We start from the raw sequence: 139,980 nt of genomic DNA on the forward strand, positions 1-139,980 counted from the left end.
CTGCTCTTTATGGTTTATCATCTTAATAAATAACTCATCCATAAAAAAAATTTAATCATCATTAAAATTGTGAAAATCCCAGACAACGTAACAACACTCTATTCAAATAATATTTTTCTTGGTGCTGGACCAACCTGCTCTGTAGTCAAGGCAGTTTTATTTATGTATCACCCTTCAGATATCATGTGCCTTACAACACCATTTGAATACTTAAAATGTATTATTGAAAGCATCATTAAAATTACAATTGAGTGTGTCAAATACAGTGTGTGTGTGCGCTGGTAGTGTTAAGCTCGATCTAATAATGAGAGTCCCTGGTTCGAGTCCAGGTTGGACTGTGCACGTTCTCCTTTGGTTACTCTGGGTTCTTCCCACAACCTGCCCTTGGGAGAGATGCGATTGATGAACTGGGGTCTTGTCCAGGGTGCACTTTTATTTCTCAAATGCAAGAGGCTCGAGCCTCACACTCCCCCCAGGTTGGATGAAGATGGATGGATGGGTTATCTCGTGCAAAATCTAAAACCGGACTATTAAGAGTTGAAAACATTACACAGAAAAGCAAACCTAAAGCAGAGGCAACAGTAGACAAGTACAAATGCCTGTTCACCTGTGAGCTGCAGTAAATGGGAGGATATGATGCCCTTCTTTTTTTTTTTTGTTATTATTTGTTGCGAGGCTCCGTGGAGTGGCTCGTCAGTGAAATATGGAGGGGAAAAAATGCGTGATTTTGATGAGCTGTCAAAGAAGGCTGAGCAGAAGGGCATCGCGTAGTTGGGAGGCATAAATCGTCTGCTCCTTTTCATGTATGATGCGTGTGCCCTTGGTTACCTAGTAACTCTCCTCTCCATCTCCAACAGGCGCTCCCGAATATGGACACGGGTCCGCGCGGCGCGCTCCCGAGAAGCTCGCGTTGAGCCCGAGAGTCAAAGGCAGGCGAGAGCATCCAAACGCACCCGGACCAGGAGGAGAGCTTCCCCGCAGGAGAAAAAAAGACAGAGAGAGAGAGAAAAAAAAGAAAGAAACAAAAGAAAATATATGTGTGAAACCGTGGGAGAGACGCGCTAAAATGACAGGGGAGTGAGGATGATGAGAGCCGCTATCGCTTCACAGGAAGGTCAGTCCCGAAAAACATCCCAGCAGTGCGCAGACTACACGGATATTTGGAGTACGAACGGGCGACGGAGCCGACCGCAAGTGAAGACCCCGAAACTGTGACATATTTTATTCCCACGAAAGGCATGGGGGGATTTACATCTCGACAAGGCAGGTGAGTCATTTGATGATACTTGGTGAGCAACTGAAGGGGGGATCTTCAGGCTGTCTGCGCTGGTTGGGGGGGAGAGACTTCAGGGGAGGAGAGGGAGGGAGGGGGGGATGGAACATCGGGATACTTTAAAAATAACACGGCTTGGGGTTTTGTTGTTTTTCTTGAAAATATAAAGACTGGTATTTTGCAATGGAGCGCAAACGCAGGACTGTGACCCTTCACTGAGCACGCACACTTCCCACAAAAAAAAAAACGCATACGGATTTATTTTGTGTGTGTGTGTGTGTGTGACTTGAACGGAACACCTCGAGTCGGTTTGGACGAAGATAACTGCGCCCCCCCCCACATGGACCTCGTAGCACTGCACCGAAGACGTCAGTGCAGAAAACAGACGCTCATGATAAATGTTCGGAGCACTTGTTACTTGGGTATGAAGACGTCTCGTGCGTATGATGGAGCGGTGATGCGCAAAGCTCCTCTGTCACTGCGCTCCGTGCGTTACAGATGGAATAACCCCGATCGCTCGCGTTTTGCGTAAAAAAACAAAACAAAACAAAAAAACATGTAAACTTTCCCATTCGCCCAACATATATGGAGTCGCTCGAGTTACATTAAAAGGTAATGCAGATCTGCCACCGGGAAGCGATATTCATCCATTCCAACAGATGGACTATCTGACACAGACATACGTGGGGATCCCCAATTCACTGTTCGTTTCAACTTTTTTCCCCTCGTGAATAGCTTTTTTTTTTTTTTTTGAGGATAGATGACCAGCTGGTGGTCAAGCCACAAAAATGCCATCATGTCTAACACGTGGTCTTTTTTTATGGGTTATTTAACAATGAATGAGAGCAATTCATTGAATGTAAAGAGCGAACTGGGTGGATGCAAATTAGGCTTATTGAATCTTAAATGTATACATTTATATGGCTACCGCTTGAAATGTGTTTGGTTTGACAATATTTAAGGAATGATCACAATTTGTATTGGGTTCAAATGTGGTTAAGTGACCAGCTTAGAATTCATGCAGGCATCAGTTGCCCTTGTCTGTTATCAAGGTCCATGGGTAAATTTGTTCACCCTGAATTCCTATTGTATTGTAATTTATTGTGAGGTTGCAATTTACAAAAGAAAAAGATGCTCTTAACATTTATTCTGATGCTGTTAGAGCTGTGTTGAGCTGTAGTGATGAATACACTCACTTCACAGCAAGCACATCCCTGGTTCCAGTCCATGTTTGAGGACTTTTAATTTGTGGAGTTTGCATGTTCTTCTCCTTGTGCATGGGTAGTTTTTGCCCAGGCACTCTGGTTTCCTCCCACAGTCTGAAGACAGTGCTTATAGGTAAACTGGTAGGTGTGTGTAGTTGTGGGATTCTCTTTGTTTGCCATGTGATTGACTTGCATCCTATCCAGGGTGTAAGCTGCCCTTTGCCTGTTGTAAGATACAAAACAAAGAAAGAAGAAACAATTCAAAACAGTCATTTGAAAAGAGAAATGGAAAATATTACTGCACGGAAACAAGAATCAAGAACCCTGGACTGGACAGTGTTGTAAAAGTTCAGTGGATTGATGGTTATTATACAATGTAGATAATCCCTTTCTTTGTAAATTCTTTATAAAGCTGAGGAAACCGTCTGCACCAATTACTTTTGAAGAGGAGTACATGGAGTGGATAGGCCTCGTGTGTCTACTTTCTCACAATTGGAAATTCCTGGACACATGGCGTACATTAGGAATTAAATGGTCTTATTGTATGCAACGGTAGAGAGAATAATTAACCGAGAGAGTTGAATTCCAAAGAGAGAGGAGGGAGGGAAAATGTCAAGCAAGAGTTGTCATGGTGATTAGTTGAATAAGCAATGCGTCCCTGAAACCTAAGCATTTAGGAAATGATCCAGGCTTTCATTTGGCATACACGCCACAGTATTGATGAAAGGAGGCCTTAATGGGTAATAATAATGGAGACACGTCTTTTTTTTTTTTTTGTTGCCACTGTTTAAAACCCACCGTAAGAAATTTGATATATACTGTTTGGATTTTGTCTTTTTGATTCGAAGGAAAATTGCGTTCATTAATATTATATGTGGCTCCTTAATATCATGTGAAGGATTATACATGCTGCTGCTGCAGTTGTTTGTGAATTCTCTCTCCATGTTTGTATTCCAGTACGGCAAAGTACTATATTTTGAGTTGTCTGGTGTTTCAATATCCAATCTTCACTCTTTTTCAGATTTTATTTTTTTCTGGGAGGTACTTCTGCTGTGTAACAATCATGGCAGCTTAATTTACAACAAAAACAGCCTTCGGTTTCAGCTGTTGGGAGAGTAATTACAGAGAATGCCGCTCGCTGAATGTGTTCATTTGCCTGGTAGATTACACTGGAAGGGTTGGGCCATCAAAAAGTGGTCAACATGTGATCACTGATAGGCGAACGCTCCGAAACACACACTCAGTCACTCACACGCAGACTTCAAAGTATAACCCTGAGTCTGTTGTTTACTTGGAGTCTCAGAACAACTCAAGAAAAGCTCCATGAGACTCTGCAAAGGTCAGCGAGGCTTCGTCCTGACCTAATGTGAATACACCTGAGCACGTCTTGGCCCGACTTAACATGGATGAGCCACTCATTGGTCTCTGGCCTGAGAGGCGTCTTCTTCTTTAGCCTTCAGTTTCTTTTTCGCCGTGCTCTCGTTATTGCTCTCACATCCAGACGCACGGACAGAGGTGTGTGAGCCTCTGCTCCTCTGTGCATACGCAGAGGAGTGTCGTTGCACATATGAGGAGGGCTGCGGAAGGTTATTTGTGTTTTCTAATATTCTTCATTGTGTTTGACGTGTTGTCTTGCAGCAGCAGGAGCTGGAGCGGAATAATTTCCCAAATGGATACCTCTGACCTTCTGCGAAAGTGTCCTCTCACCACCTATCCCAAATCTTGTCATTGTTCTAAGACTGTTTTCACAACTTCGCAACGTCACAGGCGCAAAAAGAAACAGGCAGCTGTGAAGTTTGTGACTTTAAAGTAAATGAGTTTGCAGCACATTTCCAAGCAACCAAAAGCAAAAGCCTTGACTCGCTCATAAAGGCACAAGGTGTGGAAATGTCTACCCAAGCAGCATACGGTTTACGGACTTCTTTTGAACCATTACTTCTTATGTTAGTCGACGAGAAGAGACTCTTTTAGAGAGAGAATTCAGTCTTGACATTATTACCACTTAAAATGTAAATGATTCAGTGTCCTTTAGGTTTTTAATTGCGCAGCACAATGGCTGTGGTGCTGTGAGCTCGGAACACCAATGAGGCGAAGAGCAGGAAAATCTTCTGAAACCAAGTCAAACTGTGTATCGCCAAGCCGCGGCGGATTTCCTTGCCCTGCGCAGACATGGGTGTACAGTGACTAATTAAGGAGGATCAACTTGTCTCTTCATATTTGCACAGGAGGATGCGCTTTCATCGTCATTAAATCACACCTTTTGTGACGGAACAGCTGAGAAAATTTCCTTCGAATATCACTTGAAACATGTGGCACCTCTCCTGATGTACTTGTGTCATAACGATTTTAAACATGAATGATAAATTTGTAGAAAGATGAAAGAGTCTTTGTTTGACTAACAAAACAGTTTTGGCCTGGGGCACTGAGATACGCCTCAAGTCTACTGCACATAACATATTTAACAGAGCTATTACATTGTTCATGTCCCAAAAAACATCTCCCCTGACTAACAGGTTTCCCTGCCAAGGACCAATGTCTGCTTAGTAAACAAGATTCTTTTGGACATCGCCGTTCTAACTACAAAGCAGATGTCACACAGTATGTCTCCACTCACTGTCTGCCAGAAGTTATCTTCTTATTAATTATTTATTAATTAGACAATTTACACTCAACAACACACAGGCTGAGGACGGAACCTACGGAGTTTGAATCAGGGCTGTATCCAAACAGGCGACGGCAGCACAGAGCTATTTTTGATTGTTTTCTTTTTTGAGAGAGACTTTTTAAAAATGCATCACACGGAGAAAGACAGTGAGCGTAGGGGTTGGGAGACAGTCATGATAGGGAGAGAGCTTCTCTTATGCAAAGCTGTGCTTTAGTCTTACATAAGGTTAATTTTGGGATAAAGCGTGGTTAATTTCATTTTACATGCAGCACGCGAACAACATCACTGACCTTTTTTTGTTGTGGCACATAAGAATCAATCCACTGACACAGTGGAGGCCTGTTTGTCACGTCTCAGTGCCTTTAACTTCAACTGTCGCCATTATTTGCAGGCTGTGGCTGTGATTTGCATACTGTGATATCATCTGCTTCCTACTTGCATATACAGTGTATGCGCAGCATTTAAATCTCAGATGTATTTGTAGATTTAAGCAGTTGAGCACTTCCCGGTCTCAGAAAGTCCACACATGAGGCTGATTTACATTTGAAAAATCTGCCAAAAGTGTTTGGGACCAGTCTGAAATGAATAAAGGAGCCGTCGTTCTCTCCTCACGTTCGCGACGGATGGGGATGAAGTTGAGCCTGTTTGTTTTTAAAAAGTTCAAACTAATCTGAATGAATTAAATTGCATTTTATTTGACTTAATCCATCCTGAAAACGCGAGGAACAAGTGACAGGGAGTCAACACCGTCTAATCCCTGGGATGAACGTGACTGTCCAGGTAAAGTTGATTTGGCAGAGTGTGGCTTCCGCTTGTCAATTCCTCAGCTTCTTATCCAACTAAGCGATCACTAAGCCCCTTTCTCTCCTCATTTTCCTAACATGGAGTGAGCATTGTGTGGGTCTGGCAGGACACAGAAACGAGGGGCCGTCTAATTCATGGGGTAAATTAGTGGAGATAAGGCCTGAGTCAGTACCTCTAGCCTACCATAGATCCCCGGGGGCAGGCTCTTAAGGAGCTTAGTAAAAGCCTGTCGTATGAAGACATGACATGGAGCTGGCTAAATGGGCTACGTTGGAGTGTCTTCCATCAACCTAATATTCATATATGGGTCACTGTCGTTCAGGCTTTAATCCCATTCAATTTATTCATCCTGGGTTATTAATTCAGAGTTTTAAGAAAAACACAGCAACATATGTGAGAAAGGTGAATGAGGGTTTATTAGTAAGGCTTTGATAGAGCTTTGCACCAAACTGACACAACACTTAGGCCTACTCATAAGCCCATGTTGTGTAAGACTATGAGTCTGTGCCATCAAATCAATAATGAATGCTGGTTTACCCGTAGTAAAAGAACAAGGAAGAACTCCTCCAGAGTCACTGGGTCACATACACTGGGGAAACAATTAAAGGCTTCTTTGCGCTTCACAGTGCTGCAGCTTTTCTTTTTTTTTTCTTCTTCTTCTTCGTTTTCTTCTTTTTTTTTCATCTGCACGCATTTCCCTTAATTTTTCTCTAGGGTCCAGCAGCATGTCTGTTCCGCTGTTGAGAAATTACAGACGCCGGCCACAAAGTTTTTTCCAGCCTGAAATACAAAAGGCCGTGTCACGGCTTGTGATATATGTGGGGCCATGTGAAGTGGAAAGCACAGTGACGGATAGGACACCAGTCTTGCGGGTGTGTGTTAACCTCATAATGCTGACAGATTACAGATTTAAATATTTTAAATCTCGCCGAGCACATGCTGCTCGTGATGAAGAGAGTGGAAATGACTGCAGTAATGCAAGAGATTAATAGAGATCCTCTCTCTCTCTTGCTCTCTTGCACCCACACAGACCCACTCAAACACACAAACTTTGCACTGCGACTGGTGGGCCATCGTGTACTCAGAGACCCCCGTTCTACAAGCATCCCCTTGTCTTCAGTTACAGTTGGCGTAAGATCTTTCCAAAAGCTCTACTCTTCAGTCTTGCCATCATCTTACTGGTGTATTTCACTTATGCATAAACACCCATAACTCTTGCCCTTACAAAAGCATATTTTTATGATGCTTCAGATTTAGCCACATCAATGTTGATATTGAGTCAGGCATCAATGTCACGCTGCGTCTTTTTTTTTTTTTTACAAGTTGTAAATAATGTAGAAGGCTTTATTTACATTATATTACACATAGATCTATTTGAGGCAGACAAGACGCTACACATTCTATTCTGCATTTCTGATACTCCACAGAGTGTATTGGGTAAGGATGTGAATTGTTAAAAGCTGTAGCTGACTGACGTGTTGCATTTTGCATTTTTTTGTAGTTGTTTTTTTTTACTGTTTTCGTGACTCAGGAAACTGGAGACCAACTGAATATTATGTGTGGGCTTTTGGTGTGTCCCTCTGCACATTACATTGTTCACACAGTTTTTGAGTCAGTGATGTGAAAATACTGCAATCATGTCTTTGTGTAAAATATTTTGTCAGTCCATAAAAATGATTAGTCATGTTTCTCCAATACATTTTCCTCATTAATTTAACAATTACCTCACTTATGATTAGAATGCCTGGATTTGGTTTGATTTTATTTCGGTAGAATTGGTAGATGACCCGTAACAAATGTGTGACATGCAGGTGAATCTTGTTTGTGACTGGACAATTATACTGAGGGAGACTAATGCAATTGTAGCATATCCTGCTTTTTGGTACTTTTTATTCGAAATGGTCTAGAGCTATGGTTATGGAAAGAATAGATGCAAACATGTGTGCGTGAGTGCACACATGCTTGTGTGTTTATCAAAGAGACACTATATATCCCTTCAGTGCACTGTGATTTAATTTTTTGGCCCAAATCTAAAGAATTAGAAAACAGACTGCAGATGGGCTTGGAAACATGTATGTAATTTATGTATAATTGCAGAATATAAGCTTCACCTCAGGTCATTAAAACCCCCTTATTCCCCAAAACAGCACAGAGGATATGTCCTTGGTGTCTTCAGTTGTAGCTCTGCCTCCGCCTTTCCCTGTGCTCACATTTCCTCCCACATTCCACATTCAAATCAGGTTGACTGGAGACTCTTGCCTGTAGGTGTGAATGTGAACGAGTGAGCTGTCTGTGTGTTTGCCTTTTGATGAGTCTCCGCTGTGTGCGAGTTTAGTCGTAGCTTCCAGTAGCCTTTTCTGAGAATAAATGAATAAAACAGCATTTGAATCAGTGTATAGTAATCAACCAAAGTTAATCAGATTCTTCTCCAAGTGCCGCATTTTACAGTGTGGAGGCTTTTTAAATTTGTCTTAATGACATTGTAAACCCTCTACCTTAATAGGATAGTACCTACTTTGGGACTGGTTTATTTTGGTGCTTACATGTGGACCTGCTCCTGACTGACTATTTATATCACTTGCCAGCTTGGCAATGGTTCCTTTTCGCCTTTGAGGACAGAGAATTTCCTCCATCAAGCTCAGGACCCATCTGTGCCCATATTACTCCCAAAAGAAGCCATCCCCCACAATTATAGCTTTCTTGCAATGATACCATCATCATGCCATCACTCCGTGTAAGAACAGGCTCCAGGAAATTGACTTGATATTAATCTGACAAAATTACCAAGAAAGGAAATTAGACTTGGGAATTTTCTCTGCCATTAATTGTGTTTTAAAGGCAAGATGCACACTTTTACATTTGAATAATGCAACATTTAGACTCCTTTAAAAGAACTATTCTCTTTTTCACAAAAAGACGACCTAAATTAAGAAAAATTGCAAAAGTTTATTTGACTTAATGTATTCTCTTTCATTTGCCGCAGCTTATTACAATGATACTGATTCAGATTCACCTGAAAATCTGGGTCATTACAGAAATAGCCTCATGACTTGCTCTCACAAGGTGGCAGCCCTGATGAATTGGTGGCTGTAGGTCACTATGACAAGACTTTGACTGGAAGGTTGTGGGGACTCAGGCAACATGTTTTGATGTTGCTGGGTTTTGTTTTTTTGTTTTTTTTTTCGTTTTTATCATGACCAAGTTTTGTTTCTGGGGAATTTGCTGTTGTAGGCGAGCACATAACATCAGAGGGATCCTCGAGGCACTTTCCTGATCCTTTAAGTAGCACAGATTTGAGGAGTTTTACAAAAATGGCCCAAATTATGTATTCCAAAAGCCCATAATCTCATATTATTTGTAGAATGCCTTAACTATGTGGGATGCTGTACTGGTGTGACATTTAATTGCATTTTCATGAGTCGCTGAGTGAAAACTCGAAAAGTCACACCTGTAGTTTTTACCTCTTGTGTCATTGCAACAGAAAAATAGATGTGCTGCGGGAAAAAAGACTCCTTAGATGTAGTTTCTCTTGTAGTCCCTTTGCCCACTGTGAATTTCAACTGGGTTTAAGTACAGGTGTTGAATGACATAATAGTGGTGGGCAGTTCAGTCCTGAAGCTGAAGAGTGAAATGATACTGTTGGATAGAAATGGCTCTCTGAAAGTAGCACGAATGGAGAGGGGATCAGTGAGGATAAGAGCAAGGACAGAAGGAAGAGGTGAGATTGAAAAGAAACAAGAGGAAAATGGCTGGGGTGGAGAAACGTAAGCCTTGATAAGCCTTTTGACAAGTGAGCTCTGGGTTGAAGAAAGCCAGTCAAACAAAAATCTGCCAAGTTTGTTTTATTCATGCTGTGGACCACAGCCTTCCTATCCATTTTTTACACCAAAACACAAACAACAAGTGGAATACAAATGCTGCTGGATTGTATCCTGACTGGGTTTTTTTTCATTCTCCCTCTACTCCTTCTTTTATGTGAAGATTGTTGATTGAGGCAGATCTTCATGCCATGTTGAAAATTACTTAATGATTCAACATTTTCTGACACCCCAGAATTCTCATCTCTTATTCTCTTTCATCACATCCTCTTTGAATCCAAACCTGCTTCACAAAAATTTCATGCATTGAAAATTCTACACAAGCCTTAACTCCCAAGCAAACAGTGACAATAAGCATTTGATGTTGAAGCTTTTGGGTAGCGGGGCACCAAATAATGTGTTAACTAATGGGTTGTCGAATGGAGTTATTTGCTAGTGCTGGTTAGAAATAACAATTTACTATACAGGATATTGAATTGAGTGCCTCTTTTGATTTGTATGACCAAGCTGTCTCCAGAGCTTGCTTATGAAATTAATTATTTACATTTTAAAGACCAAAAGGTATCAGAACACAAGGCAACTGCCAAACCGCTACACGATTTTACACGACTGGCTGTTAGAAAGAACGAAACAACAACAACAAAAAAATCTAAAGGGCAGTCATGAGGCAGCGAACACACGCTCACATTTGCACGTTGCACCCAAAGACTCCTCAGGGTTGATTCTAATGATACCCATGTGATTTATACAGCAGAACCACCATCAGTGTGGAGGGAGAGAGACAGAGAGAGAGAGAGAGACAGAGAGAGAGAGAGAGAGAGAGAGAGAGAGAATCCAAAACTGACCTAATAAGCCACATCTTCTCCTTTGTTTCCCACTGTGCTTTTTGAAAGAAGCACGAATGAGGAAATCTTATCACAAAAGATGTCGGAAATGTGACATATTTCCTCAGGGATACTCTTGCTTTGTGTCTCTGTGGCCCATTTTTCCTTCATATTGATGCTTTGCTGCACACAGATGACAAACAGATGGGTCACATATGAAGCTCTTTCTAGTCAAACCCATTAGCATAGGTCCCAAGAAGTGAACGTGAGAGCAGGACACTCTCCACGGAAGAAACATTCACTCTTTGCGTTTCATCGCTCGGCTCACTGTGAGCAGACTTGTCAAATTCAGTTAAGTGAGGATCCTCAGTTTCCCTTTTAATCTGAAACTCACACCCATGCCCATGCATGAAAAAAAAAAAATAATACTGGTAAAGATAAAAAAGCAACCACAACAGCAGAGCATGGATATAGTGGTAATTTGGCTCATAGAGGATATTTATAATCTTGGGGCACCAGGGCTGACTCAAACCCAACTCAAAGCTGCTGTTGCAGAGAGAGGCCCAAGGACAGTAGCAAATTTTCCAAATCCCTGGTAGACACAGAAAGTTAAGACAAGCAGTGTTGCAATAAAACAAAGCCCAACCCATTTATCTGAGCATCCCACACAACCCCTGGCCCAGATTTATAGCCCAGGGCAACCACAGCTACCAAATCTTCTTGCAGCCGCCACATCAGATATTGATAGGAAGGCCGAGAATCCCACCAAGGAATTCTGAGCTGGAGGGGTAACTCTCCAAAACATGAGCCGGTCCCTGAACTGTTTGGAATTGCACTCCAAAAAGACTATGGAATAAACTCGTATGTACTATAATTACATTGTAAATTGAGACAACTTGTCATTGATTTTTGCTCGTTTTCTGATTTTGAAAGTATTTTCTGCAATGTGGCATTAAGAGTTTATGGATTGTTTGACAAAGCCGTGTCTTTGATGAGCATTTGTACCCCCCGGAGACAGAACACAGCCACTATTTCCATTATGAGCAAAATGCCTGTTTGAAAACAAATAAAAAAGGGCCTCCTCTCATCATTAGATCTAAAGCGCTTAATCCTGCGCAGAGGCGTCTCTCCTCTTCCGCTGAAATCCTTTTTTTTTCTGTATCCATCACATATGGATTTCCCCTCCTGTAGGATTCCTGCATACAAAGTTGCCAAAGCTAACCTCTGGAGGTACGGGGCAATTATAACCACCGTGCAGATATTGGGTTGATCCCACAGGTGCTCAGGCAGATATTTTCTAGAATTTTTTCAGAGAAGAAAAAAAAGTAACTCATTATTTAAGTAGTGAAAGCCGTCACAAGGATGGAAAAGAGCATTACTTGTAATAACGAATGCCTTTGTTCCTGAGAAGTTTAAGCACTGCAGTTCTGTGCTGTCATACAGGCGAGCTTTGAATAAAAGCTGGATTTTATTCCTGCTGAGTGAAAATTTCCTCTCGATTTATCTCGCCATTGTTTTTAACGTCAGCTCATAAAACACAAAAAGGACAATACAAATCACACTCACACACACACACACACACAAGCACCACAGATATCACCAACACGAACCAGTATTTATGCCAGTCAAAGTTTACGTTCACCATCGGGGTAAATACTGCTAATAGGTGACTTGTCACTTTGGCTCCAAGTGCTGCTCTTTTTAATGTTTCATGAAAATTGCAGGGAGGTCTTGTAGTCACATGAAATTTTACAGCAGGCACGGCGGTACTTTCATTGTTGTGCTCCTCACAGAATAAGCTCCAAGGCTCCTCAGCTACAAAACAACAATGGCCTCGTTGTTCAGTCTCCTCTACATTCATGCCTGGTAAAAGGAACATAAAACCGCCTTCCCTTTGTGAGTCCCTGCTAGTTACACTCGTATCGGCGCAGTTCAGGCACAGAGAAATAGTTTTCAAAGTGTCACCGTTTAGGGCATGGTTTGGATGTCAGCAGTGAAATGAATAAATAATGTGCCCTCAAGTCTCATTTGATGTAGCTGGATGTGATCTGATATGACTTTTCACTTGAGCTAGCTTGCATCCAGATGTTAGAGGAAAATCTTTTCTTTTTCCTCAGGTTGCTAATGAAGCATGGAACGGGAGGAGTGTTTGTAGTTGTTCCGACAAAGAAATTAACAAGTTTGAAGAAGAGGAGACAATAGAGGTTGCTAAATGACAGAGTAATGGAGTGTGTTTGTGAGTGTAGATGTGTGATCAAGGCTTCACAGTATGAGTGCCACTACTGTATCCACAGTATATGTTGTCATTGCTTTGGGCTTCTTTGGTGCAAAGTCGGCATGGAATAGGAAGAAAGACTCAAAAAGGAGCTTACGATGTGTGTTGTGTGCAGTTTTTGAGGAAGTGCAGACAACCCGAGGCCAAATATGCCTGCGGTGTTTGGACATGGCCTACTTCGAAGCATGCAGTCATTAATGTTGTCTTCTGCTCAGCTTAAAGTACACAAATGGGATTTTAATTCACACTCAGAGTTCAATATGCAGAGTGTCTGTTCTGTTTTTTCATCCTATTAAAGCCAGCACTAGTTTACAGGAGTATGCATCAGATGGAGAGAGAATCTCATGGACGTCAAAAATCGGTAACATCCTGTGTTTGATGCTTTACAACCTTGAATACTCTCAGTAAGCCGCAGCGTCTGAGGACATGAACGTGTTTGGTACTGTAGTGGTCTACTCTCATAGACTTTGTAGTACCTGTGTGTGTTTGAATAATGTCCTGTAGGAGACACTCTAAGTGCAACGTCTAGGACTGAGGCGTCAGCAGTAATATCAGGGCAACCTCTCCTCTCCTCTGTGTCCACCAGCATGGGGGATATTACAGCATTATAACCTATGAATTATAGCCAAACTGTTATCTCAATGTCAGGGCACATAGGCGTGTCTCTGGTACCACTATGGCATCAGTGAGAAATTAGGATTAATGAGATGTGTGTATCCCTGTGTGCACTGTCTTGAACCCTGGGGATCAACTTAAGACAAGTTTATTGAATAACGCTGTATTGAATTAAGATGCCACATGTGTCACAGACCGTTGTAAGCTTAAGATGGGTACTCCTGATTGATCTGAAGCCTGCTGTGTTATCGTAAATCCAGGTCTGACTGTGTATTCTTTCTATCGCAGTAAATGGATCTGTGCATTTTCCAAAGCTGAGAACGGAGTCCAACCAGTACGACAACAAAGGATGCATTACCTAATAGATTTGGCAGAAATACAGAGTTCAGGGTGGTCTGATAAAGCTGGGTTACAGTACTTTAATCAATCACTAGGAACACGAGCCAATTTCGGAAGAAGCCTGACTTTCAAGATAGGCTTTCAGACAGGATTAGAAATAGTGTACGGAGAGTAAACATATCTGCCAGGGCGAGCCTAAAGGACTGTTGTCAGAGGACAATGTTCCTTCCTCCAAGTGTGATATTGAGGCATGACTCTGCCTTCAACACCCAACCCACCAGCCCCACCCCTCTCTCGTATTTGAGGAGTAACATCCTGTTTCAGCTGCCTCGTTCCTCAGATACACTTGTTTTCTTTCCAGATACAGATGAGTATTAGCAAGGAGACAGCGATGGTGGCCTCGGTTGTTCATTCTCTCCCCATCAGGAAAGGGCACTGTCATTTAAAATATCCCTCAGAGCTCATCATCGTCAGGATTCTCCAAAGTGACTAATAATATCTTGACTATCGTTGTGAACATGTAATGAGCAGAGTAGGACAGCTGCCTTTCTAAAGAGACAACTGGGAGACATACACTGGTGAAGAAGCCTGGTTTCTTTCCTTCCAGCTCCTTTATCTATTACCTTTTTCATTAAGCATTCTAGATCCACCAGGTTTGTCCTACAACTACAACTCAGTTTGATTGTCTATTAAAATGTTTTAGAAGCTTTAGATAAATCTGGTTAAAATTGTCCAAAAAACACATACAGATTTAATTTCTTAAGTTTTATTTTTGGGGACCATGGAAATATCAAAACATTTGCACAGAATGATCCCCCAGCCCAGACTTGAACTACAGATATTCTCGCAGTGAAGCAAGAATAATAAGTAAACCATCGACCCTCAGGTTTATAATCTCCTGAAAGGAAAATACAACCCCTAATGCAGCTCTCGCTTCATGCCTATAGCCTTTGCAGGATCAATGGGGAAAGGAGCCAGAGGCTGTGATGGTGCTGGATAAGATGGTCCAACTGTGGTGATTGAAATCTCCTCACTAATCCCTCCACATCTCCTCTAAATCCACCTGGTAGTAGCTCTGAATGAGCCTTTAATGTGATAAATTAAGCAATACTGCAAATCTTATTTACAGGTTAACATTTATGAAACAGAAGAGCTTCTGTTGGACTGAATGAAGCAACCTGGCTGATATTTTTCAGGTTTCTAATTTGATTTCTTTGGTTTTCTTCATGCCAAGTACAATGCATTCACTTTAGATATTAATTCATTTTCAACACCGTGATTTCCCGAAAAAGCAAAAGACTGTATATCAAATGGCCCTTCTGAATGCTCTGAGTACTATTAATTTCTTAAACAGCATTTTATTAATGGCTGATGGAGGCCATGCGGGGCAAAATGAGTTTGTTTGGTCTTTGTTTACACTGAAGATGAAGGTCACCCCCTCATTAGTGCAGCAGCATCTTTTTTGATGTTGTGATATACATAGTAATCAAGTGTGGCTCACATCGCTGTTTACTGTTGACCTTTAGTTAAAAGCACATCACTGTCGGGTTGCTTCGAAACTTAATTATGCCCCCATAAAACTCCTGGCATCATGTACACTGGACAGACCTCATTTAATCTGCTGTCATTAGGCTACAGTAACCCTTTGCTCCCACTGTACAGTATATCGACCAAACACTGCCATGACCATGAATCCATTATTGTTTAGATATATATTTTTTGTCAAAAAAAAGAAATGCTGTGGGTTTTGGTGTGTCAAGGGCACTCGTGTACAGCTCAGCTTTCAGCTTTGTATTCAGGATTTCTGCTTGTCACACAACAATACTCCTTGGCGCCTCTCACTTCTCTCCAACTAACAGGCATTTGCATGTCAATAACATTATTCTACCACTGTGCTTTTGGCATTTGTAAATGCTCGACGAGGAAGCCAAGTAGTCGAGGCCTTTGAAAGGAAACATCAGAATAATGTGTTGTGCATTGCTGCATTCATTAGCACATTATTTTTCTCAGAATTCATCTTCGCATAATCGATCATCAATCACAATTAGGGTCCCTCGAAGATGTATGATTGAGAACTGATTCAAAAATACATCTACCATTACAGCATGTGCCTCAAGGGAGCAGCTATTGCTCAAACGCTGCACGTGATGCAGTGGAGTTATGTTACAGAAACTACACGTTGCGATGCTTATAGATTTGAATAATTCAATTAATTTATGCTCTTACTGAGTTTGGACTCCTAAAAGCATATTTTACTGGAATGTGGAATATCCCTCAGTTTGCACATTGCTGCAGAAAAATGCTAAGGCACTTTATGCATTATTAGCTCATTAATTTCACAGGCAGCATCTAAATCATCTCTCAGCTCCGTACGTGTATGATTCTGTAAGCTCACACACCGCATAAAAAAGCTGATCTTTTATTTTTCCCTGAGAGCTGCAGCCTACTTACCTTAAATTTGGAGCTCTTATTTAGCTTATTAGGCCATGAAGAAAAATTATTTTTCCAAGCATAGTACTTGCACTATATGTTGTGCATGCCAGCATGCTTTCACAAATACACCTCCCAGGTCTGACAATTAGGCGGATCCGCTCCAGCCTTTGTCCTTTTGTAAAATAATAAATTGATCATATATTCTTGTGGGCATGTTGATCTGAATTTATAATATGTCTGCAGAAAACATAATTCAAAATGCAGTGGATGAAAGTGGTGAATTTCATGCTCTCAGTGCATGGCATCATCTGCTTCTTCAAACATTGCACCGCTAAGTGTTTTCCCCTGGATGATCAGCCCTTCAGAGACACAGCATTATATGGCTCCTCAAGACACTGTTTGTGCTTCAGTTTCTTTAATGGCTGGTTTGTGGGTGTATAAGACATCTTCAAGAATTACCTTTCTTCATTTCAATGTCCAGTAAATTACAGACATGTATGCACTGTATTTGACTCAGAGAAACCCAGTTCCCAATGGTTTCCTGCCTCGTGGACCTTATTTTTTTGTTGTCTTGGAATTGCTTCTCATCAGTCTGATTTTTACTAAATGCATATCTATATTTCATGTGGTTTGTATTGACCCACAGTCAAAGAGTCAATACCAGCCAATAGCCACTGGGGCTAATCCATCTAAGATTTTATAATGCCGAGTCAATAAACTTGCAACCCTGAATGAGAGAGATCAACTCCCTGCTGTAATTACCAGGCAGACCTCAATTAACTCACAGCAAACCCCCCTGCTCAATTCTATATGTTTGTTAAGTGTTAATAGCTGCTAAATGAAAAATGTTTCCCCATCCCATCCACTGAGCCCCCTACTGATTCAATTGGATCAATGTTTAATGCACTGCACACTCCTTGATACATTACTTAAAGTTGCATGCCATAAGCGTTCCGTGTGCAGTTTAAACTGGAAATAACCTATTTCCCTCAGTAGATACCATCATTAATCCCTATAACTGTAATCAATCAATGTAAATGTAAGTGTTTTTTTCTTCTCTTGGAGTAACTGACATTGCACTCCACGATAGCAGCGATCAGACCAAAGAGAACTGCTGCAGGAGTATTACACAGCAATTCACAATTCAAGTGATTGTCATAAACTTTGATTTGCTTTATATACGTAGTGCCATACCAGTACTGTTCAGGTTCCTTGCACTTGCTTGAATTTTATTAGGGAAGAATCCCACTAGGCAAAAAGAAAAAAAGCAGAGAAAAATCTATCCTCCTTTTCACTGTAAGCCAGAAATTGATGTTTGTGCTGCCATGTTATACGTGCTGTACTCACAGTGAAAGAGATGAGCGGGAGCTGCTTGAAATATCTGCTGAATTCTCCTTGGTATGCTCGAGTGTATCCTCTTCAGGAATTCAATCATGTTTCACATGTGTTCACCAAGTCCAATCAAATGGGCTTCCACATCGCAGATGTGGGCAGACTCCACCAACAGAAACACAACATTCAAAAAAGTATTGATTTTACTGATACGTACATTTAAAGTCTAATTCACATGATCACTGATACTTGAATGCTAATGCATCTGATGAAAGTGCAGCATCTGGTGGATTTTAAGGCAGACTTGACTAAAATATGCTGCGCAATAAAAATTCTGGTCTTGTCTTCTTTTTATCTACTCGTTGGTTCATAGCAGTCCTAGCGGTGCTGTGAGATACTACTTAAAGATACACAAAGATTGATTGTAACGCTGATGCAGTCCGAGCATAATCATGTGCAGCAGCTGCATTTACCACCATAGACAAACGTATGCAGTGTGCGAACTATGCCGCGGCTTTCGGGGGGGGCTCACCTCGGCGGGGGGTGGGCAGGGGTTGCCTTGGGCGATGACTCAAAACGCATTCATCATACAAGCCTACTTGTCTAACCCACTGAGCCAAAACTGGTGTCCAATTGTGGCTTCAGGGCCACAACTGGACACAAAAAGACACAATTAAGATATTTTGGATGTATTTGCTGGACATTGCATGGATGTCTTGTCTGGAAGTCCTATGAACCTCAATGGAAAAAAAAGAAAGTGTGAGTCCACCGGAAATCAAATCCACATTAACATGCACAAAATAACCTCTGAAATATGTTAACATGCATCAATAAACCAGTAATTAACACCAAACATGCATGACCGTCAGAATTTGAAAAAGAATCAGTCCAGACTACCAGAAATCGAGTCTTCAGCACCATCATATACAAGACAGTGCTGAATATTAATAATGCAGTTTATCGACCTTACCTTCAGACAGAAGCCACCACAGACCTGGATCAGCTCCTTTTGCTGCTCCTCAGAGTCCCCCAGATTATTTTTCTTCGGAAATCTAAAATTTACAACGTTGCCGTTTGAAATTGAGCGGCTGTATGATTTTAAAGTGTAGTTTAAGGCGTTTAAAGACTAGTGCCCCCACAATTCAATGGTGAGGACAAGAATTGCATGCAGGCCGGCAACTTTATTAAAGTGAAAGAGTAATGATTCACCCTCATGCACAAATATAAATCAATAAAAACACCCTAATTTTACACATGATCATGACAAAACTGAAAACTAAAATAAAAATAAATTTTAAAAAAAACATAGGAAAAAAACATAATTTCACAAATATTTTAGAGACCCCCCCCCCCCTCCCAAATTTCACAAATCATGTTTTAAGGTGGGCTCATGTCATCAAGGGGGGCTGAGCCCCCTCCCCGCCATTCGCACCCTGAACATGTGACTGTTGCTGATTGACCGGATCAGTGTGTCAGCCATATTGGACGAGGCAACACTGATTGGTGGACATATTAAACACAAGGGTAATAGAGGTTTTCCTGGATAAAGAGGTGATTATAATCCACAACACGTTTCAATTCAGTTTGTTATTTTTATATATAAAAAAAAGGTTTATACTGAAGGACAATAAGAACAAAATTATCATGCAGCCCACTATGTCTTTATTGCAGATAAATTCAGCATGTGATGATTGGCCAAAAAGAAAGAATTTGCAAACTCTCTTCAACTATTTGCAAATATAGAGTAACACTGAGATTTGCTGTTCAATTAGTTATTGGACAGAAAATATTTATGGATGTGTTCCAACACAAAAATACTATAAATTTAATGTTTAAATGAACATAGTTCATCACATCAACAGTGTAAATACTATACAAAAAGAGTTCTGGAAAAAGCACAATGTTAATACTGAACACATATGTAGAATAGTTGTGTGAGATGAGTTGCAGTAAAGTACTACTAGCAATAGTTGTTCAATTATAGGACATCTAAAATTATAACAGCATATTCATACAATTAAGTAGTAGTACATAAATTCTCATCAGTGTTTTCATAGTCATACAACACGTAACTAAAACATTTTCCTCATAAGTTGTGAAAAAAAATGGCATTTGATTTGTTTAGAATATAACAGTATCAGTGTCAACAAATATTGTATAAATGTATGACAAACACGAACATGTGCTGCAAAGGTCAGCCCGATAGATGATATTTACATACATTTCCATACAGGATATTTTTATCCTATATAGACTGTTTTGAATGTAATTAAAGTGAATATCTGGATTGGGGGGAAAAAAACGTAAATATCTGATTTACATACTGAAGATGCACACTCTACAATTACCTACATTTCAACTACCATTGTGGCGCCCATCCATTCATGTCTTTGATTACCACATTTACTATTGTTAGCTTATTATATTTCTTGTTTTTCCACAGTTACTGTAAACACAAAGAGCAGGGTGATGTCAGTGTAGTGGCTACAGATCCAAAGTACCAATATCCACAGTATTCTCATTTTTTACCAACCACACATTGCCTGGATTGGTGGATCAAAGATTTTGAAAACACTGAATTATTTACTCTTTCAAATATTTATTAGGATCTTAGAATGAAAGATATGAACTGGCCAAACAATGACATCTCTGTCTTGAGACTAATATTTCACCACAATCATAATAAACTCAATTACATAAAGGCATCTTGATTAATGAAAATATGGTGTGGAAGAGATTAAGTAAAACACGTTATATAAACAAAATCATAAGACCGATTAGCCTTGATTTGGTTGTTTCTGAAAAGTTGATGAGGGCCATCCTCGTGCTCTGCTCTTCCGTTAGCTGTGCTTTGGAGCTGTGTTGGCAGGGTGATAGAAATTGCTCACTGAACACTTTGTCAAGAGAACGGATGCCACCCTGCAAACGGCATCTGTGGGAGCTCGGATAATGAGTATGCTATGTGTAAATCCTTAATGTGTTTACATACGGCTAGATTAGAGACGGACCCAATACTTGCCCCTGTGGTTTCTCAAAGAATCCCTGTGGGCTACTTGAGTGATTAGCCACTTTGAGTTTATTTATTTTTTTCCTGTAGGAGTGTCTAGTGGGACTCTGCAGTGGATCAATAGGAGTTAGGATGATGAACTGTTTTGAAAATGTCTTTGTTTATCATTTTTTGGAAAGTAAGCTCCTCTGTTATTTTCCATCTAATTGAGTCAGTGAGCTTTGATGAATATCCCTGTACCCCTACACATTATTTTCTATATCGCATTGCTTCTCAAACTGTATATGACACTCAAAGGCATACAATAAAGGAACAGAAAAGATGTATCAATTCAGGAGAGGCCTTGGTGCAAATCGGTCCCCATCATTTTAGTCGCAAAGAGCAAACAGTTGTTTCAAGCACTGTCAGCAGTTAACAGAATTGCCATTATTTATTTGCGGCGCAGCCACAGGATTCATCTCAACATGTGCTCACCTGGAATCTGTCTTTATTTGGCCTGCCAAGCTCACCTCACTGTGTTTCCTCGGCCGTTTGGCTGGTAATGATACTCGCGGCAGCCTTTATCCAGCTGCCAGGAGAATGGGTGGAGACACACGGCTTAGCGGGCGGTCACAGCAGCAACTCCACCATTCCTCACCATCTCTCTTTTGCTTCTTTAAAAATATGTCAGCCTCGCTGTGCTGATTAGCAGTCAGAATGTGCTGCGTCTTTGTCCTTGATTTAATGCCAAATCTCCTAAGTAATAATGACTGCACAGGCTCCGCATCTGACGGAAAAAGGCAAAGGAAGAGTGGGTCCTCATGCCTCGCCGTTGCAGTGCTACTGGTTCCCAGCAGGAGTCTTATGAAGGCGCACTTTGGTTTTGACATTTCGTGAATGTTGTTTCTGAAACATGCCAATCTCCCTGATTTAATGTGGCGTGCTGTTGTTCGTCAAGTGCAGGAGCTTATATAAAGAGCGTGCCTGTAGGCGCAGATGTGCAGCACAACGTGCAAATGCCTTATTGATTTTGCTGTATTGAGATATTGTAGGCTGATTTGAAATGAACACATGTAAAGAGACAATTTACAGATTCATGTTCCACATTATTGACAAACAGAGGCCAGAGAGCAATCCTGTCATAAGCAGGGCTTGTCTGCGATTGAAGCCGCGGCACTGATGTGCATTGGTTTCTTTTAGAGCAGAAACAGAAGGGTAGACATTAAATCAAGTTTTTGCCTCTCACATTTTAATGAGTTCATCTGAGGCAACCTCCCGAGAACACTGGTTTCTGTCTCTTGCTTTCCTCCTGCTTTCTTTCTGTCATCATTGTTGTAACGGTACAGTCCGACTCAGGTACAGTGCATCAGCAGCAGCTGCAACATGTAATCAGTAATTACACTCCCTGATCAGGACGGCTCAATTCATTTGAAGTTAGGTGTTCCAGAGGACTAATGCAGCTTTGTGAATACTTTTGTTGCAGGCTAGTTACTATAATAAGAGAGTGTGGCAAGTCAGAAACTCCGTCTACTCAGAACTCTGATTGGTTCCTTTTTTATCAGAGTCCATTCAGCCTCTCTCTCAGGGATGTCAGGGAGTAGGAGTACATTTGGCTCTGTGCTCACTATTATTGCGATGCAGAGATCTTTCTGCTGTAACAGAACAAAGGCTCTTCTACAGTAAGTGTGCACGGCTGTGGACTCGCATCAAAATACGGAATTAAGTGTATGTATTTTCTTTTTGTTCCATACTGGATCGGTCAGGGAACAGCTTGTGTGTTGCACCAATGGGATCGTTTTGAATAATGATAAATAGGGACCGGCCAGTTAGAATTTGCATGTCCCATTAATCAGGGACTAGAGAGTTGGGGGGGGGGGGAGGAGGGGTGTTTAATGGCATGTACTTGGTGGAGTAGCGGCTTGCATTAAGGTCTAATAACCTGACTTAGAGTCCGAACAGCAGCCACAGCCTTCTCTTTCCCACCTCACCCCGCCTCTATCACCCCCAGTTGTATTTATTATGGCCTGCAAGGCCGCGGTGATGAGACGATCAATATATCTGGGATGATGAGGGGGAGGACTCATGCAACTCTCTCTCTCTCTCTCTCTCTCTCTCTCTCTCTCTCTCTCTCTCTCTCTCTCTCTCTCTCTCTCTCTCTCTCTCTCTCTCTCTCTCTCTCTCTCTCTCTCTCTCGCTCTCTCCCCCCCCCCTCTCACTCTCCCCCATCCTCCCTTGGCAGTGCTTCAGCAGGTAGAGAGATCAAAGCAGAGAGGACCTCTGAGATGCTGCTGGAGAAGAGACTGATGAAGTCCTCTGCTGTGTGTCCTCTAAACACACACACTCCATCACACCGTCCTATGTCCTTGCAATGTCCTGATTAAAAAGTTTGACCTGATGTATTTTATCTTGAGTAGAATTGGTGTTATCACATCCATTCCACTGCTGCATGTGCAGATCTAAACAAAAATGGCTTCATTGAAAATCGAAATGGAAAATTCTATCTGTGTCTGAAGGGAATAGTTGGATGGCATTTTGAAACCACCTCCGTCTGACACGTCTTTTCTTTCTTTTCACACAATCCACATATGAAGAAACATAACCAGAAATATTTTAAAAGGCATATAAGGTTTGTCTAAAGATGCATTATATTTGTCGATGCTTTAATACTCAGTTTCCCTGCGATGCATCCTCCTGATGGGTGATGTTTCAACCTCATTGTCAATGTGCAAAATGATGTTCTATTGGACTGTAAAGTGGTGTCTTCGTTAGCAACCTTGTCTCTTGAAAGTCGGACCCTGGTTCAAGTTTGGTTTTGGCCTTTCTCTGTGGAATTTGCATGTTTTCCCTGTGCGTGCATGGGATTTCTCCAGGCACTGTGCTTTTCTCTCACAGACAGTTGGGATCAGCTCTAGTGGTCCTGACGCTGAGCTTGATAAAGCAATATGGTATTGCTTTGTTATCTTATATTCAGATTAGTTGTCATTGTTATACATAGTCTCTGGTAATCTGTAACAAAAGTGGAAAATTGAGGAAAACTGTGTAAAGCTCATGCAATTGCTTTGAACTTGGTGTAACATTGTGCTGAAACACAAGCAGAAGTCTTCTATGACATCCACTTCAATGTCAGTTTTCCAAAAGACACTTCAGAGAATGCCCTTGTTCCCACTGAAAACACTTTTTAAAAGCTCAAAAAGAAGGAAGATTATCTTAAAAACCTGACCACATAATGAAAGATGTGGTAATGAGATTTGTAATGAGAGATGTGTGTCAGATCGAGTTTAGACTATGTTACAAAATGTGAAACTACATCTATGACACACAAAAAAAACATGCTTAAATATTCCCAAGAAAGATGAACATTCACTCCTGTAGTATATATTGCTCTTCATTTGTCATTGTTTTGTTGTGGATCGTTACAGACGTTTCATACTGTCAAATTTCACAGACGTTTGAGTGTTTTGAATTTCCTGAGGCTATAAAAGTTGTGATATGTGTTATGTCCTTGTGGTGTATTAAAAAAGGAATGGATTTCTTAGGTAAATTAGTTTAAAGGGATTTTTAACTGTCTGCTTGGTTTCTCACCCCTGCTACAGGGGACTTACTAAGCAGGAAAGGGACTGTGTTGGTATGACTTTTCGAGCATTTTGAAGCCTTTGCCAGCCCTTGGCCCCCAGCAATGCATGCCTCTTAGTCCCCGGATTGGATATGGATGGCTTTTCGGTGGGTTATTACTTAGCAGGTGCTTGGTGAACCGTACTGGGTGAGCAGAATTGTTCACCACACATTTACATTGATCAGTTAGGGTTTAACACATTTGCAGTATTCTCAAGATGTATATGAATGCGTTTGGGATTTGAAGTGAGGCTCTTCATGTACAAGGAGGCACATAGATTTCACTGGCAGACTATCTGCAGCAGATGGGAATTGCCGCTGCACAGAAAAACAGCACCTCCAGGAACGTCAGGATTGCTTTCTCACAGTGGTTAGAGGCCCTCCAATGGCTGCTGTTATATTATAAATCATTTACACAGTCATTTTGGAATGCAATATCCTCCTCTAAATGCTGGCTTTTCTTCTCCATTGTTATTAGAGCAAACTCTGCTGTAGGCACACAAAGCTGAGGGGGACCTGGAGCCACAGAAATTGAAAATTGATCAGCCAGTGTGGGAGGGTGTTGTTCCAGGCACCACTGGTTCACCAAGGGACTGTTGATTAGCATTTACAGCGCTGTCACTGGAGGCACCTGTGCAGCCTGTAGCTACATCCTCTTGTGTCTCTTCTTCTGTTCATCCCAAGGTGTGATCTCATGTAAGAGCAAACAAGAAAGACAAAATCTAATTTCTATCTTGTTCATAACTACACCGGAGGGAGACGCAGAGAAAATGCCAACATGACATGAAACAGGACATGAAATTTTTATCATGTTATTATGTTCCCATGTATCACTCGTGCTGCCGGGTTTCAGCGTTGCCTCGAAGCTCATCACAGTTGATGCTCTTCACATTTTAATTATCTTAATAGCAATATTAGATACATCTGGACAGGTTTCCCAACATGATTGTGTTACCCAAATCACAGGCAGGATCTTGATTGTGTGGGTGGATGATAGTAGCAGGAGCTCTGTCATGTTTATGTGATCTGCTTTATGTCATGACAGGGAGGGACTCCGTGAGTCAATAAAAATGACTGACTAAAAATGGGAACAAACTGGTTGGCTGTCAAGGGATTGTCATTAATTTTCCTGTCTTCTTCTTTTGCAGCACTGGGTAGAAGATTTGACGGGGACAGTGAATAAGGACCTTGCTGCAGAGAGGAACTCTACCCGTTTCTTATCGTCTGTACTTTGGTCGGCCCCAGCACCACATCCGATGACTGTCCTTCAGGTTGCTGGACGACAGGACTGAGTGGGAAGCCTTTGCGTTTGCAGCGGCGAGGAGGAGGGGGGGTGGGGGGGGGGGGGGGAAACTACCCCGGCTTGTATGTTGGTCACTCGCTCTTGTACTCGCTCACAAGGACCATGTGGTTTTCTCCAAGGAGAAATCGTTTCCCCTCACAGAACTGGCATGGTGCCGACAATAGCACCAATTTCAGCGTGTCCTTGTGGGTATTGAGTTTTTGTTGGTGCTTTGCAGCTGTGAGGGGTCAGAACTTCCACCCCACTGTGAACACACAGTACGGGAAACTCCGAGGGGTCAGGGTGCCCCTGCCTAGTGAGATTCTGGGACCCGTCGACCAGTATCTGGGTGTTCCATACGCCGCCTCCCCAGTGGGAGAAAAACGCTTCATGCCCCCGGAGCCTCCTTCTTCCTGGTCTGGGATCAAAAATGCCACACACTTTGCTCCTGTCTGCCCCCAAAATATTCACAATGCTGTTCCAGACATCATGATGCCAATATGGTTCACCTTCAACCTGGATATAGTTACCACATACATACAAGATCAACATGAGGATTGTCTTTACCTAAACATCTATGTTCCAACAGAGGATGGTGAGTGTGTCGAGTCCGCAGGACAACACCAGGAGTTCTTTTTGTCCCCCTCTTTTCTATCTTTGCTCCCCGCTCTTTCTGTCTTCTCTCTAAATTTTTGTGCCACTTTGTTTTTTGCGCGAAGCATGACCTGTTGTCTGGCGCATGCTGTGTCCGTGTCCACCATCTCAACCTCCCATCTTGACTAGATCTTTCATTTAGCCTTTTCATCAACTCTCCCCTTCCATGCCACTGTTAGAGGTTCCTCTTTTGATGACTAAATGGCCTCTCAATGAGACTTAATGATTTAAAAAAAAAGAAAAATCTATTTATACAAGAAGCAGATTGGAGATACTTGGTGCACCTTCCTACCCTCACTGTCTTGACTGTTCTGGGGTTATTACAAATTAGTAGCCTGCTTCATAAGTGAATGATCTGCTCCAGGGTTGGTGAAATATTCTGTCTGGTACACGAGAGGCCTGTGGCATCAGCCTGACCTATGTAAGACCCTTTACTCTCCTTGATTCACCCAGTTTGTCTTTGCACAAAGTGTAATGCAGGGCAGGCTTTGTACAAAAGGCAAATATAGATTGTGCTCTCCGAAGACTGATGGTCTTAAAAGTTTTTGATTCATGGAACATTGAACTTTTTCTAAGGGCCCCCCATTATTCACCACTCAAAGGAGGCACACACAGGAAAATGAGCTTGAAATGTTGAGTGCTCTGTGAGAATTTAAAAAAAAAAATCACTTATCAGATTAAAATGTGAAAAGTAAATTTTGGAAAATCTAGCCTCACTTGCCATCTGTGTGGTTGTAATGGGTCTTAAATAGAAGTGCATGTGAATATGGGCTTCTTGTGTCCCAGGGTGCAGCAAATTCATTCCACCATTTTGGAATATTTCTGCAGCAACACCCCAGTTACTTTATCAACAGGTCCTCTGTCGTTCTTGTTGTTAATGAGGACTTTAAGGGTGGGAGGAGGAGGGAAAGTGGGAGAAAATGGGGTCTGACTCTCTGAGTTGTTGCATGTCACATGCGATCTCTTTTCCAGATCTCGCTGTTATTTTGTAGTTTTTCCATTCATTTTACAGTCAAAAGAATATCCAAGGAATGTGCCAGGAAACCCAACAAGAAAATGTGTAGAAAAGGAGGTATGTAAACAAAGAAAAAAAAAAGAAAAGAAAAGAAACGAAAAAGCCAGCGCGGAACGAAAGGGAGGATTTGAAAGAGTGAAAGAGAGAGGAGAGTGATGGGTGCATCCTTCCAAAGCTGCCAATATCACCACCTATCAACTCCCAAATCAAAGTGCTAATTGGGATGAACATGGGACTTGTGACTCAGATCAACCTTGACATGAGTGTGAGAGATGACTGAGTGGTTGTGACGTATGTGTGAGCATGCTGTTGTGTGGTTTTACTGTGGGAACGTGAGTCAAGGAGTGAATTTGCACTTCCCTAAATAAACAATGGAGCTTTGTCAAGTAATACATTTTGAAATGTCTAATAATGCAATGTATCTATTTTCTTTATAACACTGTATGACTTGCTCATGTTTGAAGTGTATTTTTTTTTTTTTTAAGTTTCCTACAACTGTTGATTAGATCAAAGGCAGGAGTGCGACTTAGAACAGTACTTTGAATAATAGAATCTAAAAATGTGACTTGGTGCTCGAAGAACTTCAGTCACGTTTCAGACAGCTCTGACAGCACTTAAGACACCAGCTTATTGAAAGTATTTGTCAAACACGACACCTTTAATTTATTATTCACAATTGATCTAATAGGAGGTGGTGAGGTATTTCATTGGCGTGACAGCTTTCATCTATCCATGTGGTGAATTCACACACACAGCCATGGGAAGCACAGACCAATTTCATTAGCAACTGCTCAAATATCACTGCTGATAACAATAGTGGGCTAATTTTCCGAGCTTGCCTGAAGGTCTTGTGAGCTGCCTTAAGACTGTGGTCCTGCGCACATCGCTTCACAGTGAAGATTCGGTTTCAGCTGCGAGACCTCGGCTGTTGTTGATTTCCACCGAGGCAGGAGGCTGCGACTGGAATCACTCTGCGCTCTTGTACATTCTGCTTTGGTAAACCAATTTTGTAAGAGACAGACTGGCCCTTCAGGCACTTCTGCTTCTGAATTAGTCCCAGTTGTGGAATATACACAGAAATATCTATTTAATATTCACCTTCCAGTTGGAATTTTTCAATTAGCTTCCCCATGTTTGGTAATGAGAAAAGGGGTTTATCATAAATTTCATGTGTTGCTTTTCTGACATGTCATTGAGGGTGTTGACTGCTGTACAGCTTCTGTTAGCTATAAAACCAAAGTTTGCCATTTAGAGCTTAACAGGAAACTCATTTTATTTGAGCTGCATTATGTTTGAGGTTTTCATTTCTCCCCCCTGCTTCTACTAATCTTGGCTTATGTTGAATTAGCTGTGCAAATGAAGCATAATTTATCCTTCTAAGGCAATGTAGAAAGCAACCTCTAAAGCATGCTTTGGTTTCGGGTAAATGTTTCAAATAAGGAAGTTAAACTTGCATTTGACAAAAATCACAGTGAACAATTTAACCATTTTATCAAGTCTTCTATTGAAGATTTTAATTTTGTTTCAACAGTTGATTGAATAGAATCAAATGAAAAGATTACTACATATACAGATTATAAAGTCTCTATGTGTGTCTGTGTGCATTTGCACACACATTATACTATATGTTTGCAAAGCTTTCAGTACAGTTGATAGAGTCATACACACTGTGCATATCCAGTACTTTCCTCTCTGCTGTTGATTTTACAATTCATAATTGTAACTTTTTTTTTTTTTTTTTTTTTAATAGATTGATAGTATTTCATTCTTGATGAGTGTGTTGTGTGATTGTTGCCAAGCAACACTATGCAGTTGTGAAAGGAGGAGAGTAAGTGGCCTCTTAGCGGGCATGCAAGCACCTTTGCTACGGTGAGGCAGATGAGGAAAAATGAGTCACCTTCAAAATCAACATGTGTTCATAGAAGAATTCACGTGTGTCAGGCAGAAGCCTACCATGTGATTACCCACGCAGTGTTGTGCAGGCATACAAAATGGGAAAGAAAGCTGGTAATGAGACCATTCCTAGAGAATTGGGTTTTAAGGGATTAAGTCTGGTGTTACAACTGAGAAAGTCTATCCTATGGATTTTGCGCTTTCGGCATCCTCCTGAGCGTTGTGAAGAGAAGCCATTTGATGAGCTGATATCAAAGATGTGGCTCATTTTTCCACATTAACTGGAGGGCAACCCCTTAAACTACTAAGTTATATACCCTCACAAAAGATCAAAGACACATTCCATATTTATAATATAAAGTCAATAGGGCGCTCAATAAGGTGTTGTAGTCGATGTTCATTTTTCTGAAGCGCAACGGTTGGTTGTTGTTCAGGAAGGATTTGCAGAGCTCTTTTTGACAGCAAATTTTAAAAAAAAGCATTTTTCTTTATTCCCAATCGATTTGATGTTGACACTGAGTGAAATGAAAGTTTGGAGAAAGACTTCCCTATTTTTGAGCGACTGATGCAGCACTGCATATCAAAGATATCCGAGCAGGTAGTGGTTGAGGTCATGTAGAGGTGATCTAATGTGCAACATCAGCATCGTAGCCCACAGCTCGCTCGCTCTCGATCTCTCTCTCTCTGAAGTAGGCTTATAGCACGTACGCAGAGTACAGAGCAGTGACAGAGCTAGAGACACAGGAGCCTTGGTTATATCACTCAGTCATTTTCTCTGCTCTCAGTCAGAGTGAATGGAGTGAAGAGAGGGGTAATGATGTGCGGGGACACAGCTAAGCACTATTCAGCCTCCGAGTGCTAGATTGGCTCGAGATGGGTCAATTTTGCGAGGACAAATCCTGATGAGGTCAATCTTTATCTTTAAAAGAGGTTTACATTGTTAAATTGATTGACAAAGTTTAAAAAAAAAAGAGGAGTTAATATACATCCTTTAGATGTTATCGTCGCTGAGCCAGAGTCGTGGTGATAATATGCGCCCTCTGTGGTGTTCACTGTCTGTTTATATAATGTGCACATTATTTTCTGCAGGATTTTACAACATGTCTCTTTCACTGCTTGTAACCTGCTTGTAAATCCCGTCCTTGGAGTCCTTCACACTGGTCTCTCCGAATAACTGCATCTGAGAGATGCTCTGAGACCAACCTCCCTGACTCCTAAATTCATCTCTCATCATGAATCTATTTGAGATAAGTGCAGCAAAATCTGTTGTACATTTTGGCTTGATTCAGAGCACTCAACTATCATTCCTATGCAGTCCTCATAGGCAGCAAGCTGCCATGTGTTCTGCTGCTCAGTGCCAGTACTGAATAGTCCGATCAGTTGCCAGACCTGTAGATTAACTACCCTCGCATGAAACATGGGACAATTTTCCCTTTTAACAGATGACCTCCAGATGCTGTGAAGACTGTTGAAGAACCCTGGTTAGACTGCAGCAGGACCATGGCAGACAGTAACACAGCATGGTAATCACATTGGTTGGCCAACTCAGCCATGCTTGGAGAGAGGAGGGGCCGTCCCCCCCAAGAGCTGCCGAGGAAATCTACGCCAAGCAGATATGGCAAAAAAAAACTTTCCAAGAAAACAAGAACAAATATTAACTTGTGTGACTTGAAAACAGAACAGAATCCCCCCCATCCTTGTTTTACAGAAATTATTCTATGATCAGGGACAGTCGATGACTTCACTGTTAGGGCAGCAGTCAGCCAACAGTTCCTATCACACTGACTTGAGATGCAAGATGTGACCTAACCAGGAAGTTCCTATTCAGAGGCCTCCCGCTGCTGGGCTTGTCCAGCTTCCACAGTCTGTCCAAGCCTCAGTATCTCTGTTCTGGGCTTTGTTTGTCCCAAATTAAAAAGAGGAATGGCAGACACAGGCTGTGAAGTCCTAAAGCCCAAGAGGAAAACAATTTGTGGCATCAATTACAGCTTTCAAACACAGGCGTGCCCCTATTATTTTCCCAAGCTAAAATAAATTGTACACATACATACCCCAGAGCTGCACAAAAATATGTATCGTCATATTCACATTTTCCTGAAATTCCATCAATCCGTTAATTGTATCGAGACAAAAATGGGCAATTCTTTCATAAACACAATTTTGATAGTGTCTTAATGACTCTAAGTCAAGCCTCTCACCAGAATCCTTTGCTGGAATCCTTCAGCTTGAAACAAGTCAAGGGCTTTGTTTTCCTCGCCTAAGATTTGCAAATCAGATGTTTAAATATTTTATTTCATGCATTGTTTATATCGACGCTTGCTGATTGGCAGCCTTTGTCTTTGCTACATTTGCTGGCAATATGCCACATTTCTTGGTGTGATATTGCCATCTATTACCCATAGAACAGCGGTGCACCGACTTCACAGTGTAAGTTGAAGTGTAATACACTCATATGCATTTGTGCACACACGCAGGGGGGAAACAATTACTGGGGGGGATGTACTCCACCACCACAGGGGGTAAATAAAGTTCGACGGGGTATCCTTAAATACCTCTGGGAATTGTTTTTGATTTAGTTGTTGAAGAAGGCTACATACCTATTTAACTGGCTCAGAGACCCTTTGAATCAGTATAAAGTCGACGCTGCTGCATACTAAACTGTGGCGCAGCACTAATTTAAATAACAGTTGGGCCTGACCGATGATTAAGAAGCTTAAAGCCATGTGATTATTTTGTTAAGATGCTTATACAGCATATTTTCTTTTCTATTCTTTTTTGCTTAAATATTGAATAAATTCACTATTGGGGATCAAAACTATAGGTAAGAAACCTCTGTTTGTTTTCCTTGAGTCTCCAAACCGAGGCTTGTGGTCTTTCAGTCGTTGAGCTGCAGACAGGCTGAAAGACAACATGGCTGCCTTTTATTTGTTTTTTTGTGTTTTTTTCCCCCTCCTCTTTCTTTTCCTTTTTTGGGAACAGCTGAGGCGCAGTGTGAGTTTTGGCTGTCCTTTACTGGAGGATTACAGCCTCCTTAACCTTTTAGCTGCATTCTCCATCATTCTCTCTTATGTGTCCCTCCCAAGCTGTTTCTTAACCTCTGCACTGGGAGGCAGATTGAGAGATGACGATAGACAGACAGATGAACCAAGAGAGAAAGATGGTAAGTGTGGACACAAAAAGAAAGGCATAGAGAAAGAGAGAGAGAGAGAGAGAGTTACGAAGCTGGGCATTTTGAAAAGGGAAAATGGCCACCTGAGGATTACCAACTGAATATAGCGGGTCTAAATTGTCAAGGCTGCAACATTTCACTAAGTCCCTTTCCACATTCTGACCTTTCTGATATTTAACTCCATGGCCCATCTATTGTCAGTGAACCTTTCTCCAGCAAAGGAAAAGCAGTTAACATTCAGCCCTTCCACGATGTATTGAGTGGATTGTGGATTCAGTCAAGGTCTCCAGAGACTGAGAAGTGTGTCTGTGTGTCAGCATGTGTGTGTGCGTGCATATGTGAGTGCATGTATGTGTGCTTTCCCGTGTATATTCATGTAAAATTTTACAGCCAACTACTAGACACTTTTTTTTTCAGCTTGCAATGTCCCCCTATTGAAATGGTGAATTTAAATTCTCTTTATGTAACAAGTAAACCCATCAAATGTGTTTTCTTTGAACCTGATTTGAAAAATGTGACAGGTTTCTATTTTTCTTGTCAAGAAAGATGATTAATAGCCGTTATTCTGGAGGCCTGGCTGTTTTGTGGCAATGCAAATTTGATGGCCCGCCATGCAAAGGAACTTCTCATTTCACCATAGTCTTCTTCTAATGTCACTCGCTTTTGCAAAGGCATCACTTCGAAAAATCCAAGGTCAAATATAGGGTTGCAAGGGGAGTCACTGAAAATGTTGCATGTTTGCAGTTGTTGTTATGGATCGAACGTTGGACACACACGCTTAAAGAAAACACAATTCAAAGTGACAGAGCTTCCCTGTCGACACATGCTATCCAATCCATGCCTGTCCAAAGCAGTATCGCTCAATATGCCCATTGTTCCACCATGTCAATAGCGCACTGAATGCTGGAATAATTGTAATTGTTAACAGGCATTGAAGAAAGGTGTTGAGGCTGCTGTGGAGTTTTTCTTAGTCAATCATGCAAATGTTTCTGCTGCCTCAAGATTATAATGCACCAACAGAAAAACATCTTTGTCCTGGGAAGTATAAGAAAGTTCGACAAAATACATTTACCTTTTCAATTATTGTTTGAGATTGAGCTTTCATGACTTGTTGAAGTCAATTGTAATAAACAACACGTTATTTACGTAATCAAACGTGATTCAAAATGAACACAATTCCATTTTTCACAGCGTTTTTAAAAATATATTTGCAGGAAATACTGTATATCAATCTGATGCACTGACTGGGGGTAAAATATACTTTGAAACAACTCGCATTCGACTGGCAATTTTCCAATATCTAAAAACTGGCATTCACAAGCAGTGCCTCAATCAATGTGTTGCTATGAAGCTGGTAAAGACATTTCTATTGCGCTTGGTGCCATATACTGAGTTGAGTATAAGATGGAGAACTATATTGTATGCTTCTATAAATAAAGGTCTGGCATGTGACGAGGCTGATAACTAATACTGTGGTCATTGTACTGGACAACAAAGTGGCACAAAGGAATAACTAACATTTCAACATTTGCATTCAATAAGCTAATATAAAACCCCATGCTACTGCCTTATAGAGTACATTTATTACACAAAAGTGATTAACAAATTGACAGTGTAAGCAACAGAAAAAAAATAAAAAACTTTTAAATCACCTCTCCACTTCCGAGCACAGATGCACTCAGTAAATGTCACGACACATGGCCTTTTACATTATGCATTACAATGGCTCGCATCTACTAATTAACTATAAATTAGTTATTTAAACAGGATGGTGCATTCACACAGATGCAACATGTTTAACTGACATCTGTGCCCTTGATGTTCAGTTATATCACTTTATTTGGCCAATCTGAGTCCAACTGACTTACTACATTTCACACTGGAATGAATATATATATATATATATTCTAATGACAGCCATTATTGGATGTCTACATTATATCTGTGACCCTGCGTATATATTGTCTAACTTCTAGGCTCAAATTCAGTGGCCCACTTATTTATTTAATTTAATTATTTTAACATATAAGTGTCTTCTCAGTCATTTAGCAATGTTGTAGCAATCATCTGACACATATACAGGTGAGAGAGAAAAAATATAGATAGGAGTTTTCCCTGAGTTTTGTTTTTCAATCAAAATGTTTGAATATTATCACAAAAATATAATGAAGACCTTTATCCTTTCAACTCTTCAGTTCATATGGCTAACACTTCATGATGATGAAAAAACAAGTAATTTAAAATGCAATGGAAAAGACTTAATATTAATGCTATCAAATAGAAGTAATGCTCCTGAAAAGCATGTTGAGTCAAGCAATGAATCCATATTTTTTGTGCATGTTTTTTCTCCTTGCACATGGAGACCTGTGTCAAAGCTTGAGGCACGATGGAGGCTCAGGTTGCTTTGATATCAGCCTCCAGCTTCACAATATTGTGGATCTTCATCTTGACAATACTTCACAGATTCTCTAAAGGGCTTAGGTCAGATTAGTTGGCCAACCAATCAAGCACAGTAACTCCAAAGTTGTGAGTCGTTCTAGGACTGTGGGCAGGCGGCAGTTTCCTGCTCGAAAAGAAAATCAGCTTCTCCATGAAACATGATAGAAAAATCTCCTGGGAAACAAATGCATTGACTTGATAAAACCCAGTGGACCTACAGCAGCAGGTGACACAAAACCCCAAATCATCACTGAATGTGGACACTTGGCACTAAACCAAACGTAACTTGCATCCTGAGCCTTTCCACTCTCTCTTCATAGTGTGAAAGTATGAAGAGAGAGTGTAAATTAGTAATTTACAAATGAAACAAAAAGTTATTTTCATCTAAAAAGAGGACTTTGGACCACTGAACCAGTCCAGCTCTTCTGTGTAGCCCAGATAACACTCTTGTGACTGTGCCTCTTCTTGACACCACGATGAGCAACATTGGTTATTTAAGTGTTTGAGCTGCAGGCAATAATTTTTAATTGAAATCAAAAAATGGTCTGAACATGTAATAAGTTTAGTCTTCACACAGAAATCACTTATGAAAAGAAAAACAATTTCCATAAAAGAAAATTGTTCCACTATGTTTATATTTTGCTCGAAGGTGGTGAGAAGAGAAAAATCTCGTAATGACTTACATGAATGGAGATCAGAGTTTCCCTGACAAAATGGCTATTAATTTCCTGCTAATTGATGTTAGCGCAGGTCAGGTTTGTTTCAGGCAAACTTATGTCTCCTGATAAAACAAAATTTCTTCACTTGGAGTAATTCAATAAATCTCAATTCAGTCATTTTCTTTTGACTTTATTCAGGAAATATATTTCTGTTGACACCGACCTTGTAGATCTGCTGCAAGAAAAAGCCCAAGGTCATCACAACCATTATAATTTTACTTGATTGATAAATTATACAAGGATGTCACATTCTCAACAGGATATACTGCATAGATGGGAGGTCGACAAATGGCTGCCTTGCTATATTTGTACATGGTGGTCAGCTGCCTCAGGGATGGGTTTTCATATTATAGTTACACATAGTACAGAGACAACACATTGCCTCCTGTTTTAGGGCAGAGAGACGAGCAGAAGTATACTGCACTCATCACTGCGTGGATTTGATACATGTTATGTTGTGATTTATTCAGATCTCGGCACCTCAAGGGAAGGTGCAACCCTGCACATGCTTCCCATAGTTTAAAACCCGTTCATTCAGCAGGTTCCTGCTTTGAGGTTCTATGTCGTTTAGCTTGCCAGTGTTTTGATCTTCTGTTGTTTGTTTTCATTCTTTTTTTTTTCTTCTTTTTTTTTAATCCTGGATGCCAAACTAAGAAATTTATTTTCAGGTGCACATGAAAACAAATATTTTTTATGCATAAATTAGCAATGACCTTGCCATATGAATGGGAAAGACATTACTATATATGTGGCTTTGATTGTTATGAGAAAAACCTACAATTACCTTTTTTTTATATCCACTTTTTATATCCTCCGAAAATGCCAGTGGTGTATGACTCTACTATAAATATATGCTCTGATAATACTGAAAGCATTTTTTTCCTTTTTAATTTATGGCAGGTATGTCTGTTTTACACAGTGTAAATAGTGCATTTTCTGAACTCTGAAAGTGTGTCTCTTTGATGGTATTTGTAGAAATTATTTATTTTATTTTTGTTATGAAATGTGTTTTAGTTGACAGTGTTATTACATGCAACTGTTCTTCTTCAAATGACTCTTTTCCCATCACTGTACTGTCAAACATACTATTTTGAATTTCCTTGTGCCTCTCTATGTCTCTCCCTGCTTCAATAACAGGGGCCCATGCAAAAAAACAGGGCGAGGATTTATCGGATAACGACGGTGATGAAGACGAAGGTATTTCTCATGGTGAAAAAAGAGATGGTGCATGATTTTCTTCCGGAGATGTCACTATTTTTTTTGATCATTTACAGATTTTATTTGGGGTTTTTTTTTGTTTATTTTTATTTATTTATTTATTTTTGCAAACAATATCATCAGTCATACTTGTCGCATCACAATCTGTAGAGCACTGTTGCCGAAAAGCGTGCATGTGAGTGAATGTGCAGCCTCTTGTTTGTGAGCATCTCAGCAGATCAAAAGAGTGCTTGCCTTTGTAGTTGTATGGGACTGAGCAGCCGTCTCGGTGACCAAGCCCAGGTTAAATCGTTTTAACATCTCATGTTGGCTGGAACAACTGTTATTACAAGGGCAGCGCAATGGTGAGAGACACTTTTCAAGGTGTGGCCAGCGGCTGTATTGGTGGCGGTAATGGCAGTGGGGATGTGAAGCAGCAGTGTAATATCAGTGTTCACCGGGTCTGCCAGCAGATTTAGATGAGGAGCGGCAGTTCAGGAGTGCTGCTGGAGAGGATTAGAGGCGAGAGGTGTAGAAAATGGGAAGTTGCTGCTCAGCAATCGCATTGTTCACTTTCCATATTTATCTTGGGATATTCCTGGCTCAGGGTGGATCTCTGCCGAGATTAGAATGAGAGACGATTCTTGTGCTGCAACAGAAACGGCTTAAGTCTCTGAATCTAAATCAAACCCTTGATGTCGCCCCGCCCTTGTCTTCCTTCACCACAGGCAGGGCAGGTGATAAAGGCATGATGCTGGGTATCTAGTTAAAGTCTCCTTTTGTTCCTTATGAACAGATTAGATTTTTGCACATTTTGTGTAGATTTAGACAAGATTAAACTGTATGTCTGGACTAAAGGTGACTATGATGTGATTATGTTTAGGGCATGTTGTATAGGAACTCACTATTCACACCATCATACTAAATTGCTCTGTTTTCCTTTACTTTTCTTGAGTGTTGGCACATGGAGCTAATGCATTTGCTTCGAGACCTGTAGTGAGTATAAACCACAGCTGGGTGCTTTCCAGATGTTTAAGGATTTCTTAGGAACCTCTCTCTTTGCCAGTGGGCTCTTCGCTCCAAAAGAAGTCTCATGTTGGCCTTGATCACAGAACAGGAAGCGTTGCCATGGCACCACTTTGACACACAGGTATTTGCTCATTCAAGCCCAGGGCAAGCGTTTGCATCCATCGCCAAATTGCCTTCAGTCTTCGACTTGTCTGTGTGTATACATGCATGCGTGTGCAGGTTTGTCTTCCTTCAAGCAAGCCCACATGCATCAGGATGTAGCCCTAAGTCCGTTTAAAATTGCTGACAAGTGCCAATCCCTTTGTCTGGCAAGTCTTTGCATACACGCAGTGGCTTGCTCTCCAAGCTGTTGTGCTAAACTAGCCTCACTGAAAATGTGACAAGTCTATTCTTTACTGAGCGCATCTAATGCTATTTACAAAGCATCACCGTAAAAGCACAATACAGTCCCAGCAGGATCTCTGCCATAGCACCGTAACAAACGCATGTGTAACAGAGTTGGCCATCAATTCCTAAACATGATCCAGAAGATTTCCATTGTTCTGGTGAATGTGTTGAACTGTCATGGCCTGACATATGAAACTATTGTTTGGGGAGACCCATTTGTTCCTCTGTAATTTCCTCCTACTGAGAACTGTTACCTCTGCAAGTAAGAAAACAATAAAAACATTGAAGCAATGGGTGAGTACACTGCATAAACCACAAAGTCCTCGTAAGCTGTCTTACTTATTACTGCACTCACAAGTACCTCCGCTATCATTGCAGGTAATGTCTACAGTAAATGTGCTTGAACACATTACCAGTGAAAATCAAATGCTTGCATTCAAGCTAAAGGGGAAGTGGAATCAGAACATGAACAGGACTCTCACTCTTGCACTCTGTAGCTGTTGCACCTCTTATCCACATATTCTCATTCAGTTGCCGGAGCTTCTGTCGTGTCTGGTTTCTCTGTCTAACCCCCTCCATCTCTCAGTCTGTTCATCCCAGCGTTACCATGCTGTCTCAGTTGGCAGTCTGTCTATCCTGGGCTAATTCGCTTCCTCCCTCTGAACTACCCTCTTCACTGTTGTAACCCTGTAGACACACTCTTGACATCTGGTCTGAATAAATGTGTGGAACAACAAAGGATTTTTACTATTCCCAAGCAAACGTACAATATGTAATTGAATAGAAACATCTAAATTTAGAAGAAACAGATATAGTGAATCATATATTTAAGCGTGCGATACCTTTTTTTCCTGTATGTTTTTTTTTTTTGTCTGCTAGCTGTCCCTGAGGCTCTCCCTCTTCTCCTTTATATCAGCATGTCTCCTCCTGTCTCTTGCTGTCTGTCCTTTTGTGTCTCTGCCTGTCCGTCTGCGCAACAGTCAACCCCCTGGCACCCCCTTAGTGCATTCAAATTCTACACGACGCTCCCTCCAGCAACACGAGTATGTGGGCCAAGTTGCTGTGATTTACACCAGCCCACAATCAAGACTCACTTTTACAGAGGCCGTTATTGCACTGTAAAAGGGAGTGCAAGCTTTCAATCACCTACCTGCTGTTGTTAGATAAAGGTGGGCATGTAAATAGAAGAAGTGGGGCTGTGTAGGAGGTAAATCTCCCAGGTGGAACATGGCAGTGGTGCTGAGGTACTGTGCCCAATGATAGGCTGGGAGAAGCAGCCATCCCCACTCCACCTCTCGAGTGTCTCGCACCGTTGCTGCCTCAGCCCTCTCCCACTGATGAAAAATAGATGCGCGCGCACACGTGTGTGTGTGTGTGTGTGTGTGTGTGTGTGTGTGTGCGTGCGTGCGTGCGTGCGTGCGTGCGTGCGCGCGCGTGCGCGCGCGTGCGTGCGTGCGTGTGTGTGTGTGTGCGTTTGCGTGTTTGCGGTGTCTGTCATTTGGCACTTTGTGGCTCCAGCTCTTATCAGAAGGAATGGTTCCACCCAGTGCATGCGTGCACACACTCAGACATGCACACCCACATCCATTAAAAAGTGCACACACTTGTTCCCATAAACAGTGCTGGCTTTCAAGCTCCAGAAGCAAGCACTGAAGAAGACACCCCACACACTCTCTCTCTCTCACACACACACACACACACACACTCATGCACGCGGGCATGCCCCCACCCTCAGAGATGCTTTCCATCGTTGCTGTGCCAGGGAGCAGAGCTGAGCCCCACCTGCCTGGGTATTACCATTAATTCCATTGCACAGGCCTGACTGGATTCCCATCTAGCAAAGCCCTCTGCTCAACTAAGGCAGCCTGGAGAGTGGTAAATCGACAGTGGGGGCAATTCACACTCTATTTTCTCCATTCTGACACTCTCCTGTTCACTCTGATGTGCGGCGGATGAAGAATTGTCCCCCTCGAAGTCCATTGATGCAAAAATCTCTGGAAGACTTTTGCCCAGCCTCTTTCCAAGATATGTATTGCTGCTAATAGCTGACCCACAAGGCCATATTTTGGAGTATTTCTTAGGACGATGGAACTGGGCAGTTAATGTCATCTATTTTATTTTTCTTTGTCCTTTACTCTTGAGTGCCAAAGAATAATTGGGGAGGCAAAACCCAGTGTTTTTAAACTATCTGATGAATGGAGGGAGAGTAGGGAGAGACGTACTTCCCTGTCTGAGAGTAATGTAATGTGTTGGTTGGTGTGCCCTTGTCAACCCTTCAGTGGGTTTGCACAGTACTGTAAAATGTCATCTTTTGTCGCTGGCACCTACGACAGCAGGCTCTCTCCAAAGACTAAAGGATGACTACTCTTTCACTTTGGGCGCAAAGAGCTGTTGGTGAGTCTTTGGGATGACAGCACTTCTTCTGCTTCTCCTTGTCTGGACCCAGGCCTACTGCGAGGCACTTTGGCCCACTAAGTATCCCCTTTAATTTTGCGCAGTCACTGTCAATCCCACTCTTTCTTTCCTCTCGTCATTTACATACTGTATACACACTCTGTCCATCAAACACAGCAGCCAGGAAGCAAAAAAATCCCCTTTACACAAAGGTCATTCCTCCCATTACATTTACGGTAGCTTCGTCAAGATTCATAGCAGAAGCGCACACATTTTGTTTAGCCACTCTTGGTCTGATCTTTTGTGTGTGTGTGTGTGTGTGTGTGTGCGTGTGCGTGCGTGCGTGCGTGCGTGCGTGCGTGCGTGTGTACATATTTATATGTACATTCACCCACATAAGACACCTGAGTTGCTCAGAAATGTCAGCCATTGTGTGGTGTAACATAGTCCAGCGATAAGGTGCTATTTTCCTGCCCATCGCCTCACTCCTGAAGATGTGCTGTCCACTGAAAGTCCACTGGCTTAAAATAGCAACGGCAAGGCAGCAGCCACGCTTTCTTTTTTTTTTTCTTTTTATTCTTCTTTTCCTTCTTTATCCTTTTATTCTTTCTGTTTTGTTAGTCCAGATGTTACTCTGTGTTCCTGCACTTCTGCTGATTTTCCCCTCCAAGGCCTACCCACACATTGCTAGTTGATTTGATTCAGCGTTGAAGGAACATCAAGCAGCCGTCCTGTGACATTCAGAAGACTGTCAGTGGCTCGTACAATGACATAAGGCTTTGAATAGTTTGCTGTAATTACATTGTCCTGTTTTGTGAGGCGCTCACCAGATAAACTATATCCCATTCTTTAACATGGCCAGTAATGGACTTGTCATGATTTAACCGCCAAACTTGGCCTGACACGAGCTCTACAGTAGGGTGCATGTCATGTCCTGCCACATCAGGACATTGTCACCCGTTCACCTACCTCAGACCTCACTGATAGCCGCTGACAGCCACCATGTTTCGCCAAGTGTTGACACAGTGAATGCCACCGACACTTATCTCCACTCGCCTTTGTCCTGTCCCACTCCGAAGTGTCAAGGCTGGGTTCTGGGGCGCTTAACGTCAGATATATGACTGACTGCTTTCAATGGGGTGAAAGGCAAAGGACAAAAAGGGTGGAGGCACAGGTGGAGGGGAAAAAATAAGATAGCGGGAGGAAGGAGGGAGTACTCCAAGCCCTCCTGGTGGGTTTCACTCACAGCAGCAACACTTATAGGCTCAGCTCAGGGTTGAGTTATGCCTCCCACTGACACTCCAATCAGTCCAGAGGCACTGTGAGGCACCTATGAAAGGTTTTCCCCTCAGTTCTTTCTTAAAATTCATGCCCTGTGATGTATTTTTAGTGTGACTCTCTCTGCCAGTGTCCAAATAGAAAACGTCTGATTTATGTATTCATTGAGCAATTTTCAGTTTATTTTTTATGACATGATATAATTATTTACTAATAAAATATGCTGCGAGCGTATGAGTGTGTATCACTGCATAGTATCTAATGCATGGTCTCACTAGTCTGGTTGAACAAAGTGTTTGAGAAAATTGATGTCCTCGACTACATTCATTATTTAGCTGTTATGCTCATTTTACATTTATTTCATCTACAGCCACGTCATTTGTCATTTTTTTTCTTTTTCTTTTTTTTTTGTTTCTGTTTAAAACATGATTTTTAGTTGTTCTGGTTTCCATTTAGGAGTTGATGCATGGGATCTTATTGCAAATATACATGTTTATTAATGTATCTCTGTTTCCTTTCCACCACAGCTCTGTGCACAATCTTGACAATATTGCTATGTATGATGATCTCATGACATTTTTCCCAAGGAAATATTTTTTAATCAGGAACAACTTGTTTTTGTTTTGTTTTTTAAATACTTTGTTAGTTACCTGTTTCAGCAGATTAAGCTCTCGACTGTGATCACCCTTGACCTGATTGGTTGAGTAGAGCTACACCTCATATTATCGCCCAGATACTGTGCTACCAATCACAAAGATATATCCGAAAAAGAAATGGTTCTCTTAGCTCTGTGCCAAAATCCAATTTGGATCTGTTGCATGCATATCTTCTCCTGACAACAACACAGTGTCAGTGAGAGCTGTATATCACATCTATGTGACACCTCCCACATCAGATCAACTCAATAAATAGATTAGAACAAGTGGAGCTTCAATGTTTTGTACTCTCCCAAAGGGATTTAACTGTTGTCATGGAGACATGATGTGAATCAACAAAAGAGGTGACTGATAACATTGACATGACTAATCTCTTTTTTTCTTATTTCTGCCCCTTGTTCCTTCTTCCTCTCTGCCATTCTTGTTGTAACTGTGGCCCATTTGTTTAAATAGCTTGTGTAGGATATCGTCTTGCCGTCCACCTCCCTCCCCAACTCCCACTCTGACTGTACTTTCCATGCTTTCTCACCTCATGCATCCCCTCCTCCTCCTCCTGTCTAAGATAAGTGTGTGCATAGAGAAGTGTCAGCTATAAATTACATTTCACTGTGTAGCCTTCTCAGATACCAGCGAGATAAAGGAAGCCATAAATAAGGCTAAATCATACACAAGTTATTGCTTTGCTTTTAAACCTAACAGGGCCATGAATAACCAAGGGAATAATGAAAAAAAACTGTGAATCAAGGCTAAGCTTTGCTATAGGGGTTACAGGGAAAAGAACGTGTCTTTACAAAACGTATTAAAGTAGTTGCCCTTTGTATCAAGCATGCTAATGTAATGGGGTGCGTAATGATGAGCAGTTGCTGCAGATTGAACTGTGCAGGATGTGGTCCGCGATTAGCTGCTCTTGAGGATTTAGAATTTTGGCTCTGGGTCCACTGAAATTACAATACCACCATTTTAAATTGGAGGCTTCCTTCTTATTATTCCTCTCTCTCTCTCTCTCTCTCTCTCTCTGTCTCTCTCTCTCTCTCTCTCTCTCTCTCTTGCTCTCTCTCTCTCTCTCTGTCCCTCTCTCTGTCTGTCTTGCTAACTCTTTGCCCTCCTACCCTTTCTCATTCTCACCACTCTCGGGGTTTAGGAAAAAAGAAAGGCAGGGAGTTGGCCAGAGATGGAGGGAAGGCGGCTGTGGAACAGGGAGAGACAGGGGAGAGTCTGTGAGTGAAAGTGATACAAAGTGAGGGAGGGGAAGGCGAGAAGTTACACAGCACGCGGGGGGAGAGCAGGAGTGAAAATGAGAGAGAGAGTCTCTTGTCTTGTCTCTCAGCTCGAGCGAGCCAGTCAGTAATTCAGTCCATTCCTCAGACAGAGGCTTTTTTCTTCCCTCTACCTCTGGATGTGCTTTATCTGGCTGGAGTGTCGCTCCAGCTGGGTATCAAACTCTGCCTGGGGAATGAAATAAACAACTAGCCACATTTTCAAGCAACACTGTGCAAATAAATGGCTGCAGCGCGATAGGCCGGTGTAAAATGGAGGTGCAAGGTAGCATTGTGTAATTAGCCAGTGCGTTTTCCCCTATCACTGTCAAACCAGATTAGCCTTCTCCCTGCTTCGCAGACGTGTCAGAGTGCCTCTCTCTTTATTCTCCCTAATGGCTTCCTGCGTGTCTATATTAGGAAGTTGGTTTACCTCTTGTGAAACCAAATACATCCCCAATAGCTTGGTTCGTATTTCATCCCATTTTGAGCTGAGTTGGGTTCTTAGTAATAATGTTAAAACTAGACATAAAGAGCAGATATTACTTAGTTTCTTCCAGTGGAGAAAGTCTAGATTATTCTTTCCACTTCCAGAAGTAAGCCTGAAGACTGCATGATTACAGCTGGTATCTGGGAGGTGATCATCAGCTTGTCTGTTTGTGGCCACCATTTGCTGTTACTGCTATGTCTGAATCTGAGCTGACCCTTGATCGGAGTGGGTGGACGGCAATGTGAATGTGTTAATGATGGCCGCTCTTGCAGACATACGAGACACCGGGGCCAAGCCTGTGATGGTCTACATCCATGGAGGATCCTACATGGAGGGGACGGGCAACATGATCGATGGGAGCGTCCTGGCCAGCTACGGAAATGTCATCGTTATCACTCTCAACTACCGCGTTGGAGTTCTTGGTAAGCATCATTTCCCTTCTCCTGCTTTTTCCTTCACTCCCTCTCCTTCAAGGACATTTTTTTTTTCTGGGGCATCTTTGTAGGGTGCCTAGGTGTAATGAGCACCACTGATTGCCATATGCACTCCCAATAAGGCTGAGGGAAAAGCGCAGGACTGCGAGTACACGGGCTGCTCCTGTGCTTCTTGTTGATGTGGTGCTCATGGATCAAAATCATAGTAATTGAGTGTGCCGAATGTGGGTTTGTTGTTGTGACTGGGGTTTGGAATAAATTAAGAAATTATTGTAATGAAGTTGGAAAAAATGATGAGATGGGCGTGATGCTGGAAAGATGGAGGAGAGGAGAAGAGTCTGTTAGGAGGGAACGAGAGGTTCCCTGAGTTGCGGTTGGTTGCAGATTGACTCACACAGCTGAATCCTCTTTCAGACACTTGCGTGCGTGCGTGCGTGAGTGTGAGAGAGAGAGGGGGAGAGAGAGAGAGAGCGAGGGAGTGGAGTGAGAAAGACGGAAAGAGAGTGAGAGCAAAAGAGAGCGACAGAGAGCTCCATGGAAACAGCTGCAGCAACACAAAATGGAGTTTGTTAGCGCACTACCCAAGCTTTGTACCTTTCCACCCGTCTCTCTGACACACTTGATTTCCTCTCTCCCTCACTTATTTTATTTTACTTTATTATTTAAAGTGGAGCAGCTCCACTTACTTAAATATGAAATCCATTTTTAATGTTTATTGGCTTGGGAATTTTGCTTCTAATTTCATTACACATTTCAGCAGTCAATTTTTCAATCAACAAATTCAGTTTTTGGTTTTTTTTTTAAACAAAACATTATTGTTATTATTCCTTTTTTTTGCTGACAGGTTGACTTATCAAGGTAGGTAACACCAAGCAGAAATATGTGATTTCATGAAGCAGTTGTGTGTTACAGTTTTGAGCTTTAAGTATCTGATTGTGTTCATCACATCTGTGCAATGAAGTGAAATATCCAAGTAAGAGCAATACAATATATTCAACAGGACACTTTGTTATTCATCAGTGTGAACCTTGGCCAGAAATGCAATATTAATACATCACAGTCTGTCGGTGCTTTGGGCTGAGTGCCACAGATTGATCCGATTGGTTCCAGATGAATACATATTGAAAACTTTTACAAACAAAGTTTTAATATGTTTTGATTGGCTGGGCATGGTAGCTGAAAAATAAATCATTTCACCCTTTAAAAGCCACCAGTTGACAAACACATTGGTGCTGTTGAAGGATATTAGAGTTTTTACTGCAAACACATTAATGAATTTTACTTTCAGAATTAATAGCTTTGAACACTTTTGCAACTGTACTGTATATATCAAATAATATCTAAACCTGATGCCATATCCATGTCAGGTTGTAGATGTTTTAGTCAACATTGTGTCTGTTTAGACTGTTAATCAGGCTTTATTAAGCCCCCCCAACACTCTCTTTTAGGAGATACGAAACTTTTTGGGTGGAGTATTTGTATATTTTCAGTTGGAGATGTTTGAAATACTTACTTGTGTTGCTCTTTTTTTTAAGTGTTTACTAATCTAGTTCTATTACTAGAAAGCTGCACACAAATGCCTCCCTAATAATAAACATATATTTTTTCTTTTTAAATTGGTTCACTAGTGATCTAAATATAAAGCAAACATGTAAGCTACTAGCAAAATCACAGACTGTTTTCTTGTAGCATTTTTTTTTTTTTTTTTTTTTGCAGTAGTAGCTATGTGTTGTATTGACAGGTTGTAAAGCGCAGTGCTCATGATCTTAATAATAAATACATTAACTCTACTATGGCAGTGCAGCTCACTGATGCATCTAATAAGATTTTCTTACACTTGAAATGTGTGCCATTAGGCTTTTGCTGTTCGTATGACGTTTTCTGACAGAAAAAATAATAATGTAACTCGCACTATCCCTGAAAGAGCAGTGTGCCTCACCTTGATGCTCATAGACTCACACGTGTCGAGAGCCGGAAGAGCTGTGCAGCTTTATCCTCCGGGACATTGAGATGATTGTTGTGGTTGAACCACGGAGGCACAACTACATTCATCCCGAGACTCTTTTTTTGTTTGTTTTTGATGGAGATGAGAGTGCTACGGCCTATCGATTTTGTCATCAGCATTGCTCTCCTTGAATACGCGATGTTTTCCTCTGTCATTTTTGTGGAGTGTCATTTTGAGTGTTGTAATCAGGCTTCGGGGTGGTAAGGTAGTCGCCGTATTGGCTGAGTGCGCAGCCTCGTGCTCCTGCTGCTGGTTTGGAGCCGAGCACGTAACCCTAATACAGATTCATGATCATATTTCTTTCATGGCACTTCAATTATGAGTCAGATGTTTCTTCTCTTGCTGCCACATTTCACTAAATGTCATTCTACATGCATGCACACACACCCTTGAACGCCACATACAGATACTCGGGGCTCGAGCACTTTCAGAGACACACTCTTTGCCACATCGACAAACACACTGTGAGCACAGACAGCGAGACAAAGCGAAAACAACCCCCCCCCCCCTCCCCCTGCCTTCACACACATACAGATGCCCAGAGATGCACACACTGAAACACGTGCACGTGTACACACACACACACACACACACACACACACACACACACACACACACACACACACACACACACACACACACACACACACACAAGCACGGTCTGCAAAGCGGCTCTCTTGGTGAGCTCCCCAGCAGCCATTCTGAGCAGTGAGCAGAGAAGAAGTGATGCATGTAGTTGAGCGATAATGTCCATCGCTGTAGCATGGTCTGATAATCTCCCCATGGTATGGCTTTAAACTGTTATTACAGACACACTCATATAAACCAAATAAAAACCAAGGCCAGAGAGAAATCACACCATGATGGGCCAATTAACACTAAGCTGTCTGAAGATATTCACTCATAAAGTACAAATTGCGACACTCAGAAAATGAGAAATTGCAATCGCATGTCTTCATTATATTTTTGTTTGCAGTTTGTTATTGAATCTGGGTGTCACTAACAGTTTCAGCGTTAATCTAGCCTAAACAGCATTAAGTGGAGTAGATTAGCTGTTTGTATTGGACACAGTGTACAGTTGCCACTGCTCTCAGCTGAAGGTTTCTCACTCGCAGCATAATACCAAATCATCTGACAGCCAGATGAGAGCAAATACTCGGGGAAGAAAAATCTGTTTATTTGTAAAGCAGATCCACGTAGAAATTCAGAATAAATAAATTGATAAATATTAATGGAAAATTGAAAGCCCTTTTAATTAGGCTGCTTAAAGGGATGAGGGAATAATAGAGGCAGAGAGAATTAGACAAGATAATGAGTTTAAAGTGAAAGCAGACCAGGCAACTCAAACTACGCTTTCTGACACTAATATAGCTCTCCCACCGTCCCTGGGCGATCTGAATACCACATTAATAATGCAATAAGCACCTTTGAAATACACACAACAATCTGAATATTTAACTCATTTCACAGAAACAATAGACCTAAACTATTAGGCAACAGCAGCCCTTGCTAATATCGGCTAAACGGGTTTAATGTGGAAGCAACAAAGACCAGGCTGGTAAATAACACCGACGCTGATGTTTTATTTATGTCTTTTCTTTTTTTTTTCAGTTCACTTCATATTTATTACACAATTTCCAGACTTACACTTGTTCTGGCTTTGTGGGGATTTTCAACTTTTCTCTCAAAACAAAGTGAAACTACTGACGACGAGTGTGCAGCATGTTATGAAATATAGATTTAGCATTTGTTTGGTGTTTTCCAGATGACAGGCCACAGAGGATTCAAACTATATTTCAGTGTGTTTTTATAATATGCGTGTGGCAGTGACAGTGAAATGTATAATGCAAATACACTCAGAGAGAGATAGAGGGGGGGGGGGGGGGGTGGAGAGAGAGAGAAGACACTAAAGTTAGAAGAGGAAGCAGAGATTGTGTTAAACACCATATGTGTGGAATAACCATCATTCCTGTTCCAATTAAACAGGAGTCCAGTAAGCATACCGCCGCTCTATCGTCCCCCTGCTGTTCGTCGCGTAACTCTGCACGTCATGGTAATTATTGCTTCAAAGGGTGGACCACAATGTTCCTGAGGCGCCATTTGGAAAGTTTCACATTTCAACCTTTCACTTTTAAGATGAATGGGAATTCATTACATATTTAATCTTTTAATTACTTATTGACCCACCACATTATGATCATCGGGAGATGAGGAATGGAGCAATGGAGTTTCATACCGTCCGGACTCTTCTGTGACGACTCATCACACTCTGCCCCGGTCAGGGACCTGAGGAGCCGGGTTTGTTTACCAAAGAGAAACACTGTTTTGGTTTCTGTTCATTGATCTGTGTGTGCGTGTGAGACGGAGGGAACGAGACACTGCTCGTCTGGAAGTGTGAGACTTCGCTGCCCGTGCGCCGCCTATGTGAGTGCGTGCACGTGTGGGGTCTTGTGCACGAGGTGTGCGTGCATGTGCCTAGTTGCCGCTCCCCTCTAATGATGTGTAATGAGTCCCAGTCAGAGGGGAGTATCTTGTATCACTGCTCTTTACAAATATAATTACTCACTGGCTCTCCAGAGCATGTCAATTTCCCAGTCCGTTGGGGGGGGGGGGACTTAATTACTAGTTTCCAAATGCATTAAAAATTAACAAAGGCTGCCTCCCCTGCCAAAATCCAAGGTGAGACTCTTCCGCTCAGCCAAGTTTTCTAAAAGGAGAATGGTCAAGTACAGTGTGTACTTGTGGAGAGTTTTCACCTCTGACAGGATTTATTTGTGACCTCTGATGTCTATCTTCCATATCTTTCTGATCACAACCATTTTATGCCGCGACCGTCAGCGCTGTGGACTTTTACCTCAGTCGGCTGAATTCAGCCCTTCAAAAGAATAGTTTTAGATCCAATCAAAATAACCTCAACCCACTGTATGAGTGTATGTGAAAGCGGCGCTCTCAGCGCTGAAGCAGCAGCGCGGGTGATTTAGCATTGATTTGTTGAACTGCCAGAGTTATTCTGCGTGTGACTCTGTCCCTTTCTCCCCTATGCCCCCCTCCTAAACCAAACACAGTCGCTGTCGGTAATTCAGCCAGGGATTTGGGAAGCGGAGGATATTTGTGGCTTTGTGTGAACAATGATGGAGCATAGTGGAAATATAGTCCATCATGCCAGTTTGTCGACTTGTTTTTCACCACGGAGGGCTTGTGAGCTCCACTGCGAGCTGAGTGACACCCAGCGAGCCCATCGCCTCCTGAACCAAACACTGTACTCTACTGCAAGTTGGTTAAGTCGGTGTACTATAGGATGTCTTCTGGGCAGTTCTCGTCTGTACTATAAAAGCAGCGGCCCTTTTTACACTCTCGGGAAAGTGCTCACTATGCAGCCACAATGGGCTCTGTAAGTGGTCGACGATGCCATTGGCTTATTATTATTATTGATGCAATAACTTTCAGTGTTTAGTAGGCTGTGGCGCGGCTACGTAAAACTAGGCAGCTAAATTTACTGCACAAGAAAGCATTTTACTTCATGTGCTCGTTATAGGTTTTAAATCTGCAAAACGATTAGTATCTACATTTGCTGAATGAATGCAGTAAAATGCAATTATGGAGCAGCTTAATATTAAAATATTCAACAAAGGTATGAGTACCTCCGAACTACACTTAGTACAGTCCTTTAGGAAATGTGTTTACGTCTTACCACTAATGGCGGCATGCGCTAAAATCACTGGAGCCACTTATGACGACTAATTTCAGTACAACTTCATCTGCCAATATCACAGTAGACGAATCCCGGGAGTGGCAATTTTTCACTTTTTTTAAAGACCATTATGCATCTTGTAGAGCCTCAGACTGCATTGCAAACAAATCGCCCTTGAAATTCTTCTTCGATTTTAACTCACTGTTCCAGGCATATCAAATTTACATTTGAGTTCATATATTACAGATCATCTGTCTGGGTGCCCCGTGTGTGCATGTGTGCGTGCCCCCCACCCCAACCCCCCTGGATGTCAAGAATCACAAAAAAAAAACAAAAAACAAAATAAAACCACTTTCTGTGTTACTATGGATTAAGACTCAACATGACAACCTCCTGTGTGGCGTGGCTGAATCGACTTGAAATAGACCCATCCCATAATGTCAGCCTTGCTTCCGATGTGTTCCCAGGCTCAGTCATTTTGGTGAGCATGTGACGAACGAGCTCAGCACCGGGCAGAATTCTCAAATGGGAGGTGGAAGAAAGAGCGAAGGCAGAGGGACTTCTCTTTGTCTTTTATTATCGGGAGGGTAGCTGAGATGGATATTTACTTGTTTTCATTGCCATTTGAATGAATTCATCCAAATTAAGCAGAGAACAAAAACATTTATTCATCCTATTAATGTCAGGGAGTGAGGGATTGAAGTAATGGTTTTCATGCTCCAGTCTGCAGCAGCTTGTTGATGCTGCTCTCCTACAAATCTCTGCCAGGAAATTAACTCTTAAGCCGTTCTTGCAAGACACACTGCTCTAAACGTCTGGCTGTGCAAGACAGGGCCAAGATAGGGCCTTTTGTTTCTCCCCGCTTGGCTTTTTACCATCCCCAAGAAGACGTTTCCTCTCTCGCTTAAAACGCTTGAAAAGTATTGATTGAAACTGAAAGGGGAACAAACTGAATAGGACTGAACCCACAGACATAATGAAGCATTTGATGTCAAACAGCATCTTCACAGCAAGACCGAGACTCTCGCTTTATGTGTGATGATTCTGTTATGTCCTAACCATGTGCATTTCAAGGTTTATGTCATTAGTTTCTCGTAAGAGTGGCTTTGAATACTCTTTTTCTGGAAAAAGACAATTGAGCCCATGTGAAGTTTAAGTAAGAAGCAGCTCCCCGAGCTTTTGATTGACTCACAGCTCACATGCAGGTTTATTTCAAACACCAGAGAACCCCCTAATAGAGGGAGTTTAATCAGTTTTAAAGCAAGGAGAACTAATCAAGATCGTTTGTGGGCTTTATTTTTTGCACACTTGGCGGACACTTATATCTGGAGCATGCAACTGGGTTTCCTCACACGACTGTCTTCATGCAGTGTTTTGAATATAAAATCCATAGACAGATCCACATGAAACAATTTCCAGAGGCTGACATCTGAAGCTTAGCAAGTTAATAGACCATTTTCACCATAAACATTTTTTTTGCTTGTCATAGCAAGAAAAACCCAGGTGTAATAGATAGCGTTGAAAAGGAGTACATCACATTTTAGTGAGAAGCTAATTTGAGAATCCTTGCATTGGCGGTCTGGCTCACTGTCATGGCTTACTGAGACGTTTAATGAAACTGAGCCGTCATTAAGAAAATGAATGTCTCACATTTACTTTCTCCTGAAATGACAATTCGGAATATTTGTGAGAAAAAGTTCTTAAATCTGTCAAATATGTGTACAATCTTACACTTTTTTTGATGGTATCTATAATTAAAATTTCTGTCAAAGCTGTTGAAAGAATTTTCTTCTATTACTGCAGTTTTCATTTAAACTTTTCTCTGCCAACTATAAGAATGCAATCCATGACTTCTGCCTCACAGTTTTACTGTTCATATTTCTCAGAACTATATGCCCTTACTGTGATATAGAAGTCTAATGACCAGAGGGGGAGCTCAGAAAATCTATTGTATTCGTCACACTGTTGCTCTATACTGAGAGTCGAAACATCTTGTTGGGCAAGTTATTCATTAGTTACTCCTTTAAAAAGTAGTGCAGTTAGCTTATTAGTTACCCATACAAAACATAACATATTACGTGGGAGGTGTGCACATGGTTGTATTGCTTTGAAGAGATTTTAGAGTTAAACACTGTTTTTTTGTGTTTTTATAGAATGTTGGTTGGTCATTCAAGAAGAGAAATGATAAGGAAACACAGGAGAAATTTGAGGTAGAAACTGAGCATCATTTACAATAGATAACAGGCACATTTAAATTTTTGTCATAAATAAAACGTCCCAAGTTAATGAGCCAACCATTTTGCTTTGGAATCATCCATACCAGTGTGAAACAAGACTGTTCTGCATTGCCTAATGATCTGCAGCTTTGCATGAGAAAAAGCATGTGTGATTTGATGGCTGACAGCTCGGGCTACTGTAGAGGCTGACTCCAACAAACACAAAACATAAAAGCTGCCTTAGTGAGCAGGACAAAGAGAGACAACAGCTCTCACAACTGTATGTTTTCATTCGGAACAAGACTAAAAAAGTTCTGGTAATAATCGCTATCAGTTACTTGCACATTAATGTTGAAAGTACTCATGTTAAATTGCTGGACTTTTTGCCAGTTTGAACAAGATTATTTTAATATTGTTATCATTGCATACATTGACGATCAACAGACTTGGTTTTTCACTTGTTAGTTTTATTACATTTTTTTGTTTATTATTCTAATATTGACATAATCTGCTTGTTTCAGTTGTTGAAATACTGAAGATTTTTTTTCTCTTTGGCCACAGGATTGTGTAGTGGTTATCCCTATCGCAGTCTGTGCATTGATTTCCTCCAGGTACTCCAGTTTCCTTCCACAACCCCATTTGTGATTGTGTTTGAATATCTTTGTCTTTGTGTTTGCACTGTGATGGACAGGCACCCTGTACAGGATGTACCCTGCCTTCACAGAGTTAGCTGGGATCACACAACCCCGAACAGGATAAAACAGCATAGAGGATGGATGTGTGGATGGACAACTAGACAGAAAGAGCAAAGCAGCCTATTGTCGAGTTTTGATAATGCTTTTTATAAAATGTTTTGTACTTGTTTTGCCCATTAAGTCCTTTTTTTAACAAATGTCCCTGTTTTGTTTTGTTTTGTTTTTCCAACCACCTGCTCAGAGTCATTGTAACAGGGTTGTATAAGGATGTTGTACACTGAATTAACAACAAATGTCCCCGTTGCTATTGTGACTTCCACTCAGACTACTGATGTATCGTTAATGAGAGGTTGTCCTTCGCTTTCATCCTAGAACAAATGGAAACGAGAAGAAAACTCATTACATTTCATAAGCATGACATTTCAAAAAAAAAGTGTGACATTAAGAAATCAATTTCTACGGTACAGTGGCGCTTTTCACGATGTGAAGCAAGCTTTGCTATAGCACTGCCCAAAGATGAAAACATGTTTAGATGATTGCTGTACTTTTATACCAAAATAGTAAATATGCATTACAAAGACATCAAAGAGAAAATCCGACAATTGCTTTCATCTGGTCAAGGGGTCCGCAGCAGCGTCTCATGTGAAATTGGAACACTTCACCCAAAGATGGCAATGTGAAGTGCACAGATGGAACAGCGGTTCACCAAGGGAAAATGTCAACCTTGTGTCAGTGTTTGTGGTTGAGATGCTTTATTGCTGAAGGTTTGACCTTTGCTGTCGGTGACGGAAGATGCGCTCCTTGCAAGGTTTCCATTTGCATCCTAAACATTAGTAAACATTATTCCTTTTTCAGTCGAGAAAATACAAAACGTTGAGTTTTTGCAGGCAGAGATTTGAATGGCTCCTTAAAAACAACGGCCTAATATTTACAGAGTTGGTGTTCCATGTGTAGAGATAAGATTCACATTTCTACCTCAACAGAGTCTGACCTCTTACTGATTTTGGCTTATAGCTCAACTTTTAGGTGTCCAGTCCTTTGCCAGCACTTCATTCATATTTTCAAGTGGTCATTAGCTTTAGTGTATTTGAGCGTTAGGCAATTTATGAGACATTGCTCTGTGGTAGGTATTGCCAATGCAGTGATTAAGCTATTTTTTCACCTTTGGTTTTTGTGGCAGAGGCAATTAACTTGCACAAATAGATGTTTCAGAGTTGTGTGTGGATCTCTGGCTGGCCTTTTCTGTTGCTTTTAGAGCCAGTTGCCCTTTTAATAGCTACACCAGTAAATCCCCAAATATATTCACGCCAACTGGCCCATTTGTATGACCTGTTACACTTAGGCCTGTTTTGACAGGTTTATTGGCCAGAAACTGCAGAGTGACCTTGGATTAACAAGAGCATAAGTGTAAAGTCTCCTCAACCTTTAAAGTGCATGACAATTAGATAGCATCACTATTTCTGATAATTAAGCAATAACCGAATCAGACTGTACTTCTAAATAATGTGAACTCCTTTGCATCAATAAAATGTAACTGCAATTCACTGCTGTGTTTCTCCCCCCCCAGATACTGACACAGGAGTCAATTAAATGAATACAGTACATACGGCTGTATGAAGTCTTTGAATGAGTATCGCTGTCAAACGATGACACCAGCGAGATATATTGTAAACCCAAAGGTGAACAAGTGTATTTGTGAGACTTCTATAACTTTCATCTGCTCCCAACTTGTATTTTGACTTCTTGTTTATGGCGCCTGAATGATCTGTGTGTACTGATTCATTGCTTGAATGCTTTGTTTTGCTTTACGCTGTGCTCTAGGAGGGAGTATGTGGCTCTTAATGGCAGCACAGCTTTTCTTCTTAGAGCATTTGTCCTTGAGGGATTTTTAACTTCACAACCGAGGCAAAACACACAGACGCCGCTTCTTCCTCAGGGCGAAATATGTAGAGGTTCCTACCTTATCGAGCAGAAGACAGCATGCCTACTTTGCAGATGAGCCCAGTGCAGCATGTTTGAGCAATCAAAGAAGAAGAAGAAGAAAAAAGTATGAGTGAAGCTAAAATTCCCTCGGTTCTATTGTTTATTACTTCTTCAGTGATATTGTTAAGGAATAATTATATTATAGGTACAGTAAGAGAGAGTACATGGGTTAAAATTTGTCCATCGTGAGGTGTGTCCTGAGACAGGAATGATGTGTGTAAAAAGATTATGATATACGTATATTGTCGAGGCAGGTAGAGGTACTCGCTTCTTGTCTTGTAGAGGCATTAATCATAGCAGTGGCCACGTCTTAACCACCAAGGTCAGCAGTCCTCACTTGTGCGGGAAACGCTTTCCATGGCCGCCGCCCTCAAAGCGCTACTGCTGAGGGGCGAATAGAGGCGGGAGGCAGGGAGTCTGAAGAGGCTGAGGAGCTGGATGTTGAACTGACAAGGTGAAAGTGGGAGGAGATGAACGGGGAGGGGAATACGGCTGAATTAGTGAGGACCCCAGAGGCGTGGTAGGTAAAGTGTGGTACTTGAGGTGATAGTGCAGGAGATTGCAAAGCAAAGGTAGGTGGACATTTTTTGATAATGGATTAAAGTGAGCAGCACAGTTGTTGAGGGGAGCAAATTAACAGCGTGTGTTGCACTGGAATAGTGGGTGGACCTCTACTAGTCAGGGGGAGGGAGGTTTAAAGGGACAGCGTGTGAAGGAGGACTGGTCACAATGCTTTTAATCACACCCCTTGAGTAGGAGTTTGGCATTACTAAAACCAGACAGAGGTGAAAATCAGCCACGTTCAGGGAGGATGGTGACTGCTTGGAGCTTTGAGAAAGACGCCAGACGATAAAGGTGATATTAATTTTGCAGAATACAGAGTCAAATATCCAGTATAGTGCTTATGCTTAAAACAAAGTATCCACAGAAGGACGATAGTAAGCAAATCGGTGGCAATATATCCATGACGACGCATATTACAGCGAGAAAGTACAATTTCTTTCCTATGAGAGCTAATTTCAGAGGGTCATATGTGGTTTTGAGTGTGTCGTAACCCCAAGGAGGTCTATCAAACCGGTTAGAGGATATTTCCACTCAAAACACTATGAAGAAATGCAGTAATATTCTGCTGCGGTGTGAAACAGAGGTGCAAAAATCCTACATTCTGTAGTCTAAGGATCCGTGGCTGCAGTCCAACTTTGTCCAACTTCATCTCCTTTAATGTTTAGGAGCCTTGATTGGTATAAAATTGATCCGTGTGGGATTCTTCACCATATCCAATGCTCGTCCATTCTTTTCAAGCCTATGAAGGGAGAAATACTCCGGAGGGAAATGTAGAGAATTAGAACACACTGGAAGAGCTTTGTTGTAGTAAGACAGCGTACAAGGACTTCTGTGGGCCCTACCTTAGCCTGAATTTCAATTTTTTTATGTAACTTCTGCAGTCATTTTAGGTGGAAGAAGGAGAGTGTAGTCCTTAAAGCATGCATGACCGTAGGCAATGGCAAGTAATGAAGCTGATTTTATTATCAAGAATTGGCCAGAAAGTCTATTTGCCTTCAAACAACTCCTGGGAGCTTGATGTCAGAACTGGTTCTCTATTTATGAACAAAGCAACAGTAGAACTACATGTTGAACGAAAGCAAGCAAGAGTGGCTGTAATCAAAAGAAATGAATGTTGATTGTTGGTCGGTGATAGCAAGGGGTGAAAATAACAAATTATGAACACATTACGATAATGAAGTCGTATTTTTGGGTACTTTCATGTGTTTTTTTCCCCATGCACACTATTGATAATAGAGTTAAATATGATTAAGAAATAATATGTTTTAGTTGTTTTGTTTCTACACTTATGTTTCCTGACTATAATAACCACTGTGCTTTGTGCAAGCTCTACTTATGTGAGCTTGTTTCTATTCTTTATTTGCATTGCTAAAGTTTAAAATAAACATACATTTATAGAGTATATTTTTTATTCCTCTTGTACGTCCCTTCGGTTACCACTCAGCTTTGTTGACCAAGTATGCAATATGTTTATCACATTTTAATGATTGTAATTGATAGATTGTGTTCTTTGTTATTGCATGATTCAATGGATGTTTTGCTCAGAGATAAGGTTTAATTTACTGAAGAATGAATTTTCCCAGTTTTTACCTTGCATCAATGGTCATGTCATCCAGCTATCTTTTGAGCTATACCCAAATAATTGTTAAAAAAACATCTTTATTTCAGTATTTGTTACATCTCATCCTCTTCTTTTATTTTCTTGTCAGATGTCTGATGTCTTCAGGGTATTTCCCATTATTATACATTCAATAAAAATGCATATACTCTCACGTTATTGCTTACCTAAAGGTAGTGCAGGTATTCATTGAGATTAGAAGTTAGAATTTTTTTTCTTTTACTTGCTCATATGAAAACTGGACAGATTATTGGTGTTTGCCCATCTTTCCTCGCCAGCAGCACAACTGCTGTGTAGCAGTCAGCCTCAAATTCAGCACCTTGGACAGGGTCATGATCCTGTGGTTTTGCTTAAAGGAGTCTATGATTCAAGAGAAAAACAGCTCAGATTTAAACTCAGTGGACAAATATATGCAAACCCTAGTTTTGGGGGGGGTCCCCCCCCCCCCCCCCCCCCAGTGCACACACTAAACAGACAGCTATAATGGAGCCAAAGTGCCCTGAACCCAAATGGCAGTCTACATGGGGTGTGGTTTGGTGTTGGGATTTTTGCCCTCTCTGGCCCCTCCTTTAGCAAATGCAGTTATCTGCTGATGTCATCTTCCCCTCAGAGTAATTGAAATTACTTTGCCTACAATGCATTAGTGTAAAATCTTCAGGTTATCCCACAAACCTCAGATGGTTTGATGGGAAATCCTGCAACATCAAGCAATGTGCAATGTGTTGCAATCCTGGTATTATCCTAAATACAGTCCTTTAAACACTGTGCCTCATCATCTCAACAAACAATAGCATTTTCAAAATGTGACAAAAACAGTTTATTGCAGTGGGAGTTGAGCCTGATAAAAGAGCGTAGAAATAATTCACAGCAGCATAGTTTTGATGACCTTTATTTAAAAAAATTAATATATAACTTAAACAAGGTGACTACCAACTCTGGCTCACGGAGAGGCTGCATTCAGCAGGCATAGAAAGGCATCATAAATTCAGTCCACATGAGTGGGGAATTACCAAGCTAAAAGCCTAAGAGACAAAAATATCACATGCGGATACCTGATGAAATTAAATAGTACCAAAATGAATTTAAATTTTTTATTCAAGTGCAGAGATTCGTTTTGAATTGAAAATTGAATTCACTAAAGCGCCTAATTATTCAGCAAAAGTCTGTGCATGAAAGCTGCAAAAACCACCCTATCCAGCTACAAATTCACAGTTTAAAGTAGGAGATGAATGAGGGATGCTGTCCCCTCACTGATAATGAGCAAGCTAACAATAATACCCAAGCCTCTCTTTTAGATTTTACCACAAATGATTAATAAAGTCTGTAAAATTCATTTGGAGAGGTAGCGAGTTAGATCAGCAGACACAAAATGCTTCAAAAAAGATCAAAGCTAATATTTGTGAAATGTGTGTTGAAATAATTCCACATCATTGATTACAGTTAGCTTGAAAATGTTTTTAAACAAAATATGTTTTGCTCTATTTTCATCTCAAAGGGAAAGTACTCACGAGGTTGCACCCCTGAATCTGAATGACTGCTTAGTGCCTCATGACCAGCATTCAATATTTCGCATCAGTGTATTGCTGGAGAGGCCTTTGTTTTCCTTTTTAATGTAAGCAAATGACAACAAAATAAAGTTATGCATCAGCATCATTCAAATGGAGGGATATTAAATTAGAGCATGACAAAGCAGCTTACAGAGGAAAGGAAGTAGTGCAGATGGTTGATATCCAGCAATGCATTTGAAAATTACATTTTTTGCAGAGTATGTCTGACATGGCATGCCTGTAGCAAATTTAAAAAAAAGAAATTAAAGTGCCATAGTGACATTCAAAGGGCTTGTTTTAGTATGTTGTATTGTTCTCTTTTTTATGTGCCCTCAAGACAAGTAATATTTACTTCTGTGAAGTATAAATGTGCCTTTTTTATCTACCAATAGTCAACATTTCAAGACTGTGCAGAAACTCATAGTTCAGCTTTTTCTCTTGTTATCATTTAATTTGATGTGTAATGTTTATCAGAGGATTAAATATGTTTCTCAAGGGTTTGAGTTTCCAGCAGAAGAGCTTAAAGGGTAATCACAACAAACACAACCTTTAGGTTTTATATCACAAGAAACCACTAATGCTGTGATGATAGGCGATGTAATGAAATATACTGAACCATGAAGTTAGCAAATTACAGAAGTGCTTGTGTTGAATCTGATTTAGCAGTTGAGTTTATTTGTATAAATCAGTTTGCGTCTTTCAGCACATCACACACTACATTATGCATAAATTCTCATTTCTGGGAAAAAAGGACTTGGATGAAAAATAAATTCATTCGGGCTTGGAACTATTGGACTTGCCTTTTTCTCCTCAGAGTACACTCTGTAGTGATTTTCAAAAACTGTGCATAAGGCACCTAATCAACAGTGGGGCCTTAATTGAGATTATGCCTTGCTTTGTTCCTCACAGGCTAAAGAAGTTCAAGGGATTCCTGCAAATATCTTGCGGGACTTGATGTGAGCGTCAGGTGCTGCCGAATGCCATTTTTCTCATGAATAATAGCAGTGAAATGTGTTGATAAATCCTGAATGTCTTGTTGAAGTTGCATGGCTTCAGGTGTTGGCTGACATTCTCTCTTTGGAGCCGCCTGTCAAATCCACACCGGTCTTTTGGAACATTGTCTCTCTCTCTCTCTCTCTCTCTCTCTCTCTCTCTCTCTCTCTCTCTCTCTCTTCTGTTTCTCTCTCCTTTCCATGATTCGACGGCACAGTCACTGCACTGCTCTTCTTCTCTGCCATGTGAGTGCAATACTGAAAATCCACCACCTCATGAGCTCAAGATCCCCCCCCTCATATTCCTCGGTCTCATCTGTTTCGGTTTTGTTTACACAGATATGGTCCGTGCTGTGTTTTCCCGATATCAAACTGTATTAGATTCTGTCATCACTAACTCAACATAGCAGGCTAATAAAAGCGCCAGTGAAGTGTGCAACACATGGCAGGCACTGAAGGAATGGCTGAGGCAGAGCATATCTCATCTGGTTGTAGAAAACTGTGGGTCCTGTTACCGTATATTGGCCAGGAGCCCGTGTGAGTTGTGACCCCATGCCACTTGTCCTTTACACTTGCTGGCTTCATGCTGGCAAGTTGACCTTTATCATTAACCCCGCTGCGTGCCTGTCATTTGAAGTCTTTATTATTCACGCTTCCCTTTGGGTATATTGTATACCAGGGAGCATGAGGGAAGGATGCAGTGCTGTTTAGCACATTTAGACTCAGCATTTATAGCGCTTAACTCCCACTGGGAGAGACAAGCCACGAATTAAAAAAAAAAAAATTACAGAAGCACGTAATTGTAAAATGCTGCGCTTTTACCCATTTTGAAACATCTTTCAAACATGTATGAGTACACTAACAGGATACATGCTCGTATCCCTTTATCGTGCAGGCACATGTATCTCTGTTTGCCTCTATACACACCCACATGCTTTGGCTTTAGCACAAAAAGTGCCATCCTCTGAAAATATTAAAGTGCAAACAGAGTGTGTCATAAGCTCTACAGTTGTGCAGCATTGATTAGTTTCATCTCTTTACACAACTTCTGTTTTATACAGAATTTGTTCCATTTTCTGACTATATGAACTTTAGATCCCAGCCAGACGAGAGGAGGCGCCTCCTGCGGCTGAGGCACCGTTGATATTCTTTGGACACTCGTCTTCATCCACCGCAATTTTAATCAGCGACCATTCTAATTAAACTCAGTTGGCACTTGAAATGCTTTAAAACCTGTTCAAACACTTTTGAACGACAACTGTTTGATTGAACACATTTTTGCTGGCGTCCTGTTCGCAGGTGATAAGAGCAGCGTCTGCGAAAGGAGTCAGCGGGGATGTATTTTTAAAGTGCAGATTGTCCACGTGTAATCAGGCCAATTCAATCCGGGCTGTCGTACACCTTCTCTATGATATTATTCATGACAGTTTTGGGGGTTTTTTTTAAACGCAGATCCCACATCCATTACGTCTTTATCACAACTATTTCCATTATCATTCAGCTGTGCCACTTGCCTTCACTCACCCTCATTCTGTTGCGTGCCAAGTCAGCAGTCTCCCACGAAAAGTAATCCACAGCATTTACTGATGGGCTGTGATATCGCTCTCATCGTCCTCAGTGCAGCGGCAGCTGATGCAGAACAGGGCTTGCAAGCAGTTGACACTCCACTTCTGCTCTGTCAACTATTGCATTTGAAGGGAACACTATCAAAAATGAATCCTATCAAATTACCTGATAAGATTATACGTACATTCAATTACAGGATTTCGGTGCATCAAGGCATTTCTATTTTCAAGAGAGGTGATATTTGTACTCGGAGCCAAAATGTACAGCCTTAGTTAGTTCTGCATACTATTTGCATTTGTACTTGTTTGTAGTCCTGTCGAAGCCCTACTAGTCCTATTTACCATATTACAGAAAAGTTAGCCAGAGGACAAATTATAAAATGCAGTCGCCTTGCAAAATTCTGCGTCATTAAAAACAGAGCGGAGAAATACTATTTGGATTACTAATAGGAAAATTGCAAATGCATGGGTTTTTTTTTTTTTTTTACCCCCCTTCCTCTTTTACCCTGTCTGAATCAATTGAACAAACCGGCATGATATTTGATGGCCTGTGAGCTCCAATTATTAGAACAATATTATGGCTCGGGTAAGTCGGGGGCACACTAGTGGAATTCCAATAGTGTATCAGAGTTGTTTGTATTGGGCCTAGTCCTTCAGGGGCTCGAGAAGGGCATACAGCTCAATAACTCAATTCTTAACAATTAGCCCCTGACATGTCCCCCAGAAAACAGATAAAGGGAACTCTCATGGGTGATATTTTCTAAAAAGTGGGGATTAATGTTTCAAAGGCCCAAACAGAAAAATTCTCGGTTCTGTTACAAAAACATACTTGCCTATTGATAACATTAAATATTATGCTTGTATTTTTTTAAATCTTTTAGGTGGTTTTAAGTTTGTTGGCATCAAAGCTCTTGTTACAAGCGACATCCACTTCTCACTTAAAAAAAATACTTGTGACATTTCCAAAGGCACATGACTCATCAAGTCTCAAATATAGATATATTATATTGATATAGCAATCTAAGGATCTTGTGGATCTGTAATCACATCTCCTCTAAGTGGACACGTTCAACCCCCTCCCTCCCCTGAACACACCTCCTCTTGCAGCTGTGGTCCCTGCAGAGTGACCTTGGACCAGGGGCCGACCTTGCTGCATCACCGCGGTCTGATGTTATTAGATTCTCCAGGAAGGAGAAAGGTTGAAAAAGCATACACAGTCCTTGCCTTAAGTTTGGTCCTCGGTGCACTTTCAATGGGATGGAGAGAACAAATAGAGCTGTCCGTGGGTGTTTGACTTGAATGTGTGTGAGTACAAATGTGTGCTTGATGTACAAGCACTTGTGTCTGTTCAACCACATAAAACACGAATCGTAGACAGACACGGAGGTGGCATTTGGACTTGTCCACTCAGGGGAGGGCTCTCATGCCTGAGGGGATCATACCCAGTAAGGCTCTCCTTTGGGATCTTGGTGGGCCTTGCGCTGTGGTCTGATTGCAAAGAGGTCATAGCTTTGTGATGGAAGCCCCAGAGGCCAGCTAGAACAATTAGAAATATGTGTTTCTGGGTCACTGGAGCGCACTTGTGAGTCTGGTAGTACTATTCTATTTCCTGACAGTGGAAGGAGAGGGAGTGAATTTGCTCTGGCTTTTGTCTGATTTGTGATGCGATATCGCTGCGCTCTGAGCACCATGCATGCTGCTGTGTTTAAACTGCTTTTCACTTGCAACAGTGCTGTAGATTTGCAGGCTTTTACTTCATATTGTATATTCTAATCTTGCTTCCCCGAACTCCACAGTCCTTAAGTCAACAGCAAACTGTGCTTCAAATGCAGCTTTGTCAATACAAATGAATGAGTTGAAACCCGGCCCTTCATGTGGGTAAGGTGCAAAGTAAACATGGTCATCATTTTCACGTATGCTCAGAGGAACGTGTGCACTACCAGTGTAAGTAATATAGAAAATAGGCCTGGGTATTTCATAAATATTTGATGAGATCAAAAACACAGGAATAAGAGGAGGTCCCTATATAAGAACATGTGTAAGTAAATTCATTGTTCTTGTATCACTGCTAACAACTTGTGCTTTCATTGCAAGCAAATTGCCGTAGGCTCGATTTTTCTCTCACAGGCAACATATCTGGTGCTTAATATTGCAGTAAACAAGTTAATAACGCTTGACAGGGATTGCAATTGATATGGATTCCTGAGTGTCAAAAATTCAATGACACAGATCATACTAGATGAACTGTTCAAAGTGTCAGGCCTTTCGACTTAAATTCACATTTTTAAGTTGCGAGTCTCCGCCGCTACTGACTCACGCAGGCTCCGTGTAATTCTTTAACCTCAAACGTCAAGATTGTCAGAGCTGGATTTACAGGATTGTCGCCCGACAGCAGCTGTGTGGGTAGCGTGTTTCACCTTTACATTTCTCTTTATGAAGTATAAAAGAGGAATAGGCAGGATGACTCAAGCTGTGCCTGTGATCAGTGGATCCAGCTGTTACCTATGAGTAAGAATATGCCATGATATGAATTATCATAAGTGGTATAAGGGCTACATCAAAACAGATTATCTCCTGACTCAATAATTCTGCAGCGTTGTGTCATACCAATCAAACCTGATCATCCACCCCCATTATTGTAAGGCTTACATTTGTGTATCAATTTTCCCTCCAGCTTGAGCAGGCTGGGTTCTGAGCACATTTGCTATCCCGGTTCTGGCATCTGAATACCTGAGTAACATTTTCATGCAGGATTATAACATGCTGACTGCATGCTTTGAGATGCCACATTTGCAGTTTGATGTAAACTCTTATTTACATTTATGAACAATATGGCTATGGTCAAACTTGGAGGTCAATCGTGGGGAAAATTAATCTAAAACTTTTTCAGGAAATGACAGATGCAATCTCTTTAAGAAAGCTGACACATTTTTGTCTTTGCAAACAAGTTGGGGTCACCATTTGCTGGTGGCACCAATGCACAAATGCCCATTTCCCCCCAATGTTATAAGAGGCTAAATTAGCCTCTTCTGGAGCCAATTTCGCTGAATTAAGGAGCTTAAAAAGGTCACACTTACATTTCACTTGAACTCTATAGACGTTGAAATAAAAGTGGGGTTTTTTCTGAGTTTGCCTACATCACCAGCAGACACTTTCAAATTTAATAAGACCAAATTTTCACTCATTATGTCTCATCCCTCATCATCAAGACACTTTCCAGGTGGCGAGGGCAAAAAAAAACCCCATCAGGTAGCCAATATCTTCATGGCATTTTCCCAAATTAGGCCTACAATCCACAGTGTTTGGCCACTGAGCTACCTCGTTAAGTTAAATAATGAATGAATTGCATGGGTAATTATGAAAACTGCTCACAAGCGGGACTAATGCTTCTGCTGGTCTAATTAGAACAGGAGCCTGCCACTCAAGCCTTTTCCCCATGCCAATCCAGAGGAGAGAATGGGGGCTTTTCAGGCTGGGCAAGATAAGGCTCATCTCTATACCTCGTTATGTTACAGACCTGCCGCTGCTGCTCATGCAGTTACAGACAGTGAGCCACAATATACATGCCTGTTTTATTTCTCCTAGCCTGGAGATATGAAGGGCTGTTAACCACCTGTTCTTCAATGTGGGAGCTATTGCATTGTAGATCACTTGTCGTTAGCATATGTCTTTATGATACCACAGAGATCAGTCGCAGCTATGGAGCATTATTCATGGCACAGCCAATTAGTGAAGACAAGTGAAGGAATATATATGCAGTTGTGGAGTGGGAAAGATTCAATCAACACAACTAGCTTCATTTCTGTTGTTCACCTGCGATCTGCAAATGCTGTCATTGAGCCAGGGGGCTTCTGCAGCATTGACTGAAACAAAATGTCCTGCTAATAAGATTCAGAGTCCTTCCTTCCATTAAAACGTGTCTGTTTTTCTCCCATTATTGACATTGTTGTTGGGCCTGTAATCTACCCTTGCAACCTCTAGACAAACTCCCCCCGAAGGATCCAAAGTTAACAACAAAACCTGTCAGCTCAGAGATGGAGCGCTGGAGTGCCAAGACAGGCAGCAATGCCCATCCAGGCTAGGGCCAGACTGAAGAGAGGTGACATTGGCCGTGACTACCCAGAAACACCACAAAGCAATCTGTATAATGAGTGGTTTCCCTTCTGACTGAGATGACTTGTCATTCTATTCATACGTCGTAGCTCGATACATCCTTCCCAACTCCAGTCAGCCTTCTTGACCCTGAGGGGACCGGAGAAGACAGTGGGGCTGGCATTAATGCAGGAAGCAATGAATGTTCATGAGAGGAAAAAGGAAAATATTGCATATTGAATGAAGTCCATATTTATAATGATTCAGTTGTTTTGATATTGCAATTTTCAGGTAGCAATGTTAACTAAATTGTGAGAGCTTAGCATTTCTGTACTTCAATAAAGCTTTTTCTGTACTAATATAATTCCCCCTGCATATGTGGCACAAATTGGTTACACTCATTTATCTCTTCTGTGTATAACAAATACCAAAGCTTGTGTTGTTGTTTACATATGTCGAGTTTGAGAAGTATGAGCATGTGCCCCAGATAAGCCCATAGTCTTATACAGCACGCCGCCACGGTTTAAACATATGAACTCATAAATGTCTGCTATCAAATAAAAGAAAATTAAACTCAATTAAGGAAAGAGATCTGGTGGGGATTGCTTCAAATTAGGTGACTGACAAGCTCAGTAATCTGGAGCATATAGCATTTTTTTTTTAATTTAATAACACTCTGAGATGTCCTTGGAAAATGGAGTGTGTGTTGATGCTCAGCTGATAGCAGGGGGGCAGAGTGGAGCTCCAGTGGCAGGGGGGTCATGTATGAGTACAGTGACAATTTCTTCAGACAATGGCCCATCTTATTTTTGCTTTGTCAGCATGCTCTTTAAAGCAGGGATGCCGTATTTAATCAAATTACTTGCAGGAGCTGCTCTTTTATTAATTTATTGAGAGGTGGGGTGGTCAGGGCGTATAAAGGAGCATGAAAGAGCTCCTTTGGGAAAAGTGTGTTTGTGCTCTCTGAAACGTGAACCGTAGCAGGCTGAGCTAACAGGAGCTGACAGTGGCAACCGCCCTAGCGCTCGGCTGCGAGAGGACCAGTCGGCTTTTTCACTCTGGCCTCATTAAGGAAACAGTGAGAAGAGTCATCTGAGGCTCGGAGACAAGATCTTGGTCTGATGCTGCTGCCTTTTGGAGAAAAAAAAATAAAAGGTTGATCCGGTTTGACTGTAGATGTCAAGAGTTTGAGGTTCAGAAGCTGTTATGTTAAGAGCCGGTGAGGATAGCAGGATCCCATCCAATCATTTTATCCTTTTAACATAGGAGGATGCTGAATTAGCACAGTTGATGAAGCATGTATGATTTATATGTGGTCTAATCAGGTTGAAGACTTAATCTGATTGTCTATCAAGGTTGATTTTTATCAATGGCGATAAAATGCAGATGGTTAACAATATGTGCTAATGAGTCAGACTGAACAAATTAACAAGACTGGAAGCTGTTCTGTCTCCATTTTACCTCGTTCACACGGGCTCTGTGCTTCGGCCTTAGGGGCTCTCAGGTGTACAGTGTGTCTGGCCAGCCTATAGGGCGCACGGAACAAAGCCACGGTGACATTTTATCTGACGGTAGCTCCTGTGGGGCCTGAGCCATGCTGCCAAACTGTCAGGCAGATTTCAGCCCGATGAGAAGGGGGAAGAAAGCCAAACAAACAGAGCCCTGGCACAATCTCCCATCGCCAAGCAGCGCAGACGAGCACAGAGAGACGTCCCCGGGGATCGCAGGAGGCCGAGATGAAACAGAAAGCAAGATCTAACCTTTTTGTTGTTGATGGAACCTACTTCTTTAGTGCTGCTAGATTAAAAGGAAGAGCTGCGAAGCGAAATGAAAAGGAATCACTTCAGCTGTTTGCACATGGAGACCCTTACTGGAAACAGGACTTCCATATCAACCAAAAAAGATAGGAAATAAAGTTAATATTGTCATCCTTTGCTCAACATGGGTACAAGTGTTGTTTTGTATGGTGCATACCCTTGTGTTACATGCAACAGCACATGACAACCACATTCCTTGTATTGTAGAAGTATTATGGTAATCATACATACTGTTTCAGAAGCTTTTCATCCATGTTTTATTCGTCACTGTTCTCAGGGTTAGGGAACCAGCATGTTTCATCAACAAAGAAATATGTGAAGCCATGCCAGCCTCACAAGGTGGAAAGTTATAAATTCTGCATATGTACAAACCGAGGTTTCAGATTCTGTCATACAGAGGGTGTGACAGCTGCTATTATCTACATATCAAATATGTTCTGCGTTGCGTTGTATCCAAACCCCACACCCGCAGATTGCCATTCACCTCCTTTAATTGCATTCCTTACAGCTGGTGGCACTGCTGTGGTACGTCTTCTTTTGATTGTATCATTAAAGCTGCATTCTTAATCACAGTTCACATAAGGGTTGCAGCACCGACATACATTTGCTTCTCAAATATGCTTTAATGTCTTTTTTTAAGGAGCTGCTTTAGAGGAACCTTTAGAGTAGCTTTAATGTACTAAATGCAGATGTGGATGGGGTCTAATTAAATATGTGGTATAATGAAGCTCTCCTTCCCCCACGCCTCTCTATAGGGTTGGCATTAACCTCCTGATGTTTTCACAGGCAGATGAAGAGATACCCACCACTGATGTAAAGCTGGAATTTGAGCTGTAGCCCCAGGAGGCTGTGATCAAATCCCCAACTTAGAGATCATCCCTGCTCCATGTAGTCCACTTCAGCTTCACATGGCCCGGTGTGCCCCAGCTTATACCAAAGCGATCCCCTATCAATGTTCTTCTGGTGCAAGGAGGCAGAAGGTCGTAGCAGAGACAAAGATCAGAAGTAGAAGAAAGAGGAAGGAAGCAGAAAGCCCGAAGGTGCTGGACAAGTACAATGGTGATGTGAGAGGCACTTTAGCATGGAGGGCTTGAAGAGAAGTCTGCTGTATAGTGAAGTCCTCCAATGTCAAGGTTCATCCAGAGTCGGCAGTCGTTTCAAACGAGGCTTACTGCCTTTGGTTAGCTGGACCGGACCTTTAAAAAGAGGGCTTAACACTTCCTTTAAAAGTGACAGACCCTTTAAAATCAGCCCTGGCTCCATTAGTTAACAGTGTCAGGCTTTTAAGATCAAGGATATAAACAGCTAGTGAGGAGGTTCGACCTTTTTCACCTGAAGTCAGCTTGTCAGAAGTGTTGCTTACTGTGTTTTTTTCTTCATCAGGGAGCAAATACATACTATTACTATTCGCTCAAGTTTCACCCAAGCGACTGCTCACATTGCAATCGTTTCAACACTTCATCAAATTGATACTGTGGGAAAACACATGGGCAGTGCCCAGCCTTTAGTTCATAAACACACCCAGACTCTCTGCCAGTTCCCACTGGCTAGTTTGCTGCCCATAGATGTAGTCCGTGCGTTTGGCTGATTGCATGAATGGTAATGAGTGACTGGCTGTTGGAGTTGAAATCAAAAGTGCAGTCATAATTTAGTTAGATTGATTAAAGGAGACCTGTACAAATCAGTCCATCTTGTTAGGCGGCTGTGTGTCGAAGTACTGAAGGGGGTGTGTTTTTGGCCAAAGTGAATGCGTTTGTGCATGTGTAACCTGCAGATTGCAGGTTAGGTAGGTTGTTGTGTGAGGAACTAATTGAAATGAGAGGCGATGTGCGAGTCTCAGCCAGCATGGCCGGTACATTTGTCAGGGTGACATCACTGCACTCACACCCCATCCATCTCCGGGCGGCGCCACAGAACCATGCTCCTCCTGGTGATTAATATCCATACCTCCCTCACTGTGCAGCGTACACCCCCATCCACCACCTCACTCCCATGCTGCCGCTGCTCCACACATGCACCCCCACAAACAAACAAATACTCACGCACACTCAGTTGGAAGCCCTCCTATTCACTGGTGCACGCAGTGTCTGCAGGCTCACCCACACTCGACGCTATGGCACATCCATTTACTATCTCACAAACTCACGGATGCAGTCCAAATACAAACCAGTTACAAACATAAACTTCCAAAAATGTTCCAAGCAGAAATTGCATTTATACTTTTGTCACTGTCGTGAATGTTTGGATTCTGATTTTTTTTTTTTGACTGACTGATTTCAACTGGATTTGTTTTAGGCCTGATCTAGTAAGTATACACTATTTCTTGAGACAAGAAAAAAAACACTCTGTCTAAAATAAACAGATTCATTAAACCTCACATTTAACTTTGAACATTTAACTTTGAAAACAGACATGGACTCTGTGAACTTTACACTTAAAACTGTACAGGAACTATTTATTCTGAGCTGAGACTCTTCAATGAAAACCTGAACTCCAGACCTGGAAATCATACTTTGAAACAAAGCTGAATTTATTGTCTCCAAATCTGACAACAAAAGAGTTACTCAAAAGTTTGCGTAAAAACAGCAATGAATGAGCCCTCTAAATGTTTAAATTAGATTTTAAAGGGTTTGAAAATGAAATGCACATGCAAAATCGCCCAATAACATTTTAAGGTTACCACGGGTATCGTGTGTCATAACATAACTCATAAACTATGTGGTAATTGTTTTGAAGTCCTTTCTTCAGCTTATTCCAGTTCATTATATCTATGTTGGGAGCATTAAAACTAATATTGTCACATCAGGGGGACCTTCAGCCATAATATATATTTATGACCAGATTATACTTTCTGGCCTGCTCCAGTGTTTGAGGAACTATAACAATAAGGCTGTTGTCAGTGCTTCAGTACACCCTGCAGTACCATTTGTTTGTGGTGCGTATCGTGCTTGTTTTCACTGAAAATCCTCAAAGAAAAAACATATTGTGTGCAAAAAGACCCCATAATTTCATTCTACAATACAGAAACTGCAATTGTTAAGGTAATCCTTGGAAAATTGGAAAAAAATCTGAAAAATTGTTGAGCTGGAAAGATTCGAAAGTGACATGTAAAGTGAAGCTGAAATAATAAAGACTGAAGAAAAACAAAATCAACAAATATCTTTTTAGATTCAGAATTTCTTGAGTTGTGTATTGTTGTATTTCCCAAACAGACAAACATATCACAGATACAGTCTGGTTTTTCTGTCGCTACATATGAAAATCTGTGGCTGAACTTTGAACGCATTTGTGTCCCACATGATTCCCAGAAGATTCTTTCTTACTAATGATGAAATATCAAGCATCAAAACAAAGTGAACGTGTTATGTATCAAATTATTATTCTGTGCAAACACAAACCTCTTCACCATCAAATCATGGCTAGACTGAAGGTTTCTAAGGGGGCAGAACAAGGCACTCCAAAACACTTTGCAGAAACAGGATTTGTCGTATCCAAAGCACAATCGGTGGGGACCAAAGTAATCACACCATCAGAATACCAATACGTCAAGCTTTCTTCCCTGAGAGATAGAAAGGCAACTTGATCACAGAATTTGCCAAATAAAGAGCGCCAGACTCCAGTCAGGAAAAGTGCTGTCAAAAAGAGCCGCTGTTTAGCAGCAAACTCGAAACCACTTCAGCAGAGAAACAAGGTTGAATACTACCAGCATGTCACGGTGAATGACTGGGGGAAAAAGGGCTATTACTGCGCCGGCGAACTGAGAAACCTGAGCGTTTAATGATATGACAAGAAGCTTTTTGGAACTATGTCAAATCATGCTGAGATAATGTGGGTTAGAGAGATTTGCACATGCCTCTGCCAGCTGAAATGCATGCTGTCAGTAATGTGAAAGGGAACATAATATTTATTCTCAGGTAATGTGAAAAAAGTTTGTAGAGTTTCACTTTTTTTATTGCTCAGCTTTGGGATAAATTACTGCAAAATGAAAGCGTCGTCTCTAATGCTCTCAGACTTTGGATCCCATTGTTTTTTTTATTTTTGTATGAAATTCCAAAAACAGCTGGGCTCCGCTGGTTTTAACAGGCATTGTTAAAAAATCTGTATAAAACATGTCTTTGTTCGGAACTATTTTACAACTTCAATTTGCTAAGTGCTGGTAAGTGTTCAAAGCAGTAGGATGAGTTATGTGTGACTCTACATAAAGTAACAGAAAAATATCCAATAGCATAATTCTTGTTTCATGATCCTGAGCAACAATAGAAGATGACTCACAGGAACACACTGTATCAGACTAGGGTACAAATACCATTTGTTTATCAACGAAGGCAGCACAGTGATGCAGTGCAGTGGTCCCTAGCCCAGGGGCACAGTGTGTTACCGGAGATCATGGGAGTGGACAATGTTTTGTCTGCACTGAGTATGTTAGAATTAGAATTGTGCATGTCACAGTAAAAAACAAGACCTTTTCCAGACTCCATGCCAGCATTCATCTTCATTGTAACATTGTGGTAAATCTCAGTCCAGACAAAGCATCCACATTGGTTTTTAGAGGCAATCTGGATAGGCTCCAAGAAACAAGGAGTGCGGGAACTATTGATGTAGTTGTTAGTACTGTCACCTCACTGCAAGGTTACAAATTCTACTCTGCTGGCCAATCAGGTCCTCTAGTTTGAATTTGAATAATCCCCCTGACGCTGTTTGGCTTTGTATTGTGTCCCGCAGCTTCACAACCCAAAACCATGCTTGATAGATTAAGCAGTGACAATAAAATGACACTTGTCTATATGCGTGTGAACAGGTGACCTCTCCTACCAATTGTCCACTTAACTGGTATTGGCAGCTGACCTAACCCGAATACAGCAGATGTTAAATATTGGTGGATGGTTTTACAAAGAAAAAAGTATATTCCTCTCACAGTTTTGAGTGCTCATTATGGCTTGGCAAGTTGGAACACTGTGCACTGGATATAAGTAGACCAAGAAATGAAGATTAAAGGAAAGCGTGTGATAATCTTTCTTTCACCGTACGATAATCACAATCAAAAAACATGTTTTTGAACAAATCACAGCTTCCTGTAAACTTGTTACCAGTTCCAAATCAGAAGACAACCCAATTGGCAGCAACACTACCTTTTGTAGCCAGAAATATTATACCAATCCAAAGACAAATAGAAAGTCACTCAAACAGTATACATCACAGTGCTCAACCTCAGGAAAACAGATGTTTTTGGAAATTGCTGCTGTGAATTTACAACTCAAGTTGGCAAGGCTTTAAAAATGAACATAAGACGACAGGATTAACAATGTAATGATTAACAGCCGTACAATAGGCTGTCTGGGCTTATTTTCCAGATTCCACTATGGAAGGGTCAACCAAAACTAATCTAGTTATGGCCAGTTATCAGAGGTACTCCAACCTGAGGAGAAATGTAGAAGGGCTTTGAAGATGCTCTAAATGGTGACCTTTCTCTCCCACTCTGCTGCTGATGTGCTTTGATAAGCTGGGCTCTGATCCCTTACTCAGTATCACAGCACACTGCCCATCCTCCCCCAGCGTGTTGCTGCTAAACTTTCCCACCATACCGTCAAATTACATCAGCCAGGCCTGATGCCATGTTCGACCCCACCTCTCTGAACTCCTTCAGCCACAGGCCAAAGGCACCCTCAAGATGTGTTGTTTTCAGCAAAGGATTGTTATTACGCGGTCAAAATAGCCTTTCTTTGCGAATATCGGGCTTCAGTAGGGGCAAATGATTGCTCATAAAATATGCCATGTATATGCCTATACATGTTCCTCCAAGTGGAACCAAAGTGCTGCTTAACCTCACAGTTGTGGTTCTCAAACACTAGCCTCTACCTCTCCCCCTGTGGATGCATGGAGGCCCTCCTCCGCAACAGCTGTGAGATGCAAAGCTGCCCTACGTGTAAAAGCATTTTGCTGTTTTTGAGAAGCCGCTGTCCCCGCTATTATGTGAAAGCAAAGATGCAGAGAGATACCAAGAAGAGAGAGAGAGTGCAAGGTGGGTGGGTGAGTTGATCGGGGGGTGGGTGACTAATGTATACTTGCAGGAAAGAGAAGGATGGGAGGCAAGTTAAGAAATATGATAGCAACAACCAGAAAGACTGTTCTAAAAGAGAGAGAGAGAGCACTAGGAAACTAAAAGCCGGCGGCAGCTATAGTCGATGTGTGATTGATTGAGTGGCGCTGGGATGCCAGGGGTCATACATATGCAAACTGCTCATTTGTAGTTGCTGCCAGCGCTGCTGTTCGCCAGAGCCCTTGAATAGTGTCATCTGACCACCGGGACACATCACACAATCAGATTAAGCCGCCCTGAAGTCACATGCAGGACAACCAGCAGCTGCCATGTGCACCACCAGCTCTGACTTACACTATCTGTTTTTCAACTCTTCCTGCCATAACAGGCTCTTGTCTGTCTGTAACAGATCTGGGTTTTAGAGGCTCAGATATGTGTCAGATGAGTTTTGGTGTTTGTGCCACTCAGACTTTCCCTCTTGACATTTTGTTGTTGTTGTTTGTTTGGTTTTCTTTTTATTGCTTTGTTGCACACAAACTACATTTTCCACGTGAGTGGCTCAGACTGTCTATAGCAGCAGAGTATGCATTCTGCCCAATCTTCAACAGCATCCAGCCACATTTCTCCATGGAGCTGGTTGCAACTTCACTTTCATTTACATTCGACATTGTGTGCCGACAAACGCTAAACCCCCAGCATTTAGGCTGTCTGGCTCTCATTGGTCTGTTCACAGTTTCAGCAAAGAACTGCAGTTTAGTGAGTGTGTTATCATTCAGTTTGAACTCCACCCCATGTTGAGGGGGCAAACCACTGAAACATCAGATGCTTTTGTTGCCATTCGAGGTGGTCTGATATTTTCTTTAATTATTGATTCCTGATGAGGCCAGCAAGAATGGAGGGCTCATGCATAAATCCTTTTAAACCATTTTAACAGTTGATTCTGGAGCATATTTTATGCATTAATCTGGAGCGAGTCATTTCTAAGGGCGACAATTTCAAAGTATGTGAGCCTTTATTTTCCGTTCCACCAGAAACAAGGATGTGGAGTCGGGTAAATGGCTCTCTGTGTTCAGGTTGCCATAAAGAGGCTTTCTTGTGCTTGCTTGCACTTCTCTCTTTCTCTCTCCTTCCCTCTTGCCCCCTTTCTGTTTCTCTATCTCTCCCACCGTCCTGCACTCAGATCAGACTGTGCTTCAGCCATGCTCTTGGGCAGTGAGCTGTAAGCAAGAGCAGTACGCTGATCCAAGTGGCAGTCACCTCCATTCAGGCCCACGCCCCTTTCCCTTCACCCAGCTTTCCTTTTCTTTGTGTGTGTGAGATTTGTCAGCATGTTGAAATCCTCACCCAAAAAAGGATGAAAAATCTTAAGGGAATAGCTCCCTGTGTGAAGGATGGACTTCTGGGTATGCCCCTTGCTCATCATGAGCCTGACACACAGACCCTTTATGTGGCTGTGCGGAGGGTGGCCTCTTCCATCCTCTGCTTCTCATCCACACCCCAGAGGCTCCCATTCAACCCCGGCCTGGCTTGGGGGAAGTTGGAGCTCTTTTGTAGTGGGGGATTCTTAGTGGGGGCTGTCAAGGCTGCAACTGTGTGGGCCTTTATTTCCCCAGAAAAAGAGAAGGAGCAGAAGAGATAGAAGGAGAGGGCAAGAGGGAGACTAGAGTGGGAGGGGTGATACCAGAAGAGGATTTGGACACAGATGGCCTTGTTAACGGTATCCCTAAAGAGGGAGAGGCAGAGGGAGAGAGAAAGAGAGAAACAGAGAAAAGGCGAAGTAAATGTGAGAATTTATTCAACTAAAAGCCCAAAAACTTCCTCTCCATTACGTCACTGTTATTCTTAACCTTTTTCTTCTCCTACTTCTCGCTAGCTCAACTCTTCCCCTATCTGTTCCCTCCATCTGTCCCCACATAAGCTCTCTGTTCAGCTCAATAACAAGCCTTTGCCTTCCCCCTCACCCTTCCTCGTCCTCTTCTCACCCTTGCCATTAGTTTACACACATTCCATTATCAGGGAGACCAGGCTAAAAGAGATGTCTGGGGTCAGAGTGATCATTATCATCACCTCTTTCCACTACGCCGTGAGTTATAGCCAGCCGTGTAGGAAACAGACGTTTAAATCATAATCAATAGAGCAATATCAATGCTGAGAAGCATGGCTAACGGAAATCACTGCTTCAGCTCAGGAGGAAATGCAGACACTCAGCTTAGACTGAGATAGTGGCATGCACTTATTGATGCTATCTGATCAAGCCACAAAATGGATTATGTGGCATCACGCTCATCATGTTTTGCTTATTTTTAACCATTTTTCTCTCATTCACACGATTTTCGCAGTTAAATGAAAATAGGTGGAAAGAACATTGAATAGTGTACACAAGCAAAGTACTGTTACATGGCCAACATTGTTGTTAATTACAGTAAAACTACTCTCGTAAAAGTTTTTTTTTTTTTTTTTTTTAAGCAATCCTTACAACAAAATACAACTTGACTGCCACCCTTCTAACAGTAGTGAAGTGGTTAGCACTCTCACCTTATTTCCAGCCTTGACTGGACTTGATGTTTTTCCTGTATGGAGTTTACATGTTCTTCCTGTGCGAGAACGAGTTTTTCCAGTCCAAAATGGCCATTTTAGGCTAATTGGTGACTCTAAAGTGTCTGTAAGTGTGAGCATGAGTCTCTCTGTCTCTATGTGTTTGCTCTGTGACGGACTGGTGATCTTTCAAGGGTGCATTCCTTGTAGTTCCATAGTCAGCTAACATCAGCTCCAGTGCCTGGTTGCCCTACATTTAATAGGAAATAGAAGGCTTGTCAAACTGTACAGAAGTGCAGTGATCACCTGGTCCCTTTGTATCAGTGTGTGCAGGTCATGCATTACAACTAGGTTGTCGTTTGAGACTCAAACTCAGCAGGGACAGGATGCTGTCATGCTGTTTACATTAACTGACCCTTTGCTCATGTTGCAAGGAAGCCAATGCTCCTTGCCGGATGAGCCGAACAACATGCACGCAATATTTTGTTCAGCAAGGACGATGCAAGGAGACAGGTGCGACCTGACCCAGCTGTGACCAGACCACGGTCATTGCTGCCACTCCAGCTGATATCAAGAACAAACCTTTCTCCCTGTGCTGCCACAAGGAAAATACAACGCCAGCTTCTCATGCTGCAGAAGTGTATCGCTGTCAGGAAGGCGCACTTTTAAAATACAGTTCTATAATGCAGAAAAGGAGCCCAGAATTACTGTTATTAACTAATGCAGTTTGTTTGTGGTGAATTAGAAAGTGCCACACAGATATAACATCTAATCCAGCTGGCGTTTCAACCCCCGAGACAGAGGAAAAAAATTTTGCTCTTTGACGTGACCTTTTGCTTATGAGCAGTTTCTCAACAGATCTTATTAAACGAGTTCCGGATTTGACATGCTTGATTGGGAAAACTTGACTTAAATAAAGATCAGCAGCATTATTTGTGTTCTGTAGTGTGCTTCAGCTTTAGGGCATTTCTCATCTTTTAGTACACCTATTTCCTTTGTCAAAGCAAACAACTATCATGAAACATGTTAGGTTAATATGAAAAAATGCTATTTTTCTCTAGGTAAGCCAAGTATGACATTTGTATTCAACCTGTAGGCATGAAGGCTTTAGTTAGGCTATTAAGACTGAAGTAATAATCTATATTTTGTTACATAAGTCCCAGCTGGCATGATTAATAATGCCACAGAGAAAATGTAATTAGTACAAATAATTTGTATGTGTTTTCATTGCAAACTGTAGAATCTACTCGAACTATTTACTGTTTAATGATCATTGTATGTATGTTAAATTAACTTTCCTGGAACACTGTAATTGTGTATACTGTTTGTGCCTAAGTTAATTGGTTAGATCATTTAGATGAGAATTTGTGTGTTGATTTGAATGCAGCCAGTTAACAAAGATGGATTTTGTGCGATTACTGTTTATAATTAAACGCTCACTGCGAAGCACCCAGTGTGTATTAAAAGAAAAATTCAAACAAATGTTGAATTGAGAGGTTGGAGGCGAGCACACTGCGAGTAACCCGACAGTTCAGAAGTGTTGTGTTTCTACTCAGGATCTCAAGGTCCTGTGCAGGTGTCAGCAGCGCACTGCACATCACGGTTCATGTGCAGCCAGAGCCCACGCAGTGCTGATCAGGCAGGGATCATCTATGAAATATAGAAATCCTCTGTAAGAGAGGAAAAAAAATGTAGAATGCTTGAACCAGAAACTGTATGGAACATCGGATTGTTGTTTGAGTAATCAGAATGAGCCTTTGTGTCTTTTCTTTGTGCTTTAGTTTCACACGATCCGGTGGCGATGCTCAACCGATCGGCTCCTACGCAGACCACATAGGACATTTTTACCACAGCTCACCCTCCAGAGCACAAGCGTAAAGACAAAATGCTGCTATAAATGTGAAAATAGAAAAAGCCATGCATAAAAACAATTACTTTGCTATCTTAATTGCTTTCCAAAGAAAATACTTTCTGTCACCTTTCCAATTAAAATATAACCAGGAGCTATATTAGATGTATTTTTAAATGGTGCCTGCAGCATGTCTTGTTGTCTAAGATATTGGATTCCACCGCTACATTTTAATGACCAGTTTCATTTATAGATGCTAAGGAATCAACACACCCTCGCATGAAGTCGCAAAAAATTCGAGAGCATTGCGCAGTATTTTACTCTGCCAGCTGTGGATCTATGAGGATTCACATTTTGTGATTTAGTAATGACTCACGTTACAATGACAAACAGATGATTACAGTATTTTTTTCAATTAGACTAACACTTGCACACAGTCTCCTTTTCACATGCCAGTCTCCTGACATTTGCCAACCTATCAGACGTAGACTTGGTGAAATGTGAGCCATTTTGCAAATGAGGGTTATTCGGGGAGAGTCACGTCTCGTCTCTCTGTCTGCCGTGTACCCGGGAGAAGGTTGTAAAAGCTGTTGTCCTTTAGTTATGATGGAAAGCGAGGAGGAGCCGCATTAGAGAAAAGAAAAACGAAAGCTCTCCAATTGGAGTCCTGTTTTCTGCTCTCCCTCTCTCTCTCTCTCTCTCTCTCTCTCTCTCTCTCTCTCTCTCTCTCTCTCTCTCTCTCTCTCTCTCTCTCTCTCTCTCTCTCTCTCTCTCTCTCTCTCTCTCTCTCTCTCTGCATGCGCCCTGCTGCTCTGTCATCCTCAGGGATGCATCTGAAGGAGACCATCTGTTGATCCATTTGTCTCCTGTTTTGCTTCTCATGCCACCGCCTCTCTGCTATCGATGATCAGCCCCGGCCTTTCCCCTGCCCACCCTTTTTGTTAGTGCCAACAGGCCCTCTGGGTGAAGCGGGTTTGCTGTTGGAGGTGGGGCAGAAGGTTTTGCCCAGACTCACACAAGAGACATAATAGGTGTTGGCAAAGTCAGACATGAATGCTTTTTGCGCAGACACTACATGGTAAAAATAATCGAATGACCCCACAACAAGCTATTTTTTTTTATATGTGTTCTGTAACATTGTTGTGCTTACCTGATTCCAGATTCACAGATTTTACATTATTCTTATTCTTATTCTTATTCTTATTCTTATTCTTATTCTTATTCTTATTCTTATTCTTATTATTATTATTATTATTATTATTATTATTATTATTATTATTATTATTATTATTATTATTCCTCCTTGCTGATAGGAGAACAGTTGCCTCTCCCCCGCAGGACTTGAAAACGGAGAGTTCATCATTATATGGAGGCATAGAGCATGAAATAGATGTTAGGAACAATGCTGGGGCCGTCACTGGAGGCTTGCAAACATTCACCACCAACACATTTGAAGCTTGTGAAATGTTTGTTGCTGCTAAGGAGAGACGGGTGTTGGTTTCCACACATGTCTCCTGGCTGTCGCCTTGCATGCATGTTCAGGGGTTTGATGGACACCGAGTCTACCGTGGGGACTTCAGGGATTGCTTGGCTTTGATCTTCTCCCGCAACTCTCGATTACCCATCATTCAGCGGGGCTTAGGCCCTGGAGACCAGCTGGGAAAGGGTGGTGTGTTAACATGGGCTCTGATGTGCCCAGGAGAGACTCACTGTCCAACTGCGACCTCATGTAGCAGATTACATAGAATGGAATAAAAATGTGAGGAGTTTTTCCAGTTGTGAATATTTAGACTGAAAGTATGAGCCACCACAGAGTGTGACAGAGAGTCGAAATGTATCAGAGGAAGATGGTAACGTTGATAGGTTGTGTAATGAGGTTGCTGTCCATATGGGGAGCATGAAAATGGTGGTAAATCTTATTATCAGGTCTTCTTCCCTCTGTCCATGGAGTTTTCATAGAATGGCAAGGTTTTCATCAGGACTGCTCAATATATCTGATGATGGGTGTTCACCCAGGGAGACATGTCATTGATTTTCCATAAAGTTCAGATGACATGTGGTCACACGCACTCCTATTTTACCAACAGCCATGTCATCTAATAAGTCATGATTTCACTGTCGCTGTCACCTTGCGTGATGGCTCTTCTGGCAAACCCACATCGGGGTTAGTTATTGCAGATGACCTTTTGTGACAACCTGCTTTTGTGGTCAAGTTTTCATTTCAGTATAAAAGTGCAATTCTTTTTGATGACTTTTGCCAGGTAAATATTTATTTATCTATTTATCTCTGTGTGTTTGCAGGCTTCCTCAGCACCGGGGACCAGGCCGCAAAAGGGAACTATGGGCTCTTGGACCAGATTCAGGCTTTAAGGTGGATCAGCGAGAACATCGGCTTCTTTGGGGGAGATTCAAACCGCATCACTGTGTTTGGCTCTGGCATTGGCGCTTCCTGTGTCAGCCTGCTAACCCTCTCCCACCACTCTGAAGGTATGGTGCAGCAGAGAAGTAGTGGGGGAAGACCTGGGGGGGGGGGGGGGGGGGGACATTGGAGTGCACTCCTGCTGGTGTGTCGACTGCTTAATATTAGAAACTGGCGATGCAGGTAGTGGGTTATTCAGTAATATATTCTACAGCACTGTACAGCATAACGAATGTTTTAAAAAGCAGGTGTTTGCATTTAAATGAATATGATTTTCAATCCCTCCAGAAATTGAAACTTCACGGCAGATTTCAAGCCACATGTGAGTCTTGACATACCCTGGTGGTTTCCTAGCAGGTCTCTCTCGGTTAGGGAAAAAAACATGTATGTATAAAGTCTCTTTGTGAGCAAGGGAAAAAAATTGCAGCATATCAGGGGAGAGCTTTCCATGGCAGATACAGTAATACTAAATGACACACACACACACACACACACACACACACACACACACACACACACACACACACACACACACACACACACACACACACACACACACACAAACTGTCCTCCTTCTAAGCAATGGTGTTTATCTGCTGGCTACCTTAATGCGACTTCATGATGATTTACTGCGCATGTTGGCGACGTCTTTAATACTAAATGCAGCATGCGTGCTTGACTTGTACATACAACAAGCATCCCTCATACTCATGGTCCTCTAATGCATCACTAAATCAAGATGGAGCCTTCCTCCTTACAGGTAAGATCTTACGAGAAACACTTCAGCTCATACAAATGAACTGAAGCTTTCACCTCCATCCATGAATAGCAACCCTGGACTGCACCCACACATATCCAACAGCACACCGCATCATCCTTACTTATAATTGCAATAGTTCATTTCAGCAGTTTACAAGCTGACTGCTTTCTTTTGATTGGCAGCAGTGTTTTGCAACGGACAGGGTATGAAAATCTGGAGGTGTTATTTTATAGCAACACTTTTTTTTAATATATATATTGCATTAAATTATGTACTGACAACATTTCATGTTTACATTGCAAGCTTGTGAACATGTTAACAAGCAACAAAAATGCTGCTTTGGACACACATGGTTAGGAATGCAACAGACGGCTTTTATGGTTTAATACATTGAGTAAAGTATATTAAAGAAATCACTCTTGTGTAAGATGCCGTGTTGTGGTTGTGGAGCAATTAAGTAGTATACGCCCCCTCACCATACACACCAACTCACACATTCACTATTGGTGTCGTAGTCACGAGGCAGGGTAGAATCCGTGTAGCAGGACTTTTGATTAACAGACCAATGTGCATTTGAACGAGGTCATTTCAACTGCTCTTCCTCGTGCCCCATTACAGTGCCAGGGATTTGCGATGTGTTTTGCGTTCTCCAATTTGCATTAAAGTGTTACTAATTGCTTTGATTTCCTCCGATGAATGATGACTGCTTTTGGATTGAATTTTTACCATAAATGGCCTTTTTTTATTCATACTCCATAATGCTACGCTCCATGTAGCATGTTATTATACTGCCAGTGAAACCATCTCCTCTGCCTCCCAGTAAATTGGATATTACCGGGTCTGTTTTTTTCCCCTGAATTGAAATGTATGCCCCACTGATGGGATGAAAAAAAAAAGAGCCAGTAAAACTTGAGGGATCCTAGGAAATTGAAACAGGAAGCCTTCTATCACGACAGGACTCTTGCTGCGAATGTTACCAATGGCAATCAGATTTCACTCAGACTCTCTCAGAGCACAGATTGTTGTAATTATATAAAGTTTAGGACTAGAGTGGGCTGTAGGGTGTGACAGGAAATCCAAGTGATGAAATGTCTTTTTGCACCTGTTTTCAGAGCCTTCACTGTACGCCAACCCTCTCCTATAGTCTTGACTATTGAAGTGAGAACTGGAAAGAGGTTCTTGTTGCCAAGACAACGTCATAAACAAGAGATGAAATCTCGCATGTGCGTAGCAGTGAAAATTGAAGCAAAAATCTATAATCAAATGAATTATACAGTGTCATGAGCACACCTGGCTTCAGGTGGCCGCCTGCAAGGGATGTGTGTAATGATTTCCGATCAATTGTAGGAGACTTTTACATCTCAGGAAGACTGTCATATATTGAGGTTCCCACTTTGCACTCTGACAGAAAATTGAGTAAGGAAGTAGGATGGTAAACAATGTATCATGGCTCATTCTGTTCTCCCCAACCTGCTTACAACTAAATTATATTCCTATGCCTCGAGCTACAGGTAGAATAGCTGCATTGAATGTGGTGTGTGTGAAAGCTGAAGTAGTAAAGGGTTTCCTTATGATAACATAGAATGCAATTTACATGCCTACGCACACATGCGCACAGAGATTTCCCTTCACCTTGTGCTCAGATACGGGATAACGAGGCCCAGGTAAAAAAAGAAAAAGTAAATCAATGGTGACACACTGTTCCTGAGCTCCCTGGTGTGTCGGTGTATTTAATGACAGTATTCCCACTCTTACTGTACACAGTCTGTCATCACTGCCTGCAGTGCACAGACTCTCCATCTAGCAGAGACTCCTTTCATGCCTGTTGGTGGCAGAGTGACAACTTATTTCAGATGCTCCATGCTCCTCCTGAAGCTTATTTAATAAGCTGAATCCTCCTATATCATCTTAGCCCTCCGGCCTTTCTCTTTGATTGCCTGCTCCTCTGGCCTGGCCTTGGTGGCGTCTCCATGTGGGCGTGCTGAGGGCTCCAGTCAGAGGGTACATCCATCACAGATCCTCCCCCTCCTGGTGTGTGTGTGTGCGAGTGGAGGCTCGCCTGGACATCCTCTCGTGAGGGCTAGATTTTTTAGACCCAGGTCCCTGCCCTTCCTCCTCCATCTAATCTCCTCCATACTGCACCCATCTGTCTCCCTGCCGTCACATACAGTAAACGCATGCGAGGGACACACACTTTTCCTCCATGTGCCAGTGTGTGTCTCCCTCCCTTTCCTCCCTCTCCGGGTTTCTCCTCCCTCGTCTGCAGCATGTGTGGGGTATTGCTATTAATAAGATGGCTGCCTTGTCTGCTATGTGGCAAGCAATCTAGCTGCACATCTGAGACTTTGGAAGCAGAATGGGCATTAAAAGCACAGTCTCACTCGGCAGGAGAGTGTTTTTGACCGGTTTATTAAATGTAGCTCAACAGTTGTGCTCCCACAGAGGGAAATCTCTGTCCCCATCTTCTTTTTCCCTAGCGTCAAACAGAAAATGGCAAAAGAAGTTCAGAAGGAAGGACATTAGCCTGTCCAATGTATTATCTATCTGCCATCGCGCAGCGCCAATTGAACATGCAGATTTTGCTTCTTTCTTTTTTTTTTGTATCTCATAATAAGTGTGACGGCATCTTGGTACATGAACAGAATACCAAGTAGCAAAGACTCAGTTATGTGTGTCTACACATGTATCTTTTACACAGAGAGATGTTCCTCCATTCACAAATGTTGTTCTTAGGTCGACAGGTGTAAACAATACTGTTGAGCATCGCAGCTCTGCTTAGAAGTGCACACAGGCTCAGAGCACACGTGAGAAAAGTGCTGGTTGTTGAGGCGCTGAAGGTCGTATGGTTTCTTTTTTTTTTTTTTTTGCTCTCTTCCTGTAAGCAATCAGGATAAAAGCTCTGCTTCTCAGGAAGTGCTCCCCTTTTAATGGAATGTCTTGGACATTAAAGACAGCCAGTGTGGAGGATCCTTCATGCCAATGTCAGCTTTCATTTTTATTAAGACTTCTGGGTTATTGAGCACCATAAATGTGCATGTTAAATGCCTGGATTTTATTGCCACAGTGCAAGGAGTACCAATACTTTTTAATGCGAGACACCCTCAAGCAAACACTGACACCCCTGTAACAATCAGTGTTATGAGGGCAGTGGGACAGATGCTGTTTTCTTTAGTATGGGTTAGTTTTTTAACCTGTTTACTGGAAAAGATGTACGAAAATCAGTGACTGATATTTTCGTCTCACATAAAAATATCAAAACTGAACTTGCTGTTGCTTTTTCTGGCAAAAATGTGTGATTCAAGCAGTCCAACAGTTATGTGATTGGATGTCATGGAAAGTGATCTTTAATGTAATTCTATGAATGGTTGACTTACTCGAGTAACTTTGAAAAAGAAATTGTCATGTCTGCCATGAAGATGCATCATGATGTTTGTATATTCACTGAATCATTGGAAGGACAAATAACTGTTCCCTCATAATTTACACTCCCACGTGTAACTCAGAAATTCATTCTTCCACTTTCGGTTTATAATTGACATTTCAAATAGTGTATGATAATATCACATGCAGTGTTTGACAAAAATTCAACAAATTTGTGAATATTTAGATCTTCAAATTGATGTAAAGATGTTATATATTGTCTAAAGGCCTTAAGAACTGTTGAGAACATATCAAGAAGGTTGTGTCAGGCATACTTTCCATATCACACCTGATGTAGATTTATATATGCATCTGTTTGAAAGCATTTTTCTTAGTAATAATCCAGATTGAAAATATTTGCATTTTGAGTAAAATTGTTTGGATTTTTTCCCCCCATCCTTACTTGTTGTGTACAGCAGACAGCTGTAAAGTTCACTGCACAAATCTAAAGAAAAAGCCTTTTCTGGCATGTATTTAACTTGCGGACCTATAGGAGAAGAAAATGAGACTGACAGTAATGTTTATTGGATCTCAAATCAATCTGCTTCTGTCAATCTTCTTGCTGTTGTGGCATTGAAAGCCACTGTTGCCATGAGCACAAAACCTCCTTCTGACAACTGGTTAAAATGTACACACAGGCACATGGGGTTGTGGTTATCCTTTGTGTAAAATGTGCATCCATCGTTGTTGTACAACTAATGTGAATGTGTTGGGAGAACTTGTGCATCAATCACTGTTATCTTGTAATATGACACTTAATCTAAGACTATTATAAATGCTTATTGAAAATGCCCTTTCCTATAGAGTGAGGATGGAGGCCAACGTGCTTTCAACACTGTGAGTGTTAAATTACAACACTTCTTTAACTGTAATACTACATCTGGGTATAACCTTTGAAAATAACACATGTGGGCTTCCTCCCTGAAACAAAGCTCTTGGGGGTCCTCCTTGAGGAATGGCGTGCAGGCCTGCACTCCATAATGTCCCTGTACTGCGCTCTCATCATACAGATCTGGAAGCGTGATCATCCACAGAGGGTGTCAACTTCATCTCAGTGGGCTTAGGTATCCATCCCCTGTCGGGTTTAAGCACCGCATAAAGGCAGCTGGCAAGAGCTGGAATATGAATCAGAGTCACCGGGAAAGATAGCTGCATAACCACATGCCTGGGATATTATTCATACACAACGCTGCTGCCATTGTTGTGCAAATGCATGGTGCTTGAGAAAAACCAGGGACAATTGTCGAAGTTGAATAGACCCCATTTCTGAGGTGTCAAAGGCATTCAGCGACCCGACACTGTAAAGTTACCTGGGTGTTTGGGGCAAAAGAATGCCTCTATCTCAAGGTTTGATTTGGCTGTTTGCTGAAGGGTGTCTGTGCATCTCATGGTGTGAAAAAGGCCTATACGAGATGAGAGAATGGGGACGCGCCTTGTCAGGTGCCGTATTCTTCCAGCTCGATTGACAAGAGCGATAATTAAACCAGGGGGATGCCATCTCTGCGGAGCAAGAATGCTTGTATTTATTTACGCTGACTACTCGGCTTTGTTGTCTGCCATATACTGTGGTCCTCATTGTGTGGAAAAAGTAAACTGCTTTTAACAAGCGGCCTACGTGACGTATCTTAGCCGGTCTTTGAATGGCAGTTTCCCCAACTTTGTATTGCAGAGCAAAATTGTGTGTGTGTGTGTGTGTGTGTGTGTGTGTGTGTGTGTGTGTGTGTGTGTGTGTGTGTGTGTGTGTGTGTGTGTGTGTGTGTGTGTGTGTGTGTGTGTGTGTGTGTGTGTGTGTGTGTGTGTGTGTGTGTGTGTGTGTGTGTGTGTGTTTTTTCAACAAAACAAAGATAAACGATTACCATCCAGCTAAAAGGTATTATTCTCTCAGACTTACAATAAATTGGAAATGGCCTAATTCAGGAAACTTTTTTTTTTCTTTTTGACTAAGCACTACAAAGAGGAAAGAAAGTGAAAGTTCCACTGAGTCAAAAAAGCAACGGAAGCCATTCAGTGAAATGTAGGTGAATGGGGTAATAATGAAGCAGCTGAGGTCAAATAGCCAGTTTGAGGTTCACATTTTAGAAAATAATATCCAGTCAGGCTGTCCAAAAGAGTGAAGCAGCATTAACTACCCCTTACCAGAAGAGAGCAGAAGAATGAAGAATTGACAATTGGTCCTAAAATAGTGAAGACCGTTTATTCAAGTACCCCAGGCATCAGTCTACCTCTGCTTGCAGCAGGTAGTTGAGCCTATAAAGCACGGAGTTATAGGTGTTAAAGAGACAAGCAGCAGGTCAGAGGAAGAAGCAGCAAATAATTGAACACTTTAGTAAATCCATGCCTCCATCAACCAAGGTAATGGCTCAGAGTTGAGTATATACCTGTTGCCTGGGATCTGCTATCATAGGAATGGGCTTCAGCAGCTTGAGCGACATGTGGCACACATAGGCTGTCAAAGCAATATCTTCCAAGACAATACAGCAAGACCCATCTGGTGATGTATCGCTAAGATTGCTTTCGGAATCTAATGGTAGCTGATGAACGAGGTGACTACAGAATATGTCATCTGTTGATGACCCGCAATCCCTGGTGAGGGCGCCTGCAAGTCATTATTTCAGGTAGATGCTATCCATGAATCATTCTTGATAAATCATTGTCAAGGGCGCGTTCATACACTTCCTAATGGACAGTGACAGTAGTGATGAGGGGGGGCCGCTGGCTGCAGCTCCTGGCTGTGCCCTGGCGTTCTTTGATCCTGTTAGGCTTTAGATCAATTAAACCAATAGCTGCATCGTAGCACTCCCAGACTGTCTCGTCTGCTTCCTGTCTTGATTGGTCTAATGACTTGATGGAGGTTTCCGTCGCTCTGTCTGTCCATTTTCTTGCTACACTCATCTCAGATCCAAGCGCCTTAATCTCAAAGGCATTTTTCTTCGGCTCGTTTTGCCTGTTTCTCATAGCTCTTTCTTTATTTTTTTCTGGTGCCCACCCTCCCCCATGTCTCTCTCTTTCGTCTTCTCACCATGTCTGCCTCTCTCTGCCTCAGTCTTTCTCTGGCACCAGTGTAAAGCATCCATTATGGAGCGATGCATGGGTGTCTGTGTGAGTGGGAGAGAGGGACTTGGCACTCCTCCTGCCCCACCTGCAGAGGAAGCACTGACAGCTGAGCACTGGGGGCTCATCGCTCCCCCTCCTCCTCCGTCTATCTCTGCTGACCTCCCTCCTCCTCCTCTCACACCTTCTCCATCTCCATCTCTCTCTATCTCTACCTCTCTCTCACACTCTTTTATTCCCTGCTATACACACATTGGCCCAATTTCTGCCACCACTCACTGCTTTCCTTAATGCTATTTACACATTTCATAATCTATCTTTTCACTTGCGTTGGATGTCCTCTTCGTTTTGTCTTAGTTTTTTTGTGTTGCTTTCTTTTCTGCCTTTTATAATGTTCCCCCCTCACTCTACGTGTTTATCCATTAGACATTCCACACCAGGCTATCTAGATGTGTTGTTAAATACACTTTTGTCTCCATGTTTGTCTGCCAGATGAACAACTATGGTGTAATTAGCTGAACTTTCCCCTCAAGTGATGACCACAAGCTCTCTCTGTTTGCTTGTTGTTGCTGACAGCTCACCTCTGTGGCTAGCTAGGTCAGCCCCTCAATGTCCGTACATCTGTTTATCTGAGCCGAGAAAAAAGCCCTCAATGTCTCTGCATGAATAACAGATGGATACTGTGGAGCTGCTTTGAAGGCGCGCCATGCTTGGGAGCGCCGTCACGTTCCTCGTCAATTTCACAGGTTTGCATAACATGTGATTTATATACATTTCTGCGATGGGAAAAGAACATTACCAGGTGTTTCGCACCATTTGGGGTGATGTTTCTGAAACTTGAAAATTATTTTGAAATAGAAAATATATGGCTCTGCTCTCACTCAATCCTGCTATCACCAATTCATCTACGCAAAGAGAAAAATATGTGTTTACTGCGTGATTATAGGTAACGAAGAATATATGCCGCATTCTGTTTGCACGGCGCCTCCTCGCTACAGTCTGAGTATAGACAAGATGATTTGGAGGGAAAACAGTTTTTTTTTTTTCCCAAAGAGTGATAAGAGGTGTTGCATAGGAAAAGCATCAGTCCAATTACTTTTCAGTGGCTTGTGGGATTTCCTTGCAGAGAACCCACCACAGTGCACAGTTTTCATGTGTCTGAATTCCCATTATTGACATAATGTGCTGTAAGTGTACACTTTAGCTGTCCACTGTGAGCGCGCGCATGTGAGCGTGCAGCTTGAGACGTGCAGTCACCAGCTGTAGTCTGCCTACTAAGTCGTTCAATTTTCGCCAGTGGAAATGCATTAGCTTTAGCTGTGAAATTTGCATAGTCTGAGCACAATGAAATCCCCAATGAGGGGAACTTGCTGACAAGCAGAAACCTCTACTATAAAGGGCCAACATTGTGCAACCTGACAAAAAGACTAAATCTTTACCTCTCAAGCCTGCAAGGCTGTAATAGATTTTTAGCTTAGGGAGGTAACATAAGCTATAGATCTGTTTCAATGGCAAAACAGTGACTTACCAAATCGAATGCAACTGTTAGAAAACAATATTGCCAATGTACTATTTCACATCTTGAAGATTAACATCTTCTCCTGCGGAGAGTCTGTACTTGGACTGGGCATAACTTTTTGCAGGTAATATATTCTTCAAATTATATTAAAATTCAGTAATATTTTCAGTAAAGGTGGCATGTGCATATTATAAATAAAATATTTCAGCTGCAGGTGATGGATTCTACATGCATTTAGAAGGCTAACTTGTGCAACACACAACTTCTCCCACTCAATGACATTGCAATCATATATATAACACTCGTGACACTACCCTCCTCTTCAATTGCCACTCCAAATCACTCCAGTCTTGTCGGATGCCCAACTTAAAAATGTGGGATGGCTGGTTTTAGTGGGAGTTTTTATACCCTCTGCCATAATGTCTCTAAATAAAATACAATTTCCCGGCATTAACAAGTATACTTATGTGTTTAAGTGTAGTAAAACCTTAGTGTAAGTGTGTAGAGGAACGCATGTGAATGCAGCGTACGCAAGTTTTATTCTGTTGCTCTCTTACCTTATGCAACATTAACATGTGCAGATTGTGCAGATTTCTCATCCTGGTGCTGTCCAAAGAAAAACGAATATACTAATGTAGTCTTAAATCATTTATACTATATAACTATAACTTTTTCTTTATTTTTTTTTTTTTTTTTGTGTGTAAAACAGTTTAAGTATATACATGTCATTCTAAGTAAAACACTAAAGGGACTCTTTCCTGGAAGTTGTTCATAATGAGAAAATTGATATTTATTAGACTGGCAGAAGACGCTGTGTGAAGAACAAATGGGATATTAAAACATTGCATGAAACTTAAAAACTCTTATTTTCACACCTACACGAAGAACACCTAGCTAATTGCTGCAAAATCCAAGAGAGGACTTTCTGAATCCTGACACCTCCTGTCCAAGCTTTGATGCAGTCCCACGTTGAGAGCAGCCTTTCATTTAACGCGTGCCGCAGACTTGACAGCTAAAGTGACAACGAGACAAAGAAAAAAAAAAATATCTGCAAAGTAAATCTTAACCCATATATCATTTGAAGGTGACCCAAGCCCTCAGCGTATAATCAAGTCGTTGACTGACTCGACATCGAAGTGAAACAAATAGTATTTTTTTGCTTGCCAAGCATAACATTGGTTCACACTTCTACAATATGATAAACAGGCAGCTCTCCTGAAACATTTCTCTTTGTTTAAGTGAAGGCTGTTTGCAACCGATGCATCCTCTGCATTGTTTTGGTCGTTGACGAACCCATATGGTATGCCACTAATCTTGATCGATGCCCACCACCGTGAACACCACTCACACTATAGAGGATAATGAAATGTAACAACGCAACATTTCACTAAAATCATCACAGTGATTTGTCTATTATCCATTACAAAATGCATCACAGCCGCTGCCATTTTCCAGTGAGAAAAACAACACAAAGAAGTGTTTACTTGTCGAACACTGTGTGATACAGAGTGCTCATAAAACGTCTGAGCATGCCCAATGTGCTATTCTTAGGGTTCCCCTCAGAGCCACTCTCTAATTGGAGCCTTGGTTGGCCTATCAGTAAATCTATCCTCCATGCACACTTTTTATGCGGCTTGTGAGTGACTGAGAGTCCCTGCCTGGGTATCTGTGGCTGTTCTCTGACATGTCCCGGGACTCCTGCTCATCGGTGAGGGCTTCATTAGCCGAGGATGGGAGGTGGCAGCAGAGAGGGAACAGCTGTTTAGCTAACCACTTGCATTGTTAGCCAGCCTTCTCCGTATGTCTAACTGCCTAAATCCGTCCCCTAGCTGCTAATAGAATGCTCATTAGGAGAAGGGAGGGAGACTGAATGCGAAACAGCGCCTCTGTGGTGCAGCCCCACCATCTTCTGCCGCTCCACCTCTCCCTCTGCTCTCTATTAAAGATCTGTACGGAGCAAACCTTTCCTCTGTAGATCAACTATCTTTCCTGCACATCTCACCCTCTGACCCTTACCCAGAGGGAAAGACAAGGGGTATGTGGGTACTTGAGATTTCCTTGGAGACAGCTACCAGCCTCAGTGATACCTAAACACGCTCCGCTGTTGCAGAGGTACAGAAAGCTACAAGATTATAAAAATCCCAAAGGATCGAAAAATGATACCTTCTGCTGAAAGAAGCAGGTAGCTCGGGTTTTTTTTTTCCTTCAACCCCCCCCCCACCAAACCTTCTCAAGTGTTGACCTTCTCACCCACAAGTGTTGTGTTAAATTATTCAAACACTGTAGATTGTATTGCTGTAATTTGTCAAGAACCCAAAAGCACAAGTCTATTTCTCTGTGTCAGAACTGATGAAGCTGGCACGGAGGATGGAAAGCTGCGACATCAGAGATGGCACTGTGAATATCTGATGGCATTCAGTGGAACAGCTCGAGATCAGAGCCAAAAACACTGCACCCCCCCCCCCCCCCTCCCACCCCCATCACAGCCGCAACAACATCCCTGGCTGAAAAAAAAAAAGAACGGCTAATGTTTGATTCAAATTCAAACAGTAAAACACGTTACAGGCAGAAGTACTTCATTGAATTAACACAGCGCAGCCGCAGACATTTCTCATGCAGAGATGCAGATGCACATAGTCCAGAACTCCATGGTGAGAAACAGACGCAAACTGATGTGCGGTAGAAACCAAACACACCGAGCTATTTACAGTAAATGACAGCCACAGTAGACCCTGCTGTCACACTGAAATGTACTCAGGAAGTGTACACAGAGAAAGTGATGTTCTCACCTGTGAATAACGACAGTGGGCATATATAAGACAACCATTAGAATAATGTGGTGTCCTCGTTTCCAAATTAGATTTTTATGCAGCAGAAACTTCTTTTTTTTTTTCACAAAGTACTGTGTTGAAGGAGGTTGGCAGATTTATGAATGTCTGATTGTTTAAATTAAGGTTAGAGAACATAATGAGATCTAGTTTTAGCCCAAATTGGATTTTCACATAATTTGTGCATCAATCTCAAGAAGGACCTTAATTTGTCAGGTGTTAATTTGCGGAATTTGGCAAACACAAACAACTTATTCATTTAGATAATTTATTCTTAACAGATCTTGGGACACATTTTGTTGTTGTGGTAATGTTAAATAAGCACTGACTCTCCATAACTGTCTAAATGCATACAATGATCCTTTACCTATCGAACATTTGCACATCAAGCTCTATAGATTAAATATTATAAACATTAAAAAGTATGAAGTTCTGATCATATGAGGGGGAAAAAAGTCCCATTACTAAATAGTTTTTAACAGCCAGCAGATGGTGTTTGCTCAGCTGTCATGGAGATGGATCAGCGGCTGTTATGATTTCATCAATGTATAAAGACCCTGTGATTTCTCGAAATGTCTTCAGAATAAATAAATCAAAAAAATCTTAAATCAGTATCAGTAAATTTTATGAGGGGCATGAATAATTGCCCTCCCTGTACCGTGAATCCATCTTCTGTGCCAACTTAGGCACACGGGGAACCAGAGCTGATGGCAGCTGACTATATATGATGGAAGCGTACAGCCTGGACACGTCTGAGGCAAACATTCACACATACACTTAGAGCCAATCCAACCATCACCGGTTAATCTCAAACACTCGTTTTTTGGACTTTGGGAGTAGCAATTTGGATCAAACTTCCTAGACCCTCAAGAATGTATTTGCTGTTTACCCCCCCACCCCCATTTCTCATGTGTGACAAGGAATTTCCACTCTTTCTTGGTTTCAATTTTTGTAGGAATAACTTGTGCTTTTAGGTCAAAATGCAAATAGTAGAGCGACTTGATTAATGCCAAGAAGTGTGACATACTCTCTCTCTTATATACACTAAAGGTGCAATTTGCCAGGAGGGATGTGTGGGATCTGCCCCTTCCTCGTTGACATATCCCTTCTTCTGCTGAATTATTGTTTTGGCAGGAGAGGATAAAGTCTGTCTTCCTTTCACAGTGATTAAAGCTACTATGCCATCAGAGCACACAAAACCAAACATGTAATTGTATAAGGCATTGTGTATCCAGACTTTCATGATGCTTACTGTCAAAATCAGAAAATGACCAGATGAGCTCATTTTTCTACAGTTTTACAGCCACCAGTTCTGGTGAGCTGGTGTTTACTGTAACCTCTGTCATATGAACGGAGCAGACAGGAGCGGCACCCGGTGCGGGCTCCTGCTGCCGTTGCCCATCTGCTTCAGCTTTCCCCAATGCTGTATGTTCGGGTTGTCATGAGGAGGTTATTTTACTTACTGCTGGCAGCTTTACACAGTTTGGTCTTTCTTCTCTGACCTCTGGCCTCAACAAGAATTTTTCTTTAGCTGGAAAGCCACCGCTCCTTCAATGTTGTTTCATTTTAAGTTGGTTCACCGTGAACTCTCAACATGGCTGTGCGCGAAAATGTGTTCCTGAGGTACGCAGGCTCTACCATCTGGCACATATAACCATGTCACATTCAAAGTCATTTGAATTACCTTCCCTTCGCCTTATGAGGCTTCGTTCAAACTTCTGCAGATCCTTTTGGCCATGCTGACGTTTTTTTGCACTATGATTGGCTGATTAAGTGCTCGAACCCGTTAAGATCCAAGGAACGTTCCCTTCAATTTTGCATCATTTCTGTGCTTTTCACATTCAGGTGTTACACAACTTTACTTTTTCCCGCATGTATTTCTGCAGATCCTGATGCATTTCTCTGGTCACAAGATTTTAAAACGATGGCACCTTTTAAAATGTGTCCAAGTCTCATACAGCTCTCGAGGGAAAATTGTGCACATACCGTTCCAGGTCGTAATGGGGTCGTGCAGCCGAAAAGGTGTCCCCAATCTACAGTGAGGAGGTGTTCTCTTGTGATATAGTGTGAAATGCTGTTATAGAAAACCCTGTAGGGCCTAAAAGGTATCAAGCTATCATTGATTTATTCTTGAGCCTTTCTACTGTCACTTGTCACACAAATTTAAACCTTCTGACATGAAAATAGAGGAAATGTGCAATCTTGTTATTCTCCATTTCGTTTAATTTATAATTGCACATTAATGGTAACTGGACTTATAGAGGACATTTCTACAGTTGCATTGCCATCATTTTTTACTTTGCATTAATGCTGTAGCTGGACAGTATTCAGCTATCCTTTATACACGATGTAGCAAATCCCTGATAACTGTGAAACATTTCACCAATTCATCGCAGGGCTAACACAGAAAGACATCCAATAATTTAGGCGAACACTCAGAAAATTAGATTCACCAAATAGCCTCGCGTCATGGTGAATTGTGGTATGAAGCCAGGGCAGCCACACAAACCCAACACAGACACAGGGAGCACATGCAAACCCCACACAACAAGGACAATTTTTACTGAGGCAACTGAGATAACCACTACTCCTCCTTTCTACTCACATTCATTTGTTTTCGTGTGTCTCGAAAATATCTTCTCATAAGAACAATCAGGACCATTAAAAACCTTTTATGTGTACACATTCTCAGCTAATGAATTGGACTGTGATGATAATTAATCATGTATTAATGCTATATTTGTAGTATTTCCTACATTTAAAAAGATAATGTACTTCAATACTGGTTTTTGAAAACCCATTAATCACTGATAGTTTGTGCCAAAATAGATTTTGGTGTATGAAGGCCACTGCTAATGAATGTTTTTTTTCAGATGCTACTACAATTGTAATGACAGTGCACTTTTAAAGTACTTAAGATTTCCCAACCAGGCTGCTCAGTTCAAGTGTAAAGGTCTTGATTATATTAGAGACCAGCGCTGCATGTCATTTCTTTAAGTAGTGAAAGGAGCTGACTTTGACATAGTCTATAGTTATGGCAACGGGCCTACCGATGCCACTTCGAATTTGTGCAGAAAACGAATGTCTGTGGGTGCGATATGTGTCAAGTGTTGTGACATTAGTTGCGGTTGAATATGTGTTCACTTGACATTGAGAAAGTGGAGCATGCCAGCACGCTGCCGAACTGATAGACGAGAACACTTGGCTGTATGCGCGTGCACACACACACGATCACACACACCAGGTTCGTCTGGTCGAAACCTGTGGGATTGACTGCAGTTAAAGGTTGCCCTGTGCGTAAATATTCCCCCCTACAAGCTTGGTTCACCTCAAGTCAGCCACACACACACACACACACACACACACACACACACACACACACACACACACACACACACACACACACACACACACACACACACACACACACACTCTTGCTCTCAAGGGGATTTCATGTGGCTGTGGCTACAGCTGTGTGCCTACTGGCACTGGCTGCAATAGGCACAACAGAGAGTAGAGAACATGGAGGGGGGGGGGGGGGGGGGGGGGGGGGCATGGGAACTGAGATTGCAGTGAGAGGCATGTTACCATGGAAAAGAGGACAAAAACATGAGAAAAGAAGCTGTGCACTCTCTCACACGACCATGATTTTTTTTCTTTCTTTTTTTTCTTTTCTCTCTTCCACTGCCGACAGACAATTTGAATGTAGAAGACTGATAATCTGAAGTGTGACCGCTGAGACGGAAAGCCAACTATTGAATGCTTTTCTTACCTCACTAAGGCAGTCACACTTCTTCACAGGCAGCACAAAAAGTTTGCAAGAAAGCAGATACATACACGCAGGGACACATTCAATGTAAGACAGATACGATGCTGAGAAGTATGTGAGACATACATGCAAACATTATTGTACATGGATCCTTGCATTAGTTTGCTGTAGAACTGTTGCAACTTCATTGATTACTCTGATGTATATGCTAAACCTCCCTTTTTCTCTCGCTCTCTCTCTCTCTCTCTCACACACACACACACACACACACACACACACACACACACACACACACACACACACACACACACACACACACACACACACACACACACACACACACACACACACACATTCCTCCGCCTTATGGGAAAAGTGCATTGACTTTCATTTGTTTTCTGCAGACGTGAAAACCACCTGTAACCTCTTACTGTACCTGCCGAACATTTGACCTTAAAGCAAATTGAATTCCCTTAAATAGTACAGTCAACATTCATAAAGCACTTTTCACTGTGAGTCATATTCACCCACACCAATGAAAACAGCTACCATGTAACATGCCCAACCTTCATTTCGGCCTTGCTCATGACACTTTGACATCTGGATGGGGTGAGATGGGGCATAAAACCTATAACCTCGTGATTGGAAGAAAACCTGCTCAACCAACTGAACCACAGCCACCGATCTGAAACATTACTTTACTCAAATAGCATATCTCCAGCAGGAATTGCAGTTATTTCTGTCCTTAAAACCTGCATTTCCACACAATCACATGCATTCCATTCAATCATTGTGCAATCATGTTTAGGCGTTCAGTCCCCGTCTGAAGAACAAAGGAACACACACACCCTCACATTGTGTTCTTCTGTCTGTTGACGACAATGCTTTGACTCATTTCTTTTTAAAATGACTGTAACCTCACCTAGCGTCATTAACACTATACATCAGCTTAACCTTAAGCTAACTCTAACCGCAAAGCATGTCTTCAGTTCCAGATTAAATAATGTTCTTAATCAAGACCCTATTATTACGTCTACTGTTACATGAGTTGCTAAGGGATAGAGTTTCGTCAAGTTTAAGTCCCCATGCCCATAGAAAAACATGGCTACACACACACACACACACACACACACACACACACACACATACACATACATATACACATAAATAGTGAATGAGGCTGCCAGGGCGGGCACTCACCATAGCTCAGCTCACAGCTCTTTGCCCTTGTGCCGGGACCTCGGCCTGTCACTCTGTGTTTTACTCCCTGCACCACCACTCCACTGTAAGCAGCCAACACAATTTGGGGTATTGAGGTGGTGAAGAAACTGTCCACCACTACCCATTTGGCCTTTTCAGAGCTTGACAGAAAGGACTGGAGGTAAAAATATACTGCATTCTGTCCTGCCAAAATTGAAAGCGGCTGTAGTGTGGCTGCGAGAGGAGAATGTATATAGTGCTTGTTATTAGGCCAGCCTGTCTGAAATGAGGTTGACACTGTGCCAAACATTAAGATGTTTTCTGTCACTTGTTTTTTTTTTTTTTTTGTTTCATCTGAAATTCTATATGATATATTAGTGTTCCAAATGGGTGCTGTGCAATAGATATTAATTACTTGTCTATTACAATTTGTGACACTATCAATCTGTTATCAGCTGTCTTCACCAATGACTGAAATTAGCTGTCACTTTTATGTATCAGGCAAATCATCTCCATGCTTTATTGCCTTCATTACAACGTTCAGTCTTCAAATGGTATCCTCATGAGATCGATGACTTATCAAAAGGTTGGCAAACATTCATGTAAGAGATGGTTGTCGCACCATGTTTATCTGCGAAGTTTGTAAATATCAAAGCAAATGTCGGCCTCAATATCAAATGTCTTCCGAAGAACACAAATGTGTTTTGGACTTGAGGAAATAATGGGGGTGTAGCCATATCATAATCTCCTGAAGTTCATGTATATTTGATAGGCGCCGCCAGATGTGACCATGGATGTGTGGATGTGTATCAGCAAGCAATCTCTCTTACTGAGCTCACAGAAATTAGATTTCATCTCAGACCCAAAATCTAATACACAGGCTTATATTTACTCACAGTTGTGGAGCATCATAAGCTAATATGATCCTATAGAGTGGTGGCAGTGCTGCACAAAATACCGTTAAATGAAAATGTTTTGAGCAAACAGCTCCGAAAGCCATTGATGCTTCTGAGCAATGGACTGCCTCACACAGTAGTCGTTTCTTCTCCGTATTGCTCAAAAATGCCGTAAGAGTATAAAACTGACAGGAGACCATTGACAAATAATCTTATAGTGTTATCTCGAGGTTTTCTAGTTGTCTCAGCTTCCGTGAAAATCAAATAGTTTGCACACTGGGCCGATAAATCCACATTAGGAAGAGAAAACAGTTTAGTGTCAGACACAATTCTGAGGTAAATTTGTAACTCATAGTGTATCTTGGTGCAAAAAAATTAAATTCCCCCAATTCAAACTCCGAAATCATTTCAGAGCCGTTGCACTGAGCTTGAGAGTGACACATATTTGAGATGAAATGGTTGCATGAGTCATCCGATACATTAAGATGCCTGTGTCTTCCTCACAATGAATGCAAAGTCACAGTTAGCATGCAAGGTGCCATTTTCCAAGGCAGAGAGCCTCCCCCTGCCTTGAATACTCTCCAGGGGCAATAGCACAAACCAAAAAACTTTAAGAGTCTTATCACTTTTTATTTTTTTTCTACTCATCTTTTCTTCCCCCTCTATTTTATCCTCACACGACCTCTGCTTTTTTCCCCTCCTCCCTCTGCCCGTGAGCACGGTGAGAAAAGATGTTGGCATCTTAGTTCATCCATATGTCTGTGTGTTTGTCTTGCTAAGATACATTTTCTACTCTGTAGCACAGATAAATGTGCAGTCAGCAGGATTTTGTTGAGAGGAGGCAAAAATGAGGCAATCAGAAATTGATGAACACTTTGGTCAACACATTTTTTTTTTTTTAATCTCTATCAGAAAAGTCAAGATCTCAGCAACTCAGTGTATTTCCAAAAGAAAAGAAAAACATTTGAATGGATTGATCCAGATTAGCTTTGCTGCAGATCGATGCTCAGCAGCTGAATGCTGAGTTTAGATAGGCTGCACAAATGGTTCTTAATTGTTGGGGGTTTCCAGTTGACTTGATTTGTTCGAGTAAATTTTTAGAGCGCTGCTGCTGCCAATGGAACTTTTCCAAGCCCACTTTTACAGCAGAACATGTCATAACCCAATTGTCTCGACGTCCACTTACTGTAAGTGGCCGTAGTGGCTAAAGAGTCTGCCACAGTAATTGACTCAATGGGAGTTTACAGTATGAAGCATGAGGCAGGGAAGCCAGAGCTAGTGCTCTCCAGGGATAGGCTGTTGTGACAGTGTTGCTATCTCTCCTCGGGTTTCTTTCAGAATATTGTATACAGGCTGCCGATGCATACACAAGCCAGCGCACACGTAGAAATATACAAACATGTACAGCAGGTATGAAGCTCTCTCCCTTTCCCCAACCTCAGTTTTCTTTGTTGTTGTTTTTTGTTTTTTTCTTAATCTTTAATGTGTGTCCAGGAATGAGGCCGAATTGAGATATCCCTCCTATTTTTGTCCTCTGTTTGCATGGTGTGCCGACTTGAATTAAACAATGCTTCTGCAGCCTCTAGCTGCGGGGCTACTGGCACAATGGGCAGAGAGGCAAACAGTGGTGTCAGACATTGTGAGAGGGGAACACACAGAGTGACATAGGCACAGCTAGAGGAATATGTTTACGCCGTCGGAAACCCTCGCCAAGCCTAGAACGTTCATGCATGGTACAATAGTTAATCAGCTCAGACGCTGCTTCTGCTGCTGGTGTGACCACTGACCCTAAAAGGCATCGGTAATAGGGGGAGTCTTTCTAATAGGACGAGCGCCATGATTTCCAGAATGGAGCGGGAATAAAAGCACATCCAGGGGAATAGTCTTTTTTCCTCTGGTTCTGGTTCATTAATGGTGGTTTAGATTAAAAGAGCTGTTGATGTTCTTAGTCTGAGAAAAAAAAAAAAAAAAAAAAAAGGTTTGCTGCCTACTAGGGGCTCCGTGTGTGGTACCTAATGAGCTTTTTGAATTCTGTTTATGTATGTCTATGCAAGTGCAAGCAAGCATGCTAGTGTTATTTATGTGGGTGTGTTGTATAGTATACATATATTAAACACTGCCTTTAGGTATTTTCTCTGTAAGCTAGAGCAAGATTGCGTTTCCTGGGAAAAAGACTGATTTTTAGAGGATTCACATGTTCAGCTCCGAGCCAATGTGGCTTTGCTCTGTGTGCATGAATACCATATGCATTGTTCATCTTTATATGTTAGCTACAATCAGATCGGGGACATATTCTTTTCTCAACCAGACTCAAAAGCGTATAAGCAAGTGATCTGCTGTTTTGGAAGTCTGTTAAAAAGGCCAGGGTAAGCAGTAAGCTTCCACCCACCTCCTGCTTTTAGCCAAGATGTGCGTATCCATCTCAGTTTCACCTCCCGTACCCCTACAGCTCACAGCTAATTTGTTTTGTAAGGCTTAGATGCTTAGACCATTCTCTCTCTCTCTCTCTCTCTCTTTCTTTCTCTCTCTCCCTCTCTCTCTCTCTCTTTCTCTCCCCCCACTCTTTGTCTTTCTCTCTGTCACTCTTTCTTTACTTCTTCGCTTGCCCCAGGGGGGTGTACACCCCTTGTGATAATTTGCCTGTCACAAATGCAACTGTGCCCTCTCCGTAGCTTCCTTTGGCCCAAAAATGAGTTTCAGCTATCCCATCTGGCTGTCATAGGCAAGATGTCGCCAAGAATAGAAGCTTCCCATCCTTTCACATTTCATGGCTGAATTGTCATATTTGTGTGTGACTTATATCTTTGACCCTGCCATGCTAGACATATTTTACATCTGATTTGTACTTATGGTACTTTGCCTCCTTGAAGTCAGTGCACTCTTTGTCTCCAGCTGACACTGCTCGCTGCATACATAAAAATGAACCAAGCTTTGGGGCTGCTATACAATGCAGATGGGGTGTAAAATATGGTGCATATTTTTAGAAACAACAGGAGTCGGATGTTTGTCCCTGTAACTACACAGCAGCCATTTGCACAATTCTCCCAGGAAAACTGGTTCCAGTGGGTTTAAAAGTACTGATCATTTCCTCTCAGCACACTGATTCAAAATCTATTTGTGGACACAGTATGGAAAGAGACGGGAAATCAGAAAACATCTTTAACTACTTGTCTCATCTAATGAGATTAACAGAGCCGCTTACACAGTCATGACATGGAGATACACATAGATAGCCCTGTAATAACTCATTATTCTTCGCGTTTCCACATCGACCCCCATTCGAGCCTATCTGACAATGCATGTTGTTGTTGTGTGTACACAGATATCAGGCCAATCTAAGCACCGCAGTAGTGTAGAGTGAGCTGGGTGAAAACTGCCTGAAATGCCAGAGCACAAAGAGAGCAAGCACTCGAAGGACACAGAGAAAGTGTTCTCTGCTTTTCAGAGGCTGCAGCATTAGTGACACATGCATGAGTGCAAATGGAAAAATTCACCATGCAGGCTCTCTGTTTGTCTTGGTGTGGCGGGGCGGCCACAAGGGGAGAGAAGAAAAGAAATCAATTCAGTGTGTGGGCATGCATACATACATGTCATAGAAGTGCACAGATCATTGCAAGAAAAACATCAAAGAAACAACCAAATGAAATGTAAGTGCAGGGACGTGTATTTTATTGATTTACGATTGAAAATAATATGAAATGAATGAGTGATCTTTTTCTTACTTTGTTGAACATATGTCGATAATGTTCTCTCTCTATTTACTACATAAACTGAATTGCTTTTTGTTGAGAATGTCAATGGGGGAAAAAAGAGTTAATTGTGAATGTGATTGTTTCATCCATCAAATACATTTCCATGTACATTTCTGGCTTCTGGTAATTACTTAAAAGCTGCCCTAACATTCATTCACGTGTCAAAAAGATGTTACTTAGCCTGTAATGAGTGAGTGGGTACATGTGTATTTAAGCTTGTGCTTTCATTTGTGAGCCCCATGGCTGGATCACATAGGATGCTCAAGTAAATGGCAGCATTATTCTGCTGGGAATGTCAGATCCAATTTGTTATATTGCACAATACAACACAGAAGCAGCAAAAACTTTCAACAATCACAAAGAAAAATGATAACGTAATCTGCCTTACTGACAACGTGCACTAATCTGAAATGTCCCAGAGTAGTAAACCTCACCCATGCCAATCCCAGGCTAAATTAAACTGAGAATTAGTACAAAAATACTGTTTGACTCAGGTGTGATGCGCTCGTCAGCGATTAGCAGCCAGATTGATGAGTTCAAGGAAGTGCGGTGGCCCTGTTGTGCTGTGCGTGCAGACAGAGGGAGGTCAGCATGTGTGATGATGAGGCCTGGAGTGTGCGGTATTGACCAGTGGATGTCACGTTGTGATTAGTAGAAGATATCACACTCGCTTGGCTCAGATGCGCATCGATCCTTAAACCTGGGTACAGCCTGTCAATGGGGTCATATTTATCCTCTCCCCTCCTCTCCTTTCCTCCCCCCTCCCCTCCCCACCTCCCCACTCGCCTCCTGCTATTTTCCGAGTTCCTGTCTTCCATTCACTAATACCTTCATGTTTCCCATCCCTCCTCTACTCTCCTCTTTTTGCCTCTCACCCTCCTCTGTTCTGCTTTCTCCCTCCCTCCCTCTTTCTATCCATCCACACTCATGGATCAAACTCTTTATCTGGCCTAAGCCACAGCCTGCAGGCTAGCAGGCAGTCTCCACAGAAGCTGGAGCAGAAGACCAACAGCTTCAAACAACATTATATAGGGCTGGCATGAAGCATGTCTCACACTGATAGATGAAAACACTGGCCCCCTCAGAGTCAGCCTCTTTATGGACATGATGAAATGCAAACAGAGCACTTCTTTTGTTTCCGAGCCCAGTGCTCTTCACTTGAATTTTTGCTTCAACACCACCTGTAATGTAAGATAGGCTAAAGGTTTCCTGCAAAATAGGCAATAGTGCACTTGGCGTGTTGGCGGTCAGTATAAAACGAATCAGTCCAGTCCTGGAAGGAAGATACACATACTCTGGCAGATAACCTGTAGACTTTTTTGTCATTACTGTAAGCTAGTCCAGAGTAAATCTGCTGCAGAGTAAAGATAAGTCAGGTAAATGTAATAAAAGCTCAAAGAAACAAATCGTCAATGTATTTGATCAGTATAATCTGCACTTAATCGTGCTATGTAATTGTAGTTTTACCTACATTTCTAAACGTTTCTTGGTGAATACTTTAATGTAACACCATTTTAAATATATAAAATGTGTTCATGTGTGTGCACAAACCTCCGTTGCCTAAATAAATCCATGAAATACTGCATATTGCCTTCTTCTGTCATCACCATTACGATGATGACAAGTTCAGTGTTTGGCATTTTCCTGGAATTAAAAGAAAAAACCCCCAAAAAAAACAATGTCGGTGTTAATTCAAGGCTGCCAGACCAGTGTGAAATTAGCCACGAACTAATGCAGGAGCAGACCAGAGGCACTCGTGTTTAAGTGCAGGCTGTAGGCTGTAGCCATGGAGACAGCATTAACCAAGTGTTATAAAACTGCAAGTGGATCTGGATATACAATTAGGCTAATTTGAAATATTCTCTCCAAGAGGACTGTAAATAATTCACTAAAAACAGTAACGGCGAGGAGATGGGAATTACGAGGGAATAAAAACATTGCTAAAAAAAAATAAAAAAGTCTGTGAAATTCAGCAAAAGCCAGAGCAACATTTATCGAATGTGTCCAACTGAGTACTAGCCCAGTTTGACTGTAGACGGAGGGAGATGTTTGCATCTGAGGGGGCTCTGCATCGTCCACCAGTCTGTGGAGATTTGCTAACAGTGAGGAGACGCTGGAGGTAAGATGGCTCAGAGGATTCAAGCCTCGCTGAACGCAGGCTTATGTCTTATAATCAGCAGGGAACGACTCAGCATGGTCCCTCAGAAAGAGAGACGGGAAGAATGTGTTAAAAAAAAAAGAGTGGAAAAAAGGAGCGGAGGAAAAGATTGAAGGCAATGAAAATGCAAGTCTGATATCAACTCAAAGTTGTCGGAAAGAAAGAAAAAAAAAAGGGAGAAATACATGTCCCTGTGGCCACGATTATGGCTTTTATGTATGTGTGAAGAATTTTGATTAGGTTTGGTTCCTTGACATTTTTTTCACCCCTATTAGCTGTTTATGTCATGTGGAATATTGTTAGGAAACTTACAATGACCCCCAAAAATTAGACTCACTCAATTCAAACTTTCAAGGTCATCTGATGGTTGTTACACTATATCAACTTCTTTTTCCCTTCTTTGTTTAATAACACTGCTGGGTTTGTGTTCATGCTGCAGGATGTGTTTTACAGTCACACATGGGAACTCACTGCATAATGCTCAAACATATTTTTGCCAGCTGTTCCAGATCATTAAGTCCCTTTTTTTTAAGGTGCCCATCATGTCTTCTCTGTGATGATGCAGTATTGGGTCATTGGTTTTCAGCATAGGTGCCATGTTTAGAGGTTTTGGAGGTTTCAGGACCCCAAAGGATTTAAGTCAGGGGTGCACAATGAGACATCTGATCAGCATCCTGGAAATGTGAATGCTACAAGGCCATTTTACTGGAATCCGCTTCCATGATCAGCCCTTCACTGATCACAACAAATCACATCATCACCGCTGGCTACACAGTGATTGGCAGAGAGCATTTTCACACTGCTACCAGTGGTTAAGTGACTGAAACATAAAATATATATGAGTGGCGACAGTTGAGGAAATTGGTGCACCCTAACCCTTATCCAGGAGGATCCATTGATAAGGCTTTTGTGATCCATAGACATGTATTGGCTCAAAATTAATTGTGAGTTGCCCGTAACCTTTTTGTGCATTTTTGAATTAGTATTAATTACTATAGTTTTAAACTATAATGACAAATAAAGCAAAAGGTTATCCACTCCACAAAAGAAAGTTGGTCACCTAAAGTTGAGATCTATGGGAATTAGTGTTTCATTCGTAATGCTATTGCCAAAATCAGGATTTAACTTGTGTTTGTCGTAGCCTGTGGGTGTGTTAGTGTGTATCACACTTTGATCAATGCAGTAGTCAACATTTCCTCAAGGTCAAACCTTTTTTTTTTAACTTATCATCTGTGAATTATCTTCACGAGCCTCTGCACCAATCCCTGGCCTGAATCACATGCCCGTTTAACGAGTGTCTGGTGAGGGTCGAATGGTCGAGGTCACCAAGCCACAGTATAGATGCAGCTGTAGAGCAACGCAACAGCATTTTAGCAGCGGCCCGATGAATGATTACCTTGGAGCTCCAGTCATAATTCAGTGTGACCTCAATCTGCCAGCGACGCTATGATTTGATGGATCTGCTCACAGTTTGGGTGTCGGGTTCTCGCATGTCAAACACCGGCAGATAATGATAGGGCTATCTGTTGCTTTTACAAAGTAAAACATGCTCGATATGAATGTGGCACACATGTTGACGTCGTTGCATCATGCGCTCCCTGTTTAATTCATTCGGATGTTGAGTGAGTAACCGTGTGCCACATCGATGTCACAATGGATGTGGAAGACAAAACAATGTCAACAATGGTTAACCTCCATCATGATGATGCCTGTCGTCTGTCGGTCTATTCATCATCTCTGTGCCTTATCAATCAAAGTCAGCACACGTATAAACACACACATGAGCTCACACACATGTACAGCTCCCAGTGTGGATAATTAGTGGATTCCCTCAGTGTCTGATAAAGCCCGTGCTCTTCTCGCTTCTCCCTCTGACCTTCCCCAGTGAGCTTCCTCTCTCAGTGGGGCTCATCACACACAGCTCTAATACATATTTATCGGTCCAGTGACAGCTCATGTGCACTGGATTTATACGTTCCTCAACAAACAATAGTAAAGCCTCAGTCACTCTTCCTCCCTTTCATCAGCCAAAGCAGGAGATAAATCCAGGAGTGTCAACCTGGCTCGGCAGCAGGCCATCTGTTAGTTCAGGGTGCAGGTATACATGGGGCCAAGTTACATTCAGGCTCCTTGAGCCACTCCTCAATTACCGCAAATGGATTTGATATACGTATGTCTGTCAAATCGTCTTGGCAATCACAGGAACTCCTCTGCGAGCAAACGTTTTCCTACAGCAACTTCTGATCAAAGACGTTCAGAAAGTGGCTGTGGCATGGCTGGCAGCATTGGGATTCAGGACAGACTCCCTGCACCATGACTGGCTCTGTTCGCACATTGCAATCTGAGTTGAGATGTGAAGGGAGGCAACACCACTAAAGAGTGAGGGGGAGAGGAAAGGGAGGCTGGAGGAGGAAAAAGAAGGGAGGGATGTCAAGATTAAGCCCCAGCCCCCGACCCCCCCCCCCCCCCCCCCCCCCCCCCAGCCCCCATCCCTCTGCCTCCAAGCGGCCATCTTTCATCTTGTGACTGCCCCTCTAATGCTTTCAAGTGGGTGAAACCCTCGACATCTGCTTCCGCTCCCTGGGACACGGCACAGGCCACCATCCTGCAGAGACGCACACCCACAGGACAGCTCGAAGGGCAGCATCAGGGCAAACCTGATGGTCCCATCCACGTGGAAAGAGCCATATGCTGCAGAAACAATTAAATTAAATATGCTCACATACACTGAGAAACAGTGAAACAAAACCGTATTCCAAGACATGTATCAAAATTCACCAACAGACACATTTATTCCCAAAAATCGTCATTCAGATACACAACAATGTGACTTACACAAGTGAACACACTCACCACAGAAACATTTTGCAGTTCACTCACCCAGACACATTAATTCTACTTACTACTTGCAAACAAATAAATGTAAATAGCTCTGAAAATAAACACTTCGTCTTCGCCAAGAAGAAATAAGCCCCCCGTCGCCTCTGATTAAGACTACCATAGTGATATATCTGGCACTTAAGTCTGCTGTTTACCTCATAAACACAAAGATCTCAACACAGCCACCCACACCGACGCTGAAATATCACAAACGGAGTCTGTGTTCTCCTGCTAGTCTTTGTGGTTTGAATATGGGATCATCTAATGACATTTTTTTTTTAACATTTCGGGAGTACTTTATATACTGGGGATTTCAATATCATCAGCTCAGTGGAATTTCTTGACTTTGGCAGCGGCAGTGCTACAAGCTATAAAACAGCATGGTCAAGTGGTAGGAGCTTCACCTCTGATTTTCTTTGAGATCAGTAAAACAGCATTTGTGAATTAGAAAAATATATGGAATAGAGAGATGAGCTCTCAAGGCAGGGATCACAAAGCATAGCCACTAACATGAGGCAGGACCACCCAGGACACTGTATTGTCTAAAGGAGGTGGGTTTTTTTGTTTGTTTTTTGTTTGTTTGTTTTAAGGGAACACAATTCAATTATTTATGAAGAAATTAGGTTTGTTTTGGTTTTTTTTAGAGCTCTTCCCCATGGTTAGGAGTCACTGCAGATTTCTTTCATACTGCACTGCAGCTATGTAATTTAATTTGTGAGCGCGCCCCCATGAGACCGAAGATTTGTTCGTCTTGTTTTCTGACCCCCACTCTCTTCAAAGACCACCCACACACAAACACCCAATGTAGAGACGCATATTACATGATCTGTTGTCTCTCACTTCGACTCGTGCCTATTTCTGAAAAATACAAGCAGAAGACCACGCTCCTCTGCTCAGCTTGGTCTCTTTTCATGGTGTGCCACTATTATATTGCCAGGTGAAAATGTGCAGCACAGTTCCTTCTGCAAATGTAGCAAGTAAAAGTTTAATTTTATTTTTAACAATCCACCCACAAACGTATCTAGAATGTAGTGATCCTTCAGGTTGAAAAAAAAAAAAAAGGCTTTAAACTTATGTAAGTCATAATGGAGGCAGAGGTACTATGTGTGTAATGACTGCAAAATGGAGCATCTGTGACTGTAATTGCAGTGTTTGAGGTTCAGCCAATTTATGATACCTTAAAAAGTACATTATCACCAGAAAGGAATGGTCAACAAGGTTCACATATTAAACACTCATATCAATGCAGTGCATTTCATCCAAGGAAGGGAATTAATGTATTTTGGGGTGTAGAATAGTTGACTATCTTTGATTCATCCGCTGTTTGCACTGAAACTTTTAGAACCGTACACGCAGCATCTGCTCCTGACAAATACACAGATTTTATTAACAAGAGAGCACATAGAGATGGATGCAAGACGAGTAGATGACAGACAAGAGTGCTGATTCCTTCCTCTGTCTGTGAGTTTAGGCCATCAGCACATTCATTATCACAGCAATGATTCCATTATTGTTCTGTGTGGCAACAAGGGTTGTTTCGTCTGGCCTCTGTTATTCTTATCAACTGCGGAGCCGACAGCCCCCTTTTCATGATGGCAGCAACAAAATTAACAACTATCACAGAACATAACTGAATTATCCTGTGTGATAGTGACACTCTAAACATCATCCTTTTTCTTTTTTTTCTGTGTCCTTGTGCAGGTCTTTTCCACAGAGCCATCATTCAGAGCGGGTCAGCCCTCTCCAGCTGGGCAGTGAACTACCAGCCGGTCAAGTACACACGTCTCCTCGCTGAGAAGGTGGGCTGTAATGTCCTGGACACGTCAGACATGGTGGACTGTCTGAGGAAAAAGAGCTCCAGGGAGCTGGTGGAACAGGACATACAACCTGCAAGGTATCACGTAGCCTTTGGACCTGTAATCGATGGTGATGTTATCCCCGACGACCCGGAGATCCTGATGGAGCAGGGCGAGTTCCTGAACTATGATATCATGCTGGGGGTCAATCAGGGTGAGGGGCTGCGCTTTGTGGAGAACGTGGTGGATTCAGAGGACGGCGTGTCTGGAAACGACTTTGATTTCTCTGTGTCTGATTTCGTGGACAGTCTGTATGGGTACCCAGAAGGCAAGGACACATTGAGGGAAACCATCAAGTTTATGTACACAGACTGGGCAGACAGGGACAATCCAGAGACCCGGCGAAAGACGTTGGTGGCCCTCTTTACCGATCACCAGTGGGTTGAGCCGTCGGTGGTGACAGCCGATCTGCACGCTCGCTATGGTTCGCCCACCTATTTCTACGCCTTCTACCACCACTGCCAGAGCCTGATGAAACCCGCCTGGTCAGACGCCGCTCACGGGGACGAGGTGCCGTACGTTTTTGGAATCCCTATGATAGGACCCACTGACCTTTTCCCCTGCAACTTCTCCAAGAACGATGTCATGCTCAGTGCTGTGGTCATGACCTACTGGACCAACTTTGCCAAGACCGGGTGAGTAAAATTGCTGTGTTTTATTTTCGATTATTTTTCACAATTAAACTAGGTTAAGGGGCTTACTTTTTATGATTGCTTTGGAATTAATTAACTTATGTAAATTCATATTGACCAGCTTCAAGTAATCATTATTCAATCAGAGAGAATTAACATCACATCTGTCTTAATCACAAAGTAATTTTTCCACTAACATGTAGAATATGATTTATCTTAAACACTCCTGAGTGGGATTTTTGTTGCTTTTTTTTATATTAGGATGAATCATTATTAATTGATTTTTTAAATGATGGAACGAAAAACAGTATTCTTGGCAACACCAATTTCAAGTCTCTTTTTTTTCCATCGTTCCATCTTTGTTTTCTCGACCAGATGGTACATCAATCATCCTGCACATGCATCAAATAGTCTGCGTCACAAACTATTAACTGTTTGTCATAAAAAGGGACAGCAAATTAGATTTTGATGTCAGCGTTGGTTTCTGCTCTGGTCACAGGTTGCCCAGTGAACTCGTGACACTGAAAAATAAAGTGTCTCCTTCACATTTATTGAGTAATAAACACTCAAAAGTTATGCATCCAGAACTTTAGTATCCGACTTCTCCTCCCCCAGAGAGAAGTTACAAAATCTCCAAGAATAAGCTCTTGCCCTTATTGCGACCATAAAATGAAGGATATATTCATCCTGAGTGTCATAACCTCTGTGAAATTATTCATCTCACGATCAGAATTTGATCAGTTTAGTCAGATAACAGTTCCCACAAGAGGAATGTGTGAATTGGTGAAGGGCTGTGGTGGTCTCGCTCCGTCCATGCACGGACTGTATACATAAAGTTAACACAGGATCCTCACACTTGACAGCGAATGTAAAAACATTCACAAATTTGAGATTAACCTTTAGCAGTACTGCATGAAATTGTTTGGCCTGGGTCTAAATTTAGTGAACGCTTTTAAATCTGTAAAAGTCCTGCAACTTCAAGCATGTTACTCTCGACATTAATATTTCAGTTGTTTCATTTGGTGAATGTTTCCTTGGCCTGAAGCTGAATCATTTAAGATATTGACACATTCTGGGTTTTGACTGGCTGTAGTGATGGGTTTTGCACACTGGCTGGCTTTATTTATTTATTTATTTATGTATGTATGTATGTATGTATGTATGCATGTATGTATGTATGTATGTATTTAATGTATTTATTTATTTATTTATTTATTTATTTATTTATTTATTTATTTATTTATTTATTTATTTATTTATTTATGAGTTATCATAACATTGAAAACACTGTAAATCCTAAGGATGAGCAAATATCACAGTTTCAAGTGATTATCACACTATTGTTTTGGTTTGGATTCGTTTAAATTGAATATATAAGCCAACTTAAATCGAGTTAAATTGGTGGTTTAAGTAAAACCAACAGTTCCACAGTAACACACTCACTATTAGAAAGTTGCAGGAAATAATCTATTTCTGCCCTTTTAAATTCACTTCTACTGAAAAGGAGCTGCAGGAAAAAGGAAACTCCACAATTGATAGTGCAGGACAGAAAAGGCATTTTTCAACTGAGACATTTTTGCCCGGACTTCCTGGGTCTCAGTCTGAAAACCTGAGACATATTGAATCGGAGGAAGATTAAATGTTCCTCCAGAATGTGTGCTGTGCTCTTCGTGCTTGGCTGACTGTTTGGGTTGAGTGTATGTGCATGGCTGCCTGCCTTTCTGTACACTTATGTGTGTATGTGGGTGCGTGTACGTGTGCGTGTGTGTTTGCCTGGAAATACTATCCATGCTCTATTATGCCAAGACCCAGAAGACACAAAGACTTATCAGGGAGGCATATCAAACTCTTGCCCTCGGCTGTATTGATTGCCTCGGCCTGGACCCAGTCGATCACTCGTGCCCAGGGTGACTCGTGCTTCCAACCATGCTCAATTTCACATACACACACACACACACACACACACACACATCACAAAGCATGGCCATTTTGTGTGACTGCTAGTAATCATTTTTAACAACTAAAATTTAATTTGCCAATGCCTTAACCAGAGAAGTATTGATCCCATCTCGAATGGGATGCTGTCTGAAATCTTGTTCTGTTCTCTATCTGTCTCTATATCATCTGCTGTCCAGTCAGGTGGCATTTACGTTTCACTCATCTGCCCGCGAGAACCTTGAACTGCTAATGGCAGCCCGGTGCAGATGGACTGATGTCAGCTGTTTTGGCTCCTTAAGGAAAACACTGAGGTCCATCAACGATGCTTGGACTTAACAGCTGTCTTCTCTCCCCGGCAGCCATCTTGTGTCAACAGATACAAAGCTGCAATTTGTCGATACAGATGGAATTCATTAGTTGTCCTGTCAGGAAAATTATCTGCTGTTATGAGAAAAGAAAGCGGCTTCTGTTTACACCCAGCAAAGAGATGCCAAGAGCGGAGCAAGTGTCTTTGCTACTTTGCGATTAACACAGTTTTTAATTCCTCATCCAAATACACTCATCTAAATACAAGCATCTTTTTAGAGTAACACACCCATCTGGTGAGGGTTGTGTAGGTCCGAGGAAGATATGCGGTCCAGGTGCATTAGTGACACATTGCTATCTTGTGGCAGCAAAACAGCATTTCACTATTCACACATAAAAAAACAAGATTAATGTGATGCCACTTTTTTTTTCTCATGGGTTTAGAAAAAGCTCCCCGTTAGTTGTAAGTGTATTTCCTCTGAGTATATTAAATTCTTATATTGTAGTGTCAGAAAACAGCAGAACTTAAAGTATATGTGCCTCTGTGAAGAAGGGACAGTTTTTCATAAACTAAGTTCAACACATTGAACTATACCAAGCCCACATCTTGCATTACCGTAATTTCCGGACTAAAAGCCGCTACTTTTTTCACTCGCTTTGAACCCTGCCTCTTATAAAATGACACGGCAAATTTATGAATTTTTACGGGTTAACGGGCTTCATGCCGCCAGATTCTACTTCCACATGTAGATACATGCTGTTTTGAGCGTCTCTGCTTCGTGACCTCGTCTTCTGCTGCTTTCTGTGGTCCTGAACTCCAGCAGCTGATGGCCGTGAGTGATGCGTTCAGGTGCATCACGTAAACCCACCGCTGGACATCGTGGCTGACAAATCTTCCTCCTCAGAATCACAATCAGCAATTAACCGATAAAATACTTTATCAACAGAGATACACAAACAGCACGGTGTGCAGGAATTTCCAGCACTATGAAAGACAGATTTGCTGGAATTGATTCAAATATGAATATTTTAATAAATGAAATTCCTGCCCTATTACAACGTGGAGACCTGCAGCTTATGGTCAAGTGCGGTCTATATATATACTTTTTTTTTTTCTTTTTTTTCTGGTGCAGCTTATATCCAGATGCGCTGAACAGTCTGGAAAATATGGTACTTGCTTTATACCAGTAAATGTGGACAAGAATATAACAAAATGTAATTGTAGCAGATGCTTCAGATGAATATAGGAGCTATTACGTTTAATTCCATGGTTTAAATGCATGCACTTATTTCTTGGAGTGATCTCAATTTGGATCTCGCGTCAGTGAAATTAATTTCGTTGCATGATGGCCGTCTGTCTCCAGTTCATCATGACAGCACGGACACTAAGCATGCTGTAACGCTAACCTGGCCTTCACCCTGGCAAATGGCAAAAACAGAAACAACAAATTGCACTTTACTGCTGACCGCATGTCAGTTTTGTAGATTTCCACGTCACTGATTGATTGAGATTAGGAGCGGAGCTGCAAGAGGATAAACTGGATCTGGATCAGTGCTCATCATGTTATGGGTAGTATCTTTCCTGTGGTGTGTCGCCTTGGCATAATTCCAGACAAGGGGATTACAGGCAAACCACAATTAGGCACTCAGATGGTAAAGAGCCTGGGATTAGATGGGAGCATAAAAAAAAAAAAAACTCGGTGTGCTGCTTTGCTCTGAAGGGTAATTTTACTCTACACCACATGTAAAGGAATCTACCATGAACTCTGCAGGGGGGAAAGAGGATGTGAGACATTTCCCACAGTCTCTGAAGTTCATTCTTCTCATTATTAGACTATACTAGGGGATATAGATCTCTCCTCCAACACCACCCAGCACAATCTGGCTCCAGTGGACATACTTTTAATTAAGACCCAGTTGAATTCCATTTGCCTTCGTGGCCCATCCAACAGCCATCTTGCCTCTATCTGCAAAGCAGCTCCCGCTCCCCTTCCAGATGTTCGTAATGAACTGACCCAGATTGCACTTCCTGCCCCTGTCTCTAAATCGGCTGTAGAAACATGTGTGACACGATGTTGAGACACTTGGGCTGCATGTCAACAGTGTGTATCATAGCAGCATTCCCCCCAAAGCTCTTTCTGTCCCTGGCTCTCATGTGTCATCTTTACAGGGCAAATCCCTTCCCATGCCTTTTTTTTTCCCTCCTCCATCAGCGTCGGTGAAGCATAAAAGCATACAGAGAGTGCACGTTGTCAAATCTTCTTAGTGTGTGCACATGTGCACATGTGTGGTTGTGATTGCGAGAGCGTGCGCCTCCTCTATGAGGCTGTTCTCTCCTGAGAGTCAGTGATGCTGCAGAAGCCGGGGATTTACTCAAGTCCAAGATATTTTTCTGGCTGCAACTTTTGTTTTACTATTGACAGACCTAATTGGCCTGCACCTTATTGCCACAACAACTTCCACTGAACAGTTTTCCCCAAAACTTTTGCTGCACGTTGACATGCTGCGACTCCTTCGCCGGCTCAAGGAAGTGCGGCAAATGTGACTATGCACAAAAACACTGGCAGAACACTTCAGAAAAGACAGAATGATGAAAAGCCGGGAAAAGATCAATCATTATATATCATTAGCGCTATAAATATGTTGGTCCATCTTCTCGTTTCTTGTTTTTTTTTTTTTTTACATTCCGGCTGCTGCTCATTTCCGCTGTTCGGTGCACGAGCTCAGCCACATGCTGTGCAGGGCCTTGCGAGGTAGTTAAAGAGCAGAGCTGTCATGTGTTGAATTTTTTTTTTTCCCCTCATTTTCCTCCACTCCTCCTCCATCCCTCTAGTTCTCATTATTCTATACAAAAAAAGAAAAATCTACTCATGTATTACACTCACAATATAAGCTAAAATATGCAATATTGATTGTTTTAGTGACAGTGCCTGCCGTGCAAACAAATGTAGATTGAGGTGACTACAGTGTGTCCACAGTGCAGTTGGAAAGCCAACACTATGATTTACAACACCGCTAGTTGGTTTTTCTTTTGTTTCCCTCCCGCTTGTCAATCGAGCACCCCTCCTCTGCAGGATTAACAATGCATATACATCAGCCGTTTCTCCCGTCTGACCTCATTCAAGTGGAGATTCAGCCTTTTTTTTTTTTTTCGTCCCAGCTGTCTAGCAGTTACATCACTCTTCCCTGATCTCCCTCCTTGTCCTTTCTCACGATTATCCCCACTCTTTCCCCTGTTCCTCCGCTGGAGGCAACTTAACCTGCACCATGAGCCAGTTTAATGTTTGCGTTGTGGAACAACACAGCCCCCTGACAGTCACCTACCTACTCCATTAAATAGGCACTCTCTTCACGGGAGATTTCTAGCCAATATTCTGATTTGCATTAGAGAAGGTAAGGAAGTGTGCCTTGTTAAGGGGGCTGGATGCCATTGATCGGTGTCCATGCTGTGTGCTGAATGTAATGAGAGGAGGGTGGCAAGGGAGGGGGAAGAAGAGGAAGTAGATCTACATGTGCACATCTATAAGTAAGTGGCTGACAGATTGTAATCAGAAGTAACATAACCAAGAGTAGCAATTAAGTTTAAATAGAAAGTTTCTAATTGGTTGAAAGAGTGAGAGAGTTTGTGTAGGGTCGGTGCTGTCGGGGAGAGGGAGATGTGGTATTTGCTGTCACTCATCGAATCAAACAAATCAATGGCATCTATAGTAAGGAGTGGTCTGAGAGCAGTGTCCTCCAGCACTTCCCCACACCCCAAAGTCACAGCGCCTCGCCCTGCATCACTTAGCCTGCTGAACCGAAGGCTGCCATTAAATATGAACCACGCATCATTCAGCCCTGTGCCCCGGCGTGCAACCACATGAAGGGTAAAAGAGCACAGCCCGATGATTTGCCTGCTCAGTGCTGAAGTTGCCCCTTTGCACTGTACCGAGACAAAATCTACAAACAGATCTAGATTGTAGTGTATTTCTGAAAAATCCGAAACAGAATGGCAGAGGGAGGTGTTTGGTAACCTTCTGCTCGACTGAAAATCACAATTAGCTTCTGACTTTGTGTACCTGGTAAGAAGATAAACATCTGCAGGGGATGAATTTGTTACACAGCAGTAGGAACAATAACTAAAAATAAATAAATAAAAAAAACAGGCGTCAACTTTGCATATTTTTGAAGCTTAGCAAAATTAGCATCAGTGCTGCTGAATTAATGTGTGCTGCTTGTTTTACGTTGAGAAGCCATAGTCGGCCCAGAATTCAGAGACCTTGAGTGCAGTGAAAATAGATTCTTGTCTTCAGCCGTAGGGCACCTAAACGTGTCTTTCCAGATTTGGTGATGGCTAGGTCTATGATCATTCAAGCGCTTCAAATTACATCAGGATGAAAAGGGGAAGGAGGTACATGGGAAATGAAAAAAAGAAAGAAAATGATATTCATTCTTCCCCCCTTATCTACCTTTTACATCAGTGCTCGCAGATAGGGCTCAGAATAGGTAATGAACCCAGGTCCCAATCTGCTACATGTGCAGGTAGAGCCAAGAGCCACGAGTTGTATCTGTCATGCAGGTGGCAGAGTGTCTTATAGAGACGCCGTTTAACACTCACAGAAGGCTTTCTCTTTTATCACCCAAGAGAGGCCCATTGTCATCACTGCAGTGCATGTACAGCTTTGTAAAATGTGACATGTCTTGCGCTGAAGTGCTGTACTTGTGTGGTCCAATTTGTGGCTCACAAACAGGCAAAGACCCCTAGAAACACACAGGTACGCAGGCTGACAGACATGAGACGAAGCATGTGTGCACATACTCCCAGTCAATCACCGGCACAAACACATGGGAGCACTTAAACATGCTTGACAGGTCAAGGTTAGTCGGGGTCAGCAGGTCACTGTGGTTGGGAGGGTGTGGCGAGGCGTAGATGGATGAGATGGTTTATAGCACCACAGCCATATGAACACATCAGAGGAAATCTGAAAGGCCATTAAAACGCCTGCTTTTATGGGTGTAATAATCCCCCTCCTCTGCCTGGGAGTCCAGCCACAGCTTCAATGACCATCCAGATTAGGCAAGTCTGACAGGAGGCAGGCTATCTGCTAATGCAGCGGAGCTGTAAGAGCCCAACAGGACCACAAACATCACATTACGCCAGGGCCGTTCATGCAAGTCACAAGCAGGCATTTGCTCTGGAGCTGAGCACACACATTGAGCTCCGGAGGTGTTTGGACAACAAAGGGCTTTTCTGAGTTTTTCTTTTTTCTTTTTTTTTTTTCACCTGACTGTTTTAATGCTGGAACGTGAAATGATATGATGACTGCAAGGTTCAAGTGCAGTGTCAGCTTTAATCTGAGGGTATTCAGGCTCATCAAATGAATAGGGACAGGCTGTCCACCCACCCACCAAACTATTTTAATTTTCAGCTTGCAGGAAGCTTCTTGACGGGTTAAGACCGTTTTTAATACCTTTTTTACATTATTTATCCTTGATGAAAACCATTTAGCGTTCACTCCTTTAAGGCTTGAAGGCCAAACTTGATCAGCAGACTCGTCGATATTTTATTGGTTAGATGTGTTTTTTTCCTCATTGTGTCATATAATTTCTGCTCTGTGATCAGTTGCAATTAGAATCAACTGATTTCAAAGTCATTGTAGGTAATATAAGAAAAGTGCAGACCTCCTAAAAAAAACACTTTAGAATTCAAGGTATAGTGTGTATAATCTACTTCCTGCCATCAGGATATGGTGCCCCACTTATGGGGTTTGCTGATGGTTGGTTCTCTGATGATTTGTAAAGATTGTATAAAGAAAAATCTTGGAATTTTTTATATCATCAAACAATTTCTTATTTTGGTAATAAGACAGCAAAACCAGTTTAAATTAAGTTAAAGATATATATACTCATTTGTTTGTATTTAGAAAAAACTGACAAAGTTGAAACTTTTTTTATTAATACGACATTTGGTATTAATAATTCGACATTTTTGTCATGGTTCTGCTGTGAAAAATTTGACATTAGCTAATTAATGGGATAGCTTGCTCAGCTCTATTGTGAGCAAAGCTATCTGGGATAAAAGCATATGTGAATGCCATTTGAAGTGTGATCCTGCCAGATTTGTATAGTCATTCCCTTCACAAAAGATCCATTAGAATTGTTCTCGTGTAAATGATGGGCAGCTAATTGAGCTAGTAGCCATTGTAACAAATCTGAACCCCATATCAATAAACTGCAAACTGAGGCCACTTACAGTGCTTATTTCGGGCCCAGAAGCCCTGGTGAGGCACTACGGATCCGCACAATGACGCACTTGTGTGATGAATGCACCCACCGGCAGTATTCAGTGGTTGGCCATTTTATACTATCACCAATGTTGCACAGTAAGCTATATTAGCATTAAGAGCTGTTTATTCACTGGTGGGACAGAAATGTTGCAAATTGAGTGTGAGACTTAAATTCTGGACTTTTCCAATGGCTGCTTCAATAAAAAAGCTACACCACTGAAGACTTTTGGGTTACGTCAACATCAGAGACTGTGCTAAAAGCAGGTTGGGACGTTGTCGATGGTCTTTTCCAGAACTACTGTAATTTCAAGTACAAAAACAAGATCCAAGAGTGACTCACCATGTCATCTTGTGATGTTATGAGACAATATCACGGGGCAAACTCCAGTAGATAGCTCCACTGTGACGGTTTGAAACACTGTCACAGTTATTTCCTCTCATGCTTTTGTTTTATCCAAAGGCGAGTTGTATTGAATATTTAAAACTGAAAAAAAAAAATGAATCTTTGTAGTATCTTCAGGGCATTATGACGTTACAGTTTCCTTTTAAGTTTATTTCATTATTTATTATTCGCAAACATTAAAAACCCAGGCTTATGAAGCTCATTATTTTTGGGGTATATGAAACTGTAACTTTGACCACAGACACAAAGAACGACTGCAATCTTTTTTTTGTGTGTGTGTGTATCAATATAAATTTTTTATATTATTTTGTTCTCAAATACACATGGAGATAAAAAGTAGATCCCGTCTGCCTCTCTCTTGCAATATTCATTATTGGACTATTGGGTTGGCTCATGTAGTATAGATGTTAAAAGGTGACTTGCTTCTATTTCCTGCAGATTATTCAGATCGTTGGGCACCTGCAGAAAACTCAAGTGAGGATTACAGAAGCCAAAACATTATAAAAGTGGATCTGACTACATTGCATCACATAACAGCACCGGGAAGCTCCAGTGCAAATAGAGCAGGGCAAAATAACAGCCTTCACCACACTGCGTAACAGAGACCCAGTTCAGATCGTTCCTTCTGACTCCACAGCTCAGGGCAGAACTTCAAAGCCACAAAGCGGCCCAGAAAGTTGAGCAGCAGTGGTAGGAATTGTTCAAAGGAATGTAGCCTGTTTACTATTGACTTTGGAACAATTACCCAAGCATATGTGTGTGTAATTAGATAAGGCAGCCAGTTGTTCTCTAATGCGGCAAATCAAATTAACTAAAGATGCCACATTGATTTCTTTGTGTTCCTTAAATTATTCATCTTCACTTGCACTGAACCAGCCAGCCACCAAAGAGCTTTTCTAACTCCTCTGCACCGCCGCTCCCCTGCTCACCTGCACACAGGGATTGTCGGAGATCTGCAAGTGCCTTTTGCAGTTTCTTACCATCACAATTCAGGAAATTGGCGCCGCTGAAAGAAAAGCATTTGAAGTGTTATAGAAATACAGAATCCCCATTAACGGAGACAGCTCTGACCTCAATCATCGTTGTCATGTGCGTGCATGTATTCGAGTGTGGCAGACGGGGGTGGGGGGAAAATTTGCTTGCATGTGAGTTGGATGGCAGCAAGACCGCTGTGAGAATTCATGAAGCAAGCAGGCTGCAGACAACCGCGTCCCAGCCTGCTTCATTGACATCCTGTTCTCTGGCATGTTGCGCACGGGGAGATCAATATGACCTTACCTCCACCACCCGCTCCTTTGAAACTTAATTACTGATATTCAGCTACAAAGTCATCATAGTCCAGCTGTCAATATTCATTGGGGATCATTACGGGCCTAATAAAAGAGGTTATTTACGGGCTGCTCTGCTGACACCAGCCCAGGTCCAGGGATTCAGCTCCAGCCATCTCAATTTGTTTTACCTCCCTGCCTGTCTCTCCCTCACTCTGTCTCTCTCTCTCACCTCTCCCCAAAGCACTGACCTGAAAAAGAAAAATTGACAGCAGAGAAACGAACAGGAGAGAGGATAGAGGGTGAATTCTTCTGGCATGATTTTTAGTTCTCCCCTCGCCATGTCTGGTGGCTTTGCAGTCTGTAAATATAAATAAATGAAAAATAAAATACAGAATGTATTCACCACATCCCCCAAACCCCGTCTAAATTTGAACTTTCATTGTCGTTGACATTGCAATCAGACCCACAAAGGGATATTTCATGACATTTAGTGAAATGTCGCGCAGATCCTTGCCTCCGTGCAGCAGCACGGCTTAAACATTGCTGCAGTTATTGTGTTTTCAAGGCTGCATGACTATGCCTGAGATTTCTCAGCAGAAAGTCATTTCATCAGGACCAAAAGCAATACACACGGGCCACACAACTCCAACCACTGACATTGTACAGCAGCAAAGAGTTGTGTGATTCTTGGAGATTGCTATATGTTAATTCACTCGATAAATCAATAGCTTCACTGTAATTGAAATGGTTGACCATTTGAGGCAACGTGTCAAAAACTGAAAAGTGGAACAGTGAACTCTGTAGCTCAAAAGAGGTACTGCATCCAGAGACATCCATCTTCCTTCCTCATGCTCAGTCTCACATGCTCACACATCCCTTTTGTCTCTCACTTTCCGTCTTAGGCACGCGAGGGTCCTCATATCCAGGCATACACACACACACACACACACACACCCAAACACGGCTCTACAATTTCCTGAGTGTACTGATTAATATGGTCCACTTTACATCAGTACACTGGATGCCAATGCACACTGTGCTGCCTTCCCTGAGCAATTAGCAGAGGAGCTCCACCAGCGCTGGATTATCAACAACAAGATGCCTCCTGACGCGAGCCCTAAAGCCTGCTGACTTATTCATATGTGTTTACTTTAAAAGCCTCTGCCCTGGATTTTGTGGGTGGGCTGCCTCACAACTGAATTAAGAACATCTCTGGAAAGACGGGAGGTTGAGACAGACAGGCACATTATGCCCAAAAAGATAAGCTGCAATGGTGGAAAGGACCGAGGTCCCGCTGTAAGGGTGAAAAAAGTAATGAGTTGATTCAGTTACCCGACGTGTGACTTATACAACAGCATACACCAATGTATCAATTATTAACTCCAGTTGTTGGCTGATGTGGGTTTGAGCTTTGCTGTTGTGAATTTCAGCTAAGTAAAATCAATAATCTCTCCACCAGCTGAACCCTTTTCACACCAAAAGCCCCAACAGTTAGGTTTTCTTTATATTATTTGTTTGTGCCTCCATCCCAACACGAATGTCAAAGCATGAATTATTAAATGCACTGTCAGAATCTCATTTAACAGTCAATTATGTCTGTCTCTTTGTTTGCCCCCAGGGATCCCAACAAACCGGTGCCACAGGACACCAAGTTCATCCACACCAAGGCAAACCGCTTTGAAGAGGTGGCCTGGTCCAAGTACAACCCCCAGGACCAGCTGTACCTGCACATCGGTCTGAAGCCACGTGTGCGCGACCACTACCGTGCTACCAAAGTGGCCTTCTGGAAACACCTAGTGCCCCACCTGTACAACCTCCATGACATGTTCCACTACACCTCCACCACCACCAAAGTGCCCCCGCCAGAGACCACACAGAATACCTTGTCCACCAAGAGGCCCAACGGGAAGAACTGGCCGTTCAACACCAAGCGGCCCCCCATGTCCCCGGCCTATAACAGCGAGGACAAAGACTCCTGGAGCGACGATGAGGAGACAGGCCCCCTAGTGGTAGAGAACCCGCGAGATTACTCCACAGAGCTCAGTGTCACCATCGCAGTGGGAGCCTCGCTCCTTTTCCTCAATGTCCTCGCTTTTGCAGCCCTTTATTACCGCAAGGACAAGCGGCGGCAGGACTCAGGCCACGGGCAACCCAGCCCGCAGCGCCAGACCACCTCCAACGACATCGGTCACCACGCGCCCGAAGAGGAGATCATGTCACTGCAGATGAACCAGACGCACCACGAGTGTGAGGCGGGCAACAGCAATGAGGGGGCATTGCGCTTGGCCTCATTGCCCGACTACACACTTACTTTGCGGCGTTCTCCGGACGACATCCCCCTCATGACCCCCAACACCATCACCATGATCCCCAATTCGTTGGTTGGCATGCCCAACCTGCACCCTTACAACACCTTCACAACTGGTTTCAACTCCACCGGCCTGCCGCACTCCCACTCAACCACCCGCGTATAGCTTTAAGGAGGCCAGGGGCAGCCAGCGCAGGCGGCGGAGGCAGTGGAGGCGAAGGAGGCGGCGGGGTGGAGAAGGAGGAGCATGAGGACGAACGGATGGAGGAGAGAATTGTGTTTTATAAATATCACAGGGAAGGGAAGGTCTGTGACGGGGAGGGGAGGGGAAGGGCAGGAGACGGATTAAAACGTGAGGAGATTTAACTGGACTTTTACTACGAGGAGAGTTGCTGAGAGCTCTCTATGGATGTCAAGTTGTGCAGAGCTGCCAAAATCAAACTGCTTTCCTTCTCCTGATTGGGGAGGGGGGGTTCCTTCTGCAGTGTTTTTTTCTAAAATAATCATTTTAAAAGCCTTTTTAAGCAGACTGAGGAGATATCAACAGTTTTTTTTCTTGAATTCATAACAAAAACAAAGAGAAGTGCTTTTTATTTCCCATCCCTTCCTCCTACGGGAGACACATCCAGAACAATGGCCTCTACATCAATATTCGCAAAATGTTTTTAATTGCTTTGTTTTCTTTTCTTTCTTTCTTTTTTTGTTTCGATGCCTTACGAAACTTGTTCTTTTTTGTCATTATTTCTATTCCCTGAGACTATTCTATGTGGAGTGTGTTACAAGCAGATGAGACTGAAAAGATGAGAGACTGAATCCAGGATGGGAAACTAGAGGATATGCAGATGTAGAGATTTCAAACCCATTCGGGGCAACTCATTCTTTTTTCTTTTCTGTTGCATACCCACACAACAGCCACACAAATGATTTTTTTTTTTCTGTTCATATAGAAATGATTTGTCTGGGACAACTCTTGCTGGAAAATGAGAAAGCAGAGATAAATACTATGTTACTGTGATTGTTTTGTTAAGAAAAAAAAGTGCATCTTTTACAGCCAATTTATCTGTTAAGCTATCTGATATTATCTCCACAAGGTGTGCACGTACACATGCTGCTTAGGAGCACCTGTGTGTTTGGGTGCGTGTGAAAAGGACTCCCCGTTAGCCTTGTGCAAGCGTTGGTCCCGAACATGAGATAAAGGAAGAGACGTATTGTCGGAACTTGCAAATGCAAGAGTTGTGAGAGAGCGAATCTGTGTGCGACAGAAAGTAAACGAGTGTGCTGGTTGTGTGTGTGTGTGTGTGTGTGTGTGTGTGTGTGTGTGTGTGTGTGTGTGTGTGTGTGTGTGTGTGTGTGTGTGTGTGTGTGTGTGTGTGTGTGTGTGTGTGTGTGTGTGTGTGTGCACCTGTTTTTTTTATGTCTTTCTTTTGTTATATTGTGTGGTTTGGGGGGGGTTGGGGGGCTGAGTACTTTCTCATGTTGTTGATATTTTTTCATTCACCACCAGTAGTGTTTCTGCTGTGTCTCTGGGTGTCTGTCTGCAAAATAGCACTTTTGTTATTTTTAAAGTTATATATGTCTAATTTTTTTTGCTTAAAGATTACAAAATAAATCTATTATTTTATGTGTAAGAGAAAAAAAAATAGCTAAAGATTCAACTGAACTAACTGACATGATTCCATTGACTTTGTAAGAATTCCTCTTAAAGAGCAGACAGTGGCCTGTTTGCACTGAATAAACCTACATAAGTGCACACTTGTATTTCTTTGAATATATATATATATAAATATGGGCATGCATACATATATGTATAGGGCTTCTATGGAGATATCATTCCCACTTACAGAGCAATTAAAACACTGTTCAGACTGAAAAGCACCAACGCAAAGACGTTCTATGTGATTTGATCATTTGAAACATACCAAGCCAAGACCACCCGAGGTGTCTTTGTAAGAGCTCTATATGTATATTTATGTATAAAATATTTAATATTTATTTATGTATACCAGATGCATACATGCTGATTGTGCCATGTGCCAAATTAAAACTGTAAAAAAATTAAAAATATAAAGTTTCACTAACCTTTTTTTCCCCCTCACTTGATCAAAGGTCCTTTCAACCTTTTTTTTTTTTTTTTTCAATGATATCCATTTTGAACAAGTTAAAGAAGAACTATGCTTGCAGCAAGTGCAAGGCTCCCCCCACCCCCTAGGACTTCCTCTTCTCCACCGCACCTCTTCAGCATAACTCCAGATTTTACTGTAATTCATGCAAAGTAGTGTTGCAGATATGGGAAATTGTGAAGAGATTGCCTTTATGTACTCGCATTGCATTCCATTATGTGTTATTCTCAGAGACAAAACCGGAGTTATTGATTCTGGGAGTAAAACTGACAATTTTCATTAAGCATCTTGGCATGGCACAGATTGTTTCCTGCGTTGCGTGGAAGTGCCGTAATGTGACCCGACCAGCGATCCCAGATCAGCAATGCATTTCTTCAATACTTCATGTACGTAGACTCAACAATTTTTATGAAGTGCGCCATTACCGCATTCTCTGGTATTCAGTGATTGGGAGACGCAGCAAAGCGAGAAGCACAGGCCAGTCAGCCCATCACCAAACCTGCCAGTAGCAGCAAAGAGAGGCTGGGTTGTTTAAGGGGAAATTGCTCAGAGACTGATCTATATGAGTCATCTTGTTTTTGCTCTTCCTGCCTTGTGTGGGGTTCACCTCATAATCAGCCACCGTCTATAAACGAGCTACAGTCACTCAGAATGAAACAAGCAGTCAAATTCCACCTGGAGCTGTCTCGTACGCACAGGAACATTTAATAATGTCTCGTTGCTTACGAAAGACTGAGAAATGGCAAATTTGTCTCTGTACCAATAATATTAGTCAACAGAGTCTTTTTCTGGTAGAAAATCAACAAACATTGATGACATTTCAACAAGATTTTTTTTTTTTTTATTCCCCAGAGGTAACCCTGCATATTCTATCTTTTCCTGATCTGGATGCTAAAGATTTTGTTTCATACATTAACCTATCATGGCATCAAACAAGGTGAAAAGTGTAGATTTACATGCCAAGGTCTGAAAAATAAAGTTTCTGCTGGCACTTCAGTTCATTCATATATTTTGAAGGAAAAAAAATAATGTAACTGAAACATCTAGATCTGCACAATGGTGAGCAGAGTTGAGTCACAGTGAGAAATGGACTACTAATAGGCCAGTCTTATGGATGAGCACTTTGCCTCATCGCCAGAAGTTCCCAGGTTCACGTCCCAGTTAGGCTGAGTGACCCTTCTGTTTCGAATTTGCCTATTCTCCTGGTTTTCTCCAGGTATTCTGGTTTATCCTACTGTCCAAAAATATGAACTTAAAAAGATAAATTGGTGGCTCTAAATTGCCCTATAGGTATGAATGTGTGTGCATGTGCGTGGTTGTCTGTCTGTCTCTCTGTGTTTGTCCTGTGATGGACTGCTGACCTCTCTTGGATCTACCCTGCTTTTTACCCATCGTCAGCTGGGACTGGCCCCAACCCCCGGCATTGAATAAAGCAGAGAAGATGGATGTAGCATCTATTTATAGCTGAACTATTTACTCTGGAATCCACACAACACACACAAGGGATTATTTCTCTATCAAAGATCCAACAAAAAAAGTTCTTGGTTATTTTTTTTTTTTTTTAATCAAATGAAGCGAATCACTGATAGACCCACAAAGTGGTATTATATAGTGGAGTTCCTCCATTAAAAAGATGCAATATGTTGGACATGCTGCCTAAAACATCTCTCTGTATAAATGCCAATGTTGCTCCACCCCTGCTGGGTGTGTGAATAAGCAGCTGTTTGGCGACAAATTTACAACAAGAGTTGTTCTTTTGCATTTATAGATTGAATATAATTTAAAATGCTATTCACACCACGAACAAAATTCATATTCCTGCACCTGCTGTTATCGGCCTGTTATTTAATATTTGCAAAGACACCTTGCTGATAAAGGTAACAAAATTATGGTGACATGGGGGGGGGTATTTTTTAAAGTGCACCTCCATTTCTAATGGAGGGGGTGTAATTTGAGTGAACTGAGCCTTTAAGTCTGGATATGAATCAAATGGCCTGCTCCCTCGTCTAATTCATGTGCAGTGGAGGAGTCCAGTTTCCCCTGGCTCTCACACACACGTACAGTGACACAAGGCTAAAACTGAGTGGACAAGTTTAGAGTGAACTATGAAAGGGACGAAATGTCATGGGAGGGTAACTTGTGTGTTTGCAGTGTAATTTTCCCATATGCTGTTAAAGCAGAGCAGATGTCACTGAGTATTGGCAGGGGTAGACCTGCTGACCTCTACGATTCTGTTTGGGAAAACTGGTCCAGTGAAGAGCTGCATAATTAGGTGGCGAACCAACAGAAAATATCATTTATAACTCCTGTAATCAGACAATAGGAATTTTGATTAAATTAGTACAACCAATAGAGAAGAATCCCAAGCAAGAAAGGGAAAAAGATGGAAGAGTTATAAGCGACACATTTTTCCCAAGCCGGGGTTTGTTTGCAGTTCAGTGAGTGTGTTTCCAAAGTGACATCATTCACAGATTGACTGGAATACCCCGATGGGGTTTGTGACTGCTTCGACAGCAACTGAAGACAAACCCAGCCTAGGAAATGGATGTGCCAAATTACAGAGTGCGACCCGCTGGGATAGAGCTGCAGGTGTGTGTGTGTGTGTGTGTGTGTGTGTGTGTGTGTGTGTGTGTGTGTGTGTGTGTGTGTGTGTGTGTGTGTGTGTGTGTGTGTGTGTGTGTGTGTGTGTGTGTGTGTGTGTGTGTGTGTGTGTGTGTGTTCGAACGCGCAGATGCTGAGAATTTTATTTGTTCCACAGTGAGAGCATTGTTACCTATATTTCCTCTCACCTTGTACTTCACCTTTATCTCCCACTTCCTGTGTCTTACTCGTCTTTGCTTTCTTCCTCCTCCTCTTGTACGCAATTGTTTTTTACCTCCCTCCGACAGAAAGCAATCTGAGCAACACTCTCTCTCACTCACACACACACGCTATTTCGACTCGCCTCTTCTGTCTTTCTGCTTCTTCATGAGTGATTTGATCTTGTCTATCATTTTCAATCATTTATGATCAAATCTTTATGATGTTTCTCTGTCGACTATAAAGCTAATGAGAAAACGTCTTCTTTTGAGAATCAGAGTTGAGTCAATCAACCAAAACTCATGTCCTCTAAATGCAAACATCCTGCTTTTTCCCCAAAAGGGAAATCAATTTGAATTTTGTCCCAAAAAAAAAAATAATTTGTTTTTGTTGTGGGGGAAAAAAATGTACTGTTGATAATTTTATATTATATCAACATAACATAGACAAATCAGTGGCATATTTTTTCAAGGTATACTAACAAGAAGCAACATGCAACTGAGCTATTTTTATTTTGGTGGCATCAGACCCAGATGTTGTCACAGACTTCTTTTATTGCTTAAAAAAAAAAAAAAAAAGACAAACCAATGGTCTCTGAGCCCACATACATCATCATAAATCTGTTTTCTCAGTGTTATTGTACAGATTACTAAAGGTGCCCTGTTACTTCTATGTTTATGTCCATAGAATGTATTTATAATCACGGAAAACTGGAGTAATCAAAATAAAATATCTATTCTTTCTGTAACTTATTGTGGTCCTCATGAATATAGAGCACAACATCCATTTTCTGTGGGCCTGAGATCAAGAGGTTGGATGCTGATAATATTGTTTTGTATATTTTTCATCTTAGAAAATGTTTGTAGAGTGAGTATGCAATCCAGGAGAGCATCTCTATAAATGCTATATTTGAGTTCTACATTTCTCCCCCCCAAAAAAATCACACAGTCCTTACATTAAAGGATAAGGTTTGAATTTTTCATCTTTTTTTTATACTCTTATCAACAAATCCCACTTGCAGATCAAAACCAAACAATGAATTTATCCCAGTAACAAGTGTTGTCTGCTTCGCAACAACCAGATGAAGTGTATGCCTCTCTGCTATTGAACTCACTGGCATCCAAAATCTATTTAAAGAGAACGCAGAGAAACTCATCAGACGAGTGCACAGGGTAACATATTCTTTAATTACAATGAACACAGGCAGCGTAAGGGTTTTCCTCATAGCTCATCAAGCTGGCAAAGCAAGGAGCTATATCCCAGAGCATGCTCAGTGACTCCAGCTTGGCATGAAACTACTGTCCAGGAAAAAAAAAAAAAAAAAAGAACCTCCTCTGCAGAGCTGTCACAATATCACCCAATGGTATGGCTGTTTTATGTGTTTTTAATGATTTTTCAGAAGGATGACAGAGCTCTGTGGCTCAGAGACAAAAGCTGCAAGCTGTGGCTACACTGACAGCACTTGTTAGCAGGATAAATTCATTGATGTGGTTGGTTTTTTTAATGGGTTTGACTGGTTTGAAAAAAAATTTAAGTTAAATAACAACACTGCGAGTTTTAAGATGCAGCTATGGGCACAGCAAACAATAGCAGCAGTGCAGAAAGAGAGAAAGCTCAAGTCTAATGCACTTTACAACATTAAAAGGGTTCAGTCTTTGTCTTTATGGAGGTCTCGTAAACAACAGGAGCCTACAGTTCATCCAGTACAAGCAGCCTGCCTCCAGCCTAAAGCCGCCTGTCGACTACATAATGATCTGCCCTCTATAAGATAGATGGCCTTGAGATACCAGTGGGGCTGCTGAGGCTAAAGTCTGCACACACCCCGCGTGTGAGGGAAGTAACAACAGCAGGAAACAAGCACATTTAAACCTTAACAATGTATCGCTCTTGTATCTTGTCCTGAAAACCCTGTTATCGCAGGATGCTGCATGACAGCTAATTTTTCCCCACTAGTTGTTCCACTCGTGTTCATGATGGGAGAAAAAGTTTCAAGGCAGCATTCAAAACTTCCAGGATGTTTCACGTGTGCTTTACCTGCACCCATAATAATTCACAGAATTATCCTGCATATCCTGACCTGTTTTGCGAAGTCGCACCTCACCAGCTGAGTCCAGGCCCGTCGCTATCTGCCCATTGCATCAGCTGGAGTTCACCATCAGATGGCAGTCCACTAATGCCTTTCTCAGATGTGGGTTACTGGTGGCAGGGGAAGGTTGCATCAGTGGACTTACGGTGTCAGAACTCGCCAGTCTGTGCTGCCACAGTGCGGGCTACAGAGGGTTCCCAGAGGACTTCCTGAAAGTATCTTATCACTTAGATCACATTACAATGACTTTCTGTGCCACCAATTTGATCTTTCGTGCTAATCCAGGCTACCAGGCTTTTCACAGATCTCTCAGATCAAATAGACTGTGAGTTTGACTTCAGTATCTGAGCTTAGTCCTCTAAAAGAGAAACAAATCTCCCCACTTTTTCTGGTGAAATGCTGGAAATGTCCTTTGAAGTTAAGCCTGTTTTGGCCTGAAGAGACAGAGAACTTCATTTGTCAGTGTTTGTCATGTTAGTTCTGTGTCGGGAATTCTCCATCTTTTTCTTGCAATGTTTGCATGGACATTTTCCTCCAAAGACAGTCTCAGGTAAGCCTCATACTGGATCAGTGGTTCAATAGCTGCCTGATCTTATAATAGTGATGTGCATCTATTTCAACAGGCACATTACTTTGTTTCATGGAATATATTTCCATATCATCTTTCAAAGTGTAGATTCATGGATTCCACAAGACATTTACTTGAAATTATTATTTGAATCAATTTCAAGCTTCTGTTCTACTGTATCTCGCGCACACTTGAAATACACAGAAAAGCAGTTTGCTGTTGTTTATTCCATTGAACTGGGAACATATTGGAAACTGTTGCATCGCTGTGACGCTCTGAGACCTTTGTTTGTCACTGACACATTACAAGCTTGTCACTTAACCATAAAGAGTTGTTTTTTTTGCCCATTAGGTTGCCCATGGCATTCGCGAAAACTGTCACTAGTTTTTGCACACATTCACATCTTCTCACATCGCGGCTCTAACCTCTTCCTTTGCCAGTGTTGCCATGCAAAATTTATGTTCGAAATAGAAATTATTTCCATTAAGCTACAATATTGTTTGAGTTCCTTGATACGTTGTTTGCTCGAATTAACTCTGGTAAACTGCCTTTCAGAGCTGAAAGAAATCCCCAGTCAGCAGTGATGTAATGAATCTTCTGAAGTTCAAAACGCTGCATGATTCACATTCTTTGGAATGAAATCCTTTCAAAGGAATTGCACTGGTTTCCTGTCCCATACAACCAGACGGGAGACAGGGAGCAAAACAGGAAATGACACGGTTAGAGGTGGAGACTTGCATTTACGTGAGAGCAACCACAAAAATTCCAATACTGTATGCCATTAAAATATTTCCACTCAGGAAATGGCTTTGGAATAAGGCAGCAGAGATTGTAATTTTTGAATGAGTTTGGTAATGCAACGTAGCTCGTGTGTCAAGGTAGCAACCAAAGAGCACTTAAATATATGACTGCCTTTTCAGTCACTAAAAGGCAGTAAGTTTTCTGAAGAAAAAAACAAACAAAACATAATTATGATCAGGACACAAAGCACAAAATGTTTGGGTTTTTTTAACCATAAAGATGTGACCAATTTTGGTTTTTGGGATAGCCACGTCCATCCTTCCTTCTCCAATAGCATTTTGTCCAACTTAAGGTTGTGGGACACTGGAGATGGTGCTTGTTGAGAGTAGGTCAAGATAAAGTTCACCTTGCAAATGCCCCTGGTTCATCTCAGGACAAACACAGTGAGACAGACAGCCATACACACATTCACACACACAGCCAATTTAGGGCCCTTCCACACAAGTACACCATTTCTCATTTGGCCGATCATCCCCACGGGGCTGCGTTTTAGGAGCCCAAAAACAGTTTGGCTTTTGTTGTTGTTGTTGTTGTTGTTGTTGTTGTTGCTTGGCTTTTAGGTGTGAATGGCAACGACGGCGCACATCTGCAGAAAAAGATGATGTCACAGTCCATCAACAGGTAAAAGTCACATGACCACATTCATATGATGGCATTCACAACAACAGCCCTGCTTCTATCACCTGCCACGCAGCACATACTGCCTTTAAAAATATGTAAATAAGGTAGACAGTGATGAGGTAAAACTAAACTATTCAAGATGGCCAAATACAAAAACCTTATTTTTCTGGCAGGAATTGTATGTTAGAAGATGTATCCATTCAGAAGTATGTGTGTCTGTGCTTTCATCCACTCATCTATCATGGATAAGACACTGAAGGTCTTTCAGGATAGTTAGCCTGTGCTTTCACATTTTGTTTGCTGACATTGTGTTGATTTAGTGTTGATTAAAGCTGCTCTGGACATTCCATAGTTGTAGGAATCATTCTGTGGCGCATCACGTCCGTATGAAACTTTCACACGTTCTGTAGCACAAAGCAGATCATTTGCTAAATGTAATCCAAACACTGTGAAATATAGATTTGTTCTCTGTGCTACTTTTAACATTATAGTTTAATGCTGCACTAAAGGGATATCAAAGCAACTGACTGTGACAGTACAGTCAATGAATTAAAAATGCAGGCTCCACTCATCGTCAGCTGCGATTGGCTCCTGTTGGATAAAGGAAGATAGATAGATGAAAGAAATTATTGTTCATAGTAGTTGAGTTCCAAAGGGTCAAACGAGTTTCTCGTTGGAGTCTGAGTTAGTTTGCAGAAAATATATGTAAGTCTATAAAGTAATGTCCACAAAAGCCATAAAAAAAACTCAGTGTATGTGAGTGTGCATGCATGTGTGCGTGTGCATGTTTCAATCTCTCCCTTTCTGCCTTTTGCGAACTCTGGTGGAATAACAAAGCAGTGATCTCAGTGCTTGATCCAAGGCTCAGGGACCAGCTGAGTTATGTACGAACCAGTCTGAGCCTGACAATTCGTTTTGTGTGTGTTGGTGTGCATTGGTGGGTTTGTGGAGTTGTGCTTGCATTTGGTGGCAGAGCGAACTAATTCCTTGAGAGAGCGTTGTTAGCCGGGACCATTTGGGAAAGTCTCAGGGGAGACGCGTTGCTCCGGTCTCTCATCAGTCGGATGGCAGAGGACTGCGTGCTCTGCATGCTGCACTAGTCTCAACTATGATAGTCTCCCTGCACAGGCCGTATCTCTGCTTCATTTATTAATTGTCTGATAATAACACAAGTCTTGTTGCTGTTATACTCAATTATATCTTCATTAGCCGGCTTGCTAACTAGCTTAAGACAAACAAGCACTTTGCGGGGTGAGATTTTAAGCCTTTGTGACATTTATTACCAAGATACCTCAGTCTATAAGTGAAGGTCGGCAAGGATTGAAAGTAACACTTTTCATGTCTTCATCTCCCAGAAGCATTCACTGTCTCATCATAACATCAATTCATTTTAATTTACCAGCTAATGAACTCAATTCATTCATCATTTAGTCTGTCTGTTATCTAAACAAGTGGCTGACATATTGACCTCTCACTTTGTGGCGCTGTCAGTCAAACACCTATCTCACAATAATGAGCAGATAAACAAAGGGTGAGGCGTTCCCAAAAGACTATCTGATATATTACCTCAGACCACGCTGAAGAGCAATCCAATAAAAAAAAATCATACAGCATAATTAGCTGCGGGTGGCTCTCCGTGTAGCTGCGAGGAAATGACAATCTGGATTAGTGTAACGCTGACGTTAAACAGAGAGTACCAGAACAGATGCAGCACCAAGCTTCTGAAGCACGCCACAGGAAACAAAGTAAAGAAGCGTTTGCACAGAAATGCCTTTCAGTTTCATCTTTACTCCACCACCGCGTTTCCTGCATTCTTGCAGTTCCTCGCCTTCGGTATGAAAACAGGATGTGCCCCTCGTCTGGGAGGGAAGCTCCATCATGTCGAAGCCAAACTTTGTTCGTTTCTACCCTTAACAGCTGCGGCCTAAATCAGTCATTCTCGCCTTTCTCTAAGTGGAACAGACAGCACGTAGGAGCAGGTTACTCTACACTACCCCTGTGTCTTTCTTGATTGTGCGAACACGCTCAGCTTCCTTTTCAGTCTCTGTTTCTTACTATTTTCTATCTTTACTGCTGCATTCATTCAGATGCTCATTTGCTCACAAGAGCCGTCACTTCCTCTCTCTCTCGCTCTCCTCAGAGCAGGTGCAGCGTTTGTCCTGGTCAGCAGGGTTAAATTGATGGCCAGAGTTCAGAGCGCATGTGAACTTTCTGAACAAAGTGCCTTTTAATAAGACATAAACTAACAAGTAGCAGTATCTTAAATGTCCAGCCTCACTTTTGGGCTTTGCCACTGACAGCTTGTCGAGAAAAAAAAAGAAATAGGTCCACCCAAGCTGTCTATCCATAATATATGACCAGGGCCAGTGGTCACATCACTGAGCTGTCTGGGGATTTCTAAGGAGAAACCAATGACAATGCAATAAGTAGCTGCTCCCTGACTTCAGTGTTTTCAACACGCACAACTTTTCCACCACAGACAAAGCTAAGTGTCTCATTACAAGATACGTCATATATAGTTCTCACTTTTGGTTCCAGTTCCTCATGTGAACTTGGGTATGTGGAAATCTTTCAACAGCCTAAAAATACATTTGCATACATCAGATGTTGACGTTTGTTTGAATTGAGGGGGGGAAAAAATGGCACTCCACAACAACAATCTTCATCTCCTCGAGCTACGTTTATTCTCCAGTGAAATGACTGCAGAATATAAACACAGGGAGATGGAAAAGTCTTTAACATGTGACTGAGAGCCGAGCAGCTTCCTTTCTTCAGTTCAAAGCTCGACTTTGTGTTTGGTTAAAGCCGAGTCAAAGCCCCCGACCAAAGAATTACTGCACAAAGTCCAAATGAGCATTGTTTCCCAGAGCGCAACTGACGCACTTCCTTTTTGAACTGTCTCCACATGCTGGCTGAGCTAAATTTGTGGGTTTCCTGAAGTGAAGTGAAACTCAAAGCATAATCAGAACAGACATACAGGAAGCATCGGAACAAACAAAGAAGAATGGGTGAGGGGCTCCAGAGACATGAGGCGTGACACAACCAACAGTCAATTTACGGGGGCTGTGAAGGTGCAGGCACATTGAGTAGTTGTCAGTTCCATCAGGAGGCACTTTTTTTTTTTGAGGGGGGGGACCTTTCAACGCTGTGTACATCAGATGTGGCCAGTGAGGCCAACTCTCTGCATTCACTTCAGTAAAAGAAGTGCCCTAAGTCCAGTTTAGTTTTATATATCAACATGAAAAAAGACCACACAATCTGAAATCAAAATTGAGTTGTTGTTTTTATTTTTTAGAAATACATTTATCTGTACAAAACTGTATAGTGTAAAAAAAAAAAAAAAATTATATCAACAAGAACTGTACACTGGAAAAGTCAGCATATAAAGGGCACCGATACTATACAGCAGATCTAAATCCTTTTGACATCAAATTAGTAATCAGTTAAAGTGCCGGTGTGATTTCAAACTTGACAAAAAGTCAATCTCTTTACAAATATATAACTATAGGGATTTACATCATTTGCTGGCAAACTGGCACTTATGGGAAATTAATACATGTCACATGTTGACTATATGGTCGGCAGCTTTTTCTCATATGCTCGGACAGATGGAAGCTCTGTGTCTTGTCGGGAACATGTCACACATCTTGGGTCTGACGCTGCCATCTTTGCTGGCCTGGGGCAGGGTTGCCAGGGGTCTGAGGGTGTTCTTGCATCTCGGATCAGACTGCCCTTTTAATTTCTGATGTTAACCTTTTACCCTGGAGCGGCAAGGGGAGCGTTTGCTCCATCAGATCTGCTCTGGTGTAGATCTTGCTTTCTGCTCGGCAGAAGCCAGCCACGCTGGCTCCCCAGCCTCTTTCTCCCTCCACCCTGTGACTCATTTTCCCCTCTTTGTTCACATCTCTGCAACAGAGGAAGGTTTCAAGAGGCACAATATTAAAACACACACACAGGCTTACCTCTCTCACAAACATGCTCGGACTATTAAGTGAGCCTTGTAAAGATACCAGGGGTGTTACGATTAATTTGTAACATTAATTCTCTCGGTGTCAAGACCACCGATAGCAGCGGATGTATGTTTTGTTCTTTGGAGCTCATGTGCAAGGATGGGGCAGTGCATGTGTTCAACAGGCCTCTGAAACACCACTGCTTTACTGCTGATAGTGGGATCATGATGCTTGTGTCGTCAAGTATGCTATTATCACTAAAGGGCATGTAGATAGTCCACCTGAGTCGCCAGCCATGACATTTTACACATAAAAGGTGCTCAGAGATAAGAGACAGATAGTACAGGGGAGAAATGAGTGGTGCGTGGACAACTCCTCCACGGACAACTCCTCCATGGATAACTCGTCCACAAAACTGCAAACTTGTACAACTTGTCCACAACCATTTGTTTTAGCGTTATTGAATTGAAGGATTGGATTTCAAAGTATATTTAACATATTTGGAAGGATTATTAACTGTATCTGACACAAGAACATGAGATATATCAATATATTTGACACAATAAAAAAGTTAAAACGCCACTTCATAGATGACGGCTTTGAGGAATGCGTCCAGGTGCTCGTTAAGGTGTCGCAAGCTGCTTTCTGACACGTTAATGAGCTGCGGGGCTCGTACAGTTAGCAACGTTACATGCTTTTTCAGCATTATTGCATATTTCTGATGGCTTATTAAAGGTATTTGTCATGTTCTCTTCCTCTGAACTGCCGTAAGCTCTATTTTAGGCGCCGCCATCTTGGATGTTTTGCGCTCTCCTATTGGACCAGCAGCTTACATGTGACTTGTGGACGAGTTGTCCGTGGACGAGTTATCCGAGAATCGCAATGAGGTGGCCACTACTATAGCACACTGTGTTTCCAATGTGTAACAAAAATGCACCCTGTCAGTGTCTCTGCCACCATAACACACAACGGGTTGCTGCTTGTCAGCTTAAGAGCATAAGGAATAAAAGGAAAGATTGAGTGATAGGGGCTGTAATTCTCTTAAATACACACCAGCAAGTTCCCGGTCCAGCATGTCGATAAAACTCTCAAGTTCCCTTGTGTCTCCCAGCTTGGCTGCAGAAGGAGGACAGAAAGAAAAGGAGTTTCAGACACTATAGAAGAAAAGAAAAAAACTGCAATGGAACATTTTTGTGAAGAGTTGCAGCTCAGTTTAGTGGGTATTTCTTTTGGGCCAAAAGCTGAAAAGCAGTCTTAGATGCAGAATTACAGATGAGCTAAAGTGCTTTTGGACCGGCAAAAATAAAAAAATAAAAATCCTCTCCAGCTAGTTTTATACATGCTGTGATAAAGCTGATCGCAAGGCTTCAAATCTTGACAGCATGCTGAATGTCCCGAGGATCCCTGTTGTACATATCTTAAATTATTCTATGTGAAGTCATACAGAGTTGATAGCACTTTCTGGTCACCTTCTTGTTTTTGTTTTTGTTTTGTTTTTTCTGCCCACTGAAATTTAACAGTAGTCTTTGCATTTGAATATCTCACAATGCAACAGTGCTCCTTCATTTGCACACGCATACACTGGCTCAGGTGGTTTCAACTGCTGCAAAACAGCACAAATAACCCCTGCAGGAGGCTTTAAAAAGAGGGGTGCTGAGACGTCACAGTCACAGAGGCAAGGGCTTTGTTGTGTAAAAACAAAAGAGCTCCCAGCCTAATGTGGAGGGTTTGTGTGTGGCTGTGATAGCGATCAGAGCAAACGTGATAGTGATCGCTGTAAGAACAAGGGCTATCTGGATGGAGATAGGCTTGGGTACCTTTCGGTGCCAGCATTATGCCTGCTGTGTGAAGCTCCTCCTCGCTGGTGTTCAAACTGTTTCCCATAGAAGCTTCACTGCCTGAAGGAAGAGGGAGGCAAGGACGGAGTGAAAGGAGATGATAAACATTGAGGGCAGTCCGTGCAAATGAACAGCGACAGCAGCAACAATTTTAACACATTGCAGGAGTTGCACGTAATGATAATAACACGCAATAAAGAGAAGGTAAATGCCTGCTCGGCTCAAGTGACTCCCATGCGTCAGCTTTTGAAAAGCAGCTCGGATGTCGAAACGTTGGAGGGCCCAAATACTTTCAATAATGACGACACATGGGAGCAGAAAATACACACTTACTTCTTTTATCTTATAACCGTCAACAAATATGCAACAATAGTAGGGAGAAAAAAAGAGACAATTACAAAAGATGGGTTATCCGTAATTGCAGTTCGTTCCAGTGCACAGCTATTGTCACGAGAAACACAGCCACCTTTATAGAAGTGTGCTTGGATATGTCCCCTTGTATCACTAATTTCATGCAAATTAAAAGTGTCAAGCTGCAGTTGTTTGTGCTGATAAAAGGGCTCAATTGGTGCCCATGGGGCCTCTATACAATGTCACTCACTGACAAATGGAGAGCTGAATAATAACTTTCCTTCACTGCACTTTGTAAAAATAAATATCATGTTATTACAGAGACTTTGTCGCAAAGGGATAATCTTTATTTCTATTTTCTTTTTTCCTTACTGTAATCCGAGTCCTCAACTCCACTGTCTTCCCCCAGCCCCGTGCGACTTTTGGCCTCGTGCAAAACACGTTGGTAAGCATGAGGTTTGCTCTGAGACGGGGCCTTCAGCTCCTCCACCACATCCTGGAACTCCTGCAGCAACGCGCCCAGCTCCAAGTCCAAGTCTGTGGAAAATGTGACAGCAGTTGGAAAAGTAATCTCATACTACACAGAGAGAAAATTTCTGCAGCAAAGCAAAACTTCAACATTTCTGAAAGAAGGTTTTCAAGCCCTTAATGCCATTTAAGCGCAAGAAAACCACTTCTAAAACAGCACCGATGCAACAAGTAATGGCTTACCACACAAATACAGTAAAAGCGTGAAATCAAGTATAAGCCATAAACCATCAGTTTGTGTCACTGAGATCAGAAAAGCACAAGTGTAAAAAAGAAAGCTAACAACCCATATGGCTTATAAAGCACAAGAAAGCCAGTTAAACAACTGGTCTGTAAACTGTGGTGGATAAATACTACATTCTAAATCAATACTCCGTGTTTTGAAATCTCATATAAAGTCTACTGGAGCTATTACTTCAATAAATGCACGTTTATAAAATAATAAAAGCAGTATAGGATCAACACTGCTTTACTTATCCACCATTCCATTAGGCTGACATGAATATAACAATATTATCATCCCTTGTGGGAATATTATGTCAGACAGCACAGGAAAAAAAATAATAATTAATTTAGAAAGATTTCAGTTTGGTGCCTTGCTTAAAGTTATAGCCAGCAACTTTAGAATAATGACAATTTTCTGAAAATTGTGGACAAATGCAGATATTACGCGAGACCACGTGGATAATGTCTTAAAACTACACACATTTTATTGAATTTGTTATTTTTATGTATATGCTGTGATATATGAAAAACAATACAGAGTAAGAGAGGACGAAAATGCAATCTGCCTGAAAGGAGTTTACAAGTGTTAGCTGCTACTTGTGATCTTCATTATTGTAGTTATTTAAAATTGATAGTTTCAGTAGTCATTGGACTCACCCGTTGTAATGTCTGAGGACATGCTGCTGCAACAGTGAAATAAAACACCACCAGGCTGCTGTGTGTCTGGGTTCAAAGTGGTTTGAAACTGACAAGCGGGGCAGCAGCTTTATTCTAAGGCGCTCCGCAGAGAGCATCGGGCCAGCCAATCAGGGCCCAGAAAGCCCTCAGAGGTCTACTGTAACTGAAAACAGTGGGCGGATAGGAAAAAGGGAAATAGTTGAGTAAATGACAGAGACAGAAATAAGCCATTACGTAAAACTAGTCCAGGGGGAAAAAATCTAATAAATAAATAAATCCCCAGAATTAAAGTGATTTACTGAGCACAGTTTTGACCTGGACATTAGATATTATCATTAATCTCTACAAAAGAGGAAAACACACATGGGTGTATCATGGTGGGGCCCCAGTCACACTGACGGGTCTCATTTGGAGATGATTGTTTAAAAAAAATAATATCAGTCTGGACCAGAGAAAGTTAAAGAAAGACGAAATCAGAGAATACTGGAGGATCTCTCAGAAGTGTAATGTTAATAAACGGAATGTAAAATGCTCTTCACTTTATCTGCAATTAATAATTCTAGCCTTTAAATCTCATATTAATGGCATAGCAGATGAGAAATAAAACTGCCATTGAAAATGTCTGATTTCAGAAACAGACGATCAACTCAGACACCAGTTTCCATTCAATTTAATGTAACAAACTGTTACTGTTACTGTTACTGTTACTGTTACTGTTACTGTTACTGTTACTGTATAACAATAGAAACTGCAATCAGAAACTGATATTGGGGGAAAGTTACCTTAAGGTCTTCATTTATGGCCCTGCCAGCAGATTTATCTTAATCCTTTATCAGGCAACAGCCCAATCTCCTTGTTGCTTGTTTACACATCACAAATATAAATCATAGTAAAAAAAAATCTGAATAAAATGTAGTTTGTTTGTTTTATATTCTTTATGTCTGTCATTTGTATAGCAAAGCATGATAAGTCTCATTATATCACAATTATAATTTCCCCTTTTTGGAAAGGGATATCTTCTACTATCAATATACACGATTGATGATTTTAATGAGGAAATATGAATGAAAAGAGACAATATTTGTTTTTGTTTTTTTAATGTGCTTAGTCTCAATGAGATAACCTGAGTAAACAAAGGTTGGATAAAGAACAAACAATGGAAATAATAAAGCTGGAGAAAATAACAGGGTCCGGTTTCAAATGGATCCAAGTTATTATTGCAAATATGATGGAAAGGACCTATGAAGGGTGGCAGTTTCTGTTTTTTAGTACATTTAGTGAGTAAATGGCAAATGAATCAAGAAATTCACAACAAAACTTGTAGAAGTATTATTCCGTGTTGGGTGGTGTAATACTCATATTGGCCTATAGAGGGTGCTCGTTTCCCAAAGAGGCTCTTTGCGTCTTCATGGTAAACTATTATGTAACAGCCTGACTGTTCACATAGAGTCAAAACTTTTAAGTGAACATATGAATAAATTTGAAGTCAAAAGTTGTTAGACGCTTTTGAAAGGATCGCTTTCAAAATTTAGTTATTTTTCTAAACACAATTTTTATTGCAACATATGTTGAAGAAAATCATCAGTGTGTATGAACACATGCTTCAATTAGCATAGTAATTATTTCCTGTTTTTAAAGACGTAGGCTTTAGCATAACATTAAAAAACTACTGTACACTTGGTCCACAGCCAGGGAACTGAAAGATAACTCAGAGGGATAAAGACTCAGATTTGTAAAATCATTATGAGGTAGCATTTAAAAGGCAGCAGGTGTGCGGCCACCTGTTTTTTTTGTGTGTGTTTTTTAATAACCATGTGAGCATATTAAATATTGACACATTAAACCCATTCAGGGTCGTTCTGAAGCTGCATATTTGCACAGGCTCCATGCGGACATGTTTTTTCTGCTTTAGCAGTGTGAGTTACACCAAAAGCATGAACTGAATTCATGCAGACAAACCAGTTGTTCATCTACACTCTCATGTGTCATGCTGACACACCAGGTAAGTGTTGTAGGAGGGGCATGTAATGAATTATGCCTTCAGCTGTGCAGGTTTACATTGGTGGCTTTGTGCTCAGTGCTCACTTGCTGCCGAGGAACTCGG

The 139,980-nt window shown here is 41.8% G+C and overlaps 2 protein-coding genes across 10 annotated transcripts; one reads left to right on the top strand and one right to left on the bottom strand.

The window, feature by feature from the left end:
- Positions 1-25,937: 25,937 nt before the first annotated feature.
- On the top strand, positions 25,938-121,477 carry nlgn3a (neuroligin 3a; the record flags this gene model as incomplete). 9 transcript variants are annotated; one of them, XM_080502593.1, is made up of 7 exons in its annotated part: positions 25,938-26,058; positions 27,130-27,189; positions 36,490-36,561; positions 44,312-44,461; positions 79,981-80,166; positions 108,033-108,822; positions 120,622-121,477. In XM_080502593.1, exons 1-7 carry the CDS (start codon positions 25,953-25,955, stop codon positions 121,475-121,477), a joined length of 2,220 nt encoding a protein of 739 aa, XP_080358719.1. In that variant the 5' UTR covers positions 25,938-25,952. The 9 variants fall into 9 exon arrangements, with proteins under 9 accessions (XP_080358719.1, XP_080358715.1, XP_080358721.1 ...); XM_080502589.1 differs by having other exon boundaries at positions 36,490-36,549; XM_080502595.1 differs by lacking the exon at positions 27,130-27,189 and having other exon boundaries at positions 25,938-26,064; positions 36,490-36,549.
- Positions 121,478-133,570: 12,093 nt separating this feature from the next.
- Positions 133,571-137,921, bottom strand: LOC308134885 (regulator of cell cycle RGCC). Its single transcript, XM_080502727.1, has 5 exons — positions 137,856-137,921; positions 136,818-136,982; positions 136,074-136,154; positions 135,310-135,372; positions 133,571-134,212 (listed from the first exon to the last, which is right to left on the bottom strand). The coding sequence occupies exons 1-5, from the start codon at positions 137,875-137,877 to the stop codon at positions 134,205-134,207; spliced, it is 339 nt and encodes a 112-aa protein (XP_080358853.1). The 5' UTR covers positions 137,878-137,921; the 3' UTR covers positions 133,571-134,204.
- Positions 137,922-139,980: the final 2,059 nt, after the last annotated feature.

This window comes from Blennius ocellaris (assembly GCF_963422515.1).
Source record: "Blennius ocellaris genome assembly, chromosome: 9".
NCBI classification, from domain to species: domain Eukaryota; kingdom Metazoa; phylum Chordata; class Actinopteri; order Blenniiformes; family Blenniidae; genus Blennius; species Blennius ocellaris.

Bases quoted from the DNA above. Each gene is read 5' to 3' on its own strand.
- LOC308134885 (XM_080502727.1), bottom strand. From the start codon at position 137,877: ATGTCCTCAGACATTACAACGG. The intron at 136,155-136,817 runs GTAAGGAAAAAA...CTCTTCCTTCAG, and splicing joins AGTTGAGGACTCGGATTACA to GCAGTGAAGCTTCTATGGGA. The intron at 135,373-136,073 runs GTACCCAAGCCT...CTCCTTCTGCAG, and splicing joins CATAATGCTGGCACCGAAAG to CCAAGCTGGGAGACACAAGG.